Raw genomic sequence first — 128,177 nt, 5'->3', positions numbered from 1 at the left:
ATATACACATGTACACATATTTGTACATCTAAATCCTCAACTCTTTGATCCAAACACAGCCCAACTGGTCTCTTGCGATGCCTCCAACCAACCCGACCCACTCCGTCATGACCCATCAGACATCAGTTGACCCACTTAGCTACCACTCTTCCAGACAGGCCCCCTCTCGCTCTCCCTCCGTGACCCATCCCTCCCTGGCTCGGCTCCCTCGCGCCACTCCCCATTTGCAAACCCTAGGTGGCGGCGCGGCGAGATGGCAATCGGCGGTGGAAGCTGGACCGTGCTACCGCGGAGGGGGAGGCCATTGCCACGGCGGGCGGCGCCCGACACTCCGCCAAGCTAAGGCGGTCAGGTCGGTTGGGTGGCCGGTGGCCGTGAGGGGCAGGGACGGGCAATGGCTCAGTGCTTAGACGGGAATACCCAACTTTGAAATCCTGGCTCCGCCACTGCTTTGCTCCATGCTGCTAGAGTGAGCGGCTGGAAGCTGGACATCAATAGCGGTGCGAACACCCATTTCTTTGCGAGGTGCACCTAGATTTGATACAAGAGATAGGGACCGCGCACGAGCGATGGTGGCGACTGAACCGATGCCACGATGAGGTGTGGTGCGGTAGTATGGAGCAACGATGAGGCATGTGGTGATGTGGAGGTGCGGTGAGGCATGAGCAACGAGGTGCGGCCTAGTGAGGGCCAACGTGGTATGGCATGGTAGGATCTTTTGAATGAATCTTTTGAACACCTAGAGATAATGGACATATTAGTTTCTTGGCTTGATATGTGTTGGTCGGCAACAAGTTTGGCTTAAGAAGCATATCTCTCAACAAATTCATCAAATCGTTGAAGCTAATATCGGACCATCCATGTATGGCCTTCAATCTAAGAAGTTCAAGCATAGAGCGCAACACCGTAGAGTCACTGTCACATCCTTTTGATTCATCGTAAAAAAGGTCCTTCGTTGCTTTTTCTAACGCTTACCAATTGTCCAAGCCTCGTTTTGTACCAGTTAGGACCTCTGGTTCAACATGCCGCAACATATCCTCTAGATGAAAATCAATTCCATCATCTATACCAAAACCACCAAATTCCAGGATCGTTCCCTGGGACATGTCTTTAATTATAAAATTTTCTCCCGATCAAAGCAAAAAAAACAGCCTCTTCATTACAAACGACGACTTCCCCGTGACAAGTCCATACCTTGCAGTCATCCTTAAATTCACGCTCTACAATGTGGCCAAAAATATCCTTCGGGTCTTGCAGCATCTTTTCGTTCTTGCAATCAAAGCATGGACAAAAAATGTTCCTCATGTTCTCCCTCAAAGCATGTGTCTTTGCCTAATCAACAAATTTGGATGCTTCCTTCAAGCACGCCGGATGAGTTCTTTTTGTGTCATGCATCCATGCCCGATGCATCTCCTAAAAAACATCTTCCATGAGTCGAATTGTACTATATTTAATCATATAAAAAAAACGATACAACTTAAACGGACATTATATTACTCTTCATGCTCTCATGATTCCAATAACATTAATTTAAAAAAATAAAAAATTACCTATAATTACTACATTTGCAAAACTAGTATATTCGTCGCATTCCACTAAAAAAATTGAAATAAATTGAGGAAACTAAACAAAGAGTATATTAGTCGCGTACCACAAAAACAATTTGAAATAAATGAAGGAACCTAAACAAAGAGTAAATTAAAGTACTATGTACTACTCCCTCCGTCCAAAAAAAAAAAAGGCAACCTAGGAGGGGATCCTAGGTTGCCTTTTTTTTTTGGGCTGAGGGAGTACTAAATACTATTCAAATTTATACATGCAAACAATATATTTAATCAATAAAAAAATTGTCCATTTCCAAAAATGTAAAAATTCTTCGCTTTTATCCCATGAAATTTGAAATAAATAAAGGCAAACCTAACAAAGAATCCATTAAAAAGGTATGGACTACTAAATGCTTTTAAAAACATGCTATGCAAACAATATATGTTAGCTACAAAACACAAAAAGTGCCTACACTACTCCATTTAAAAAGGTGCAATTTTCATAGCATTGCACCAATAAAAATTGAAATAAACGGAAGCAAATGAAGGAGGACAACAAGCGTGTCACCTTTTATATGGATCTCAAGTAAAGATTTGAGGTTGAAAACCTTCCCCCCTAATTTGTGTCAAGTTTAGGAGAGAAAACATCGGCTGAATGGGGCAGGGTCGAGCTGGGGTTATATAGCCCATGCATTATCGCGTGCGGTCGGGTTACGCGGCCCGCATGGGATAATCCATTATCCCGTGAGGGCGTCTTAAGCCAACCACACGGGATAATGGGGATTATCCCGCGCGGTCGTGTTAAGATGCCCGTACAGGATAATCCATTATCCCGTGCGGGCGATGACCTGGTCCCGATCGTCCGGTTTTTCCAGGAGTGCCACTTACGGCCCGCCTGAAATCTACTGGGAATGGCGTAAAAAAAAATCTTTTCTGTACTAGTGGGTACAACAGTCGTCCATGGTGTTTAGAAGTTCATGTTTTTTTAAAAAAAAAAAAGAAAAGCTTTCCTAAAAGTTGATTCAAGTTTGTAAAATAGACTTCAGTTTTCCCTAGAATTCTCTATATACATATATGTCGCTTTTCTTTATTATTTCAGATGTCGCTTGATATCTGAAATGAAAGGGACGACCCGATAACCACTCTACTAAAATTTATGTCGATCAGTTGCATTGGCTGACTTTCTATTTCCACAGAAATCTCATAAAACTAGCCACCATCATAATTTGCACACAGTTTGTCATACATTGGGCCCCTATAGACATAATCTAGTAGAACAATGAAAGCATATGAAATAATATCCAATATTTTCTTCCGAGTTAAACTTAGCTAGAGTTGAGACATATCATTTCTTTTACAGGTCAATGTCTAATGGACCTATGTAATCCATAACCAAGGTTCTCTAAAACGTGGTAAACTAATTAAACATATGAACTAATTAAGTTCATATGGTCAACCCAACTGTCAGAGCTTATACCGTACATGGCCTTGAAAGAGACGTGACCAAGCAATCCAACAAAAGCAAGGTCTTAAACGCCCAATACACACTAGGAGTATTAGGGGTTTTTAAGAAAGAACGTGTAGTGGTGTGTGTTGCGCGTTAAGCAACCCCGATACGAGAGGATCGCATGTGGATCGAAGGGGAACAGTGTCATGAACCTGTGGAACCACGTTGAACCTCGGTGCCATCGCGAGGAGCAAAAAAAACAGATTTAAAAAAGCTGTGAAAAACAGTGGGGGGAACTGTTGTTAGCTGATAATTGCCGAGTAAAATCGTATGTTGTCTTGCATGTACCACTAGACTTTAGTTTGAGTTTTTCTCTCTTTTTTGAAAGAGGTTTCGTTTGAGTTAGTCGCTAGATTACTGTCGTTGGTTGGATTCTGTAATTCGAATTGTGCATTTGAGTTAGCTACAGAGTATCGACGCGGCCGCGGCGTCGTGGACGACGACGGACAGCGCCGGCTTGTCAGGAGGATGGCGACGGCGGACTGCCAGTAGTCTTCCGGAGGCGGTGGCGGCTGCGCCCCCTCCACGGCGGACTCACTGGTGGCGAGGCCAGCCGTGACGCCGTCACCGCGCCTCTCTCCTCCCCCATCTTCCGCCGGCCGCCTCCCCTCTCCCCCTTTTCCTTCCTCCCACCGAGGCGCTCGAGACGGCGGCTGAGCTCGGCCAGGCTCGTCGGCCGCCTATCCCCTCTCTGTCGTTGCAGGACTGTCCCCTCTCTACCGCCATCGCTGAAGAGAAGAGAAAGAGAAGAAGAGGAGGAGAAGAGAGAAGAGACTTATATGTGGGTCCCACAATTTTTTATTTTTTATTTTGCTGACTAAAATGCTACGTCAGTAAGACTATAGATCCATACTACCATGGGACTGAAATTGCATGGTTCTATTTCTGGTTTAGCGATTTAGAGATGTCATATAAACTCGACTTAAAGTTGAGGGACGACCGGTGAACTTATTCGGTTATTCCTATCCTGGGAAAATGAAAAAAAAAAGCCTACTCATAAAAAAGAAGCCCAAAATAATAAGGCTTGCTATCCGTCCCACTATCTATCCCCACTTTTTCAGGCCCATTGGCCCAATAAAAGGAGCCGCAGGAGGAGACGCCGAGACGGGACGGGAACGGGAGACCCACGCGCCGTCGCCGGTCGCCCTGCCTCGCCGCCCGCCCGTCTCCCCATCGCACCGTCACGGTCTCGCGTCGTGTCGCTGCCGCAGCCCGCCGTCCCCGGTCCCCGGTCAGGTCCTCCACGCACGCGCCACCCCGGCGCCGGCAGTGCGCCCCCTCCAGCAGCGGGCAGGCTGCCAGGCTTCCACCGGCCACGTGCCGGCGACGCCGCCCGATCGTCTGAGTCCGACGAACGTAACTCTTCCCTAGTTCCCTTCATCCCCTGCCCTGCGCCCCTGCTGCACGTAGTCCGTAGATGTCATGTCTTAGATGGTTAACAAGTAATTCCTCCATATTTTAATGTATGACGCCGTTGACTTTTTATCCAATGTTTGACCATTCGTCTTATTCAAAAAATTTATGCAATTATCATTTATTTTATTATGACTTGATTCGTCATCAAATGTTCTTTAAGCATGACATAAATATTTTTATATTTACACAAAATTTTTAAATAAAACGAATGGTCAAACGTTGGTCGAAAAGTCAACTCATACATTAAAATACGGAGGGAGTACGTAGGAACATTTTGGATTAGGAATATAGGATATTAGGATTTACTTAATAGTTGAATCCATCAATCCGGGATGGTTCATTTGATTTAGGATTTAGGATTTAGTTCATTTGAATCCAGGAATGGTTCATGGTTGAATATAGTATATTGTTGTTTTGTAGGCCTTTTGGTCCACTAAGTAGATGTGGCCCATTAAATAGACCGGGCCCACCTGGGCTATTCCTAACTAGGTCCAACCCCATGCAGCGACGAGCTCTTTCCTCTTCCGCCCTTTCGCCGGCGGCGCGGTTCCAGCAAAGCTCGGCCGCGTGCTCCCGCGACCAAGGAGGCCACGGAATACTGAGAGGATCAGAGGAGGTGAGGGCCGGACCGCCGGAGGGCGGAAGTTGGGAATCTTAGGAGGATAATCCTCGCAGTTACTGAGGGGCCGCCATGGAGGAGGAGGTGGAATTGCCTCTCCCCACGGAGAAGCTCGCCGTGGATCCGGGCAGGTAGCGAGATCGATCCGATCCTGGCTTCTTGTTGATTGCTTGATGGGCGGTCTCGTGCTGCCATGTATCTATATTGATTTCTATCTCGATGATGTGGTAGGGAGGGAGGAGAGCAAGGTGTGGCTGTGCTCGTGGCCACCGGGAGCTTCAATCCTCCCACCTACATGCATCTGCGCATGTTCGGTAAGCCTCTCTTTGTTTTTTTTTTATGCCTACAAGCTTGTGTTGCCCATGAACAGCTTGATAATTACAGTAAAAAAGTTTTTTTTTTGTCTGATGTGTTCCGTTTAGAACTGGCAAAGGATGAGTTGCAGCAGCGAGGGTATTGTGTTTTGGGTGGTTACATGTCTCCAGTGAACGATGCATACAAGAAGAAGGTGATATGTTGGATTGGGAAATTTTATGAAATGGGAAAGTATATCACCACTGTTCTCTTGACTGGGTTTAAAATTTGGAACGGATTAGGGTCTCTTATCTGCAGCCCACCGAATTCGCTTATGCGAACTAGCGTGTGAAAGCTCATCTTTTGTTATGATTGATCGATGGGAGGTAACTTTGTTTCATTCAGCTTATATGTCCTGGTGGACTCTAGCATTTCGTGTACAAAATGTTGTGTCCCCTTTGTGCAGGCAATGCAGAAAGGTTACCAACGCACCTTGACTGTTCTCTCGAGAATTCGGAACGCTTTGTGCAAGGATGGTTTAGCTGATGGAGGCATCTAGCAACCAATTTCGTTCGAAGATAGCAAGTCCTTTTTCAACATATTGTTGGATAATGTGAACCAGTGCATCTTGATATAATCAATTATGACACAGGTAGTCTCAAGGTAATGCTTTTATGCGGTTCTAACCTGCTCGAATCATTCAGCACCCCAGGAGAGTGGATTCCTGATCAGGTATATATAAATATTGAACTCTGGGGTCAATATACAAAACTCATGTGCCCATTTTGCGAAGTTTTGATGTTATGTCTAGTTTATGTATGATTTGTCTTCACAGAAGAGCTTGCTTTGATGACACCCCTTTCTGTTTCTAGATCAGGACCATATGCAAGGACTTTGGTGTTATTTGCATACGTAGAGAAGGAAAAGATGTTGAGAAAATAATATCCAGCAGCGAGACACTGAGCGAATGCAGGGTAATAATGACTAGCTTATGGAGTTTACTACTACAGTGGATTAGTCTTCTTTTCTGATGTCATTTGCATCATCCCTTTTATGGAATCATTTTCAGGACAATATCATTTCAGTTGATGAGATCGTTCCAAACCAAATAAGTTCGTCCAGAGTAAGGTATTGTTCTTTCCTACATTTGTTTGAAGTTTATCATGCTCCATTATTGTATTCCCAACATCCTCTATTGGATACTGACATGCGAGTCCTGCATTTATGCACAAATCGAATTACAGAGAATGCATAAAAAGATGCCTATCAATAAAGTATCTAATCTGTGATGAAGTCATCCAATATATTGGAGAACACAAACTCTACAAGGAAGCTGGTGGCAGTGATACAAGATAATGACATGGATTGAAGTTTCCGGCTCATTTGCAAAGGATGTTGCTAAACAGTTGAAGGTAAAGATATAGATACATATTTTCTATCTAGTTATTGTCCCTGTTTAGTCCAGCTCATAACATTGCATGTGTGGTGATGCCTTATGTATGATACCACACCTGCACATGCTTTGATTTATGCTAGCCCATTGTGCAGCTATGGACTCGGTATATACATGAAACTCCAAATATTGTTATGCCATACAACATTAGAGTCGTTGAGGCACATGAATTGTTCAAGTGGTGTTCAATGTTATCCATGAGGCCTTATCCAAAGTTTCTTAACCATTATTATCTTATCTGAAACTTTCGGAGCCTTATAGTGGATATTTAGAAACTCCGACCTTGTGCTGGGGAATCTATATATAGTGGGATATTTAGTGTTGAGGTGATCTAATAGTCTACATTGGTTTACCATTTATAAACTCCATTTCTTTGTCAATATAACAGGAACAACAAATGGTGATGCCTGACCATCGTGAGTCAAGCTTGCGGAAGGAATTGAACAGATACATCCTAGCTGACTGTCCTAGCTGATTTCATGGGTGCGATTGGTTCAGGAACTGGTATTCTGCTTGCTGCTACCATCATCTACCAGCTGTACTTCGAGACATTCGACAAAGAGAGGGCAACGAAGCTTGGTTTCTTTGGTTTTTGATATTATTGCTGGATTTGAATTTTGGCGGTCTAATATCTTACATTGTATTTGTATTTGTATGTGTGAAGAGCACTAGTTTTTTTTCCCCCAATGTTGGATGTTATATACTCCCTCCGTTTCGAAATGTTTGACGCCGTTGACTTTTTAGCAAATGTTTGACCGTTCGTCTTATTCAAAAAATTTAAGTAATTATTAATTTTTTTCCTATCATTTAATTCATTGTTAAATATAGGCATATAATTTTACATATTTCACAAAAGTTTTTGAATAAGACGAACGGTCAAACATGTGCTAAAAAGTCAACGGTGTCAAACATTTCGAAACGGAGGGAGTACATCTTCCCTTCGTTACATTGTCTTAAGCATTTTAAGCTATGGCAAAGATGTTAGATGTACGCCCTGGTTTAACTCAGGAAGCGTGTAAGCATGATGCGTTGCTTGTTAAAAGTAGGACATTAATCGTGTCGATTGGGGTGATACGCTAATTAAAGCGGTTATGAGCACGTTGCTGCATACTCCATGTGTTGTCTGGAGAAGTAACCTTTTCAGATAATGAAGATGCATTAGCTATCAGTTCATTTGCAGCAGCATACAGGTTAGTACCATTTAACATCACAAGAAATAGCACGCAAATCATTTCGAATGATAACTAAGATTACTACGCTGAAGGAAGTTCATCTCGGAAAAGCTCAAGTAGAATACGCAGAACATAATTCTCAGACCTGAAAATTTTCTAGCCTCTAGTTTCTACCCTGAAGTCTTGAGCTACAAAGAGACATCAGGCGAGCTGTGGCTGCAATGCAGCATTCAGTTTTTTCCAAGCTACCACTCATACGGAGCAAGAAACGCTCAGTTTATCCTTGCCGCGTGAGGTGACGTTCTTGGCTACCTCGACGATCTCTTCCATTTGGCTGTCAACCACCTCATTCAGCTGCTGCTCCTGCGTCTTGAGATCCTCAGGCTGCTGCTCAACAGTTTGGTCATCTGCATCCCCACCGTCCTGTGTCCAGTACACAGCAAAGCATGTCTCCTCGTCGAAATTGCTCGGCATTTGGACGAGCCGCTTCCCGTTGGGGCCAGTGGAAGTGCCAAGTATCTCGCCTTTGATGCGGTCGTAGATGCAGGCCCTGAAGTTGTCCATGCTCTTGCGGTCCTCAGCGTCAAGGTTTAGGTAGATCAGAATCTCCCAGCACCGGAGGAATTGCTTCTTGTTGATCTTCAGCTTCTGTCGGACCGTCTCAGCCAGGTCGGAAGGTGGAACCATTTTCAAGCTGCTGGTCCTTTTCGAAAGGTTGGTTTCCTTCAGAGATGAGACCATAGAACAGAGCGCTGGCTTGATTGGATCGAAGGTGAGAAGGCGGAGACAGTCAATGGATGAACGTATGTACTGAAGGTAATCGGAAGGATCTTCTATGGTCACATCGTATATGTTCTCAGACTCAGAAATAGAATTGATCGTCTCAAGAAGACGAAGTCCATGGCCTTCACCTTGATAAGGTGGCAAGACCAGTATCTGATAAGAGGCAAAGAAGATCATGTAAGCAGAGCAACCAAACATCTGAACCCACAGATAGATCAAGTAAAACAAGAAGGCATACCTGGCTGATCCGCAGGCGAGTGCTCTCAGGGTAGTGATAAAAATGATGAACAGCTGCAAACCCTAGCACTAGAAAGTTAGAGCTGGATGACGCCTGTGCTGACTTCTTTACTACCAGGAGCATTTCCCATCCATGCTCAGTTATATCTATAGGCGTCGAACCTAAAACATAATGCTATTAGAAAAAAGAACTTCCAAATAAATCAGACGATTGTTCTTCAGAACCTTCACTTGCCTTCAACCAAAAGCAGAATAAGTGGCACCAGACGACAATAAAGAAAAGCAGCAGCACCTTGTAGTTCAACTCAAACAATCTGGGAACAGAAATGCAAATCAATCTGAGGATTTAGAACCACAAAGGAATAGGTTGATATCATCAACATAAAAGGATGGCAACAAGTTAAAAGTGGACTGGAATGGGAGTCACGGATCTAAACCACAAAAATGTCCAAAATTTGAAGTTAAAGCATCCACACTTCCGCAGTAACATTACTTAAACTCAACGAGGCTTTACAAGCACTAATTGAATAAGAAATTTGTACCCTAGTCTGATAAATGGTAAAAATAGGTCCCAATTTGGGGTGCTGGATTGAACTCTTCTTCATGCTTCATGCGTTCAAAACAGCACTTAATAGGGAAACATTTTGCGGCAAAATTAATTTAACATGCTAAAAATCACAACACACAAGCATCACAAATCAATAAAAAGTAATAAGTCAAATGGAATACCTCAACTGCTGAATCTTCATCAATTGAAGCACCATGTTTAATGACATTGCCATCTGTCACCACATTGCTGTAGCGGTAAGGAAAATAGTTTAGCCCTGCAATCCTACTTCCTGAAGCAACAAAGAGACAAAGAGATAAAGCAAAAACCAAAGGAAGGTAGGTAACTATTAAGAATCTGAGTAGCCCAAAATAATAGTAGGATAATAGATTTATAGAGTTCAATCAGTTCCCGAGCACATAAATTTCTTCTTCTTTTATTTTTGCAATTAATTATATGCAAACAACCATGAAAAACTCATCATTTAAAATGAAGACAATCTTTTTAGACCATCTAACTTATTTCTAGGCATGCCAATAAACGGGAACTTGGACAGACAAAGGGTAAGGAAATTAGAAAATAATTCTTAGTGCAAGTGATTTCGGATTCACAGGGAAAGATGAGCAAGTTCAATACCAATAAACACTTTCATGCACTCGTTAGCCTCAACACCAGCATCTGCAACACAAGGAAAGAACAAAAGATAATATGTAAGTTAAATAATTTATATATCCAAAAGAATTGGTGCTAGACAGAGCAAAAGTATACAGAGAAAAAGGCCATAAATAATGCACCTATAAACAAATATACATCTAATTGACTAAATGTGTAGCTTGCAAAGCAATGTTCATAGGATGAATGCAGCTCAAAAAGTGATTGACAATGGTTGTTCGTTTATTAATCCTAAAAGTTACCAGTTGGAACCATGTTGAGCTTCAAACAGCTTGCAAATTTGTCATCTAACAGGAGATGATAAACTACAAAGTTATTATCTCCCTGAAAGCAATGATATTTTAATCCCGTTCAACTATGCAGACAAAAATAATCACAATATCAAGGCCCGACTATGCAATAACAACTAAATCTGCGTTTCCACAAGCAAACCAAGTGATATGCTAAATTGAACTGTTCACTGCAGAAAAATCTAAATTAAGAACTCCAGTCACTCCTTTCAACAAACACAAAAACAAATTCCCAATTATTCCACTCTTCCACTGCACAACGAGGGGGGGGGGAGGGGGGGATTCATCTGAATCCCATCAAACACAGATCCCGGCAGTCGAAACCACTTGAATCGAAAGCACCCCCCACAACCTCCGCTCCGCTCCACCAGCAGATTTCCACAAACCCACCCCAGGCCGAGAATCTCACGAAGATTGCGACCCCCGCCCCCACCCGCGCCCAAAACACGAAGGAAATCCCGCGAATCGGGAGAGAAGAAGAAGGGAGCTGGGTACCGTACCGATGCCGCGCCATGGCTGGTGCGGAGGGGGAGGAGGATGAGGTGGTGGTGGAGGCGCGCGGGAAGGGTTAGGGTTTGGGGGTTTTGTGGGGGAAGAGGAAGCAGCAGAAGAGGCGGGAGAAGGGGGAAGGGGTGGCGGGAAAATGGGGAAATGCCGCGGGGACTAGTGAGTATCAACGATTTTTATTGTCTTTTCGAGATGAAATACTCCGTACTACTTGTATGTCAAAAATAATATATGAATAATATATGAAAAAAGACATAAAATTCGTGTTTGGGGCCTGGTTGATAATTGTAATTTGGTTCTTAAAATAATATATGAATTTGTAGATTTGTATCTTACATTTTGAAGCTATGTTATGTTTTAGTGTCAAGACAGTTAGAGGTTTGTGTAAAAGCAGCCACCTGTTAGGTTTTGGTGTCGAGTAAATTTCAGAATAGATAGGTATTATTACCATCTTTTCACTACGAACCATCCTCCAACTAATCTTTTTTACTTTTAGACCACCCATTCTTACCTAATATTGCATGTTAGATAAGTTTTCTCCCAGCCAACACGATCGCCCTCCCCCTCACCATGCTTCTCTAGCCATTGCTGCAGTCCCCACCTACTTTGCCTCATCCCTCCCCCTCCTCCTTTCACTGCCGCTAACCACGTCAACATTGGATGCACCCACCGATAAACACTATTAGAAAAACAATTTTTCCCAACATCACGATTTTATTTTTCCAGGTGGACTATAAGATCACCGTTTGCAAAAAAAAAAAAAGATAAAGGTACCAAAAATATAGTCTTGCCTGCAAAAATCAATTTTCGCAAACGTGGTATTAAGAGGTCCGCCGGCGGGCCTCTTGAGACATATGCTGGCAAAAATGTAAGAGGCCTCATAAAATCGGGCCCCTCCACCCACCGGCGGCTCAGTCCTCCAACACCCACCACTCCTTCGCCTCACCCCACTTCCTTCCCTCATATTCGGTCCTCTCTTCTTCCATCCCTCCCTTCCCTCTAGATCTGGCCGAACGAGGGGTGCCAACCGGCGGCGGTGGCATACGAAGGAGGAGAGCCGGCGGCAGCAGCCACCGTAGACGGCGCCCCTCCCATCCCTCCTAGATCCGACCAGAAGATCCGACGGTGACAACGGAGGTCCCAGATCCCTCCCTCCCATATCTTCCAGGAGAAAGGGAGCCAACCGGCGGCGACGGTAGAGGCCGCGCCCTCGGCCGATGGCGACGGAGGCGGCGTTCCCCTCCCCTCCTTCCCCTTCCAAATCTGGCCAAAGGGAGGGAATCCGCCCGGCAGCGGAGGCGGCGCTCCCCTCGGGTGGCGACAGTGGATAGAGGAGCCGGCGACGACGGCCACCACAAATGGCGTGGGCCCCCTTCCCCTTCCTCCTAGATCTGGCTGGAATAGGGGAGCCGACAGAGGCAGCGGAGGCGAGCCGACTAGCAGCGGAGACAGCGCTCCCAGGCGGCGGCGGGCGGACGGAGGAGGAGAGCCAGCGGCCAGAGGGGGAGGGCGGAGGGGAAGGATAGCGGCGGGTGGGGGTGGTGGGAGGATTTTTTTTTTATTCGCTGATATCATTTTCGCAAGCAAGGCTAATGGCTGCCTGTAAAAATCCTCTGTTTTCGCAGGCCTTGAAGTGTAAAAATCATTTTTCTAGTAGTGGAAAACAGTGACATGCGAAGACAAACTGGCATAAATCATCGTGGGCTTGCGGCGAAGATCGAGGGATGGGAACACCTAGCTATTGATGCTGCTAGATCCACAATTCTTGCATGCCACTAGCTAGATCTACATGCCATGGTTACCACCGTAGACCGTCGCGACAGAGGTTGATGGCGGCAACATCAGGCTAGGGGAAACTTGGGGAGGCTGGATTTGGGCTCCTCTTTGCTGGATTCAACTGTTTCCCCTCCCTCCACATACAACCACTTCTCTGTTGTCGTTGTCGAGGGGGGTGGTCCCTTGGACAACGGGGAGTGGAGACCCCCTCCCCGAGTGTGAAGATTCGACCAGGGGTTTAGCCAGTGAGTAGTGCGAAGTATCTGTGATCGTGGTGAATTCGTGGGGCCTGACCACCCCGCGAGGAGGAGGTAGGAGATTATACAGGTTCAGGCCTCCCGGAGGTGTAATATCCTACTCCTGTGTTGGTGTTCATTGTCTTCTCTAGCTCAACGAAGTACAGATGAGGCATTTTCAGGCTACAAAGCGATAGTACTGACCTAAAAGAATCCAACCCTTCATCTATATCTAGTCCCCTTCCTTTTATAGTCTAAGGAGGGGCTCACATTATTACAAATCTACACTTAGTCTTGTCTTATCAGTCATCTTGTCGTTGCCGGCGGTTCCCTAACGCAGCCCTCGAAACCCTTCAACTCTTACAATTATATTACCTTGGGCTCCCGGGCTCTGTCTGAGACAGTTGGTCCTCTGCCAGTGTGCTCACCATGTGGTGCGTGGTGGGCCCGACGAGATCTAACATGCCCGAAACAGTGCCACAGTTGCTTCTCTACCCGTTTGGCCAATCAAGTGGCGCAGGCATGTGCGACGCGTGTCCCGATGCCACCATCCAAAGTGACTCAGTGCTGGCATCTTGTCCACGTCCTTTTAACTCTAGATTAGTCGGGGATCCCCCATAAATATGTTTCATTTATGGCGGGGCGTGCTGCCTCACAGCTGGCTATGGAGTACGCCCAACTTCCCAGCAAATTTGGAGGTCGCGTCCTTCTGCACTTAAAAAAGGTTGATTATTCTTGGATGAGCTTCTTGAAGATGTCGTTGATGGAAGAATATCTCAAGATTATATGTGTTATTCATTTTGACACCCCCTTTAGGTAGAGGGACGCGAGCAATACAAGGACTAAGATGAGCCCGGGGCCTGAAGCAAGGCCGGGTCTAAGGTGAACCTCAGTTTACGCCTTCTTGCTTGGCAAGTCTCGTCACTCTTCTTTCTTGAGTAACGTGTGACTTATATGGGCTAAGGTGAGCTCAGGGCCCACGACTAGGCCGCGCCCGAGGTAGACCTCAGCTCATTCTCTTAAGATATAGGCATTGGATGTTTCTACGCCCTTCTTGCCAAGGACCGTATAACCTACAAGAGTTAGGGAGAGCCCGCAACAGGGCCGGACCCAAGGCAAACTTTAAGCTACATTCTTAAGGCATATTTGGGGTATGCTTGGGACCCAAGCCAGGCCCTAAGCTGTTTTCATACTCATAGCTTTGAGTCATATATGCAATATCCTTCCCCAACCAGGGGGAATCCCGTACATGAAGTCTTAGGTGGGCTTGGGGCCCCCCTGCGTGGGCCCCTAGTTACGTCACCCTACGGTTATCTTTTTATTTTCAAAGACATCCTGAGCATGCTATCAATTTGATAATGATTCTTTTTGTCGGATAAATGGGTACCTCGGTTCCCATTTGACCGACAGTCGTCATTAGGGAGAGCAAAAGAAGAAAGAGGATAAAGAAAAAGGGGAAAGAGTGGCTATGGAAGACAAAGTGTGTCATGAAGATAAAAGTTTTTCCATGGCTCTTGTTCTGTGATAGGCTCAACACATGTGATATGTTGGACAGACGGCACTGTGCCAAAGAAGACGATGATCTTACATGTGTCTAATGTGATACTGGCCAGAGAGAAACACGACTTCATCTCTTTTTCACATGCCCTTTTAGTGCAAATTGTTGGCAACATCTGGGGATCCAATGGAACCGAAATCTTGAATTTTATCAGATGGTAGTAATGGCAAGAATTCGGTTCACACGTCAAGGCTTTTTGGAAATCTTCTTCTTGGCTGCTTGGCATATCTGGAAGCAAAGGAATGGATTCATCTTCCAAAATAATCAGCCCACCTTCCAATCGTGGAGATTACTTTTCAAAAAAGAAGTTCTTCTGCATATGTGCAGAATGAAGGATCCTCTCAAACAGCTGGTTTCCGATTGGTTACAAACTATATAGGAATCCTGTTTTTCTTTCCCTTTTGTTTTCTGTAACTTTGTAAATATTCTCTTTCATTTATAAAATTACACTGCTGGGCAAAGCCCTGGCAATTTTCCCGGTCAAAAAAAAGGGGGAAAGAGAGCATTGGAAGAGGGGTGTAGGCGGAGGCCGGGGATGGCTTGGGAGGGGGGTAGATTTGATGAAGCTGAAAGTGGAGGTGGATATGGATAGACAGTAACGTCCAAGTTGAAATAGAAGGTAAGATCTCCTAGTGTTAAGTGAAAAGCTTGGTAGAAGAATGGTCTAATGTGATAATTATGTTAGAATGCCTAATCCAATACATCGATATGTAATTTACTCTTTTACTGTTTAATTTACGGTGTAACCAAACAACTGAATGTAATTAGTTGATAGGTCTATATTGGTCGAAGGACCTTGGAATTTTCACGAGTCTGAAAGTCTACAATATTTTTTTGTTGTTACCACAAAGCTTAACAAAGTTATCAAAGAAAACCGGTGTTAGCCATCTTGTCACCAATGTCCGATGTCACCCTTATAAGGACAATCAGTTTAAGCTTCCACCATTTCTAAGCTTGATAGTAAGAACTGAACTGTTGTTGATGATAGAAACGTCAATGACTCAGTTCTATCCAGAGAACCCCATAGTCACCCGAGTTGTGTGCAACACTGCATTTTCCATCACTCTCGAACCCTCTCTTTCTGCTGCAGTAACTTCCTCACCATTGAGCCCTCTTCCTCGTTCTCGGCAGCCTGGTCACAGGCGGCGAGAGAGAGAGAGGGGTCGTCCTCCTTCCCCTAGTATAGATGTGTACTCTTTTTCTTTTAGATAAGTTTGCTCGGCGGTTTCTTATAAAGGTTTTTAATGAGGCAATTCATGCGACATTGTATACGTATGTTATGTAATTTTTCTCTAAATTTTTGCCACTAGGTTTTTGTGTAGTTTTGATGAGGCATAGGTATCACACAGTGAGAGCCTAAGAGGGAGTGTTAGAAAACTGATGGCCCATAAAGGCCCGGTCCGGTTATCTACTAATTGGGCCCATCACTAAACATGAAAAGTGGGCAAGACACTGTCTTATAAATAGAGGATTGGAGGAGATAGTTTATACACTTGTGAATGCAGTGGATGAACGAGAAAAAGCCACACCCTCATATCTCGTATTTTCACTTTTATAGAATTATTATACAGGAGGGGTTGCATAATATAAAATTCCACATTTCAATGGAAAATTGGTGATGCTCAGCGTTGTCCGCGTGGGTGATTTTCATCTGCTTATCAGGGGACACCTCCATCCGCCGCTCGTCCCGGATCGGACGGCCCAACCGTCCCCGCGCGCCACGTCAGACCACCGCGGAGCTGGGCCCCACCGGCAGCGATCCATCAAGGCGGGCCCGACGCGGTTAGTTAATCTAATTTCATCTACCTCCTCTCTTCGACTGCTACTACTACTCTCTCTCTCCTCCTCCCGTCTCGTGCTCTTGCCCCCGCATCTCTCTCTCTCGCTGCCTAGGGTTTCGCGCCCTCGGATCCCGCGCCGGCGGCGAGAAGCTTCCACTCGCCTCGGCGGCGGCGCCGGCCAGGTGAGGCAGCAGCTCGGGCTCTCTCTCTCTCTCTCCTCTTGTTCCTTCCTCTCGCCGCCGGATCGGGGCGGGGTCCCATTTGTTTGCGGCTTCTCCTGTAGATCTGTGTTGCCCGTGCTCATGCTCTATCTGAACCGTATCCGCGGATACATGCGTTTGAATGATGGTGCGGGCTCATTTGGTTTGCTACGGGATATGGATGCGTTTGATGGTGCGGGTGGGTTTTTGGTGGGTAGGTGGGGCGTCCAGATCCATGCGCATGGATGGATGGATCCATGGCTGGGTTGGTGTGTTCGTTGGTAGTTGTGATTTGCCGGCGGGTCTCGGATCGATGCTAGTGAAGTATTGTGATCGAGAGCGATGTTTTGGTTGGTTGGTTGGTTGGCGGGGATTTGTGATTGGATTCTGGGACTAAGTTTTTGTTTCGTGGCGGTGCTGACATCCTTGGTTTGAAGTAGAATAATGATAATGATAATTGAATGCAGATTAGGTGTATGTATATGCTAAATTTGACTCGGGATCCAAGTCAATTTGCCAATTTTGAGAGGAATTGAGAATTGACTCTTTTTTTTCCTTTTCGTTACGAAAGTTGCCATACTGGACATCAATGAAAAACTTTAAATGTCTGCTGGCTATAAATCATCTGCTTCCTTTTGCAATCTTAGGCAGAGCTACTTATCTAGCTCCTTCTCACTTTACCACCTTTTCTTTGTCTTAATTATATCTACCCACTCTTCATAAGGAAATAGAGATGTTTCCCCACTCTCAGTAAATGTGGATTATCTCGCCCTATGCATTTTTTTTGTCAAAGAAGACCGTGATGGTTCATGTCTGATTTCTGAAATGTACCTGTTTTAGCATTTCAATATTTGGGTTGATTTGCTTCTGTTCCACTCAAATGAATGCATCTCCTTGATCAGGACCATAACTGAGTGAATAATAAGGACCATAGCTGAGTGAATAATAACCAAGCTGGGAAAACTTTTGTAGTTTACTGGGTTATATTATGTTTAGTAACATTTTTCATGTGCATTGTACCAAATGCTGATTGTTTTTTTTCCTGGACACAGAAAGATGGCTGGCGGTTTTCGAGTACTGCATCTTGTCAGGCCCTTTCTGGCTTTCTTGCCAGAAGTACAGAGTGCTGATAGGAAAATACCATTCAGAGAAAAAGTGATCTATACTGTTATCTCTCTCTTCATTTTCCTGGTGTGCAGTCAGCTACCACTGTATGGAATTCACTCAACTACTGGAGCAGATCCTTTCTACTGGATGCGTGTTATTCTTGCTTCAAACCGTGGTACTGTTATGGAGCTGGGTATTACCCCAATTGTGACATCTGGAATGGTAATGCAACTTCTAGTGGGATCAAAGATTATTGAAGTTGACAACAGTGTGAGAGAGGACCGTGCACTTCTGTAAGTATTTATAGAAATAACACAATCTCCTATTTATTGGTGGATAACATGTTCAGGGTCTAGTGTGCATGTACTGCTAGCTTGTCTTCTACCTAGTGTTTTAGCTAACATCAGAAAATTGCAGAGCTTCCTTATTCATTTTCTTTCTCCTGGTGCTAATCTTTTGATGTGACTTAGGAATGGCGCACAAAAATTGCTGGGCATCTTGATTGCTATTGGGGAAGCTGTGGCATATGTGCTGTCTGGAATGTATGGCAGTGTGAGCCAACTTGGAACTGGCAATGCCATTCTCATCATCCTCCAGCTTTTCTTTGCTGGCATCATTGTCATCTGTCTTGATGAACTTCTCCAGAAAGGCTATGGTTTGGGTTCTGGCATTTCACTGTTTATTGCTACCAATATCTGGTAAGCATCCTAAACTTCTTTCTCTTGCTGATGTGACATTTTGTCGCAATTTAGCTTATTATTGGTGAACTTGCTGTTGCACAGTGAGAATATCATCTGGAAGGCGTTTAGCCCCACAACCATCAACAGTGGACGTGGTGCTGAATTTGAAGGAGCTGTCATTGCATTGTTCCATTTGTTGATTACTAGAACTGACAAAGTCCGTGCCTTGCGTGAAGCTTTCTACCGTCAGAACCTTCCAAATGTGACAAATTTACTTGCAACTGTATTGGTCTTCCTCATAGTCATCTACTTCCAAGGCTTCCGTGTTGTGCTTCCAGTGAGATCAAAGAATGCTAGGGGGCAGCAAGGCTCATATCCAATTAAGTTGTTCTACACTTCAAACATGCCCATCATTCTGCACTCTGCACTGATTACCAACCTCTACTTCATATCACAGGTGCGTGCTGTAATTTTAGTGCTGCAGTAATATTTACATAACTGAGCAAGTTTTAACATGATAACTGAGCAAGTTTTAACATATTTTTATTTTGTTGCAGCTTCTCTACAGGAGGTACAGTGGAAATTTTCTGGTTAACCTTCTTGGGAAATGGAAGGAATCTGAGTACTCTGGCCATTCGGTTCCTGTTGGTGGTCTCGCTTACTATGTAACTGCTCCATCAAGGTGAATAATCGTTATGTTTGATGTCATCATTGTATCCTTATGGTCTTGCTTTTTGTTTTTGTCTCCATTTTATGTTTATGTTTTTGTTCTTACCTTTCATGTTTGGAAACCATGCAGTTTGGCTGATGTTCTTGCAAATCCGTTCCATGCGTTGTTCTATGTGGTCTTCATGCTGTCAGCTTGTGCTCTCTTCTCAAAGACATGGATTGAAGTTTCTGGCTCATCTGCAAAGGATGTTGCTAAACAGTTGAAGGTAAAGATGTAGATACATATTTTCTATCTAGTTATTGTTCCTGTTTACCTATAGTTCAGCTCATAACATTGCATGTGTCGTGATGTCTTATGTATGATATCACACCTGCACATGTTTTGATGTATGCTAGCCCATTGTGCTTCTCTGGACTCTGTATACATGAAACTCTAGATATTGTTGTGCCATGCAACATTAGAGTCATTCAGGCACATGAATTTTTCAAGTGGTGTTCAATGTTTTCTATGAGGCCTTATCCAAAGTTTCTTAACCATTATTATCTTATCTGAAACTGCTGGAGCCTTTTAGCGGATATTTAGAAACTCTGACCATGTACTGGGGAATCTATATATAGTTGATATTTAGTGTTGAGGTGATCTAATTAGTCTATATTTGTTTACATACAGAAATGTTACTAAGTCCATCTATGAACTCCATTTCTTTGCCAATATAACAGGAACAACAAATGGTGATGCCTGGCCATCGTGAGTCAAACTTGCAGAAGGAATTGAACAGATACATCCCCACTGCCGCTGCATTTGGTGGAGTGTGCATTGGTGCATTGACTGTTCTAGCTGATTTCATGGGTGCGATTGGTTCAGGAACTGGTATTCTGCTTGCTGTTACCATCATCTACCAGTACTTCGAGACATTTGAGAAAGAGAGGGCAACTGAGCTTGGTTTCTTTGGTTTTTGATACCGTTGCTCGAGGACATTGTTATGCCAATAGTTGGATCTTCTTGCAAATGAAAGTACATCTTGGCCGGCTGTTTATGGATGTAATTGGAGAGCTTAAAGTCAGTTTAGGTTGCCCGACTTATTTGAAAATGAGGACTCGTTTAAGGCTCTGCGTGTGTTTTCAGGCCGGTATGGTGGTATATGCCCTGTTTCAAGTACAGCCATGGCCATCATCGATCCATCTTCCGCAGCCTGCTGCCTTTTGACTATGTAGTAACCATAACTTGGGATCAGTTTTAGTCATTTGGTACTGAATATATTATCCCCTTTTTTTGCGACAATCATCTCTACTAATCCCTATTTCTGATTCCTAGAAATTATGGAGTAATGCGCTAATTCCTCTTTTATTCTTTGCTTCAGGATTTTGAAATTTTGCAGTCTAATATCTTCCATTGTATTTGTATCAATGTGCGAAAAGCACCAAGTTTTTTTTCACAATGTTAATTGTTATATTCGTGTTCCCTTGAATACATTGTATTAACCATTTAAGCTATGGCAAGAGGTTTAACTCAGCAAGCGTGTAAGCATGCAACTTTGCATGTTAAAACTACCTTAAAGGCTAATATGCGAGCCCGTTTGCCTTTTTCCGGCTCATACAACTATGCCTGTTTTCTTCTACTAGCAGCAAAGGTGACGTGCTTGATTATAAAGTGATCTATTAAGTTGAATAGAGAATATATAACATGAAATGAACATTCATACAAATCAAACTTTTTGGAAAAAGAATTAACTCGATGGCCTTCCCGATGCTTCAAGCGTGGGGATATTTAACTAATTGACACTCCTACAAGTGGAAATTAAGTATTTGCCATTCTCATCTTTAAGGCTGTGGCTGCTTGGGATGAAAATGGATCGGAAATGGACGGAAATTGCTTTATTATATTCGTTTTCATATTTTCTTTTTCGAAATCGGAATCGAAAACCTAGATACGGAAATGAAATCGAATAATACGAAACGGAACAAATCGAATATTTGCTAGTATATAGGGGTGGAAACGAGCTGCAACAAATTAGACTTGGCTTGGCTCGGCTCGGTTAGGGAAATAAAGTAAAACATGAGCTGGTTAGGGAAATAAGCTAAAACAAAAGCTTGAATATTTGACGATATATAGGGGTGGAAATGAGCTGCAACAAATTAGGCTTGGCTTGGCTCAGCTCCATGAGCTCGGCTCGGCTCCTGAGTCGAGCCAGATCGAGCTAGCTTGCGAGCCTTCCCATTAAAGCATATCTTCATATATAATTTATATTCATTAAGAAAAGTAAGGAGAAATCATCGGCATGTAAAATTCGAACAACTTCATATATTCAATTCTTCAAAATCTAGATGATAAATCGTATATTAACTAATACTAACTCTACTGGAAAATAAAATCATCCATATATGTATGATGGCCTAGGCTGACGAGCTAAACAAGCGGCTCGCGAGCCAGCTTGGGCTCGGCTCAACAAGCTGAAAGGAGGCTTGGGCTTGGCTCGATTGCCAGCTTGGGCTTGGCTCGTTTGGCAATCGAGCCAAGCCCGAGCTGAGCTCACGAGCCCGCGCTTTTTTTCCCTTATTTTTTAGATTAACATCTCCAAAATTTATATCATCAATTTTGTAGGCGGTCCACTGTGAAAATAGATTTTCATGGCCGTTCCCATAAGAGACCCACATATAAATATGATTATTAATTTTCTAGTCCTAAGGCCTTTTACTACATGTATAGCTTACTTACCATATCACTTATCAAGTTTTTATTGTATAAACTGGAGATGGTATATATTTTATTTCACATCTTAAAAACATGTAGTGTTTATTTTATACTTTAGACATTTTGAAATACAAATGTTATAAGTGGTAGATCCTATTGAGCTCTACAACATTGATATGGAACATATCTCTATTAGATGTCGTTTGAATTGTAGATCTAAGATTTTGTAAAAATAGATATGATATTTTATAATGAATATTTAGACCCTTGAATGTTCTCAAATAATAAAATAGTCAACAAGAAAGTTGTAGATCTTATCGAGCTCTACAATTTTGATATAAAATTTGTCTTCATCTGACTCCGTATAATAAAGTTATGTATATACGTGTTTTTTCTAAAATTTGATCCATGTTTGCGGATATCCGAACAAAATTTCCAGATAGTTTCTGATCGTTTTTCGATTCCGACGGATAGTACCTTACTGTATTTGTTTTCGTTTCCGAGAAAAAAATCCGAATTCGTTTTCGAATTTGAGAATTTTCAGATAGTTCCGACCGAACTTAATCCAAAAAATGGTCCGGACGGACGGAAACTATCCGTACCAGTTTCAACCCTAGTGGCTACAATGCAGCATTCGGTTTTTCCAAGTTACCACTCATACGGACCAAGAAACACTCAAACACAATCGTCCTTAAAAGACAAAATGAAGTTGAAAAATACCTTAGACCATGAAGAAACGAAACTTTAGAATCTTGGGGAAACAATTTAATATTCATACAATGAAAAGAACCTTTAATATTAAACCCTGAAGAAGAGAAAATTTTAAAAACCTAGGAAAATAATTTAACTTAAAAACAGTTTTTAAAAAACCTAGGAAAATAATTTAACTGAAAAAAGACTTTAGAAACTTGGGGAAACTATTTAATATTGATACCAACGAAAAGAAACTTTAAATATTGAATCTTGAAGAAGAGAAAATTTTTAAAAAACTACGAAAATGATTCAACAGAAAATTAAATGCGGTGAGCGTGGATCGAACACGCGACCTTCAGATCTTCAGTCTGACGCTCTCCCAACTGAGCTATCCCCGCCCAATTAAATTTGATCCATGTTTGCGGATATCCGAACAAAATTTCCAGATAGTTTCTGATCGTTTTTCGATTCCGACGGATAGTACCTTACTGTATTTGTTTTCGTTTCCGAGAAAAAAATCCGAATTCGTTTTCGAATTTGAGAATTTTCAGATAGTTCCGACCGAACTTAATCCAAAAAATGGTCCGGACGGACGGAAACTATCCGTACCAGTTTCAACCCTAGTGGCTACAATGCAGCATTCGGTTTTTCCAAGTTACCACTCATACGGACCAAGAAACACTCAAACACAATCGTCCTTAAAAGACAAAATGAAGTTGAAAAATACCTTAGACCATGAAGAAACGAAACTTTAGAATCTTGGGGAAACAATTTAATATTCATACAATGAAAAGAACCTTTAATATTAAACCCTGAAGAAGAGAAAATTTTAAAAACCTAGGAAAATAATTTAACTTAAAAACAGTTTTTAAAAAACCTAGGAAAATAATTTAACTGAAAAAAGACTTTAGAAACTTGGGGAAACTATTTAATATTGATACCAACGAAAAGAAACTTTAAATATTGAATCTTGAAGAAGAGAAAATTTTTAAAAAACTACGAAAATGATTCAACAGAAAATTAAATGCGGTGAGCGTGGATCGAACACGCGACCTTCAGATCTTCAGTCTGACGCTCTCCCAACTGAGCTATCCCCGCCCATATTAATGAATAGCAAACTTAGTCATTTAAGCACTTCCTGTGAACTTTCAGAGACTGGTGCATGTTTGTGCCTCTCTTATCAATAAAACGTTGTCACTTCCGGGGGCAATGCTTTGGATGAGATGTGCTCCTGCATGCTATCTCTTGGGTAACCTCGATGGAGTACGCAGATTGAAACGTATCAACACATTTACCGTTTTACTGTACTTCTGGCCCGTGGCGGAGCAGGAAATCAGAGGCGAATCTAGAGCACGGAAGATCCGAGTGCACACTTCGTTTACACATATAATAGAAATGTAAATGTAACATATACAATGACAAAAAATGCTTACCAAAATGAAAAATCTGGTAGTATATGTCTAGATAGCAATGGGCAAAATACATAATTAAGATGAGTCCTTGATGAGACGATAATAAGCTGTAAAAAATGCTAATTAGATGATTTAATATTTGAAATTGGGTCTTCAAAGGCTGCTTGCAGCCTGCTAGGCAGCTAAAGGTGGTGCACATATTTTTTGGTGGAGTGTGCATTGGTGCATTGACTGTTCTAGCTGATTTCATGGGTGCGATTGGTTCAGGAACTGGTATTCTGCTTGCTGTTACCATCATCTACCAGTACTTCGAGACATTCGAGAAAGAGAGGGCAACCGAGCTTGGTTTCTTTGGTTTTTGATACCGTTGCTTGAGGACATTGTTATGCGAACAGTTGGATCTTCTTGGCCGGCTGTTTATGGATGTAACTGGAGAGCTTAAAGTCAGTTAAGGTTGCCCGACTTATTTGAAAATGAGGTACTCGTTTAAGGTTCTGCGTGTGTTTTCAGGCTGGTATGGTGGTATATGTCCTGTTTCAAGTACAGCCATGGCCATCATTCATCCGTCTTCCGCAGCCTTCTCATGTCTTTTGACCATGTAGTAACCATAATTGGGATCAGTTTGTCATTTGGAACTGAATATATCTACACCTTTTCTGCGACAATCAGCTCTACTAATCTTAATCTCTTTCTGATTTCTAGAAATTATGGAGTAATGCACTAATGCCTCTTTTATTCTTTATTTCTGGATTTTGAATTTTGGCAGTCTAATATCTTCTTTGTATTTTTATGTCTGAAGAGTACTATTTTTTTTCCCATTGTTGGATGCTGTATTCATCTTCCCTTCATTAAATTGTATTAAGCATTTAAGCTATGGCAAGATGTTAGATGTACGCATGATACGTTGCTTGTTAAAACTACGACATTTATCTTGCGGATTTGGGTGATATACTAATTCAAGAGGTTATGAGCACATTATTGCATGCTGTACATAACTCCATGTGGTCTGGAGCCGTAACCTTTTCAGATTATTATGAAAATGCATTAGCTATCGGTTCATTTGCAGCCTACAGTGGCTTATGCTAAATTCAGAACTAATGGGTGGCATCATATTCAGTATATTTATAGATTCTCATTTGGTTACAACGATTCATGTGCTGTTTTAATTTGTAGTCAATGATGCTTCATCTAGGCACATTTGCTCAGTAATTACTGACTAATGTAGCGATCTAACTGCATCATTTGTCAGTCTCAATCATCCATAGCGATGCACAACGGCACAAGCCACAACGCTCGGGTTGCAATGAACGTATGTTATAAAGTTTGGTAGGACTCTTAAATTCTATGGCTTAACATCTCTTCATTTCGTAAGAAGACACCAATCAGCTTCATTCCCTTGGTTTTAGCTAAAAAGGTAGAACTAGAGTTAGAGCTGTGCCGATTAGATCCAAATATTACAACAAATGGTCTAAACAATTCTATATGGAGTAGAAGTTTACAAAAGGTGTGAAGAAGCTTTAGAGATTTTTTAAAATTGCACGTCTGAAAACCAGGACATTGTATTCCTTTAAATAACAGTTGGTACCATTTAGCATCACAAGAAATAGCACGCAAATCATTTTGAATGATAACTAAGATTACTATGTTGAAGAAAGTTCATCTCGGAAAGGCTCAAGTAGATGAAGTAGAATACGCAGAACATAATTCTCAGGCCTGAAGATTTTCTAGCCTCTAGTTTCTACCCTGAAGTCTTGAGCTACAAAGAGACATCAGGCAAGCTGTGGCAGCAGGCCAGCAGCATTCAGTTTTTCCAAATTAGCAAGACATATGGCTGAGTTCTTTACCCGACTTTTCCAACTCACCTCCTTCGTTTTCCACACGCACGCTTTTCAAACTGTTAAATGGTGTGTTTTTTTTAAAAAATAATTTTCTATACAAAAGTTGCTTTAAAAATTATATTAATCTATTTTTAAAAAAATAGTAAACACTTAACTAATCATAAGAAAATGTGTCGCTCCGTTTTGCATGCGCTGGAGGTGAGTTACCAGCCCCACCTCCTGAACACAGCCGCTTGCTTGAGGTGACGTTCTTGGCCACCTCGACGATCTCTTCCATTTGGCTGTCCACCACCTCATTCAGCTGCTCCTCCTGCGTCTTGAGATCCTCAGGCTGCTGATCAACCGTTTGGTCATCTGCATCCCCACCCTCCTGTGTCCTGTACACAACAAAGCATGTCTCCTCATCGAAATTGCTCGGCATTTGGACGAGCCGCTTCCCGTTGGGGCCAGCAGGGTTCACTTTATCGGTTTAGGCCATTTGATCGGAGGTCACTGAAATCCCGAAATTTTGGTCTGAAATTTCCGAAATTTTAAACAAAATTTTGTTGAATTTGAACAAATATTACCAAAATTTATAAAAAAATTGAAAATTTCGGCCGAAGTAATATCGTATTGGAGGGGACCGAAATTAATTTCCAACCCTGGGGGCCAGTGGAAGTGCCAAGTATGTTGCCTTTGATGCGGTCATAGCGAGTGAGAAACCAAATGATTTTTTTTCCTTTTCGAGATGATAATAAGTGATTACGAAATATACTTCGTATCAGGGTTGGCCCTGAGCCTAGTCGGGTTGTGCGACCGCCAAGGGCTAGGCCGGAGGGGGGGCCCATCGCTTACCCCCCCCCCCTCCAAGCCACCAAGGGCTTTGGCAACTCCGCCCCCCTCGCCGCCGAGGTCAATGACACCTAGTCCTACTACTTCGAGACGAAGGCGTGCGCCGTGGCGGCGCCCGCCGATGACGCCTCCACCTCACCGACCACGCCCAAGTTGTCGTTCAAGTCGTGCGGTGAGGGTGAGGCCACCATGCTGCTCCTCCCATGCTGCCACATCATCGCCGTCACCTTCCACTTGCCGAGAACATCGCTCAAGGGAAGAAGACATGAGAAAGAAGGAAGAAAACGAAAAAAAAAGAGATAGATGGAAAACGTGATGGCGGTGACACTGTCCTAATTTTATAGAATTTTAATGACACGGTTACGAATAGACGAATTATAATATCATTTACCTGAATAGGTATATTTGTAATGGCACGTTCCAAATCACCCTCTTCTTTTTCATATTAGAAATTAACGATTATGCAACGGTCGACACTAGCTAGCTAGCGTACACAAATGCAAGTGTCAACTCGATCTGACACAAGAAATAAATCCAACATGCAGACATCGGTCCCCCTCTCTCTCCCTCTTTCTCTCACACACACAATTTTTTTTTAAAAAAAAAGAGAGAAAAGACCATGCAGGGTAATTGGTCCGTGGTCTAAAGATAGTGGTCGGTTGAGATCGTGTTTTGACAAGAGTGAAATCAAAACTCCACAGCGCGCGAGCGCGCACGCGCGCTCGCGAGCGATCGATCGATCCAAGTAGTGGGAGGTTACACTTGGCACCTCGGGCTACTACTACTCCCCCCCTTAATCATGCAGATCGCTACACACTAGTGAGAACGAGTGGAATGTGCTCCGCCTCCGCCGCCCGCACAGCACAACCGCCGCGCGAAGAGCTCCATGCTGCTCTAAACTTAGCCCCCTTCCGACCGCTATAAGACCAGATTTCCCTCCACAAAAACCACTCTCGTTGATCACTCCGCACCCCCACCCCCCAACTCTCTCTATCGATTGATCTGTGCCTCCATCCCCGATGCCCCCATCAAGATCACATCATCAGGGGTCTAAGTGCTGCTAGATCTGCGATACTCGTTCCTGAATCTTTTTATATAGCAGCAAGCTAAGGGGTTTCTTCTCTAGTGAAAGGAATCCCCTTAGCTTGCTGCTATATAAAAAGATTCAGGAACGAGTATCGCAGATCTAGCAGCACTTAGACCCTAGATCCAGCGTCGTGCCCCATCTTTTGTCAGCTATGCCAACCTATCCAACATCTCATTGTCGATGCCACTCCTCGTTGTAGACACCTTGCGTTCTTGCTACAGCAACCTTTTTGACACCCGGGAGTGATATGGCCATTAGGTTGGATCAATCCACCCCGGATGTCACTGGCACCTTCAACGATCTACCACCACCGACTCCAGCAGTCTTCATCACCGCTTGGACCATCACCTTGTTGCCGCCACCAAGATGCTCGTAGTCCCTAAGGATGTTGAGTGCAAGACATGGAAGAACAACTCATAGTTTGCTAAATGATCTATCTTATTATGTTAGAGATATTTCTCTTGCTTTCCTAACTCTAAAGTCTCTAATGTTGGTAGAGTTAAGTTTAATGCTAATAGTTCAATTCATTTACAATCACCGAGCAATATAAAGCTTATTACCCCTAAATTTTCATTTCCTAAAGCTTCTAAAGTTTCTAAATTTTTCCATCATCATTATTTTAATTATCCTCGTTATTTTATGTTCTGAAGCACTATAATATTAAGGGTAAGTTGGATCCATGCCTTGCAAATGTGCATATTCAGATAAATGTCATTACAATTCGTCTATTCATAGTCGTGCCACTGAAATTTTACAAAATAGGACCATGCCATTGCCGTCACGTTTTCCATCCATCTCCTGTTTTTTTTCCATTTTCTTCCTTCTTTCTCCCGTCTTCTTCCCTTGAGCGATATTCCCGACGGCGGATGGTTGCTACAACAATAGGGCGATGGGTATGACCATGCCACTGTGGTGAGCAACGCGACACAGAGCAAGCTGACATGCAACAACAGCAGTGGGGTTAGTGGCGTCCATGGTGCTGCTGCCGATCCTAGGGATGATGCGGTTGGTTGTGACGGCTGCACCAGTGAGCCGGTTGGTGGAGTTGGCGATGACGTCAATGAGTGGGAGGTTCGTGGCCTCAGCTACGGCGATGGGAGATGCACTGTTGTCGGAGTTTTGACTACAGAGAGCGAACATCGACGCGGTGGTGTGGATGGAGTGTGAGCGGATGCGCGTCGGGATGGAGTAGGTGCAAAAGCGACAGTGCCAGGTGCTGGTGCGTGTGGCTTCAATAGCGTGACGACTATGGGAGAAGGAGGTCGAGCTCGACGTCGCCTGCCACTGCGCGGCCGAGCTGGAGGACTACCTACTTCAGGCCACCGAGAGCTAGGTCTGGTGCGGGCTCGGCCGCAGCAACGAGGCCGTCGCGGCTAGCCTCTGCGCCACCCTCGACCACCTCCTCCTCACGCCCCCTCCCCCAAAGCCACCAAGGGCTTTGGCAACTCCGCCCCCCTCGCCGCCGAGGTCAATGACACCTAGTCCTACTACTTCGAGACGAAGGCGTGCGCCGTGGCGGCGCCCGCCGATGACGCCTCCACCTCACCGACCATGCCCAAGTTGTCGTTCAAGTCATGCGGTGAGGGTGACGCCACCGTGCTGCTCCTCCCATGCTGCCACATCATCGCCGTCACCTTCCACTTGCCGAGAACATCGCTCAAGGGAAGAAGACAGGAGAAAGAAGGAAGAAAACGAAAAAAAAAGAGATAGATGGAAAACGTGATGGTGGTGACACTGTCTTAATTTTATAGAATTTTAATGACACAGTTACGAATAGACGAATTATAATATCATTTACCTGAATAGGTATATTTGTAATGGCACGTTCCAAATCACCCTCTTCTTTTTCATATTAGAAATCAACGATTATGCAACGGTCGACACTAACTAGCTAGCTAGCGTACACAAATGCAAGTGTCAACTCAATCTGACACAAGAAATAAATCCAACATGCACAGACATCGGTCCCCCTCTCTCTCCCTCTTTCTCTCACACACACAAATTTTTTTTTTAAAAAAAAAGAGAGAAAAGACCATGCAGGGTAATTGGTCTGTGGTCTAAAGATAGTGGTCGGTTGAGATCGTGTTTTCACCAGAGTGAAATCAAAACTCCACAGCGCGCGTGCAAAGTGAAGGTGCGGGACCATCAGCAGGTACAATCCCGTGTTGTGGACAAATGGTACCGCGTCGGTCCCATGGCTTGGCTGTGCGGCATTGTGTGGTACGTCCTACAGGTCGGCCGCGCGGTACCTCGAGCCGACCGAGCGGCGGCATCGCAAGACGGATGCACACTCATGCACGTACTATTTCTTTGCATCGTGGCCGGTATCGCATCGCCAGCTTAGGAAATTGTGCGGCGCCGCACAACCAGCCTGCAGTCATCACTCCCACGTTTTTTCATCACGCCAAACACTCAGTCCTGCGTTTTTGCACCGCGCCAAACACGCAGTCCTGCGTTTTACCCCCACGATACGGGTATATTTTCGCATTTCTTCTGAAAACATGTATATAATTAGAAAAACGTTAGAAATAATGTATATTTTTTTAAAAAAATCGATAACCTCCTGCCTAGCTGGTGTGGAACTATCGGCTAGCTGGGTGGACGGCTGATATATCAAAATTTACTGGGTGGCAAACATTTTAGACTACAAATGCACTCACATATGTACCAATATGTGTTGAATTTTCAAGTTCTCAGCCAAGTTCTTGGATTACTGTCCCAATTTACTCTAGTTAATTAATGCTAAAAATTGTACACTGTATGGAAACCCAATAATGAATATTCATATTGTTTAATAATTTTGAATTTCAGGATTAATAGTTAGTTAATCCTAACTGATTTGTTGTTTGGGGGAGTCTTATTTTTATTTTGCACTTGAAACAGTTTTTAAATTAACAGTTAGCATAATACAAAGTTATACTTTCAAGCCTCGATTTTGGTTTTCAAAATTTAATGATCGTAAAATTTTCACGGGAGGGAACCAATGGACGGCTGGAAGTGCGAATTTTGAGCTCAAGATTAATTAACTGGTGGGCCAACGACGTGTTGGTTAGTTACAATTACCGGGTGCTATACACCATAAAACACGGCAACCATAACGTGCCGTTCCACCTTACACTATATTCCCGTTCCCGCCTCCCACCAAATATTGTTCGCGCCAACGAAAATCAGTTTTTGGACGGATGGCGCCTGATATTTTGTAGCTTGATAGCAGAACACTCCGTAATCCTTTTGATTGCGTAGTGTAACAAATGAACACCCGGTAACGTTTTCACTTACCTGGTGTTCCTTCCATACACTACGTAACTTACCCAGTGTCAATTAAAACACACAGTAACGTTTTGGTGCACCCGGGAGAGATTCCCATCCTGGTAGTGATTGGGGTATTCACAAGTTGAGTGATTCAGAAACTAATGCCAGTAATCGGCAGCTCACTTATACCACGTACGGAATCCGCTATAATTAAGCGTCAAGGGAGAGGGGAAAAAAATCAAAGCAACAAAATCGTCTAAGAAACGTACATGAAGGAGAAAAGAAAACAAAATCGTCTAAGTAGCATAAAGGGAAAAAGAAAAGAATCACAAATTAATTAGGCTCAGGGGTGTAGCTATATTTATGGCGCCATATTTTTTATCAAAAAAATAGTCGACATGTATTTACATTGTAAGTCCCTAAATTATATATGTAATTTTAGTGTATTTACAATGTAAGTCTCAAAATTACATATATAAGTTCTAAAATTACATATGTAAATTCGAAAATTATATACTAATTACATATGTAAGTGGAGTGTAAATAAGGTGTAACTCCTGTAAAGTGGCTGAAAAAAAATTGACTATAGCATATGGCGCTATATTTCTAGCAACTCCGAAGCTCAGTGCACGACACATTAATCGGAGCTAGCTAAGCTAGGTGTCTTTGTTGCTTGCTAGGTGCTTGCCAAGACAGCATGCAAAAAATTAACGATCTCGTCACAGATCGTCGTCATGGGGCTACGGGCACGGCTTGGGGTTCTGGAAGCCGGCGTACTTGGCCCTGACGTTCTCGCACTTGGATGACGAGACGCCCTTCCCCTTGTACCGCAGGTCGACGTCCTGCAGCACGACGCCCTGGCACGGCACCCCGCACTTGAGCAGCACCGCCACCTGCGTCGTCGCCGTCCCCTTGATGTTCTTGAACTGCACGTCCTTGATCGTCACCCCGGACACGAACTGCATGTATAATTCGACGACGGTCAGGTCGATCGATCGACGGCAATGGCGAATGAATTAGGAAGATCGATGCACCTTGTGCTCGCAGTTGTAGTAGGGGCAGTACTTCTGGTCGATGATGATGGGGTTCTGGACGTCGTTCATGACGAGGTTCTCGAACAGCATGTGGGCGGCGTTGCTCTTGGTGGGGGAGTTCTCCCACGTCTTGATGCGGACGCCGTTCATGGTGCCGTGGAAGGTCATGTCGCGGACGTGGATCCGCGTGACGTCCCCCTCGCCGACGTACCGGCCGAGGCTGCCCACGCTCATGCCGTGCCCAGGCCCGCAGTGGACGCGCGCCACGTCGATGTTGTCGTTCCCCTGCCCGATGGAGATGCAGTCGTCGCCCGTCGCGATGGTGGTGTCCGCGATCGACACGCCGTTGCTCCGCTCGATGTGGATGCCGTCCGTGTTCGGGCTGCTCTCCGGCGCGCTGATCCTCACCCCGCTGATCTTCGCCCCGCTGCACTGCAGCAGCGCCATGTGGAAGAACTTGCTGTTCACCGACGCCACGTTCTGCACCACCATGTTGTTGTTGTTCACGAACAGCACGCTCTGCATCCTCGCCATTATAATGTTAGCTTAATTACCTGCACACTCTGCTAATAGCGATGATGGATGGATTGACAGCAAGAAGCTCACGGTGGGGAGGACTTTGCAGTCCTTGCGGATGGGGCACTTGTTGAAGGGCCAGGAGGCGGCGCCCTGGCCGTCGAAGGCGGCGCCGTTCTGGCCGGAGACGATGAGGTGGTTCACCCACCCGAACTCGACCCAGTCGTTGCCGAACCTCTTCAGGTCGGTCGCCGCCTTGAGCGTCCCCTGCAAAACGCACCCAACAACCACACACCACCACGGATCGTTCCATCAATCGGTCAGCCCCCACGTACTTGCTCGATCGAGATGGATAATGGATGCAAATGCAACTGCATCCATGTCACGTAGTGGCCGGCCATGGCCACGGGACCAAACTGCCTGCTGGTTGGTTGGTACTTGCCTGCATGAGGAAGGTCATGGTGGTGGCCTTGCTGCAGGGGCCATGGAACTGCACCGGCCCGATGTAGTAGGTCCCCGGCGGGAGCACCAGCGTCACCGCCCCGGTCGCCGCGCACGCCGCCTTCCACGCCGTCATCAGCGCCTGCATGTCGCGGACGAACACCTCGCAGTTAGCCAAGAAGCTAGGGGATAATTCAACCAAGGAGCTAGCTTGATCGATCGATTGTTCCTCAGCTACCCTGCTGTCGTCGGTTTGGCCGTTCCCCTTGGCGCCGTAGTTCCTGACGTTGAACGTCGGGTCCCCGTGGTACCCCACCACCGACGAGTTACTGGCGGCGGACGCGACGGCGGCGCAGAGCGCGGCAACAACGACGACGAGCAGCCGCAGCCGCGCCTCCATCTCCACAGCTAGATAGCACACAGGCACAGGCGCGGGGACCGAGCACACGCAGAGCTAGAGAGCTAGCTATACAGCTTTACACCGCCGGCCGCCGTCTACTTCGTCTTCTTCCTCGGTCACTCGATCTCAGCCACAGTGAGAGACATACACTAGTTGATTTTACTCGGCGGCGGCGGCGGCAGGGAGATGATCCTGATGATGTGATCTTGATGGGGGCATCGGGGATGGAGGCACAGATCAATCGATAGAGAGAGTTGGGGGGGGTGGGGGTGCGGAGTGATCAACGAGAGTGGTTTTTGTGGAGGGAAATCTGGTCTTATAGCGGTCGGAAGGGGGCTAAGTTTAGAGCAGCATGGAGCTCTTCGCGCGGCGGTTGTGCCGTGCAGGCGGAGCACATTCCACTCGTTCTCACTAGTGTGTAGCGATCTGCATGATTAAGGGGGGGAGTAGTAGTAGCCCGAGGTGCCAAGTGTAACCTCCCACTACTTGGATCGATCGATCGCGCGCGCTCTGTGGAGTTTTGATTTCACTCTGGTCAAAACACGATCTCAACCGACCACTATCTTTAGACCACAGACTAATTACCCTGCATGGTCTTTTCTCTCTTTTTTTTTAAAAAAAATTTGTGTGTGTGAGAGAAAGAGGGGGAGAGAGGGGGACCGATGTCTGTGCATGTTGGATTTATTTCTTGTGTCAGATCGAGTTGACACTTGCATTTGTGTACGCTAGCTAGCTAGTGTCGACCGTTGCATAATCGTTAGTTTCTAATATGAAAAAGAAGAGGGTGATTTGGGACGTGCCATTACAAATATACCTATTCAGGTAAATGATATTATAATTCGTCTATTCGTAACCGTGTCATTAAAATTCTATAAAATTAGGACAGTGTCACCGCCATCACGTTTTCCATCTATGTCTTTTTTTTTTCGTTTTCTTCCTTCTTTCTCCTGTCTTCTTCCCTTGAGCGATGTTCTCGGCAAGTGGAATGTGACGGCGATGATGTGGCAGCATGGGAGGAGCAGCACGGTGGCGTCACCCTCACCGCATGACTTGAACGACAACTTGGGCGTGGTCGGTGAGGTGGAGGCATCATCGGCGGGCGCCGCCACGGCGCACGCCTTCGTCTCGAAGTAGTAGGACTAGGTGTCATTGAACTCGGCGGCGAGGGGGGCGGAGTTGCCAAAGCCTTTGGTGGCTTCCGGGGGGGGGGGGGGGGTGAGGAGGAGGTGGTCGAGGGTGGCACGGAGGCTAGCCGCGACGGCCTCGTTGCTGCGGTTGAGCCCGCACCAGACCTAGCTCTCGGTGGCCTGATGTAGGTAGTCCTCCAGCTCGGCCGCGCAGCGGCAGGCGATGTCGAGCTCGACCTCCTTCTCCCATAGTCGTCGGCGCTATTGAAGCCACACGCACCAGCACCTGGCACTGTCGCGTTTGCACCTGCTCCATCCCGACGCGCATCCGCTCGCACTCCATCCACACCACCGCGTCGATCTTCGCTCTCTGTAGTCACAACTCTGACAACAGTGCATCTCCCATCGCCGTAGCTGAGGCCACGAACCTCCCACTCATTGACGTCATCACCGACTCCACCAACCGGCGGCTCACTGGTGCAGCCGTCACAACCAACCGCATCATCCCTAGGATCGGCAGTAGCACCATGGACGCCACTAACCCCACTGCTGTTGTTGCATGTCAGCTTGCTCTCTGTCGCGTTGCTCACCACAGTGGCATGGTCATACCCATCGCCCTATTGTTGTAGCAACCATCCGCCGCCGGGAATATCGCTCAAGGGAAGAAGACGGGAGAAAGAAGGATGAAAATGGAAAAAAAAGGAGATGGATGGAAAACATGACGGCAATGGCATGGTCCTATTTTGTAAAATTTCAGTGGCACGACTACGAATAGACGAATTGTAATGACATTTATCCGAATACGCACATTTGCAAGGCATGGATCCAACTTACCCTTAATATTGTAGTGCTTCAGAACATAAAATAACGAGGATAATTAAAATAATGATGATGGACAAATTTAGAAACTTTAGAAGCTTTAGGAAATGAAAATTTAGGGGTAATAAGCTTTATATTGCTCGGTGATTGTAAATGAATTGAACTATTAGCATTAAACTTAACTCTACCAACATTAGAGACTTTAGAGTTAGGAAAGCAAGAGAAATATCTCTAACATAATAAGATAGATCATTTAGCAAACTATGAGTTGTTCTTCCATGTCTTGCACTCAACATCCTTAGGGACTACGAGCATCTTGGTGGCGGCAACAAGGTGATGGTCCAAGTGGTGATGAAGACTGCTGGAGTCGGTGGTGGTAGATCGTTGAAGGTGCCAGTGACATCCGGGGTGGATTGATCCAACCTAATGGCCATATCACTCTCGGGTGTCAAAAAGGTTGCTGTAGCAAGAACGCAAGGTGTCTACAACAAGGAGTGGCATTGACAATGAGATGTTGGATAGGTTGGCATAGCTGACAAAAGATGGGGCGCGACGTTGGATCTAGGGTCTAAGTGCTGCTAGATCTGCGATACTCGTTCTTGAATCTTTTTCGCTCGTCGACCTCTTCACCGTATCCGCCGCGCGCACGCTTCTGATACTCTATGAGCAATTGACGCCCACCCCTTCGTTCGTTCTCTCTCTCTCTCGCGTGGCTGAGCTGACCTCGACGGGCGACGTGGCGACGGCGACGACGACGTGGGAACAGGAGGGCCGCCCCCCACGCCGCCGGCCTCCGTCGCCTCTCCACCAGCTGCCATGGATGACGACGGCGGCCTCCTCGCTCTCCCCATTGCGCTCCCCGTCAGCTCCTCTTCCTCTGTGCTCTGGGAGGACGGCGCCTCGAGCGCCGCCGACGAGGCCGCCGCCCCGCGCTGCTTGCCGTTGCTGCTCGATCTGAACCTGCCGGCTTCGTCCACATCGTCTTTCGATAACGTTTACGTTACAAATTTTGAACCAAATTTTCTCATCTTCTCTACCATTTTCTAGCTATTGGTACAGCTGAAAGCAACAGCATCCCCTTTGGATACAGAGATGCACAAGAGAGGCGGCGGAAACGAAATCCTGAGTGGTGAAAAAGAGATGGAGGAAAACGAAAATAAAAAAAATTATCCGTATCTATGGAGATGGTAGAGCTTCTTCGCAGTAGCAGCCACAGGGATAGAAGAGGGGAAAGAGAAAGAGTGATGATGTGGTACGTGACACGTGGGTCCCATGCTGACTCGGCCGCCACGTCAGACAAAACCGGGGTCAAAACCACCTAAGGATCTAAAGTGAATGGTTTTGTAAGTTGAGGGATCTGATATATCTGATTTTGCGGTTGAGGGATGATTTTGTAACTCGATGACAAGTTGAGGGACCTTGGGTGTACTTTTTCCTTTTCCAAACACAGCCCTAGGGATTGCCCTAGGGATTGGGGGGTAATGAATGGGCCGGGATTTCTACCTTCCTGGGCCGAACCGAATGCGATTTTTGTCAGCACAGGGAATTTTTTCCCTGGTGGTGGGCTTCCCCGAAGAGGCCAGACCGGCCTTTTACCCTCTATCCGAACGAGGCCTAAGGGGGGAGGGAGGACACGAGGAGAAGGAGCACGGCGCAGGGGGAGAGCGAACGGTGGTGGACTAGGATTTCGGGGGGAGGAGTTGACATGGATAATTTTTTTTTCAAAAGAGCCCCTTAGTTTTCCTGTTTCTGAGCGCAATCCTATTTTCCAGATTATCTCTTCTTTGTATTGGATATTCTAGATTGTGGAGGTCCTAAATGCAATACTTCTAAACCATACAACTTTTTATTGGGATCTATAACGAAATATCAGTAAATGAGAGGGCTTTTCTGCAAAAATTTCAAAATTGATGCGGCCACACGGGAGCTTGGGAAATCTCACCGGATTCCAGCGCCCGATGACGTGTCGAAACACGGTAGTGGCCACGCCAGTGCAAAATGCTGTGAGGGCTTCAGTTTCCAGTAGTATTGAATGCTTTTAGATTTATCGCACAGAGAAGAGATATATATTTGTCCCAGCACTGCACACCAGCACCAATGCACTGTTTTTTCTCACTCACACACAAAACGAACAGCTCAACCTCAACTCACACTACGTTCAGCTGCGCTACTCAGCCAAATACTCCATGACTTTTTCACTTACTCACTTCCCTACCTAAAACCCACACCTACCTGCATGCAAAGCACCACTAACTAACACATGCATGGTGCGAGCTAGCTAACCCACAATTCACACCATGACTCCATAAACTTGGCCGCACCTCCAAACCTAATGCATGCGTTCACTTATATGCATGTATTTAGATCATGGTACTCAATTATCTAACCAACTTACACTACTAAAAAATCAAATAGAGGTCGGCACTATAGGTTCCAAAACAGCTAAATCCGACATCTACAGTGTTTTCTCGTCCACACGCGTGCCTGAGGAAGCACCAGCAGCAAAAACAGGCAACTTTGTGGAGACAAAGGTGTTGTTTTGTAATAGGAACTGACACCTATGACTCCTGTCAAAGAAAGATGACGGTTCTTATTAAAAACCGACACCTTTTGAGTGTTGTCTCATTGAAATAGATGTTAGTAGGATCAAGATAAAATTGACAGGTTTTAGAAAAACCTGCACCTTTCACACGAGGAGAGGAACCAAACCGCAACAAGCCGGCTCGTCATCCTTATCTTCAATCGGGCCTCCTCACTCACTCACTATCTCTCTCTCTCACACACACACCTCCTCTTCTTAATTCTTCCCCGGCAGCTGACTGCCAATGGGGCCGCGTCCAAGCCGGGGAACGACGACGACCACCGGCACGCCCACCGGTGACTGGCTACGTGCTAAATCTATGTCAAAGTCACCTTCCCTAGCGGACTGATAGAATCTACTCTTTTTTTTCCAGTACTAGCAGTACGGCTCTTGCTATTACTACCAACATTTTGAGTGGATATGCTGTCCCCCAAAGACAGTCTACATGCCATCTCGAATTACTCCTCTTCATCATCAGGTATGTATATAGGTTGGGCAATTTCTTCTTGAACCTTTTGTTTTACATTCTCAATATGTTCCTTCATAGCTTTCTTACTAAAAGTTAGATCCCACATTACTTTCCGAACATGTGCAGGTACACTCGGGCACGGCTTCACATTCCCTCTTTTTCCTGCCAAATGCTCCCTAAGCCGGGTAACAGCCCCACCAAATCCAGTAAAACCGCAATATAAACATTTAAAACCGTTGCTTCCAAGCTTTTGTCCATGGCTCCAAACATCATCAATACGGCCTGAACCGACATTTCCTAGTAACCCAAGAAAAAAATATCACTACTCACCTACACAAAAGTCTAACTAAATTAATCACACCTTTGTCTGTTTAATTAAGCAAACCTAGACAAACACTCCTCTGTTGCAGCAAAAAAAATAAATAGAAAACATCATCTATCAAACACAATGGCAGAAATAGGATTTTTTTACCTCTGTTCCCTGTTGCTTCCGCCGTTGCTTCCCCAGTCCCAGTGCCATGGCTACCACCTGCTCGTCGGGTACCAATGCCAGTGCCATGGTTACCACCTGCTCCTCTGCCGACGCTGCTGCCTCCTTGGGCTTCCCCAACCCCAACCCCATCTCCGGCACCCTGATCCCTTCCTCTTCCCCTCCCAACACACCCATCTTCTTGTTCCATAGTAGCTGCAAAAATACCAGCCGAACACACCACTAAAATGTGAAAATGCACAAGGAAATATACAAATCTCGTCCTACAACTAATAAGCCCAAACATTCTTCCATCAACTTCTACAATCTGAGATGCACATGAACATAACTAGCATCACAACAGTCGGAACAAGATAGTGAGAACAAACAAATGTGAAGAACAGGGATAATAACAAACCTCGGAAAGCCGCTGGCACCCGGAGCGTGGCAGTTTGGCACACCGCCACCTGCGCGCAGCTGCGCGCCGGTGCCGGCTAGGGCGGCTGGGGGCGACGGGGCGATGGCTTGGAGGGGGGCGTGCAGCACCGGCGGTGGACTAGGTCGAGGTGGTGAGGCGGCGACCGGCATCGAGGCGCGGAGGCGGCGACTGGCGAGAGGCGATTTTTTTCGATCTGATGCGTTACTGCGTGGCGGCGCAATGAGGGGAGGCGGAGGGGGAGAGCAAGTCGCCACTTTAGGGTTTGGTGAGAAATTCCCGTCAAATTTTTTTTGGCCGAAATATTTGACCGGAGCCACTTACTATCGGGACCCACCGAAACGGCCGAAATTTCCAACCCTAGAGCCGCCCGCCTGTGCGGCCTCACCACCGCCTGGCCGCCGCGCAGCGCCACCCAGGGTAGCCGCCGCGCCGTCGCCACTGCGCCGTCGCCGCCGCTCCACGGCCGCCCGGCCATGGCGCCGGTTATGCCGGCCCCTCCGCTGGCCGCATATGGCAGGCACGCAATCGAGGGGGAGAAAGGAAGGAAAGGAGGAGGAAAGAAAAAGAAAAAGGAAAGAAAAAGAAAAAGGAAAGATGCTTACCTGATTTTGCAAAAATGCCCTCGTAATTTCTGGACATTAAATGCATGTTCCACTGAATAGGAAACTTTGTGTTTTAAACCCTGAATTTTCTAGAAAATACACAATTAGCCTTCAGCATTGGGTTATTTGTTTGAATGGCATCCGGGATTTGCAAATATCACCGACAATCATATTATCGCATAAAAGGGCTATGTGATATTGAATTTCGACCCCGACTTTGTATTTCAGGTACTTTTATTGCAGATATATATGATTATGAAATTTATTTATCGCATTTACGATTATTGATTATTTGTGATGCTTTATTACTTTTAATTAATATCGTTGCGGTAAAATGTATAGAATTGCATAGTATATACTGGAATTATTTGCGGGAATTTTGTGTACCATTATATTGCAACACTTTTGTATTTTACCGGCATTTAATTTGCACATATTTTTGAATAATGAAAGATGACAGGCATCACGAATTAGAAAATTTGCAAAATCTAGAATATCTCTGACATATTTATTTAATGTCGAAATTACGATAGAACGAGAAACTCTATGGTACCATTACTCTAATCGCGACATGTGCATTGACTCGATGGGTTTGATCTAGCATTTCAATCTCTCGTCAGTGCCTCCAAGCTAATCTCATGAATGAGTACGAATGAGCGCGTTAGAAGATTATGGACCCTATCTTTCGTAGAGCAAGTACTATGAGCAAGAGTGGGTATTTTTCGACTATAGTTCACTGAGTAAATGACCCAAAGAGTACGGTAATACGGTGCACTGAATTTGCACCGAATACTGCAGAAACTCTTGATGTTCTACCCGAACGCAACGAAAGTCGCACGCAAACATCACTAGTGTACATACAAGGAAGTATGCCTATATTGTCGATAATAGAATTGCGTAACATTCAGGATAGTGTTCACTAGAAGAGCATTATCTTCCAAAACCAATTAGCATAGTTGATAATGAATTCAACATGAGCAGCTAGCCTAGTGCATTTACCTCAACGGAAGAAGAGGAAAAGGGTGAGCAGAACATAGGTCAAGGTGAACAATCTAGAACTACGAACATAAAAAGAAAAGGACTATCCTAACAGCACACTCATCATGAATTGAGGGGGAGAACTCCTAACCTATTTGCACGGCCATGGACGTAGAATCTCCTCTGCTATATCGGATAGGCCCTAAAATTTATGTCGGAATAGCAAATCATTGCCATAGCTGTTGAGCAAAAAGCTCGCTATGAAGTTAATTGAATCCGATGTACCAGAATACTTCGTTGAATCAGTAAACTTCGTCATCACATGTTGCAATCTTTGAATATAGCATTGCATTGAAAAATGGTCCTTGCCCAAGTAGAGCACACATTTACCCTGCAATAGGAATTATTTCCAGTATAAAATAGCATATTTAAGGCATTTACTATTTTGTTGCTCCTTTCTAGCACATAGTTGTAATGCTTTGAATTTTATGTAGCACCCAAACATAAAAGAATTAATTGTGGTCCGCATAACCACAAATAACACTTTAAGAGAAAAAGGTATTTCCAGACCCATAAAACTGGAAATATTATGACTGTTGCTAACAGCAACAACTGAATTTGTCAGCCTAGAATGCGCTACAGTCATATTACCTATGGAACAATTGTGCACTTTATAGAAGCATCTATTGTCCGTCAACCCCGTTGAACTCTCTAAAAAGTGTGATGATTTGGGCTACATCCTTTTAGCCATGGATTTTTCAGCCATTTTCGGTCTTAGAATTATAAGAATAAATATTACAACTCGTATGGTCATAGCACATATATGCATAATTTTCCTAAATCATGAAGATTTGTGTGCCAGTATGCACCGACAGGAGATCAATGCATAAACCACATATAGTTCTAACATCCTTGAACCGGATTGCAAAGAATATATGTGGCTCCCATTTGGTACTGTATGGATAAATGCGCTTCCGAAGCAGCAAACATCCAGTGTCTCTTAGACACCGTGTCTTTACCAAGACTGATCCAGCAAGATCACGTGAACTCCAATAGAACTCACTAAATCATGCTCAGAAGTCCGCGAGGACAATGCTAGCATTGCATTTGATGATTGGTGAATGGCAGCACGAAGTACCAAATATCCGCATAGGCAGACTAAGTATAAGCTATGAATTGCAATATTTGCTATATCATTGTTGTAATACCCACAGTAGAAAAGGACATGCAGTCCTGAAAGCAGCGGATTCTGAAAGAAAATTCAAACCATCGGCATGAACATCCATCTTGCAACTAGTGCTATTGCATCTGTTTGGTTTATGTACATTTCCCACTATCATAATGCATTGCAAAAGGCTCTCTCCGAAGGTCGGAAACCTTTTACGGAGATAGTTATGAAGCCTAAATTCCTCGACAAATAAGTATTATTTCCAGCCATTTAGGGGGAGAGAATGAACCCCTAGATAGGAAATGTCAAGAAATATGATAGTAGAAAGGGACGAATGCATGTTACACCGCACTAGTGAATACAATTTGCGTAAAAAATTAAAACTGCCAAATCACTTTGTAAATACTTTTGTGATTTCAAAGAGTTTGACTAAGTTGCATGAATGAAATGCACCGGAGGAGGGTGATACTAAAGAAAGTAAAGGTGCCCCTTGTCTTGTCTAGAGGCCTCGAACAAAAAGAATTGGACAAGAAACTTCGGCTCCTCACACCCCTAAAGTAACCAGAGATGTCTGGTAAAAACAGGGCAAGAGGGACTATCATACTCAAAGTCATGAAAGGTATCCCACCGAATAGAAGGGGAGCCAGTTGAGATCTGGCAAACGGTATGGAACCTCAGAATAGGCGTACCACACCTTCCCATCAAGGAAGAAAACCAGCTGTTGGAGTGCACACTAACGCTGGTACATGCCCACATCAAGAACTATTAAGCAAATAAGAAGAAGAAGCATATGAAAATGCATCTCCTCTTATATCCATGGATATCTGCATAGAGTCTCGTGTAACCAATAGAAGTTGGCGATGAGACCGATTATGGGCAATGTCTCTTTTAGACAACAAAACTCAATTGCAGTCAACCAGGAGTTGAATAAATGAACTAGAAGTTGAAAAGAAGAACTCAACCTGAATATTGACAAGCATTAAAGATAGAATCAATGAATGCATTTCAGGAGCTTGGATCGGAGACTTGCATAATAGTACATGAAGAAGTACTAGGTCCCGAACCAACCCAGAAAGAATAGAATAAACCAGAAAAGAATTGAAGAAGCAAACTCCTTCGTTTTGAATTTGAGTTTGATTTGAAATATTTGGCCGAATCCAAATCATGCTTACGCTTGCAGCCAAAAGCATGCGACAGATGGAAGTCTAGTACATCAGTCCAACTGCACTTAGAAATGTTCATAGTGCATGGCTTTGGAATAGTCAATTATCGCCAAAATGGGACGGAATTCCCAAACACAAGTGTATCATAGCAACACATGAATATTTGGCTAATTGAGCTAAACCAAACTAAGCATCATTGAACTGTTCAGAGCCTCGGCATGGTTTTGAGAGATGGTTACACGCGACAGCAATCGCGATTTGAAAACTATCTCAACCCCCACCATTTATGAAATTAAAACAGCATATGTCGCACATATGCAAATGAGTTATGTGAGAAGCAACCTCACTAAGCATATGAACCTCCAAGCTCTTCTATGTACATGAATTGCACAGAAGCGATGAACTAAGTCATGTGGAGGTCTTGCAGATTCATCCGCTAACTCATTATTGACATCTTCACTTGAATAGGTGTGTCCGAGAAATCGGAGTAATGAGACTTAGAGAAATGCAAAATTCAGGGGGAGAATTTCGCCGACTCATTCCAGAATCTTGATATAGAAAATCAAGTACCCAAAATCAATCTAGAAAGGTTGAATGAAGAATTGGGTGGATTGCACTCTTTTTCCCAACAGTTTCTTATCAAGGTTTTTAATGAGGCAATTCGTGCGACATTGCAAGCGTATGCTATGTACTCTTTCTCCAAATTTCTCCAACTGGGTTTTTGTGGAGTTTTGACGAGGCATAGGCATCACGTGGTGAGTGCCCAAGGGGGAGTGTTAGGAAACCTATGGGCTTGGGCCCATGAAGGCCCAGCCCATATACACTAATTGGGCACACACTGAAGCCTTCCATATATGGAGGAAGGCTATATAAGGAGGAGAGGGGTGCTCATATTGGATAGTTGTGCTTGAGGATGCTAGAATGATGAATAAGAAGAGAGTCTTACCCCTACATCTTGTGTCTCCACTTTTATAGAATTACGGGACCCTCTTGGATTACTTCGTGTAGTAGGAGGGTTGCGTAATAATATAGATGAGGGTATGTTACATATTATAGAAATTATAGATGGATATATGTTGAAAAAGTGTGAAAATTATGTGAGCTAATTATTTGACATGCTTACATGTTAGAACTTTAAATTATAATAAATTATAGATGATGTGTCATGCATGCACGTGCTTTACAATATTTTGGAATAATAATTGCTAGTGAGAGAAAATGTGGGATATTTGCATGTTGATCCGCTTTAATATCTAGTGTGGTTCCAACTTCTACTGTAGATAACATCTCATGCTAAATAATTTTACCAGACTATATTGATAAAGATGACTAAATATAGTTTTTAAGGAATTTTTTGAGGTGTTTTAATTTCCCAGCTAAAAATTCAATCACACCTTTAAAAGCTAACTGGACACAAATAGTTCTTGGCACATGTATGGTGTCAAAATAGAAGCGCCAATTAAATGATAACTTCTCTCAATAAATTGTAGAACAATTACAGGTTATTGTGTTGAATCTACTGACTAGAAACCACCTACTGCAGCAGGAAATGTCACAACTCCAACGAGGCTATAACAAGGATGCATAGTATGTAAGATCAACGTGTGTTTTGATTCTTATTCTGTGATGAACAATTGGCATATGTGATTATTGGTTTTGATATTTGGAGATTATTATCGAAGTGGTTTTGGAGATAATTGATTTTCATGTGATGAACAGGGTTTACTGTTTTGTTGGGACTGGTCAGACCGGGCGAAGGTTGCTGGTCAGACCGGCTCATGTGTAGCGGTCAGACCGGCCGGCCCGCGGTCTGACCGGCCGACGCTGTGTCGGTTTTGGTTTCGGGTTGTTTGTTTGGATATCCGTGATTGTTTCATGGTTATGGCTTCTAGATGGATACTATACATATGTAACACTGTTGTTTGCTACTAATGAGTCAAGTTGGTGATAGCTTGGTCTCGGAATATGGTTTCTTTGTTTGTTTCATGTGTAGGTGACTCGATGCCTCGGGAGAGTATTTGCGGTGATCGACCGGGAGTCGGCTTGGTGGTAAGACGATGTCCGTGGTGGTCAGATATCATGCGGGATACTAAGGCTAGAGTTGATGCATGTGGTTGATGGAGATTCCATATGGCATACGATGGAGGTATTGTGTGCGTATGGGATGCGGAGTCAAATTTGGAAGGAGTCCAAATTTGGTATGATTGGTTATGTAAAGTTTCTTTCTTGTACTAGAGGGTTTCCTAAGGTGCTTAGGACTCCTAGTATGAGTTTGGTTCGTGGCTTTAGGCTGCCTACCTCATGTATAAATAGAGGGGGAGAGTGAGGCTTCCCGGTATCGCTTTTGAGAGCAATTGAGTTGCTAGTTTAGCTAGGGTTTCGAGTTTAGTCGAGATTTTTGTAAGGAGTGCTATTGGTGCACTTTGTAAACACAGAGAGAAGGAATAAAATTGTCATCTATTTTGAGAGTTCTTCGATTTATGTTTCACCGGGTTTCGGCGGTCTAACCGGCGACATACCGGCGGTCCAACCGGCGGCGAGGCAGCGGTCAGACCGGCAGGTAGTTGGCGGTCAGACCGGCGGCGGCATCAGGGAGCAGAGGCAATCTCGGAGCGGTCGGACCGGGCAACCTTCATCGGTCAGACCGACGACACAAGCTCAGTCAGACCGACAGGACTACTCCGGTTAGATTGATCCATCGATTTCGAGGGTAACTTTTATTTCCGCTAAAAGTTTTTGGTTTTTGGTTATACCAACCATTCACCCCCCCTCTAGTTGGCTTAGTTCTTGTGATTCGATCCTACATAGTACATTGCAAAGTCAATATATATAAGAACTTCATCTGGACATATAGAAAATCAAACAAAATGCAGTAGCACAGCCAATCCAGTACACATTACTAAGCATGCTTGAGGCCAATTGGTTGGAAGGTCTCTTAACACAAAACCAGGAAGGCCAGGCCGGCCTGCATGATAATTGACATGTACCTTATTATTGCGGACACACAAAAGCAAACTAATCCATACATGAGCCCATATATAGATATGAGTATTCTTCACGCGACAAATAGTTTATCAAGGCCAGCTGTAGCGGAGAACAATCAGCGATGCAGAAAAGACAGGAACAGCTGCAGCTTCATCTTGCTGATGGACCAAATGTGGACGTTGAAATTGTTGTATCGCTCAGAGTCCCTATGCTTCCCTTGAAGCCACTGTCTGCACGAGCTTCCTCCAATGCAAGGCTCTCCTTCAACTGCACGACCACAGCGGCCATCGTTGGCCTATGGGCACCAATATCAGCAGTGCACAATAATGCTATGTCCACAACCTTCCACATAGAGCTGATATCATAGGCACCTATGAGCCGTGCATCGGCAACCAAGCTGATGTTACCGGCATCAATCTTCTTTTTCACCCGTTGAACGATGTGTCCTAATCCCGGTAGCATGGGAGACTCACCGGTGACTATCTCTAGCAGAACAACACCAAAGCTATAGACGTCACTACTCTCGGTAAGCCTGCCAGTGTGATAGTACCTACAAATGAATGATAAAAAAAATCGGAATTATGCATAAATGATGAAGATGAAACATTCGGGCATTACAGAACATCGTGTCATCATCTTGTCAGTTTAATACTACCTCTCAACATGATAAACTCATAAGATAGTGTAAAAGTTTATTAATCTAGATATGATACTGGATGAAATGTAAACGTATGCACAAAAGTATACATACTCAGGATCCATGTAACCTGCTGACCCAGCTGGAGCCACTGATATATGAGTCTGTGTATCACTTAGATAAGTCTTGCAAAGTCCAAAATCTGCTATTTTAGCTTGTAAATTTTGACCCAAGAGAATGTTTTGGGTCTTTACATCCCGATGAATTATTGGCAGACTACAACCTTTATGTAAATAATCCAGGCCTATATTTAAAACATCATACCAAGAAAAAAAAGAGTAAGAAGTGTGAATCCATGTGTGCTGGACATGTTATGTCATTACTTTTACAGTTATTTGTTATTTGAAGTTTTATTTGTATCTTTTGATGATAAATTTATCGGCACCATTAATGTTATGGTGTAACAATTCCAACTACTCTTTTTAGGCTATTCCAAAATTTAAAATTTCCATACTACCTATTCCAAGGCAAGTGTGTGTGTATCACAACCATAAGCTTTGTTTGCAGCATACCTTGTGCAGCTTCAACCACAACTCGAACACGTGTTCTCCAACTCAAAGTTTCACGTGCACCATTATTACCTTAATATATGTACAAGTCATAATTTAGAATTGAAATCGCATAATCCACGCCAGTTTCAACAAGTTTTATCAATTAGTACAATAAACTGAAATAGAAATATGCAAATATTCCCTAAAAAGGTAAGTTCATATTTTTATATATTAAAAAATAGATATCATTAGAAAGTCATTCAAGATGCCCTCTCATTTCAAATATAGTGTATAGGTGTTATGCCATTGAACAAGACTAGCCTTCAGAACAATTCGAGGACAGGGGTTAAGTTTGCAATCTATAATAAACCTCTTAGATGATCATAGAGAGTGCCTTTGAGACATGTACTCATAAACCAGTGCTAAATGATCCTTCTCCCAGCAGTAACCAATCAAAGAAACTAGATTCCTGTGATGCACCTTTGTCAAGCTTTGCACCTGTGAAATGAGATTAAAAAACATAGAGTAAATCTCTTAATTTACACATAGTGATCTCATTGTGAATGCAACAAGTCTAAGCAATTACTTTACATTTTTCTCCGACAAAGGAAATAATAAATCTGACCTACATTTACATGTAAGTAAAGACAAATTAGGGTGCTAAGATCTCTTTTTATTCTAGGTGAATTCAGTACCTCAGCTAAAAACTCATCAAGTCCATGAGATGACAATTCAGAACGCATCTTTACCGCAACCTCAGTACCATCCTCTAAACAGCCATAGTACACGAGTCCAAAACCTCCTTGTCCAATGCACTGACTAAATTTATTAGTTATCTTATCAAGCTCCTTGTAGGTGAATCGGCGATTCTCAACTCTTTGCAGGCCATCCTCATGATATTTTCTACTTGCTGGAGCAATCTCAAGTTCTGGTTCACTGTGAGGAACATCTGCAGAAACTGATTCCAACAAATACCAGCTATATATATGAAAGAAATATAATGCGTAATAAACAGTAATTTTATACAAGACAAAACAAGTTAACAAAAGCAGAGCATACTCACTGTCACGCTTTCTTTTCTGTCTCCAGATCAAATATGCGAGTACAAGAACAACAATTGCCATCACAGGAACCACTACCGAAATAGCTAAAATAGCTGCTCTGTTTACTTTGCTTTTTGGCGGAGATGGATTTATACCAGGTATTGATTTGTTACATGTATCTCTATCAGAATCAAAGCTGAAAATCACATAAGAAAATGAGGTCACATTTTGTGGCAAAAGCAGTCTCCAATAATGGTCACCAGCCCAAAGTGCAACGAAAAGCAATATTCTAAATTTTCGATGTATAATAGAAAGAGAAACATCAATATATAGGCCCAAACCTCAAAAGGAATGTCCCTGTATTGTTCTTTCTACAGAGGGAGTCAGGAATTGGTCCATTCAGTTGGTTGCCTGCCAAATTCCTGTGGTTACATGAAGTTTAGACATTAGTAATGTGCCTTTCTTCATCTTATAGGCAATAAAATTAGTTTTTTGGGCAACTGTGTGCTTTGCTAGTAACACTCAGCAACTAAATTTATCCATATAGAAATCTCAAAGGGAGGTCAAACTTTTCTTTTACGAGAACAGTGGGAGTAGCACTAGGTTTGCAAGCTCAAAAGTTCACATTGTCGAAAAAAAGGCTGCACTCTACCAAGCTGCGGGATGATTTATGACCGCCAACACAACTATTGTCTAGGTTATAGAAAGCTAGCTGATCATTTGGTTTAAGCATGGTCTAAACTGGACGGAGAAGCAACCCTTTGCGTTCGGGTGTTGGTAACTAATCTGTGCTACACAGAGGACGGAGCGGTCCATTAGCTCTTGATTAATTAAATATTAGCTTTTTTAGAAAAAAATAGATCAATATAATTTTTTAAAGCAACTTTCGTATATAATTTTTTTGCAAAAACATACCGTATAGCGGTTTGAAAAGCGTGCGTTCGAAAAAAGAGATGAGTGAGTTGGGAACTTATTTGGGTGAGTTATTTTCCAAGCTTTCCCAACTTGTCTTCCTCTTTTTTTCTCGCGCACATTTTTCAAACCGCTAAACATTGAATTTTTAAAAAAGTTATATACAAAAGTTACTTTAAAAAATCAGATTAATCTATTTTTTTAAAAAATAGCTAATAATTAATTAGATGTACTAATGAACCACTCAGTTTTGCGTGCGTAGGAGATTTGTTCCCAACTCCTAGCAATTAACACAGCCTAAATTTATTAAGAAACAGAGAACCAAAGTGCATATTACAGCAGCAATATTGCTGAAGAAAAGCAGGTAGCTGCAGGGCGCAACTGCTTCAGACCAGCACCACACTGAATTACTCCTACATCAGAAAACCCATAAAAGTTTATCTGGACAAGATCCTTGAACTAAGTTACACCCAAACAGACCGGGACACGTTCAACTGAGCGCAAACCTGCCAGGTGGTCTAAGCAGTTATAGCAAGCTGAACACAGATTTTGTCCAAAAATATAACACAACACATAAGCAATTTAAAGAATGTGGAGTTCAAAAGAATCTCAATGAAATATGCCTAAAACATAACCAATCACTATGTATACTTACAAATGCTCTAGTGCCGTGAACAATGTGAAGTTATTCGATATGGGTCCGTGCAAGTTGCTGTTGGAGAGATCCCTACATTAAATTTTCATATGATCCAACGATTCCAACATAAGGCAAAGGCACTAAATCTTATGTTGTAATACTGGTAGAGGCATTATATTTTGAATCATACTCACAAAGATATTATCCTGCTAGTGTTATCACTTGGATTGCTGCATTTCACGCCGTCCCAGGCTGCAGGAAAACATGGATCGCCCATCCAGTTCTTTTTTATTCCATACTCGAGTTTAATTGACATGATGATGTCAACTAGCATAGGAAAAGGAATTTTTAGGACAACAATTGATTAAATTGCACAACAACACAGGAACAAATGAAAAAATTAACAAAATAACTGACACCTTTTATAAACCAGTAACAGGTTCGGTGTATGTTGCAACAGCACAGGATCTGGTGAAACTGGCTTAGTTTTTTCTCTTCTCCAGTATTTTCACTTGGTTTTTCAGGTGAACATTGTTCAAATTTTCTCTTCTCTCTCTTTTTTTATGGTTCTTTTGGATCCTGTTTTTTTTGAGCGGGTTTTGCCTCGGTTTTTCGGAACGGTTTTTGTCTTGATTTTTTTGGAAACGTGTTCTTAGCCAATTGTTTTTACTTTCTCTCGATTTCTTTGGATCCTTGTTTTTTTAGCTATTTTTTCTGTTGTTTGGTTTCTTTTCATGGCATTTTTATACGTGGGAATGGGGTGGAAAGGGAAGGGGGACGTTTTAAGGTAATAACATACATGTGGGAATGGGTAAGAAGGAAATGAGGATGACTCGTCGACTCCACTTTTAAAGTACAAAGATAAACACACTGATTCAAGAAGAAGAATTCTTGGTATATTTCAGATAGGGCTAACCTCACTCTTTCCATTTACCATATTCAAACATTAACAAGAAAGACCAACTAACATGTGAGTAAAACTTAACAGCTATTTGACAGAGCACCTGAAGCGCAACATGGGGGGACTAGGAAAGATGCCATGAGGGAATTAGCTCAAGACTAAAATTCTGGTAACTGGGGTCGTTAACTAATGACTCCACCACTATATATATCACTGTGCTTCATGTTGCTACGGAATCCAGGTTCATTTGGCAAATCAAATTCTTATTACAAATATCACACCTAAAAATGCATCCCTAACACACGCACATAGAGATGGTGACAAGCATCAATGTCGTTTTTCTTAGATAATGAATAAGATTAAATCCGACCTTTGCTTTAACAGAAACTACAACCACTTATTATGCAGTTTTTGGCTCAAAGTCCAAGAATGACAGGAACTAACAAATCATAAAGAGAAGGCACATTAACCAAAGCCACCAATAGAAGAAGATGGTCAACTTTTTAAAAGAGTAAATCTCTATCCAAAGTTGGTGAAAATTCTAGAACGTACATACGTGTTTATGTAATTTAAGGGTTGTTTGTTTTATGGGATTTGGCCACCACTTTTTCACGGTGTTCGTGGTTCATGGGCGAGTGTGGGATATGGCCACCCACTTGAGAATATTCCAACAAGATGTTGGATGAGCCCATCCCTCAATTGGCATTAATTATTATTTTACTGCTCTTATCTCAATCATCCACCCTCATCAATCTTTTTTTAAAAAAGGCCTCGTCTCATCATTGAACCAAACAACTAACATGGATATGGATCCTAAGATTCATTTATTTCATTGTTTGTTCATTAATTGGTCCCAAACCTATCATTTGGGAGACAACAGAAACAAGGCCTTTTTTTAGACTAGGAACCAAACTCGGGCAACGGTGATCAACTTTAACAAAGATGTATCAAGTATGCACAAGTATAAACATTAAACCAGAGAAAACGGAGAAGGGACTAAATATATAGAATGCTTACAATCTCTTGGGAACGTCATTGGATTGTCACTGGGGATGAGAGTGTAGATCTCAAATGCGTTTAACATGGGCGGCAGCTTGGACGCAGAGGTGGGCTCAAGAGTTATGGTGTACATGCCATTATTGGGCATGTCCCAATCGCTGATGTCCACAATGCCAGCGGATAGGTAAGGCGGGCTGTACAGCAATGGCTTGGTATCGCTGAGGGTGATATTGAATTGTCGAAGCTGGCTGTTTTGGAAGTCTGCTAAGTACGCGAATATCATGCACTTGTGGGCTGTTTTATCTTTTCGTGTGACCTTGATTATGGTATCGTTGTTGCTTGCCTCGATGGCGGTCTGCATAACAGGCAAGGGCACAACGAAATTGTCATTCTGTTCTATGGTGGATGCCGTGGAAAGATTCTTCCACGTTGGGTCAGACCGCATCTTCCACCAGTATCGGTCGTATGGATCATCGGGATACCTATTCATATGTAGAAGGTAAAATTAATACAAGAGTACGTTGAACGGAACTATTTGTGAGACTTTATAATTATATGTAAGCCATAATATCATGAAGCTACATGATTTACTGTAAAAACTATAAACTATCTATAGGTGTATAAAACGTTAAAGTCAATATTTGCCCTTGAACTTTGCTCGTAATTCAATTTTCACCATAAACTACAGAACCGGTTATTTTCACCTTTCACTTTCAAAACTAGGCACATAATGCAAATAAAAAAAGTCGGACCAGGTGAGCGACCCGACCGGTTGACATCTCGGGTCACCTCACCGGTCCGTCAGTGTGAAGAGTAGGCCGGGTGGTTGAAGAGTGGCTCATACAAAACATGTACATTATATGTTTCCTTTCATTAATTCAGAAGCGAAGTGATGATTCTGATGGCTATAAGCATGTACTATGTTCAACGTGCTAACCAGGCATTGATTCTCAACCAGTACACCCCATTCCTGATCGACCCGGTGATGGTTTAATTCCAGTTAAACTGCTGGGCCGGTTAGAAGGTGACAATGGTTTTTTTTCACTAGTATGAAATTCAATCATGTGAGTTTCAAAATTTTCAATTAGCTAGGTGAGTTTCAAGGTTGTTGACCTAATTATTCGCATCAACAAATTATGCATAAATAAGAATGTGGATTAGAAAAGCCACTATAAATTATGCATAAATGTGTGTGTTTTGTCTGGTTTTAAAAGTTGAGGAAAGAAAACAACCAGTTTTTATAGCTTAGGGTGAAATTAACTGATATTTGCACCAACACAAAATAAGAATATGAACTAGGAAAACCAATGCAACATATGTCCCAGCATATGTTCTGCCTAGTTTTAAAAGTTGAAGAAAGAAACAAGTGGTTTTATAGCTTAGGGTGAAATTAAGTAATATATATTTGCATCAACAAATTAAGCATAATAAAAATATGAACTAGGAAATCCAGTAGAAAATGTCGTAGGGTGTGTTCGGTCTGGTTTTAAAAGCTGAGTGAGAATATAACTTGTTTTATATCTCAGGGTGAAAAATGGATTTTGTTCAAAGTCTAAAAATAGACTTTATGCTTTGTAAAATTTATAAAACAGAAAAAAGAACTCTAAAGGAACACGAATTAAATACAGATTTCTTAAGGTACTCATCGAAACATATGATAGAGTTCGTCCCAAATGGATAGTAACAGGGGGTTGGTAACAAAAATGCATAGGTATTTTTTAAATAATTTCTTATTAAAAAATAGTAGATTAAATCTTTGTTCGTACTAATGGAAGCTGGGAAGCTGACAGTTCCATCGCACTAAAATTCATAAAAAGTATAAAATTATAAATGTCCATCTATCAAATCTATGACCAATATCTTCCACCAAATACATGTGGACTAACTAATCAAATTTAGAATCCAAGTTGTAATGGTTTGAACTCTTAATAATATTTTTATCCTGATTTAATAATTCAAAATACAAAATAAATATAAATTGAGTTGTACTTTGACTCGAGTGAATTATAATGTTGAAATTCGAATTAATAAGTGCTAAGTTATATTGATTTGAAGATCATTGGTAAGATTTTATTGATTTCATATATTTAATTAAAATTTAAAACTATTGAATTGTTTGGTATATGTTTGTATATTTGTGACTTAATTAACAAATTCAATATATATATATATATATATATATATATATATATATATATACACATATAGGACACCATGGTATCAAATGCACAAAATCACTCAAATTTTTCAAAATTTTCAAATTATGAGTATATACCTAGTTATAATAATTCGATTCATACCTATACCTATCAACAAAACAACTCAAATTTAACTTTATTTCACAATCCATGATTACATACCTAACTAATTATATGTATGGATGCTATATACCTAGAATCAAAATCTAACAAAAACAAGTTCAAATTCAGTTCAAACTTGCTTTGAACTAGTTAGTAAAGTAGTTAATGTTAATACCTAAGTAATTGAAAAAGTTTCATACTCATTTGAATTGGGTATATACTCAATTTCAACAATGGTGCCCAGACACCATGGAGCACCAAACAAATTTACTATATATATATATATATATATATATATATATATATATATATATATATATATATATATATATATATAATTGATAAATACGGAGTTCAGCTGGCCGGTGTCCAGTGCAAACTTGCTATTACTCCCCTGCCAAAACTATTTGGCATTAGGATAAAATTTTGTTAAACTTTTGGCTATCAATACTTTCTCAAATGGTTAGTGTTAAAAAAAAGTAGTTGAAATCTTGCGTTGCTGCGACAAAGTGGTATGATAATAACTGATTTTGTACCTAAACGATTTTTTTTATTTTTTTTGAGAATGTACCTAAACGATTTAACTTCACGTGCTTTACATAATTACATCTTGCATAAATTCTACGATAATAGAAATGTTAAGATGGTGCATTAGCATAAGAGAGATCAAAGATCAATGAGATGCAATGCTAAAAAATTGAGGTGATGTGATCAAAACGTTAGAAATAATTTATTCTATATAAATGATCCTAAAGGTGATGTGGTTTTATGAGGTATGAGAGTATTAGCGTTTTTTTTGGGGGGGGGGGATGGGAATTAGCGTTATTTAATTGTATGCATACAATTTTTTTTTCTTGAAAAGTATTATCGCACTATCATTAACTTATTAGATAAGCTTTGAAATGATAGTGAAAGCTTCGGATGGCTTATTTGCAGAATAAGCCAAACGATATATTTTCAAATAAAAAGTAATTTGTAAATAAAACTTTTATATACATATTTTTACCGATCTAAAAGCAAAAGATAAAAATAAATTTCGATGAGAAAACCTTAAAATTAGCTTTAAATTTAAGATTTAAAATTCAAATTTTGGTTGATAAGTATAAACGAAAAGATGATGCCATAAATCTTGTCCTACTGTCAAATGATCATTTACTGAAATGAGAGTACTATGGAAGAACATATATATTTGATGTACCGTAAAATAGAAACGTTTGAGCCCATGTTTCGCCGGTCAAACAAGCACATGGACTGGTTGGCCGCGAGAACCGGGTGGTAGACCCCACTGCCAAGCGTCCTCAGATTCACCGAGGAGACGAACGGCGTGCCGCCGCCGGTGTTCACCAGGCACACCGGCGCCCAGCTCGCCCACGCCACGAACATCGCCTCGTACACCTCGTCGCCGTCGGCGCTCACCGTGTTCCAGTAGTTGACCCCGAGGTACAGGTCGAACTGCAACGACGAGCTGTTCTTGCCGTCGTAGTTGCCGTAGAACGCGATCACCCGGACAAGGTACTTGGCTCCGGCCACGGTGGGCAGCGCGTAGCAGTTCCGTACGCCGGAGGGGAAGCTCCTGACGGTCAGGTCGGAGCGCAGCCGCCCGCTCTCTCGGTCGGCGGCCACCCTGTGGTTCTCGCCGGCGTCGACGTACGTGCCGTCGGGGACGTAGGTGATGCCTTCGTCGGGGTCCTTGTAGCCGCTGCTATAGTTGCCGTCCAGGCCGCAGTCGATGCTGAGGAAACCTGCACGTACGCATAAAGAATCATCAGATCGTCATGGCATTGGCTAGCTATTAGCCTATTACAACATCTGCAAGTGATCTCAATCTCTGAATATATATGCAAATTAAATCTGTATTCTGTATTTCGGTTCGAAAGAATTACGAACAAGGCAGGAAAAAACTGAAAGGATGATAACCTGGCTGACCGACTGCACCATGAGCTGCAGCCAACACGAATACAACAAAAGAAACTAACAGCGCCATTGACAATTTCGATCCCCAGCTGAACCCCCCTGCTATCACTAGTGAAATTCCACATATATGTAGTGGCAGCTGAGCATTCATATTGGCACATTATATATTTATTATATATGTAGTAGTTTTTACATGCATATAAATATTCCTGGTATATTGAAGACTACAGGACCAATATATATACCTCTCAACTCTAAGAGCGTGAATTAATTGATTATGGCAGAGATAATTATTACCGTATAATTTTCGGCATCATATCTAAACATACAAACAATTCATACAGTTGCTTATATGTAATAGATTATTTTATTTGATTAATTATTTGATTGTACACACAACATACACTGGGGTATATGTGTCTGTATAATGTCTAGTAATTAACACATGACTTATTTCTCTCTTGTACTTTTCTTCTCCTCACCTCATCAAAAATCCTTTGTGACATCCCCTTCAAGATGCTAACATCACACTATTGTTCATGTCCTAAGTGGTTATTAGTCTTGTTGTCCAAACCAACTCATCTTAAGTAACCTTAAATATCGAATTACCAAAATTTAGTAAAAGATAATATATATGAAGGTAATAATTAGTTTGAAGTCTAACAAAATTTTAGAGGAGCTTTAATGTTGACGGCGTAGTTACCAAATTTTTATGGGGTTGTGTTGGTTGGAGTACGTTTGATTTGTTTCCCTACCAAATATATGTTAATATCAGAACTTGGTAAAAGAAATTTCTACAAATGAAACATGCCTGAAATTTCCTAATCCGTCGTCTTCACCATCAGCTTATGAATGAGTCGAAAATTCACCTTTCACACACTAAAACTGGGACAATTTCACCACTAACCCTTAACTGAACTAATATATTCCCTCTGTCCCATAATATAAGGGATTTTAGAGGCATGTGATCCAGATTCGTAGTACTAGGATATGTCACATCCCTCCAAAATCCCTTATATTATGGAACGGAGAGAGTACATTATTGTACTGCTACTATCGCAGGATTTTACTACAATAATTAATTATGCAAAATCAAGTAAAAACAAATCTGATATATTGTGCTTGTTGGACCTACAAAGATATGCTATGCATACGATTTTTTACATACGCACGACGCAATGATTCTCCCTACAATCGCGACATAAAGCGATAGCCTACGGTGATCACTTGTCCATTTCCCAACAAAGAAAACTCATGGTGTTTATAATCGATCCATTCACAATCGTATTAGAATCGTACGTAGAAATCATATGCATAGTATTTTTGAAAAGAAAAATTCACCTGCAGGACATTTTAGCATATATAGCACACATACGTGCGCCAGAAAAGTAAGGTTAATAAGTTGAACCCTAACTCTGGTCCTTAGGGACGACTTTCTGCATTCAGCTGCACAATGGTTGCCAACTTGCCATTTCGGATTTTATCACTAGGATTTGACATCAACAGATCGTCTGACTTTTTTCTAATAAAAATAGGTTATTATTGGGCCTGGGGTTATAGAATCAGTCCTAACATCACAACCTGCTAATTGTGTACCATGGAAAATAATTTAATTAGATGTAACCTTGTTTGTACTAATTCTACAACTATAATTATGCAAATATTCTTTTCAATTCTATAGCAACAATGATTTAATTTGGAACAAGTAGGCATTATACAAAATTAGAATTTTTCTTAGCATCGGATAGCTACGGCTTATAAGCCGATACACAAGTGTGAGGCAAAATTAATAATTTTAGGTGTAAGACTTGTATACTTATGCTCTTCGTGTTCCAGAAACAAGGCTGGAAAAACAGGAAGTGTGTGACGAAAAAAACCCTAAATAAAATGTAAAATTAAGTTTAAAAAATTAAATTTAGATATGGCTTATAATTGGTTAAGCTACGATTGATAAGTTGTAACAAACAAAGCAATTAAATATAACAACAGAATAAGATGGTTATAGTTCTATTTTTAAAACATAAATCTAAAAAATATGATAAATTAAAAAACCATAAAATCAACTCTAAAATCAAGTTCTAATTCAAATTCTGGGTATGGCTTTGTAAAGCAATTGGTTGAGCTACGGATGATAAAACATAAAAATAAACGAAGCAAAAAATTCTAGAATTACACTTTTATACTTATATTCTTAGTGGTCAAAATGCCAAGGCTTCAAAATATAAAACAATAAAATATCAATCTAAACTGAGTTATAAAATTTAAAATTTGACTAAAGCTTATAAGCCAACGATCTCATTCTCGACATTTTTCCATTTGGTATGTATGTTTTTGCATATAGATGGAACTTAGGTTTACTCTTTCTTTCTATTTTTTTTTAAGATAGTCTTTCTGAAACCGCATGATTCATTGCCAGTCAACATCAGCTTGAAAAACTCACCGATTGTTACTGTTTTATTCATTCTCTCTTTACTCCCTGACATTTCTGTCTAGATCAATATATGCTCATCCATCGCGATGGTATCACTCATATTCCATCGAGGAAGAAAAAAAGAAGAAAAAAAAATGTATAGTCACTACTAAATAATGATTATACCCCTGCCACACCTTTTTTTCTTACAATGATGCCCTTTCATGTTTTTACTATCATTAACTAGGATGATAGTAGAAGTAGATTTGAAAACTTTGATCAAATAAGATCAACGGTTTAGATTGTTTTCTACTATCAGTAGAGCACCGTATATAGTGGGGCTATAGTGTTTTTAGAATTTTTTTTTAAGTCAAATGTAATTCAAAAAAAATTGTACAAAAGTTCATGGTCCATATATAAAACGGATGTTTATTTTCCTTAGATTAATAACACTGTATTCCAGATTTGGCCAGGCAATTATGATTTTTCTTCTTAAGTCCGAAGAACGAAATGTTGCCTGGTTTTGTGAAAGAAAAGGGATGATCCGGTAAACCTACTCTAAACTCCAATTTATGTAGTTGCATCTTGCATGGGCTGACTTTTTTTATTCCCCCAAAAATTATACATCGGCCACTGTCATATATAACACTATTTGCACAGATTTTTCTATACGATGGGCCCTAAAACATAATCTAGTAGAACGATGAAAGGCTATGAAATCATAAAACATTCCCTACCGCTTTAAATTTAGCTAGTTGAGACATCGAAAACAACTGTTTTTAAGAGGTCAATGTTTAACGAGCCAATTTAATCCATAACCAAGGTTCTAAAAGGCAGTAAACTGTATTCATATGACCAACCCGGCTGTTAGAACTAATTCATACGGTTAGCTTCATTTATATTCAACTACAAATTAATATCTATCAACAATTGTAGCCAGTTCTCTAATTAATTTGGCAAACCAAATTCATTGTTCACTCAAACCGTCTCTCCATCTACACTCTCCATTATGAGTCTATGACACTAGGACCCACATGACAGCCTCTACTATTCTTTTCTTCCTCATCTTTCTTCCTCTCCTTCTCGCCAGCCTCATCCTCCTCAATAACCAGCGAGGTGCACAACAGCGGGGAAGACAACAGCGTGCAGCTGATACAGTTCGCGTGCTAGCGGATGTCCATGGCAGGTCCGCAGCATGATGTTGGGGCGATGACAAGGAGGAGGTCTGTGGGGCGGGGCGGGGCGGGACGGGTGGCGACGCGGTCGTGGCGATAGACCTGCTGCGGTGGGGGCTGAGGGGGGACTTCTCGATGGTGGCGAGGCTCTAGGCACTCATCCTCACCGTCATCCAGCTCAATGACACCATTCCGAACAGCATCGGCCGCTGCGCCAGCCTCTCCGCCCACTGCTCGCCAACCAGAGCTCTAAACAGCTGGTGGCCAAGGTGTTGCTGCTGGCGATGGGAATCGGCGCAGGACAGGCGAGTGCAGGCGATAAGAATCGGCATGGGACGGGTGAACCTGCTACAGGAATCGGCACGCGACAAGCAAGCCAATGACGGGAATCGGCGCGAGACGTTGCCGCCTATGGCCTTCGCTCAATCTGTTGTGCGCTCGAGGACGAGGGAGAGGAGAAGAGGGAGCTAGAGCTGTGGATATGTGTTTGGTTAGCCGAATGGATTGGGCATCCGGTTGGCAAGTCTGTTGGAATTTAGTATTTGCCTAAACTTCCTAAATTTTAACTTGGGGAGTGGGATAGAGAGGCTGTTGTAGATGGTCTAAGAGTCATATGAGAAAATATGGATATTAAAGTATGGTAGAGATCCAATTTGGGGTTTTTCTGGAGTAAGTCCACTTTGGGTCCCTCATGTTTTCTTCGACTTTAAATCATATCCCTGAACCGCAACACCAAAAATCTTAGCCCCAACATGCAAAACCTGGTTGCTATAGGTCTTATGACAATATGGATGGCTGGTTTTACGTGACATCCTAGTAAGAAAAAAAATAGGAGTAAAAAACATGTGGGCCTAGATGTAAGTGGCCACCTCAACTTTATGCTTCCCCTTCCCTTTATGCTTCCTCTTCTCTTCACCTTGTCCTCTTCCTAGCGTGCTCGGCGACATCAGCGTCGACGACGACGAGCACCCCACCAAGCACCTCCATGCCAAACACCCTTGATGAAGATGTGGTCAGTGTCAGCATCGTCTCTGGTGGCGGGCGTCCTGCGTGAGTCTCCATCGAGGAGGTGGCCCTAGGGCAGGAGGGCCACGAGGTGGAGCAGCACGCTTCTCAAGGCGCTCGCCTCCAAGCTACCATTGGGCACCGTCTTCTTCTCGCTGACACCACCAAGCTAACAAAATGATGCCTGATTGTAACAGCCCTAAAATTTGACAACTTTTTAAAACCGATTTAGTTTGCTTTGATTTTCTAAAAAATATAGCCATTGAGTTAGTAGTTTATTTAAAATATTATTTTCCATGTTTATTTTTGATGTTTCTTTTCTCATTTAAATTTTGTCGCAAAGTGCATCTTGCCCTTCAAATAATTTCTTTGATCCGATTTAATTCTATCCCGAATGTCGAACTGTCTAAATTCCGCATCAATTCAAATCCTATCTATTTAATCTTCCTCATATTTTTCTTTTTCTCTATTTCCACCTTAATTTTCTTTTTCCATATTTTTTTATTTCATCCTCTGTTTTTCTCCCTCTCCTTCCCTTCCTCTGTTTTCTTTTCTTTCTTCTTCTCTACTTGGCTAGGCTGAGCAAGCCCGATGCTAGCCGCGCCTATGTCGCCTCCTGCTGCCTCGCGCCCAGCTCGTGCCGACCCGCGCGCGCCACACGCCCGCACGCGCTCGCACGAGGACGAACGACGAACGAATGCCGCCGCGACACCTCCAGCTTCCCGCCTCCGTATTTCCTTTGTCTCTCAACTAAAAGGCTCAAGACTGGAGGCAAAAGAACCGCAATTTCGAACTCTTTCACCTCCCCAAATCCGCACCAACTCCCGCTGACTCAATCGTCGTCACCGGTGGAAAAATCCCCGAAACCCTAATACCGGCGCCATTGATTGAGCTTCAAAATTCGTCGCATACATCGCAAATCCTATGAAATTGAAGGTAAAAACGGATTCTACGTCCCGAGTACTCCCTTTCCCCTCTCTTTTCCCATCCAATCCGACGCCGAGGTGCCGCTGGTGCCGCCTCCCGGCGTCGCCGCTCTGTTCGGCCGCCGCCGGCTGCACGGCGCACCGCCGCTCCAGGCCGCCCCAGGCCGAGCCGCCGCCACCACCGCGCTCCCCTTGCTTCCTTGATGATCACCAGGCCAGTCGCCCGCACCGGAGATCGCTGGAGTCGCCGCCACCATGGCCGCTGCCGCCTCCTGCTCCAGGCCGCCATCTCCAGCCTCGCCGCCGCCGCCTGCGCCACCGCCAACCACGGGAATGGAGTCACCTCGACCCTGGATCGTGAAACCGCCGCCCCCTTGCCCAAAACCGGCCATCTCCACCGCCGGCGCCAGGGAGTTGCCGGCCGTTTCCTGTGCAGAGCGAGAGAAGAAAAGAAAATCCGATTTTCCTGTTGAAAAATAAATCAGAAAAATCATTTTTCTTTTCCTATCAAGTTGACCATCCATTTGACGTCGAAAATAAAATCTGCAACCTATTCTAAACTCCTAGAATTATTCCGAATCCATCCGTGTCTTTCGTTGCAATCCGAGAACCCGTTGTCGCGACCCTAATTTTAGCCCTAAGGTTCGCTGTTCACCGAAATTCCAAAAATTTCTAAAATTATTTCTTTAGATCCTTTTCACTCACTGTTGCACTTTGTGATACTATTTGTTTTGGTTATCTTTGTTTTTCTATTATTTATCGTGGTGATGGTTATTGCATAAATAGAAAACACTAACATTGGTCCGGTGGTCGGAGCGAGTGAAATCTCCGCGCCAGGAGGAGACGGTTTGTACGACTACATCGAGCCCAAAGGTTGCAAGACATGCACCCTCCCTTGAACAATTTAATCCAAGTAGTTAGAGAGTTATTTTGGTAGCGTATTTGTCCTTTGGAGTACGATCGACTGCACGAGTTCTCTTAACTTAATTATATTGCTATTATTGCATTATACTTTCTGTTGCTATTATGAACACCTTAATGAGCCTTAGAGTCTAACAAGCTTAGGATAAAATTTGCGAAACACCTAAGCAAACTGTTAGTTATTTAGCATGCTATTGATTTAATATGGGTATTATTATTGCATATGAAAACATGCTTATGGAACTATTTATGGCTATATGCTAAGAACTATAGACACCGCTTGTGAGCGGGTGGTACACATGATAGAGTTCATGTGTTTGGTTTTATGGACCTGTTTATGGTCATAACGGATATATATGGATATATTAATGGTTATTTCTTATTTAAAATTGATATAATAATCAACCCCCTTGTGTCAATAAGAATGACATAGTTTCGCCCATCCACATGATCGATTTGTCGAACCTGGCAGTATATTGCTCCAATTGATTGAACTTCTGCAGGCCTTTCGGTGTACTGGCCATTAGCTTTCAAGTGTGTGAAGCAAAGTGACATGGTTCATGTTTATATGATTTATATATGTGGGCTCAATGGGCCCGAGAGTTCAGAGCTGCCCTATGGGCCCATGAAGTTTTGGGCTGCCCATCGAGTAACAAACAATGGTAAGTGGATGCATAGGTAGGTTGGTACACACCTCGGACCAAATCACTCCGAGCAACATCCCGAGCATCATTTAACTAACTAGGCAGAAAGGAGATATATGGGGAGCAATATTACACCTTGTTACTTTTCAGGCCAACCAGCTATGGGTATCGTGTGGGTAAAGCTGGGCAGACGCTGCAGAGTCGTTGAGTATTCGAATACGCCGTACTCCCGGTTAATGGAGATGTGTCTATGGGTGATTCCAGATTATGGTTACAAGTTAAACTAAATGGCTATTAATTAATATGGTTAACTTATTTATTACTAATGCTCTATTCAAGTTATTTATAAGTGACATTTATATTTTTTATGCTCGTTATTATTGTTTAAATTAAATGTTCAATAGTGTTGTTTATACCAAATGTTTATTAAGTTAGGCTCTATGAAATAACTGGGTTAGTGACTACCGCGGCGACGTCTCCGTGCTCTAGGACAAGCGCTTCTTCACCAAGCTCCTCGACATAATACAAGCTTCCTCCTCGCCGTCTCCCGCCAGAACTGCAATGCCGCCCGTCGTCCACGACGACACCGACGTCTCCTACATTTTCCCTCAGCACAATAATGTCTGCCATATTTGCAATACCGCCAGCATACTCTTCTTCCTCCAATCTCATACGGGGTTCACTGACCTCCCACCACTATTGTCACCTCCTATGGACGGTCTCGCTGACCGCCGCCCCTCTCCTCGCCGGTGAGCTCGTGGGGAAGAGAAGGGATAGGTAGGGAGAGGTGAAGTCTACTTATATGTGGGCCCCACGTGTTCTTTTATTTTCTTTTTGCTAACTAAGACGCAACATCAGCGAAACCAACCATCCATACTAGGACCTAATTTAATCAAGTCAAGTGATCGAGTCAAGCGCTGCTCGTCACGGTGGAGGACATGAGGGGGTTGGAGTTCTTCGGCGGGATTAGGGGCTTACCGTCTTAGCCTCTTATTAGGGCCTAGTGGTCATATCTTAGAGCGGGTTGGTGGTGCTGTTGATGAGCGAGGATGTGGAGGGTAGCGTCGTGACGCGCTTCATCCATACACACTACCGACGGGCTCCTCTAACGTATGTCTCTCTAACATGCGGGCTCATAGAGATAGACCCCACCTATCAGGGACTCGTGTCTCTTTAACTTTACGTCAGAGAAGTTGCTGATCAATTCCACACACTACTCCATCAATTTCTGCCAGTTCGGCCGCCTGCCGGCCAAACTGAGATGTTTAAGTGGCACCGGCGAATCTAAAGGATGGTCCGGGTGTTCAAAAATGATCGAGCCCAAGGCCCGTGTATATATTGTAAAAATAAAAAGGAAAAAGGAAAAAGGAAAGTTAAAATCGAAAAGTCATCGTTCCACATCTCCCCTCCTCCTGCCTCCTCACGCAGCCGCGAGATCAGATTGATCGGGCGGACAAGCGACCAATCAAGCGCGTCCTCCCACATCGCGCGCGTGATCTACCGGCTTTCGGCGACAGCAACGGCCGACGGCTAGGGCACTGGGGGGCAGTGTGCAGCAGGACGACCGGCACCGGCGTGCGGGTGAGCGGCGCGCGCGGCCGCGTCCAGAAAAAACGGCATGGAACAGGGAAGGGCACTACAGTCCTGGTTAGGACATATAGACATTAGGTCTTCTGGTTCTAGACATGTTCTTCCCTTTTTTTGTGTTTTCAATTTTCAGTTTCGTCGCTTCTCACTTAGATTGAACTATTGTTTGTTGAAACATGAAGAAATATTAAGATATTGCATGCATCTCTTTTCTCGAAAACATGCAGCAAACAGAAATGATTATCACATTTATTGTGCGGGATCTATTTTCTTCAAAGGAAATGAAGGACATATAATGAACAGTCTCATGGTCATTAGAAAGCGTACAACCCACAAGAAGGTATATATGGTAATTTTCTTTAAACCTTTTAGCCATATAAAGTCAAAATTTTACTTAATTGTTAGTTTTAAAATGTTTTTAAGATGCCTTATTAATATATTATGATATATTTTTGGCTAATTCTATTTTCTATACTTTTGGAGTCTATTGGTGTTATTACATTTGCGGTGTGAGAAATTTCTCTGTAAGTTGGATCACCCATATATGCCACTACCAGCGGCGTAAGGCCAATCAACGAATGGAAGAGGGTTGGTGAGTATAGCTATGAAGGGCAGCTGCAAAGGGTTTCCTAAACCGCTGGGACCAAGATTACCGCACCCTGGATGTAAGCACGATTACCGCACGGTAACCATGGCAAACTGTACAAAACCGTATAAAATTTATCAAAATTTCAAATTATTTTTAAATTTTATTTTAATTTAAGGAGGTTACCGCGGTTTTCTTTTTACCGTACCTCCACGGTAACTGCGGTCACCGGCAGTCTGCGGTCTGGGAAACTTGCCTGCAACACATGGCAATGCGATGGCCAGGGCAGGGCAGCGCGCAGAGGACTGCAGTATTGGCATGGCAATATTGGCTTCTTATCATATCCAATTTCCAACCGTTCGGATATAACCTTTGTCCCTTAATTTCTTGAGAACTTTTACGGTACATTCTACTTAAAGTATATACTTGCAATATATGAAAGGGTAGATTTGGTATTGTAAAAAATCTGAAAGGGGTTGTTTAGTCATTTTTAATTGAGATTTTTTCCAACGGGATTTATTTTCCATTGGTGGTATTTTTCGGATCTCGTCATCCGTTCGTGATACCAATCCAGTCTACCCTTGTATGAGGTACGCCGGGTAGCCAGCAGCCGCCGCCGGCTGCTGCCTTCACGTTATCTCGCGTGTGGCTCCTCGTACGCAACGACGCCGTCTCCGCCGCCGCCGGAGCCGGAAGCGACACAGCCTCCGCGGGAGCAAAGCCACCGTACTGCCATTGTCGTGCGTAGAACTATCGCCGTCGTCGAGCCCAACAACAGCAGCTGTCCGCTTCCAGGAACTTGCTTCCGTCAGTCTCTAGCGATATAAGTTCTCTTGAGTGTTAAGCCTGAGCCCGTGACAAGATATAACTACTGCATGTCTACATTAGACTTGTTTGATGATTCAGGCTTCATCTCCGCTTCAATGAAAATGGATACACAAGCAATAATTAAAACTATCTAGCTCTATCTAATTAGTTCAACTCGAAGTAATTAAGTTAACAAGTCTAATTCTCTACAAACACTTGTGAATTGGTTTATTTGTGAACTTTTATGGTGGTCAAGGTTGGACAAGAGTCCTTGTCTAGTAGAACTATTAATTTGTGATTTGTGCATTACTTATAGTCTATCGCCGCCGGGCTTCCCTGCCCTGTTGCTGCCGCAATGCCGCATGCCGCCCTGCTGCTTCCACCTGCCGCCGCCCGGCTGTCCTTGCTGCTGCGAGCTGCCGCAGCTGCGCGCCTATGGCACGGTCCCCCAGCGGCGACTTTGACTGGGCGCCTATCGACCGGATCTGACTAAGTGAGGAAATGTGAATTTACAAAATTACCCCACGTAAATAGATGAAAAGACAAATATACCCTATTTAATTTATACTGCAGAATAATTTAGAGAAAGATCAGATTAATTTACACCGTTAGATCAAATATACTGGTAGTATATATTTGCAGTACCATGTACCGTAAAATTTCTCAATTTCTTACCTCCTTTTTGTTTCATTCGACTCAGCCGAGGTCTGACGCAGGGTCGCAGGGATACCCGATTCTTACATCAGAAACAAATCAATCCATCGCAAGATGGCGCGCGGCCGATTTTTTTGCCAAGTCGCAACGTATTACCATGCATCCTTAGCGCTAATCTTTCCTCTTGCTCCATTGCTCACTACAGACCACGTAGGGCAGCAGGAAATGTCACAGCTTCCTATAGCTACTACAGCAGGAAACTCATGGTGCATTGATCAAAATATGTAAATCTTTAGTTAATTGACTTTGTTCGGTGGATGATGTTGGAAACTTATCTCTAATACACGTAAAACGGAGTGATTCATTAGCGTATGATTAATTAAGTATTATCTATTTTTTAAAAAATAAATGGAGCAATATGATTTTTAAAGTAACTTTTCTATATATTTTTTTTGAAAAAACGCACTGTTTAGCAATATAAAAACGCATGAAAACCGAAGGAGATGAGTTAGAGACTTCTTTCTGACTCAAATCATGTATAACAAGTACAGGAGATCAAACGAAATGCAGTGGAAAGCCACAGCCATCGGTAGGCCTACTGAGTCCATTGTGACCAAGGTCTACTTTACAGTTGCACAACACACATAAAGGAAGCTCTGCAAGCTCATAGACATGCACCTTATTCTTGCTTCCAAACAAAAACAAACCAATCCATCACAATTTAGAAAGGGGCATATATACATAGGTATTCTTCATAAGCCAAATAGTTTCTGAAAACCACATGTAGCCATCACCGAGGCAGCAAAGGCATGAACATCTGCACAGCTAGCTTCATCTTATTAATGGACCAAGATTCATCTGCACGAGTTTCCTCCAATGCCAGGCTCTCCTTCAGTAGTGCAACCACAGCAGCCATCGCTGGTCGTTGAGTGCCAATATCAGTGGTACACAACAATGCAGTGTCCACGACCTTCCACATTGAACTAACCTCATAGGAACCTCTGAGTCGTGTATCAGCAACCAAGCTGATGTTACCAGTAGCGATCTTATTTTTCACTCGATGAACAATGTGGCCAAGTTCTGGAAGTATGGGAGATTCACCTGTGGCTATCTCTAATAGAACAACACCGAAGCTGTAAACATCACTGCTCTCAATAAGCCTGCCAGTATAGAAGTACCTGTAAAGTGGCTAATGTCAATAGACCTAAATAGGGGCATTAGGTAGTTAAATTGATTAGTGTTTCTATAGCATCATCCTATAAATTTGTTTAATGAAACCCCACCTTATCAGTATTGATTTCCCAACTTGGCAAACAAATTTAAGCTTCTAAGATAAATTAAGCTAGATATGATATTGAACGAAAAGTAAGTTTAGAAGTGTAAAGATATGCATATAAAATATACATACTCTGGATCCATATAACCTGCTATCCTAGCTGGAGTAACTGATCACCATGCGCTTGGTTCAACGAACTAACATGGGCCCATCAAAATCACGTATTTTACGGTATGTATGTACTCTCTCCATTTCAGGTTATAAGTTATTTTGACTTTGGTCAAAGTCAAATTGCTTTTAGTTTGATTAAGTTTGACTTTGACCAAAGTCCAAATGCTCTTATAACCTGAAACGGAGAGAGTAAAAAAGAAAGATCTATCCGACATGTTAGTCTTTGTGCATGGCCGCCATCTTTTCTGGCCGGCCAGTCTGGGTTTCAATGTGGTTGGGTTTTTCCTTTTCGAGCACTGCTACACGTACTAAATTTTTCTTACTAAATTTTTTACTAACAATCAACTCAACCGTTTGATTTAGGTAGATAGAAGTTATAAAATACCTAGATGCACTCATAGCATGTCACATCAATGCTAGTAATAATTTAGTAAGAAAAAAATAGTATTTATAGCCTTTTCCTTTTCGTTTGAGCATTGAACCTAAATCCATTTTCATAGATATTTACTTTAAAGATGAATTTAATTCTAAACCTTTAGTTTCATGATAAATACAATCTAAATTTATACGGTTATTTTAGTGGATCTAAATATGTAGGTTTAAGGAGAATCTGTTATTAGTGGATCACTTCTGTTATCCCTTGGATGACAATTCAATGGTTCTTATCAATCCGTATTAGTCTCTTCTTTTAGATTCTGAATCTATAAAAATTTCCATACTTGAAACAAACTTACAATCATAATAATTTACAAAGCTATATGTAGGAGTAGATAACAATGAAATATTGCAGTTAAAATGAACTTAGCAACGTGCGACTTTTGGTGACTGAAATTTTAAATTTTCAGGCCTATAAAATCTAGTGAATACTGTAGGTTTTTTACTACTCCACTCATTCCAAAATATAAAAAAACTAGGATTGGATGAGATATTTCATAGTTATACGAATCTGGATAGGCTCCATGTCCAGATTCGTAGTTCTATGACATGTTCAATCTGGTCTAGGTTCTTATATTTTAGAACAGAGGTAGTATAATGGTCTATCAAATTATATCTAAGTTTCACAAAATTTACTTTTTCTTAACACTTTGGGATAACCATATATAGGTACCCTGATGACCCATATGACCGACGCTGGTTGTGGATGCAGCTTGATCGGACATGGAAGAACCTTTCCACTGCGTCGACCATCAAGGATACGAGTTTGGACTACGCTGTGCCCTTGCCTGTTATGCAGACCGCCGCTGAGGCGGTCAGCAATGAGACATCGCTCGCCATTACAGGGGAATACAAAGCACCAATGGATCAGCTTGAAGTGTTCTTGCACTTTGCAGACTTTCAGAACAGCCAGCTCCGGCAGTTCAGCATCTCCTTCAACAAGAAAGCGTCAGTCCAGATGAGGCCATCGTACCTAGCCACCGATACCCTCCACAGTACATACAAGGCCGCCGGTGGCGTGTGCACAATGACTTACGCCTACCTCCGAGTCCACTCTTCGGCCGATGCTCAACGCGTTTGAGGTCTACACTGTGATCCCCCGTGACAATCCAATGACATTCCCTAGAGACTGTAAGCATTCTCTTTCTCATTACAAAAAAACATATAAATTACCCACTGAAACATATAAATTACCCACTGAATTTATGCAGTAGTATTTATCCCCCTCAATTTAAATACGTACTATATATACATTTCACACCCCAAACTCTTCAAATAGACGAATTACCGCCTAACTCAATCTATAGCGGTCTTGGTCCTACATGGCATATACATGGCAATCTAACTCTCCCAAAAATATTTTTAGAAAGTGGGGCCCACCTGTCAGCGCTTCTCCCTTCTTCCCCTCTTCCCTGGGCTCGACAACGGTAGGCGATGATGGTTATTGCTTTGAGGTGAGATTTGCATGCTGCTGTGCCTTTTACTCTCTGTCTCTCTGCCTCATTGCGAGGTGGGCCAATGATGTTGGGGCAGGCCTCAACTGCCGTAGCTTCATCTTCTCCGAGGCCAGGGGCAGACCATGGCCCGAGGCCTAGGACTGAAGGCCCATGGAATCATCATGCTGGGCTATATTCTCCATGGGCTGGCCCGGGCCTTGGGCCAGTCCTAGGTCCGCCCCTGCCCAAGGTGATGAGGAGGCATAGGAGAGATAATGACAGGTGGTAGCTTGGGCACATATATAGAGAAGGTAGCTTGGGCACATATATAGAGAAGGTAGCTTGGGCACATATAACAAGAGAGCCCCGAGCTCCACATCCATCTACCACTAGGCGAGGTCCACCTTGGTCCACTGTTGTCTGGAGCTATACATCCACCTACCTCTTACACCCAACCGAGCTCAAGTAGGAGATGGCTAGATGAGCTATGGTGTTCACAACCTCCGCGGTTGCCGAGCTGTGTGTGTGTGTGTGTGTGTGTGTGTGAGAGAGAGAGAGAGAGAGAGGACAATCAGAGCTTGAGATCTGGCTCCATCACTGGCCGTCGCCTCCACTGTCCTCCTGGAGGAGCTCCATCACCGGCTGTTGCCTCCATTAGTCTCCGTGAGGGGAGCACAAGATCTGCCTCCACCGCTGATCACCGCCTTCGCCGACCTCCTAAGCAAGCTCAAGCTCCACCTCTAGCCACGACCTTCATGGACCTCCTTGAGCAAGCTCGAGCTCCGGTGGGGCGGGATCGACCAACCACCTCTCCTCTGTTACACACACACACACACACACAGAGAGAGAGAGAGAGAGAGAGAGAGAGAGAGATTGGGGGTAGGGTGTAGTTGAGAGATATGATAGTGGGCCTATGGATTCTTTAAAATATTTTGAGCGAATTGCATAGCCGCATTGGTGTCACATGTGCTAGCTTAGGTCGAATTGACCGGAAACAATATTGTTGGGGGGGGGTTATTTGGTTTGGTTTGGTTTGAGAAGTTGTGGGTAGAAATGCTAATGGGGAATACATCCCCATCCCTATCCCAAAGACTAAAAAAAATCCCGTCCCCCGCCAAATACAACGGAGGAACTTCATTCCAATTCCTACCCCTGCACGGGGAATTAATCAATGCAAGGTCCTTGTCCCGTTTAAAAATCCATATACATCTCAAATTATATATGTAGTGGAACACACGTATATCCATACTTTATGTCAATATATCAACATATATCCACGAATTCACATCATAAAACTACAAGATTGTCATTTATAGTAACACAATAACACGGCATGAGCATAAAAACATTGAACTTAGATCTTTGCAGGTCTCGTGGTGAACGGGGATGAGGAATGGAGGATCATCCCCGCCCATCGAAACCCAACAATGACATTTTTTGAGGGGATTATATTAAAAATTTTCTAGGGGACATTATCCTCGCATTTGATTTCCCAATTCCAATCACCCGTATCCACTAATAGGAGATGTCCCCATAGGAAACATGGAATAGGGTCTCGTTGCCATCTCTAGTGGGAGGTGTCAAATGTCTGGTTTTGTAGTTTTAGGGAGGTAATTTGGATGCTGTAATAGTTCAGGGGTAATTCATACTTTTTATTGCTCCATTCTCTATTTTTCTTTAAACAAAAACTCCCTTGTCCATAGTTTTTGTTCTAATGTTTGGACTTATGTACACTTTTTACTCCCTCTATTTGCTGTTTAGGACACAATATAGTCAAGCTTTTGAAATTTGATCATAAAAAAATCATAATGCTTAGTTAAAAAAATGATATACATAATTTGCCTTGAAAAGTACAATCATAATATAATAAATATTAAATTATGTTGGCGGTACACAAACTTATCAAGTGAGTGCAATCTAGCATATGAACTTGTAGAACTATTGTTTTGGTACACAAACTTGTTAGCTGTGTGTGAACCAAGGCCCAAAGAATGCAACAAGGTTAATCTTGCTAATTTATGTGTCGATTAGGATGCAACATAAACATGCATGTACGTGAGAAGAATGCTACATAGACATACATATATTCAGGATAAGGCCTAACAACTGCGTGAAGAAAGATATTATAGTTCTCTTCAAAAAAAAAAGAAAGATATTATAAAACTAAAAAATGATACAAGGAGTAGAACAAAAAATAATAAAGAATCAAGTTTACATATTATATCGGATGTCTCATGCCCACCTCACGTGTGCACGTCGCGCGACCAGCATCTAACTTGGTAAAATTGGCCATGTCATTTCCTTTTGGCTTTGGTTCACATGCATCAGATATAAGTTCATACACCAAAATGAGCGTTTTACAGGTTCATATTGTCTGATGCGTGCAAACTAGGTAGAGTAAATTGCATCATTTAGGTCCATCACCTTGTAAATTGCACATCCAGATCCTTAATATTTCTTTAATGTGTCACCCATGGTTAAAACCTCCACTGAGAGGCTATGGCTACTGATGTGGTTGTCCATGCATGATGGCCAAAAGTTTGCATTATGCCCCTCCCTAACTCACTGTGGCAACAAATATGAATTTATCCCCTTAGCTATAGTACACTCATATCGGTTGCATTACTTGGACTTCCTGAAGTAGAGATTGGTGCAACAACGATTATTGTAGGCAATCATCAATAGTCGGAGGTCCCCAGAGCATATATAGATGGTCCCGTATTAGCGGTGTTATCAGCCTTCTCCTCCAGTGACAACGAGTTTCTTGGAGAAGCCACAATGTTGACAATGGAAAGATGCTACTTCAAGTCAAAAAATGAAAATACGACATACTTATCCGCCTCCCTCACCTCCCTTGCAATCCTCGTGCAGTCCTGCCCTCCCTGTATTTCATGCCACCACCACTTTCTGCCCCTGATTCCAAAGACGAGGAGAGATAAACTACTAGAGAGGAGTCAAGTTGGGAGATAAATTAGGATTAGAGGGGATAAAGTAATGCAAATTTGTTGCCACGATGGGGCTTCGGAGGGGGTCAAATGCGAAACGTTTGCCACCAACATCTGAATCGAACTGAGAACTCTTTCTTGAACCAGTGCCATTCTAATACATGTAATATTGTCAAGTAGGATTTGTGTGTTATTTTTCTCTTTCCGATATGTGGTTTGGTGAAATTTTAAAACTTCTACTCTTTTTCCCATGCTAGTTGATACCATCATGGCAATTAAAATCGAGTATGGTATAAAGAAGAACTGGATGGGTGATCCGTGTTTTCCAACAGAATTTGCCTGAACGGTGTGAAATGCAGCAATGTGAGTGGCAACAATACTGCAAGGATAATATCTTTGTGAGTATTATTCGAAAATCATTGCATTTTCTATTATCATGCCATGAAAGTCATGCCCTAGATGGCCTAATTTTGGATTACTTGAAAATTTACATGCAGGGATCTCTCCTACAGCAACTTGCACAGGGCGATATCTAATAACTTTACATTGCTCACATCACTTGAGTATTTGTATGTATTTATGTATATAGTGAATGATTTTCGTTTTAAATGGAGGCATATATATTTGATCGATTCTCTTCAGTCTCTCGTTCTCTAAAGTCTAGAGCTATATATGGCACATGTCTTTTGACCAAAATCTGCACTATATGTATGGATATATAGTTGGGTCTTACAACCTTTCTAATGACATGTGGAGTACAAGCCAGCTTTTCTTACATTTTATTTCTTGAAGAGTACTCTCATCATAAACATTTAACATATAGAACAAGATTTAGATTGAAATTTTTTAAAACTTTAATAATCAACTTTATATTTGAATAAGTTTATAAAATTTATTAATTTTACAATAGTATGATAGTACTTTTCAAGTCAAACCTACACATAGCATTTTTAAAACTCATTTGATAAGTTATTTATGGTCAAATTTTAAGAAAAAATATGAAAATTTTCCCCAAACATCAAATATTTATCACCGAAGGGAGTTGAAAATAACTACAAACATAACATGTAACTTTGATGATAGGGTTTTGTCTTACATCAATTTAAATTGGTTGGTACCTGTTTCTCTACCAAGTTTGCAAGTTTTACTTATCAAAAGGCATGGTAGTCTAAAAACTATTTTACTGTCCTAGAAAATGAAGCAAGGCACATTACATATATGAATTTTTCATGTACCAACAGGAACTTTTCATGTAACAAACTGAATGGACCAATTCCAGCCTCCCTCCGTAATAATAATACAGGGACGTCGTCATTTGTTTTCAGGTTTGGATCATAGTGACACTCTCTCTATTATATGTATCCAAATTTCAGAATATTCTTTGCCTGCGAAATTTGGGCTGGTGACTCATCATATCTAAAGACTGTTTTTTTGCACGTAACTAAACACTGAACTGATCTGTCTAATGATGTTTTTTTTTTTAGTTTTGATTCTGATGGAGATGTATGCAACAAAACTATCAACCCATCTCCGTCAAGAAACAAATCAAAAAGGGCAGCTATAGCTATTTCCATAGTGGTTCTCGTGATGGCAATTGCTATACTCATTCTTGTGTATTTGGTTTGGAGACAGAGAAGAAAACCCAACAGTGCGTATGCTCAGCTCTTGTTAATTTTGTTTGACTTCTGCTAGTTTTATTTTGGTTATTAGGTTTGTACTTATAATATGTTTTTCCCCTTTCATGGTCATATGATTTATTATATTTGATATTTCTTTCACGTAACATGTATTTGTTGCAACCAATTATTTCAATAGATGATCCTACTAGAGAGCCAGAGCATGAGAGTGCTTCAGCAAGTATAAACAATCATGGGGACGTCCTTCAAAAAGTTGAGAGTCGACAATTCACATATAAAGAGCTTGAAAAGTTAACTAATCATTTTGAACAGTTTATTGGACAAGGAGGTTTTGGACCTGTTTACTATGGTTGTTTAGAAGATGGTACTGATATTGCGGTCAAGATGCGTTCAGATTCATCATCTCATGGGCTTGATGAATTTTTCGCTGAGGTATTGAATTCAGCTGAAAGTAAAACATATATTTGGATCCCCATTTGTCACGGCTTACATGTGAATTTAGCTAAGCTATGTTAATGCCTTTGTCAAAGGAAGAAAGGGAAACATTTTGTTAAACTTGGCCACACTCACAATAAGATCGTTAAATATAAACTATGGGATTTGCTTCATGTTTTTTTTGCTCTTTTGTAGGTTCAAAGTTTGACAAAGGTGCATCATAGGAATCTAGTTTCCTTGGTTGGTTACTGTTGGGAGAAGGATCATTTAGCACTTGTTTATGAATATATGGCTCGAGGCAGTCTCAGTTATCATCTGGGAGGTTTCCTAATGCAAACTGAATTTTTATCTTTTATTTTTACTTTATTTTTGTAAAAGGCTAGTACTGTATCTGATTAAAAGATAATATCTATACACTATTTGAACGCTTGCACATCTTGAAATATCTTCTAACGATATTTCTGTACCAGAAACAAAAAAGAAAAGCTTTGGTTATAAAATCTTGAATATTTTTAAGTTCCATCTATTCCAGTGATATGAACAATTTGTTGGAAATTGGCATGTTGGCATGTGTAACATGGTTGTATTCTAACATTCAATTTGCATATACATCAAGGTAACAATGTTGTTGGTGAAGGCTTAAATTGGAGAACACGCGTCCGAGTTGTCGTGGAAGCTGCACAAGGTATGTTGCAACAAAACTGCAGAGACCCTCTTTTTACTTGTCATATGTGTTGTGTGTATTTTAAAACTTTGACAACAAGTTCACAAATAAATAGTTACAACATTTACATGACAATGGTATTGATAGATTTGTTGACTAAAGGTTGGAGTTGACAACATTTACATGACAATGGCATTGACAAATTTAGAAAAGGAAAATAAGTAGTTATAACATTTACATTGATGAAAGTAATACTTTTGATATAAAATTATAGTTTTAAGAAATAACAATAAAAATGTATATTTATGATAATGTAGAACATGACATGTTTACTTAGAGCATCACCAACATCATCCTAAAATTTTATTCCCAAATTTTTGATTATGGGAATCCTAGACATAATTTAAGGTGTTAAAATTTTTTCTCTGCCCAAGAGATTAGGTAAAATTGGTTTCCTAAAAACTAAAAAGGTGGGCCACAATAAAATCTCCACCGGAAAAATCTGTTTTGTGCTCCTTCCTCCCATCAGAGCACGTGTGTGATCTCTTCTTGCGTGTGAAGTGCCGCGATTGGGAGCCAAAGTACGTTCCTAGAAAAAGAGAACGACAATCCCGAAGCAGGGAATATAGAATTTTGGGAATGAGATCAGAGAATTTGTTGGATCAAAATTTTTAACCAAAAATCCTCAGGTTATTAAATAGGGAATGATATACAGATTCTGCTAGTGATGCTCTTAGATAATCTCCAAACATGTACGTGCATGCACAATTCTTCTCACTATCTATTGGTCCTGTATATGATGTGACATGCAGGCTTGGATTATGTACATAAAGGTTGCAGTCTACCAATAATTCATCGAGATGTGAAGGCCAGCAACATTCTTTTAAGTCAAAACTTACAAGCTAAAATAGCGGATTTTGGACTTTCCAAATCTTATCTTAGTGAAACACAGACTCACATATCACACTACAAGATAATTGAGCTATTGCCACTAAATTATTACAACAAAAAATAATTCGTAGCAATATATTATACTATTACAATGATAACTTTTCTGTGGCAAATAATTAGTTTTTATTGCAACGATCTACAATCGTTCTTTTATTTAGTACTTTTGTTGCAATAGAAAATGAGATATCGCCACGAAAAATCGTACTGTTGCAAAAAACATGTTCTATCGCCACAATTTTTATTTTTGTGCCAATTTATATAGTACACGGTACTTTTCACTATTTTTTGTTCCCACGATCAACAAATTCGTTGCAATAAAAAATTGCCGTCTCATAATTTAACTTTATTTTTTCATATGGACACGGATTGAGACAAATTTTATATGGAAATTATAGCTCTCGACGAGATCTACAATTTTATAGGTGATAACCTTTTCATTTGAAATCTTTTAGATATTCAAATCTATGATTCAGGCTCAAATGAAACGATATGCATTTTCGAATAGAATTGATGCGTAGGTGAGTTGGTAAAGGAGAGCGCGCGTGAAGGACAGGTCTTGGGTTTGAATCCTAGCCAAGACACAAAATAAAAAAAAGGTAGATAAATAGATAGGATGATAGACTAATATTTAAACTTTTAACTTGGTACGTAAAACTAATGCTACATATGGAGTGGTGGCAATAATTTTTATTACAACGATGTGAAGTGTTGCAATATGACTTTTTTGCCACGTCCATTCCGTGGCAACATCTAAATTTATTACCACAAAATAAAAATCGTTGCAATAACCTATTACCACGTTGTTTATTACCACGGCTAGCAACGATTTTACAATTGTGGCAACATGTATCTATTGCCACAATTTTAGTATTGATGCCACGATTTTTTTCGTGGCAAGAAATGATTTATCTAGTAGTGCTGGCTCTCGATGGCATTGAGAGCCGGGTAGAGCTCGCTGCCGAGCGGCCTCAGCTCCACCGTGGACACGAACGGCGTGCCGCGGCCGGTGTTGATCAGGCACAACGGCACCCAGCTCGCCCACGCCACGAACATCGCCTCGCGGAACCAGTAGCTGGAGTTGCTCACGGTGTCCCAGTAGGTCGCCCCGATGTGCAGGTCGAACTGCGACGTCGACGACGACAAGCTGTCGTCCTTGCCGTCGTAGTTGCCGTAGTAGGACACCACACGGACGAGGTACTTGGCCCCGGCGACGGTGGGCAGCGAGTAGCAGTTCCGTACGCCGGAGGGGAAGCTCCGGACCGTCAGGTAGCGGCGCTCCCTTTGGCCCTCTTCCCCGGGCAGCAACCGGTGGTTCTCACCGGTGTCGACGTACGGGCCATCGGAGACGTAGACGATGCCGGTGTCTTCAGCGGTGTAGCCGCTGGTGCCCTCCAGGCCGCAGTCGATGCTTACAAAGCCAGCTGCACACATGAACAATGAATCTGATGAGTTTCTGAACATGTGATTATCCCCTGCAGTCTCAGAGATAGTAGTGGAAAAGAGAGAAAAAACCTTTTTGGCCGACGACGCCATGAAGCGTTGTGGTGGCTAACACCAATACAGCAAAGAGCAACGGCGCCATTGACACCAGCCGAGCCCCGTTGCAATGGCTTAGCTAGGTAAGTAGACTATAAATTCCATATACATATACCGCTTGCTTCATGGGCAAAGGTATATCTACGTGCATTTATATATGGATGCTTACGTACACGTCCTAATATATTAATATGGTGATGATAATTAAGACCAATTAATTAATCTACCTCTGGATTCTTTACAGTATACAACTTTCACCCATTCAATCTGGCTCAATTTCAACACTGGCACCTACTAAGTACTCCCTCCCTTTCATATTATAAGACTTTCTAGCATTGTCCACATTCATATATGTCTAGATTCATTAACATATATATATGAATGCGGGCAATGCTAAAAAGTTTTATAATATAAAACGGAGATAGTAACTAATTAGGAATTGGTGGAACAAAAGGAAGTGAGGGACTTCATATAGTCCTATGTCCCCACATGGAATGGCGTCAAAACCCTAGCTGCTGACAACCCCTCCCTTCCTCCTCCTCTGCTCCATGCTGCTAGAGTGAGCGGCTGGAAGCTAGACATTAGTAGCGGTGCGAACACCTATTTCTTCCATTTCCTTGCGAGGTGCACCTAGATCTGATACGAGAGATAGGGACCGCGCATGAGCGATGGTGGCGACTGAACCGGTGCCACGATGAGGTGTGGTGCGGTAGTATGGAGCAACGATGAGGCATGTGGTGATGTGGAGGTGCGGTGAGGCGTGAGCAACGAGGTGCGGCCCAGTGAGGGCCAACGTGGTATGGCATGGTAGGATCTTTTGAATGAATCTTTTGAACACCTAGAGCTAATGGACATATTAGTTTCTTGGCTTGATATGTGTTGGTCGGCAACAAGTTTGGCTTAAGAAGCATATCTCTCAACAAATCCATCAAATCGTTGAAGCTAATTAATGTCAGACCATCCATGTATGGTCTTCAATCTGAGAAGTTCAAGCACAGAGCGCAACACGCCAACATCGTAGAGTCACTGTCACATCCTTTTGATTCGTCGTAAAGAAGGTCCTTCGTTGCCTTTTCTAATGCTTCCCAATTGTCCAAGCCTCGTTTTGTACCAGTTAGGACCTCTGGTTCAACGTGCCGCAACATATCCTCTAGATAAAAATCAATATTTGCATCATCTATACCATAACAACCAAATTCCAGGATAGTTCCCTGGGACATATCTTCGATTATAAAATTTTCTCCCGATCAAAGAAAAAAAATCAACCTCTTCATTACGAACGGTGACTTCCCCGTGACAAGTCCATACCTTGTGGTCATCCTTAAATTCACGCTCTACAATGTGGCCAAAAATATCCTTTGGGTCTAGCAGCATCTTTTCGTTCTTCCAATCAAAGCATGGACAAAAATGTTCCTCCTATTCTCCCTCAAAGCATGTGTCTTTGCCTAATCAACAAATTTGGATGCTTCCTTCAAGCACGCCGGATGAGTTCTTTTTGTGTCATACATCCATGCCCGATCCATCTCCTAAAAAACATCTTCCATGAGTCGAATTGTACTATATTTAATCATATGAAAAAACGATACAACTTAAACAGACATTATATTACTCTTCATGCTCTAGTGATTCAAATAACATTAATATAAAAAAATAAAAAATTACCTATAATTACTACATTTGCAAAATTAGTATATTCATCGCATTCCACTAAAAAATTGAAATAAATTGAGGAAACTAAACAAAGAGTATATTCGTCGTGTACCACTAAAAAATTTTGAAATAAATGAAGGAACCTAAGAAAAGAGTAAATTAAAGTACTATGCGCTACTCCCTCCGTCCCAAAAAAATAAAAAGTAACCTTACAAATCTAGACGGAGGGTTGTCCAGATTCGTTATGACCCCTCCTAGGTTACCTTTTTTTTTTGGGACGGAGGGAGTACTAAATACTATTCAAATTTATACATGCAAACAATATATTTAATCAACAAAAAAATGTCCATTTCCAAAAATGTAAAAATTCTTCGCTTTTATCCCATGAATTTTGAAATAAATAAAGGCAAACCTAACAAAGAATCCATTAAAAAGGCATGGACTACTAAATGCTTTTAAAAACATGCCATGCAAACAATATATGTTAGCTAAAAAACACTAAAAGTGCTTACACTACTCCATTTAAAACATGCAATTTTCATTGCATTGCACCGATAAAAATTGAAATCAACGGAAGCAAATGAAGGAGGACAGTAAGCATGTCATCTTTTATATAGATTCCAAGAAAAGATTTGAGGTTGAAAACCTTTCCCCTAATTTGTGTCAGGTTTAGGAGAGAAAAAATGCCGGCTGAATGGGGCAGGGTCGGGCTGGGGCTATATAGCCCATGCATTATCGCGTGCGGTCGGGTTACGCAGCCCGCACGGAATAATCCATTATCCCGTGAGGGTGTCTTAAGCCGACCACACGGGATAATTGTGCCCGCACGGGATAATCCATTATTCCGTGCGGGCGATGACCCGGCCCAGTCATCCGGTAATTTTTTCAGGAGGCGCCACTTACGGCCCGCCTGGAATCTACCGGGCTGGCGTACAGAAAAATCTTTTCGGTACTAGTGGGTACAACAGTCGTCCATGGTTTTTAGAAGTTCATGTTTTTTAAAAAAAAAAAAGAAAAGCTTTCCTAAAAGTCGATTCAAGTTTGTAAAATAGAGTTCAGTTTTCCCTAGAATTCTCTATATACATATATGTCGCTTTTCTTTATTATTTCAGATGTCGCTTGATGTCTGAAATGAAAGGGACGACCCGATAACCACTCTACTAAAATTTATGTCAATCAGTTGCATTGGCTGACTTTCTATTTCCACAGAAATCTCATAAAACTAGCCACCATCATAATTTGCACACAGTTTGTCATACATTGGGCCCCTATAGACATAATCTATAGTAGAACAATGAAAGCATATGAAATCATATCCAGTATTTTCTTCCGAGTTAAACTTAGCTAGAGTTGAGACATATCATTTCTTTTACAGGTCAATGTCTAATGGACCTATGTAATCCATAACCAAGGTTCTCTAAAACGTGGTAAACTAATTAAAGAAGCTTATACCGTACATATGAACTAATTAAGTTCATATGGTCAACCCAACTGTCAGAGCTTATACCGTACATGGCCTTGAAAGAGACGTGACCAAGCAATCCAACAAGAGCAAGATTTAGACGCCCAAGACACACTTGGAGTATTAGGGGTTTTTAAGAAGGGAAAATGAAAAAAAAAAAAAAAAGGCCTACTCATCCAAAAGAAGCCCAAAATAAAAAGGCTTACTATCCGTCCCACTATTCCTATCCCCGCTTTTCAGGCCCATTGGCCCAATAAAAGGAGCCGCGGCAGGAGACGCCGAGACGGGACGGGAACGTGAGACCGACGCGCCGGCGCCGTCGCCGGTTGCCCTGCCCCGCCGCCCGTCGCCCCATCGCGCCGTCGCGGTCTCGCGTCGTGTCGCTGCCGCAGCCCGCCGTCCCCGGGTCCCCGGTCAGGTCCTCCTCGCACGCGCCACCCCGGCGCCGGCAGCGCGGCAGCACAGCAGCAGCAGGCAGGCAGCCAGGCTTCCACCGGCCACGCGCCAGCGACGCCGCCCGGCCGTCTGAGTCCGACGAAGGTAAGTCTTCCCTAGCTCCCTTCATCCCCTGCCCTGCGCCCCTGCTGCACGTACTCCGTAGATGTCATGTCTAGATGGTTAAGCGGTAGGAACATTTTGGATTAGGAATATAGGATACATCATAGTTTTTTTTTAACGACTCGCACGAGAAGCTCTATTGATAGAGCAGGAAAAAATTACAAGATTACAACCCTGAAGGGTCGTAACCAGGAAAAAAAATATACCACCACCCACACGGCGATATCGCCAACACACTAGCCTAGGAGAAGGCTAACACCGGACCGGCCGCCGCTAAGCGTGACCGACCGCCACTAGACAAACAAAGGGACACAGACGAGATCGCCCCCTAGGGGATGCCAAAACGACATCTTCAAGAAGAGAAACGACGAAAAAACCGCCACCGTCGTCCGTCAGGACTCAAAAGAGCCAAGACTGGGCTTTCGCCCAGCAACCACCCTTGAGGGGTGAGACAGCACAACAACGCCCTCAGGAGGGGGGATAACCATCGTTGTCGGTCCGACCAAGGCCGAACTGGGTTTTCACCCGCCGCTTACCACCTGCGAATCCACGGCTGACGCACCGATGCTCCAACACCACACAAGCTTTGCCGACATGTGGGACCCCTGCACCAGCGTCCCCCGCCGGCCAGCCTTCGCGCGTCGAAGACCGCACCACACCCACCAGCAGCTCCTCCTCACACCTAGGTCGCCTCCTCCACCGCCGGCCGCGCCACTCTGCGCCGGCCTCCTCTACCGGACGCGTCTCTCGTGCCAATCCAGCCTCCCTCCATCGGTCGCGCCTCCCGCGCCAAGCCGGCCTCCATCTCTGCCACCCACGCCTCTCGCGCCGAACCGGCCTCCGCTGCCATCGGCTGCGCTTCTCTGCACCAAGCCGGTCTCCGACCCCTCCACTAAATGATGCCGCATCGGCCAGATGTAGTCGTCTCCCATGCCCTTGGCTAGCTGTCCGAGGCCGCCATGCCTCCGGTGACCGCAGACACGGTCACCACCACCGCAGTCGCTGCTGCCGAACGCCCAGCCACCTCGCCGTCGCCATCCTCACCTCGCACCCGACTCCTTCCCCGCCTCCACTTGTTGTGTCACCAACGACCCGCATCTGTCGACGTTGCCACCGCCTTCATGGCCACGGCCGCTGTCGCCGCTGCCACCGACGCCAGCCTCCGTCTCCGCAAACCACTGCACCGTCCACATCCGCCGATGTCGCCGCCGCCTCCACAGTCACGGCCGCCGCAAGCCGGCCGCCGTCACCGCTGCCACTGTCACCGGTCGCCGACACCAGCCACTGCCATCGCACACCGCCGCCACCGGCCCGACACAGCCGCCATGCCCTCTGCCGCCGTCGCCAACCAACGCCGCCACCAACCGCCGTGACCACCACCAGCCACCGGCCGCCAAGCACTAGGAGCTCCCGCTCCAGATCCGCCCACGGGGGCCTGGATCCGCCCACGGGGGGGGGGGGGGCGGAACCGCCTCCAGCGCGCCTAGATCCGGTCCGCCGTTGCCAGCCTTGCCGCCATCTCCATCCCCGCCGCCGACGGCCCATCTCCGGCGCCATCGTCACCCCCGCCGCCAGCCGCCACCCCGCCAGATCTGGCCGGAGCGGCGCGGATCTAGCGGGCACCGCCGCCGCCACCTCAGTCGCTCGAGTCCCGCCGATGCCCCACCGTGCTCCTCGAGAGAGGAAAAGGAGGCCCCGCCGCCGCTGTCCTTGTCGCCGCGCGGCTTTGCCGGCAGCTGCTCGGGCAGTGGCGAGGCGGAAGGGAGGAGGAGGAAGCGGGCTGGCGGCGCGTGGTGTCGCCGCTCGTGTCGCCTGGGGCGAGCGACGCGGGCGGAAGTAGCCTGTTTGACAGTGGATACTTCATAGTTGAATCCATCAATTCAGGATGGTTCATTTGATTTAGGATTTAGGATTAAGTTCATTTGAATCCAGGAATGTTTCATGGTTGAATATAGTATATTGTTGTTTTGTAGGTTTGAAAGATGAAGAGAAAAAATGCTCCCACGGTTAATTTAAAGGCTTTTTTGGAAATTTGATAATCTAATATGCTTAACGCATTCAATGTATGGTCAATTCTATCAATCTAGACTTTATGAAATCGTGTTTATACCGTTATATATTATACAACTATTATTAGACTTTGGGTTGAAACAAAATATCTCTTCAAATTTTGAATACCCAAGTTGAAAATCCTGGGCCCGCTGTGTTCGTTGGTAGTTGTGATTCGTGGCAGTCTCGGGTTGATGCTAGTGAGCGGCTGGGGGTTTGTGCTTGGATTCTGGGACAATTTTCGTTGTGTGGAGGTGCTGATTTGGTTGGTTTGAAGGGAAATAATAATATTAATTGAATGCAGATTAGGTGTTGATATATGCTAAATTTGACATGTCTGCTGCCTATAAATCACCTGCTTCCTTTTGCAATCTTAGGCAGAGTACTTATCTAGCTCCTCCTAACTTTCCCACCTTTTCTTCATCCTAATTATATCTACCTACTCTTCATAAGGAAATAGAGATATTTCCCACTCAGTAAATGTGGATTACCTCGCCCTGTGCATTTTTTGTCAAAGAAGACCATCGTGGTTCATGTCTGATTTTGGTTTTCATTTTATTTGAAATGCTATGTAGTACCTGTTCTAGCATTTTCGCCTTCTCCTTCGCCTTCCGCCGCCGCCGAGGGATATGAGGAAGGAGAGAGCGGCAGAGGTTAGGTTTTAGTAAGGAGATCAAGCCCAATTAACATATAGGCCTTTTGGTCCACTAAGTAGATGCGGCCCATTAAATAGGCCGGGCCCACCTGGGCTATTCTTAACTAGGTCCAACCCCATGCAGCGACGAGCTCTTTCCTCTTCCGCCCTTTCGCCGGCGGCGCGGTTCCAGCAAAGCTCAGCCGCGTGCTCCCGCGACCAAGGAGGCCATGGAATACTGAGAGGATCAGAGGAGGTGAGGACCCTGGACCGTCGGAGGGCGGAAGTGGAGAATCTTAGGAGGATAATCCTCGCAAATACTGAGGGGCAGCCATGGAGGAGGAGGTGGAATTGCCTCTCCCCACGGAGAAGCTCGCCGTGGATCCAGGCAGGTAGCGAGATCTGATCCTGGCTTGTTGTTGATTGCTTTGATGGGCAGTCTCGTGCTGCCATGTATCTATATTGATTTCTATCTCGATGATGTGGTAGGGAGGGAGGAGAGCAAGGTGTGGCTGTGCTCGTGGCCACCGGGAGCGTCAATCCTCCCACCTACATGCATCTGCGCATGTTTGGTAAGCCTCTCTTCTTTTTCTTTTTTTTTTTATGCCTACAAGCTTGTGTTGCCCATGAACAGCTTGATAATTACAGCAAGAAAGTTTTTTTTTTTGTCTGATGTGTTCCGTTTAGAAATGGCAAAGGATGAGTTGCAGCAGCGAGGGTATTGTGTATTGGGTGGTTACATGTCTCCAGTGAACGACGCTTACAAGAAGGAGGTGATATGTGGGATTGGGAAATTTTATGAAGTAGGAAAGTATATCACCACTGTTCTCTTGACTGGGTTTAAAATTTGGAACGGATTAGGATCTCTTATCTGCAGCCCACCGAATTCGCTTATGCGAACTAGCATGTGAAAGCTCACCTTTTGTGATGGTTGATCGATGGGAGGTAACTTTGTTTCATTCAGCTTATATGTCCTGGTGGACTCTAGCATTTCGTGTACAAAATGCTGTGTCCCCTTTGTGCAGGCAATGCAGAAAAGTTACCAACGCACCTTGACTGTTCTCTCAAGAATTCGGAACGCTTTGTGCAAGGATGGTTTAGCTGATGGAGGTATCTAGCAACCAATTTCGTTCGAAGATAGCAAGTCCTGTTTCAACATACCGTTGGATAATGTGAACCAGTGCATCCTAATATAATCAATTATGACACAGGTAGTCTCAAGGTAATGCTTTTATGCGGTTCTGACCTGCTCGAATCATTCAGCACCCCAGGAGTGTGGATTCCTGATCAGGTATATATAAATATTGAACTCTGGGGTCAATATATAAAACTGATGTGCCCATTTTGCATAGTCTTGATGTTATGTCTAGTTTATGTATGATTTGTCTTCACAGAAGAGCTTGCTTTGATGACACCCCTTTCTGTTTCTAGATCAGGACCATATGTAAGGACTTTGGTGTTATTTGCATACGTAGAGAAGGAAAAGATGTTGAGAAAATAATATCCAGCAGCGAGACACTGAGCGAATGCAGGGTAATAATGACTAGCTTATGGAGTTTACTACTACAGTAGATTAGTCTTCTTTTCTGATGTCATTTGCATCATCCCTTTTATGGAATCATTTTCAGGACAATATCATTTCAGTTGATGAGATCGTTCCAAACCAAATAAGTTCGTCCAGAGTAAGGTATTGTTCTTTCCTACATTTGTTTGAAGTTTATCATGCTCCATTATTGTATTCCCAACATCCTCTATTAGATACTGACATGCGAGTCCTGCATTTATGCACAAATCGAATTACAGAGAATGCATAAAAAGATGCCTATCAATAAAGTATCTAATCTGTGATGAAGTCATCCAATATATTGGAGAACACAAACTCTACAAGGAAGCTGGTGGCACTAATACAAGATAACTGCCGTTGCATTTGGTGGTGTGTGCATTGGTGCATTGACTGTCCTAGCTGATTTCATGGGTGCGATTGGTTCAGGAACTGGTATTCTGCTTGCTGCTACCATCATCTACCAGCTGTACTTCGAGACATTCGACAAAGAGAGGGCAACGAAGCTTGGTTTCTTTGGTTTTTGATATTATTGCCGGATTTGAATTTTGGCGGTCTAATATCTTACATTGTATTTGTATTTGTATGTACGAAGAGCACTAGTTTTTTTTCCCCCCGATGTTGGATGTTATATACTACCTCCGTTTCGAAATGTTTGATGCCGTTGACTTTTTAGCAAATGTTTGACCGTATGTCTTATTCAAAAAATTTAAGCAATTATTAATTTTTTTTCCTATCATTTAATTCATTGTTAAATATAGACATATAAGACGAACGGTCAAACATGTGCTAAAAAGTCAACGGTGTCAAACACATCTTCCCTTCGTTACATTGTCTTAAGCATTTTAAGCTATGGCAAAGATGTTAGATGTACGCCCTGGTTTAACTCAGGAAGCGTGTAAGCATGATGCGTTGCTTGTTAAAAGTAGGACATTAATCGTGTCGATTGGGGTGATACGCTAATTAAAGCGGTTATGAGCACGTTGCTGCATACTCCATGTGTTGTCTGGAGAAGTAACCTTTTCAGATAATGAAGATGCATTAGCTATCAGTTCATTTGCAGCAGCATACAGGTTAGTACCATTTAACATCACAAGAAATAGCACGCAAATCATTTCGAATGATAACTAAGATTACTACGCTGAAGGAAGTTCATCTCGGAAAAGCTCAAGTAGAATACGCAGAACATAATTCTCAGACCTGAAAATTTTCTAGCCTCTAGTTTCTACCCTGAAGTCTTGAGCTACAAAGAGACATCAGGCGAGCTGTGGCTGCAATGCAGCATTCAGTTTTTTCCAAGCTACCACTCATACGGAGCAAGAAACGCTCAGTTTATCCTTGCCGCGTGAGGTGACGTTCTTGGCTACCTCGACGATCTCTTCCATTTGGCTGTCAACCACCTCATTCAGCTGCTGCTCCTGCGTCTTGAGATCCTCAGGCTGCTGCTCAACAGTTTGGTCATCTGCATCCCCACCGTCCTGTGTCCAGTACACAGCAAAGCATGTCTCCTCGTCGAAATTGCTCGGCATTTGGACGAGCCGCTTCCCGTTGGGGCCAGTGGAAGTGCCAAGTATCTCGCCTTTGATGCGGTCGTAGATGCAGGCCCTGAAGTTGTCCATGCTCTTGCGGTCCTCAGCGTCAAGGTTTAGGTAGATCAGAATCTCCCAGCACCGGAGGAATTGCTTCTTGTTGATCTTCAGCTTCTGTCGGACCGTCTCAGCCAGGTCGGAAGGTGGAACCATTTTCAAGCTGCTGGTCCTTTTCGAAAGGTTGGTTTCCTTCAGAGATGAGACCATAGAACAGAGCGCTGGCTTGATTGGATCGAAGGTGAGAAGGCGGAGACAGTCAATGGATGAACGTATGTACTGAAGGTAATCGGAAGGATCTTCTATGGTCACATCGTATATGTTCTCAGACTCAGAAATAGAATTGATCGTCTCAAGAAGACGAAGTCCATGGCCTTCACCTTGATAAGGTGGCAAGACCAGTATCTGATAAAAGGCAAAGAAGATCATGTAAGCAGAGTAATCAAACATCTGAATAATGGAACCCACAGATAAATCAAGTAAAACAAGAAGGCGTACCTGGCTGATCCGCAGGCGAGTGCTCTCAGGGTAGTGATAAAAATGATGAACAGCTGCAAACCCTAGCACTAGAAAGTTTGAGCTGGATGATGCCTGTGCTGACTTCTTTACTACCAGGAGCATTTCCCATCCATGCTCAGTTATATCTATAGGCGTCGAACCTAAAATGTAATGCTATTAGAAGAAAGAACTTCCAAATAAATCAGACGATTGTTCTTCAGAACCTTCACTTACCTTCAACCAAAAGCAGAATAAGTGGCACCAGACGACAATAAAGAAAAGCAGCAGCACCTTGTAGTTCAACTCGAACAATCTGGGAACAGAAATGCAAATCAATCTGAGGATTTGGAACCACAAAGGAATAGGTTCATATCATCAACATAAAAGGATGGCAGCAAGTTAAAAGTGGACTGGAATGGAAGTCACGGATCTAAACCACCAAAATGTCCAAAATTTGAAGTTAAAGCATCCACACTTCCGCAGTAACATTACTTAAACTCAACAAGGCTTTACAAGCACTAATTGAATAAGAAATTTGTACCCTAGTCTGATAAATGGTAAAAATAGGTCCCAATTTGGGGTGCTGGATTGAACTCTTCTTCATGCTTCATGCGTTCAAAACAGCACTTAATAGGGAAACATTTTGTGTCAAAATTAATTTAACATGCTAAAAATCACAACACACAAGCATCACAAATCAATAAAGTCAAATGGAATACCTCAACTGCTGAATCTTCATCAATTGAAGCACCATATTTAATGACATTGCCATCTGTCACCACATTGCTGTAGCGGTAAGGAAAACAGTTTAGCCCTGCAATCCTACTTCCTGAAGCAACAAAGAGATAAAGTTGCTGGGTGTTATTACTATTAGAAGTACCTGAGATATTCACATTCCTTTGAAAATGTCTTCAGAAATTCATCTTTTTCTACCAAGTTTTCCCCAAAAATATTCTGTCAAAGAGAATAACTGAAGCTTAGAAAGTTATGCATGCAATAATTTCATGTAGAAGACATTATAAACAGCATATATTACCTGAAGAACAGGCTTGAGATTTGTGATTCCTTTTCCTCCCTAGAGAAATTAGTTATTTGGTAGTCAGTAGCTTGAGGAAACAAGTAAACATTATATCTACTGTTTCTTATGAATAAAAGTCAACAAAATTTCAAATTCAGGATTACATCATTAGAGAACAAAAATGGCCAATCTTTGGAAAAAAGAAAACCAAAAACAGCCAGTGTATTCAAAGATGAGGAAATGTATCAGCAGCAGATTAGAAATGGATTGCTTGGAGGGAACATACATATCAATATAACACAGGAGACCATGGCAAGATAAATAGACACTGACGATAAACAACTGAAGATTTTGCTTTTTTGACCGAAGACAACTGAAGAATTGAAGTCATCTTATGACTAGATTAAACTATGTGCAATGGGAAAAATATAATTTTTGGTGGAATCATGTAAAGAGCAATAATAATCTCAAGAAAATCTAAATCATATATCCCACAAGGATGCAACTTGGAATGAGTGTGCTAGATATATGCCTGTAAATTTGAAGTGTTCAACTGCCTGTAAATCTATATCCAGCGCTGAGAAATGATAAAAGCACCATTGTACCAAATATTGTTTTTAGATAAGATGAAAACAGTGTTTAAAGTCACCATAATAAAAAATGAAAATGCACAAGTTTATGCTTCAAATAAAATCTGTGATTCTGCAGCAGAAAACACTGCAGGAATTACCAGATAACATGATTGGCAGTGAAAACCATAAACAGCAATGGTAAAAGCTAGCAAAGTCAAGATTTAGGACAGATATCTGCTCTTATCAAAAGGTCACACTAAGTCAACATGTTCCCCAATAATATAATTAAGCAATGATTGTTTGCAAAAATAATAATAAACCAATACATGTATCTTTTTTATGGACCAGTACTCACATCAGATGTTTCCTCAAACGAGATATCAGCATATGCATGAAATGATATTGCACTGATCCACACATTGATCTGCACCAAAAGAAAATTATGGGGGAAAATCATAGAGAAATTCACATTGCAAGTAACAAAGGACGCTTGTTTCATTAACCTTCAAATTTTTGTAGCCATATATCTTGCCATCTTCACCAAAAAAATGATTTAGGTCAAATGGTTGAAGAGAAGTGCTATTTGCTGAGCCTGCCTCGTCAGGGTTTCTTGCTGTATCAAAAACCGAAGGAAGGTAGGTAACTAGTAAGAATCTGAGTAGCCCAAAATAATAGTAGGATAACAGATTTATAGAGTTCAATCAGTTCCCGAGAACATAAACTTCTTCTTCTTCTTTTATTTTTGCAATTAATTACATGCAAACAACCATGAAAAACTCATGATTTAAAGTAAAGACAATCTTTTTAGACCATCTAACTTATTTGTAGGCATGCCAATAAACAGGAACTTGGACAGACAAAGGGTAAGAAAATTAGAAAATAATTCTTAGTGCAAGTGATTTCAGATTCACATGGAAGGATGAGCAAGTTCAATACCAATAAACACTTTCATGCACTCGTTAGCCTCAACGCCAGCATCTGCAACACAAGGAAAGAACAAAAGGTAATATGTAAGTTAAATAATTTATATATCCAAAAGAATTGGTGCTAGACAGAGCAAAAGTATACAGAGAAAAAGGGCATAAATAATGCACTTATAAACAAATATACATCTAATTGACTAAATGTGTAGCTTGCAAAGCAATGTTCATAGGATGAATGCAGCTCAAAAAGTGACTCACAATGGTTGTTCGTATATTAATCCTAAAATTTACTAGTTGGAACCATGTTGAGCTTCAAACAGCTTGCAAATTTGTCATCTAACAGGAGATGATAAACTATAAAGTTATCTCCCTGAAAGCAATGATATTTTAATCCCGTTCAACTATGCAAAACAAAAATAATCACTGTATCAAGGCCTGACTATGCAATAACAACTAAACCTGCGTTTCCACAAGTGATATGCTAAATTCAACTGTTCACTGCAGAAAAATCTAAATTAAGAACTCGAGTAACTCGATTCACTCCTTTCAACAAACACAAAACAAATTCCCAATTATTCCACTCTTCCGCTGCACACCGAAGGGGGGGAATTCATCTGAATCCCATCAAACACAGATCCCGGCAGTCGAAACACTTGAATCGAAAGCACCCCCCCCCCCCCAACCTCCGCTCCGCTCCACCAGCAGATCTCCACAAACACACCCCCGGGCCGAGAATCTCACGAAGAGCGCGCCGCACCACGATTGCCACCCCACCCGCGCCCAAAACACGAAGGAAATCCCGCGAATCGGGAGAGAAGAAAAAGGGAGCTGGGTGCCGTACCGATGCCGGAGAAGCCGACGCGGCGGCGCTTCTTGGGGTCGGCGGCGGCGTCGGTCCCCTTCTGCTTGAGCGCCATGGCTGGTGCGGAGGGGGAGAAGGAGGAGGAGGTGGTGGTGGTGGAGGCGCGCGGGAAGGGTTAGGGTTTGGGGGTTTTGAGGGGAAGAGGAGGCAGCAGAGGAGGCGGGAGAAGGGGGAAGGGGTGGCGGGAAAATGGGGAAATGCCGCGGGGACTAGTGAGTATCAACGATTTTCTTTTTTTCTTTTCGAGATGAAATACTCCGTACTACTTGTATGTGAAAAATTAGGACTAAAAAAAAACATAAAATTCGTGTTTGGGGCCTGGTTGATAGTTGTAATTTGGTTCTTAAAATAATATATGAATTTGTAGATTTGTATCTTGTTTTTGTGTCAAGACAGCGAGAGGTTTGCCTAATAGCGGTCATCCTATTATGTTTTGGTGTCGAGTAAATTTTAGATTGGATAGGTATTACTGCTATGTTTTCACTACGAACCATCCTCCAACTAATCTTTTTTTTTTTACTTTTAGACCACTCATTCTTACCTAATATTGAATGTTAGATGAGTTTTCTCCCAGCCACCACTATAGTCGTCCCCTCACCATGCTTCTCTAGCTATTGCTGCAGTCCCCACCTCTTTTGTCTCGTCCCTCTCCCCATCCTCCCTCCTTTCACCGCCGCTAACCACGTCGACATTGGATGCACCCACCGACGAACACCGTTAGAAAAACGATTTTTCCCAACATCACGATTTTATTTTTCCAGACGGACTATGAAATCACCGTTTGCAAAAAAAAAATAAAGATACCAAAAATCTAGTCTCGCATCCAAAAATCTATTTTCGCAAATGTGATCTTAATAGGTCCGCCTGAAAAAAAAGGGGCTATTTTCGCAGGCGGATCTCTTGAGACATCTGTAAGCAAAAAATGTAAGTGGCCTCATAAAATTGGGCCCCTCCACCCACGGCAGCTCAGTCCTCCAACACCCACCACTCCTTTGCCCCACCCCACTTTCTTCCCTCAGATCCGGTCCTCTCTCCCCACTCCCTTCCTTCCCTCTAGATCTGGCCGGAAGAGGGGTACTGACTGGCGGCGGTGACATACAGAGGAGACGGCGCCCCTCCCCTCCCCCCTAGATCCGTCCAGAAGAGCCGACGGCGACAGCGGAGGCGACTTCCATCCCCTCCCTCCCTCCCAGATTCGGCCGAAAAAGGGGAGCTGCCCGGCGACTGCGGTGGAGGCGGCGCCCTCGGCCGATGGCAGCGGAGGCAGCGCTCCCCTCCCCTCCTTCCCCTCCCAGATCCGGCCAAAGGAGGGAAGCCGCCCGGCAGCGGAGGCGGTGCTCCCCTCGGGTGATGGCGGCAGATGGAGGAGCTGGCGACAACAGCCACCATAGATGGCGCGAGCCCCCTTCCCTTCCTCCAAGATCCGGCCGGAATAGGAGAGCCGACAGAGGCGGTAGAGGCAAGCCAGCTGGCAGCGGAGGCGGCGCTCCCCTCTGGCGGCGGCAGGTGGACGGAGGAGATCCAGCGGCTAGATGGGAAGGACGGCAGCGGGTGGGGATGGCAGCGGGATTTTTTTTATTTGCTGATACCATTTTCGCATGCAAGGCTAATGGCTGCCTGTAAAAATCCTCTATTTTCGTAGACCTTGAAGTGCAAGCCGAGTGGAGCTCCGCCTGGAAAATTCTTTTTTACTCGTTTGCAAAAATCATTTTTCTAGTAGTGGAACACATTGACATGCGAAGACAAACTGGCGTAGATCGAGAGATGGGGACACCTAGCTATTGAAGCTGCTGGATCCATGATTCTTGCATGCCACTAGATCTACGCGCCATGGTCACCACCGTAGACTGTCACGATAGAGGTTGATGGCAAATAAGTTGGGCTAGGGGAAACTTGTGGAGGCTGGATTTGGGCTCCTCCTCGCTGGATCCAACTGTTTCCCGTCCCTCCACAAACAGCCACTTCTCTATTGTTGTTGTTGAGGGTGCGATCCCTCGGACAGCGGGGAGTGTAGACCCCCTCCCTGAGAGTGAAGATCTGACCAGGGGGTTAGTCGGCGAGCAATGTGGAGTATCTGCGATCGTGGTGAGTTCGCGGGGCCCGACCACCCCACGAGGAGAAGGAGGCAGTATGTTATACATGTTCAAGCCACCCGGAGGTGTAATACCCTACTCTTGTGTTGGTGTTCGTTGTCTTCTCTAGATCAGCTAAGTACAAAGGAGGCCTTTTCAGGCTACAAAGCGATAGTACTGACCTAAAAGAATCCAACCCTTCATCTGTATCTGGTCCCTTCCTTTTATAGTCCAAGGAGGGGCTCACATTATTACAAATCTAATCTTAGTCTTGTCTCATCAACCGTCTTATCGTTGTCGGCCGGTTCCCTAAACGCAGCCCTCAAGAAACCCTTCAAGTCTTACGGTTCATATTACCCAAGGCTCTATTTGAGACAATTGGGCCTCCGCCAATGTGCTCACCACGTGGTGCGTGGTGGGCCCGACGAGACCCGACCTGCCCAAAACAGTGCCACGATTGCTTCTCTACCCATTTAGCCAAATCAAGTGGCGCGAGGCATGCACGACGCGGGTCCCAGGCGCCACCATCCAAAGTGACTCAGCACTAGCGTCTTTTCCACATTCTTTCAACTCCAGACTGGACAGGGATCCCCATATAGACCTGTTTCATTTATGGTGGGCGTGCTGCCTCACAGCTGGCTATAGAGCATGCCCAACTTCCTAGCAAATTCGGAGGTCAGGTCCTTCCGCGCTTAAAAAAGGTTGACTATTCTTGGATGAGCTTCTTGAAGGTGTTGTCAATGGAAGAATATCTCAAGATTATGTGTCTTGTACATTTTGACGCCCTCTAGGCAGAAGGACGTGAGCTATACCAGGACTAAGGTGAGCCTGGGGCCCCGGAGCAAGGGCGGGCCCGAGACAAACCTTAGTTTACGCCTTCATGCTTGGCAAGTCTCATCACTTGTCTTCCTTGAGTAACGTGTTACTTATATGGGCTAAGGTGAGCCCAGAGCCTAGGACTAGGCCGGGCCCGAGGCATACCTTAGCTCATTCTCTTAAGATATAGGCATTGCATGTTTCTACGCCCTTCTTGTCAAGGACCGTAGAACCTATAAGGATTTGGGAGAGCACAAAGCCTGGAACAAGGCCGGACCCGAGGCAAACCTTAGGCTACATTCTTAAGGCATATTTGGGGTATGCTTGGGACACAAGCCAGGCCACAAGCTGCTTTCATACTCAGAGCTTTGAGTCATATACGCAATATTCTTCCCCAACCAGGGGAATCCCGTATACGAAGTCTTAGGTGGGCCTGGGGCCCCTGCGTGGGCCCCTAGCTACGTCACCCTAGGGTTACCTTTTATTTTCAAAGGCATCCTGAGCATGCTATTTATTTAATAATGATCTTTTTGCCGGATAAATAGGTACCCCGATTCCCATTTCACCGACAGTCGTCATTAGGGAGAGCAAGAGAAGAAAGAGGATAAAAAAAAAGGGAAAGAGAGCATTGAAGAGGGGTGTAGGCGGAGGCTGGGGATGGCTTGCGAGGGGGGTAGAGTTGCTGAAGCTGAAGGTGGAGGTGGATATGGATGGACTGGATGGTCCAAGTTGAAATAGAAGGTAAGGTATCCTAGTGTTAAGTGAAAATCTTGGTAGAAGCATGGTCTAATGTTATAATTATGTAAGAATAATGCCTAATCCAATACATCAATATGTAATTTACTCCTTTACTGTTTAATTTATAGTGTAACCGAACAATTGAATGTAATTAGTTCATAGGTCTGTATTGGTCGAAGGTCCTTGGAACTTTCACGAGTTTGAAAGTCTACAATATTTTTTGTTGTTACCACGAAGCTTAACAAGTTATCAAAGAAAACTGGTGTTGGTCATCTTGTCACCAATGTCTGATGTCACCCTTATAAGGATAATCAGTTTTAGCTTCCACCATTTCTAAGCTTGATAGTAAGAACTGAATTGCTAATGATGATAGAAACGTCAACGACTCAGTTCTATCCAGAGAACCCCATAGTCACCCGAGCTGTGTGCAGCACTGCATTCTCCGTCACTCTCAAACCCTCTCTTCCTCCTCATTCCCAGCAGCCTGGTTGCCGGCGACGGGAGGGAGAGGGGTCGTCCTCCTTCCCCAAGTATAGATTTGTACTCCTTTTCCCTTAGATAAGTTTGTCCAACCGTTTCTTATCAAGGTTTTTAATGAGAAAATTCATGCGACATTGCATACTATGCTATGTATTCTTTCTCCAAATTTTTCCCGCTGGGTTTTTTGGAGTTTTGATGAGGCATAGGCATCACACAGTGAGAGCCTAAAGGGGAGTGTTAGGAAATCGCGGGCCCACGAAGGCCCGGCCCGGTTATCCACTAATTGGGCCCAACACTAAACATGGAAAGTGGGCAAGGCAGTTGTGCTATAAATGGAGGGTTGAAGAAGACCATTTTTACACTTGTGAGTACAATAGATTAATGAGAAAGAGGCACACCTTTATATTTCGTATCTCCACTTCTATAGAATTATGCAGGAGGGGTTGCATAATATAAGATTCCACATTTCCATGGAAAATTGGTGATGCTCAGCGCTGTTGGCTTTGGGTGATTTTCATCTTCTTATCAGGGCAAGAGCAATGCGTCACGGTATTTGTTCAGCCTGAGGGTGCCACATTGGATGGAACTTGTACCAAGCAACTTAACCCACAGTGCAAGCTAATTGAAATGGGCCCTACCAACATCACTTTTTCATCTTTCACCTCTCTCTCTCTCCTCTTTATCTTTCCCAAAAATTCCAATCCATCCTCTCTCTCCGGGCGACCCCGTCGGCGCCGGCGCCTCCCTCCCTCCCCTACCCGCCTCAGCGCTCGACGGCGGCGGCAGACTTGGCCACATCTCCTCTCGCGTGCCCCCGCCGCCTCGTCCGCGTCTTCTTCGCCACTGACCGCTCTCTCTCTCTCTCTCTCTCTCTCTTTCTTTCCCCACTCGGGCCGGGGGTGAGGGGCGGTGACCGGCGGTCCGAGCGGCGACGGAGCGGTCGGGCGGTGCGAGGCGTGAGCGCCGGGACGGCCTGAGTGGCAATGGCGGTGGCAACGGATCGAGGGCGGCGGCGGCGGATCGAGGACGGCGACGGGGCGGCGAGATCCAACCCCCCTCTCCTCTTTCGAAGTGGCGGCGACGGCGGCGGCGGCGGATCGAGGGCGGCGGATCGAGGACGGCGACGGGGCGGCGAGGGCGATGGGGCGCCGACACGGAGACACGGACGACGACGACGGCGGCCCTACTCCTCTCCCTCTCCGGCGAGCTTCTTCGGCGTGGAAGTGGCTTCTCCGGCGAGCTTCTTCCCCCTCTCTCTCCTGCTCTATGTGTGGCATGCTTTTTCTCTGACAAATTTCGGTGAGGTTCTCGGAGCCAAAACAAGCCACGAGAACCTGCTTTTCACGTGGGTCCCACCTCCTTCTCTCCTCCACACTGGCATTGTGCTTAGGTGGATAGACTTTGCCACACGCCATGGGGTAATCCTAATGGGCGGGTGATCACTCCCGCCCCTCCCTCTGTACTACATTACCTCCTTTCCCCCTTCCTCCTCCTCTTCTTCTCTTCCTACTACACCATAAATATTTGAATTCAAATTCAAATTTGAAACGGGTATGTAAACTTTTTACTTATAAATTTTGAGTCGATAAACTAATATTTGAATTCAAATTCAAATTTGAAACGGGTATGTAAACTTTTGACCTATAAACTTTGGGTCTATAAACTAATATTTGAATTTAAATTCAAATTTGAAACGGGTATGTAAACTTTTTAATTATAAACTTTAGGTCTATAAACTATTATTTGAATTCAAATTCAAATTTGAAACAGGTCTATAAAGTTTAGGTGTATAAACTTTAGATACATAGAAATACTATATATAAAAAATATTTGAATTTAAATTCAAATTTGAATCGGATATATAAACTTTTGACTTATAAATTTTAGGTCTATAAACTTTAGGTGTATAAACTTTAGATGTATAGAAATACTATATATAAAAAATATTTGAATTCAAATTCAAATTTGAATCGGATATATAAACTTTTGACTTATAAACTTTGGGTCTCTAAACTTTAGATGTGTAAACTTGAGTTGTATAAATTTTAGGTGTATAAATTTACTAAAATAAAAAAGCAATGCAGTGAAAAAAAAAAAGAAACCTATCCATCGCCAGACGAGCGATTGCCCATTAGCCTTTCCGCACGCCATATGTGTGCATTGTGAACGCTATCAGGGGACACCTCCATAGTCCATCGGCCGGTCGTCCCGGATCGGACGCCCACTGTCCCCTCGCGCCACGTCAGATCACCGAGGAGGTGGGCCCCACCCGCAGCGACCCATCAAGGTGGGCCCCACGCGGTTAGTTAATCTAACCTCATCTACCTCCTCTCTTCAACTGCTACTACTCTCCCTCTCTCCTCCCGTCTCGTGCTCTTGCCCCCGCATCTCTCTCTCTGCCTAGGGTTTCGCGCCCTCCGATCCTGCGGCGGCGGCGAGAAGCTTCCACTCGCCTCGGCGGCGGCGGCGGCGCCGGCCAGGTGAGGCAGCAGCTCGGTCTCTCTCTCTCTCTCTCCTCTTGTTCCTTCCTCACGCCGTCGGATCGGTCGGGGGTCCATTTTGTTTGCGGCTTCTCCTGTAGATCTGTGTTGCCCGTGCTCATGCTCGATACACCGTATCCGCGGATACGTGCGTTTGATGGTGCGGGCTCATTTGGTTTGCTACGGGATATGGATGCGTTTGATGGTGCGGGTGCGTTTTTGGTGGGTAGGTGGGGCGTCCAGATCCATGCGCATGGATGGATGGATGGATCCATCGCTGGGTTGGTGTGTTCGTTGGTAGTTGTGATTTGCCGGCGGGTCTCGGATCTATGCTAGTGAAGTATTGTGATCGAGAGCGATGTTTTGGTTGGTTGGTTAGCGGGGATTTGTGCTTGGATTCTGGGGCAAGTTTTTGTTTCGTGGCGGTGCTGACATGCTTGGTTTGAAGGAAAATAATGATAATGATAATTGAATGCAGATTAGGTGTATGTATATGCTAAATTTGACTCGGGATCCAAGTCAATTTGCCAATTTTGAGAGGAATTGAGAATTGACTTTTTTTTCCTTTTGCGTTACGAAAGTTGCCATACTGGACATGAATGAAAAACTTTAAATGTCTGCTGCCTATAAATCATCTGCTTCCTTTTGCAATCTTAGGCAGAGCTACTTATCTAGCTCCTTCTCACTTTACAACATTTTCTTTGTCTTAATTATATGTACCCACTCTTCATAAGGAAATAGAGATGTTTTCCCACTCTCAGTAAATGTGGATTATCTCGCCCTATGCATTTTTTTTTTGTCAAAGAAGACCGTGATGGTTCATGTCTGATTTCTGGAATGTACCTGTTTTAGCATTTCAATATTTGGGTTGTTTTGCTTCTGTTCCATTCAAATGCATGCATCTCCTTGATCAGGACCATAACTGAGTGAATAATAACCAAGCTGGAAAAATTTTGTAGTTTACTGGGTGATATTATGTTTAGTAACATTTTTCATGCGCATTGTGTCAAATGCTGATCTGTTTTCTTTTCCTGGACACAGAAAGATGGCTGGCGGTTTTCGAGTACTGCATCTTGTCAGGCCCTTTCTGGCTTTCCTGCCAGAAGTACAGAGTGCTGATAGGAAAATACCATTCAGAGAAAAAGTGATCTATACTGTTATTTCTCTCTTCATTTTCCTGGTGTGCAGTCAGCTACCACTCTATGGAATTCACTCAACCACTGGAGCAGATCCTTTCTACTGGATGCGTGTTATTCTTGCTTCAAACCGTGGTACTGTTATGGAGCTGGGTATTACCCCAATTGTGACATCTGGAATGGTAATGCAACTTCTAGTGGGATCAAAGATTATTGAAGTTGACAACAGTGTGAGAGAGGACCGTGCACTTCTGTAAGTATTTATAGAAATAACACAATCTCCTATTTATTGGTGGATAACATGTTCAGAGTCTAGTGTGCATGTACTGCTAGCCTGTCTTCTACCTAGTGTTTTAGCTAACATCAGAAAATTGCAGAGCTTCCTTGTTCATTTTCTTTCTCCTGGTGGTAATCTTTTGATGTGACTTAGGAATGGCGCACAAAAGTTGCTGGGCATCTTGATTGCTATTGGGGAAGCTGTGGCATATGTGCTGTCTGGAATGTATGGCAGTGTGAGCCAACTTGGAACTGGGAATGCCATTCTCATCATCCTCCAGCTTTTCTTTGCTGGCATCATTGTCATCTGTCTTGATGAACTTCTCCAGAAAGGCTATGGTTTGGGTTCTGGCATTTCACTGTTTATTGCTACCAATATCTGGTAAGCATCCTAAATTTCTTTCTCTTGCTGATGTGACATTTTGTCGCAATTTAGCTTATTATTGGTGAACTTGCTGTTGCACAGTGAGAATATCATCTGGAAGGCGTTTAGCCCCACAACCATCAACAGTGGGCGTGGTGCTGAATTTGAAGGAGCTGTCATTGCATTGTTCCATTTGTTGATTACTAGAACTGACAAAGTTCGTGCCTTGCGTGAAGCTTTCTACCGTCAGAACCTTCCAAATGTGACAAATTTACTTGCAACTGTATTGGTCTTCCTCATAGTCATCTACTTCCAAGGCTTCCGTGTTGTGCTTCCAGTGAGATCAAAGAATGCTAGGGGGCAGCAAGGCTCATATCCAATTAAGTTGTTCTACACTTCAAACATGCCCATCATTCTGCACTCTGCACTGATTACCAACCTCTACTTCATATCACAGGTGCGTGCGGTATTGTAGTGCCGCAGTAATATTTACATTACTGAGCAAGTTTTAACATGTTTTTATTTTGTTGCAGCTTCTCTACAGGAGGTACAGTGGAAATTTTCTGGTTAACCTTCTTGGGAAATGGAAGGAATCTGAGTACTCTGGACATTCGGTTCCTGTTGGTGGTCTCGCTTACTATGTAACTGCTCCATCAAGGTGAATAATCGTTATGTTTGATGTCACCATTGCATCCTTATTGTATATGCTTTTTGTTTTTGTCTCCATTTTATGTTTATGTTTTTGTTCTTACCTTTCATGTTTGGAAACCATGCAGTTTGGCTGATGTTCTTGCAAATCCGTTCCATGCGTTGTTCTATGTGGTCTTCATGCTGTCAGCTTGTGCTCTCTTCTCAAAGACATGGATTGAAGTTTCTGGCTCATCTGCAAAGGATGTTGCTAAACAGTTGAAGGTAAAGATGTAGATACATATTTTCTATCTAGTTATTGTTCCTGTTTACCTATAGTTCAGCTCATAACATTGCATGTGTCGTGATGTCTTATGTATGATATCACACCTGCACATGTTTTGATGTATGCTAGCCCATTGTGCTTCTCTGGACTCTGTATACATGAAACTCTAGATATTGTTGTGCCATGCAACATTAGAGTCATTCAGGCACATGAATTTTTCAAGTGGTGTTCAATGTTTTCTATGAGGCCTTATCCAAAGTTTCTTAACCATTATTATCTTATCTGAAACTGCTGGAGCCTTTTAGCGGATATTTAGAAACTCCGACCATGTACTGGGGAATCTATATATAGTGGATAATTAGTGTTGAGGTGATCTTAGTCTATATTTGTTTACATACAGAAATGTTACTAAGTTCATCTATGAACTCCATTTCTTTGCCAATATAACAGGAACAACAAATGGTGATGCCTGGCCATCGTGAGTCAAACTTGCAGAAGGAATTGAACAGATACATCCCCACTGCCGCTGCATTTGGTGGAGTGTGCATTGGTGCATTGACTGTTCTAGCTGATTTCATGGGTGCGATTGGTTCAGGAACTGGTATTCTGCTTGCTGTTACCATCATCTACCAGTACTTCGAGACATTCGAGAAAGAGAGGGCAACTGAGCTTGGTTTCTTTGGTTTTTGATACCGTTGCTTGAGGACATTGTTATGCCAATAGTTGGATCTTCTTGCAAATGAAAGTACATCTTGGCCGGCTGTTAATGGATGTAATTGGAGAGCTTAAAGTCAGTTTAGGTTGCCCGACTTATTTGAAAATGAGGTACTCGTTTAAGGTTCTGCGTGTGTTTTCAGGCCGGTATGGTGGTATATGCCCTGTTTCAAGTACAGCCATGGCCATCATCGATCCGTCTTCCGCAGCCTTCTGTCTTTTGACTATGTAGTAACCATAATTTGGGATCAGTTTTAGTCATTTGGAACTGAATATATTATCCCCCTTTTTTGCGACAATCAGCTCTACTAATCCCTCTTTCTGATCCCTAGAAATTATGGAGTATCTAATTTCTCTTTTATTCTTTGCTTCAGAATTTTGAAATTTGGCAGTCTAATATCTTCCATTGTGTTTGTATGTGCGTAGAGCACCAAGTTTTTTTTTTTCACAATGTTAATTGTTATATTCGTGTTCCCTTGAATACATTGTATTAACCATTTAAGCTATGGCAAGAGGTTTAACTCAGCAAACGTGTAAGCATGCAACTTTGCATGTTAAAACTACCTTAAAGGCTAATATGCGAGCCCGTTTGCCTTTTTCCGGCTCATACAACTATGCCTGTTTTCTTCTACTAGCAGCAAAGGTGACGTGCTTGATTATAAAGTGATCTCGATAGCCTTCCCGATGCTTCAAGCGCGGGGATATTTAACTAATTGACACTCCTACAAGTGGCAATTAAGTATTTGCCAGTCTTATCTTTAAGGCTGTGGCTGCTTGGGATGAAAACGGATTAGAAACGGACGGAAACGGTTTTATTATATTCGTTTTCATATTTTCTTTTTCGAAATCGGAATCGAAAACCTAGATACGGAAATGAAATCGAATAATACGAAATGGAACGAATCAAATATTTGCCGGTATATAGGGGTGGAAACGAGCTGCAATAAATTAGACTTGGCTTGGCTCGGCTTGGTTAGGAAAATAAGCTAAAACATGAGCTCGAATATTTGCCGGTACATAGGGGTGGAAATGAGCTGCAACAAATTAGGCTTAGCTTGACTCGGGTCGGTTAGGGAAATAAGGTAAAACATGAGTTCGGCTCAGCTCATGAGTCGAGCTAGATTGAGCTAGCCTGCGAGCCTTCCCACTAAAGCATATCTTCATATATAATTTATAATCATTAAGAAAAAGTAAGAAGAAATCATTGGCATGTAAAATTCGAACAACTTCATATATTCAATTCTTTAAAATCTAGATGATAAATCGTATATTAACTAATACTAACTCCACAAAAAAAATAAAATCATCCATATATGTATGATGGCCTAGGCTCACAAGCCAAACAAGCGGCTCACGAGCCAGCTTGGGCTCGGCTCATTTCAGCAACAAGCTGAAAGGAGGCTTGGGCTTGGCTCATTTGGTGTCACACCCAGAAATTCACGAACCAGAATTTCTAAGCTGAATGTGCATTAAATCCTTGTCCAGGACCAACCAGGGTACACAAATGACAATTGTTGACATACAGATCCACGTCTTACAAAAATATAAAAGATTACAAATGCAGCGGAAAAGATAAAACGAGCTAACTAGGAAGCTTGACATCAGCAGCGGGGCGACTCCACTCCACAGGCATCCCTTGACGGCAGCGACGAAACCAACCTCAACAAGACAGCTCCAATTAGAAAGATCTTCAGCTCTGATGTGGGGGAAAAAGAGAGCAAGACTGAGTACTACCCACTATACTCAGCAAGTCATACCGGAAAAGGAGGTATGATGCAGGATATAACCAAAGGAGGCTAAGGGTTCTTTTGCATAAAGCTAGCATTTAAAAACAGTAGTTGAAAGCAGTAAAACAAGTGTAGTAATTAATCAATATTAACCAATCAGTGTGCAACGCTACACCACATTGTAACAGGCCCAATCAACCACCTGAACTACACCAGTTCATTAAGTTAAACTAGGGGTGAGACTAATCACGGTGAATCTGATTGATCGCCCATAACCGCGGGCACGGCTATTCGAATAGTTTTACTCTAGCCAGAGGTGTACCACTGTACCCACAAGACACGATTCCACACATGTCGCCATGCCCCGAAGTATCACCATGATACTGCAAGGGGGGAAATCGTGACAAGACCCTCCGCATAACCCTCCCCTAACCATCCACACCACGCTAAGGTTTCACCCCCACCCCCAACAGGCAGTGGGCGGTCCCCTCTTGCGCCGCGGTGAATCCGGCAGCTGGACAACCGGACACCCCGGCCGACCCAACTTCATCACGCCCACCCTCGCTACCGGTGCCTAGGAAAGGGTCGAGCTATACTTCAGATCAAGCAGTTACCCACTCCCGCTTGTGGCAAGCATGGTAAGTCTCCCAGGGTTTCCCGTGAACCGGTCCTTAATTGCCATGGGTGCGACCAGCAAAACCATGCACCCACAGCCCACCATTCAGTGTATTTTAATTAACTAACACTATTGCGGTGGCACCAATCTAAACCTATGTTCATAGTCAAAGTCTATGTAATAATGTGATCCCCATCTGTGTACTAGTTGAGCTAGGCATGGCTAAGCATTTCCTAAACCAACATCTAGTCATTTTGATACCCAAGTTATTAATGGCATATGGTAAACAATAAATGGCTGAGTAATAGGGCCCATCCCACATGACACTGTAAAAGAATGCAACATTGAATAGAAATGCGGGATATTTGTAAATTGGGTACAATATGATCAAATATAATGCATGACTTGCCTTGCTCTCGCACTGATGAGACCACAGAAATGTCTTCGAGAAACCGCGGATCGACGAAACGGCCGAAATCTACGCGACAAACAAAGCACACAAGCAAAACATGCTATAAGACTACTGAAACAGGAAACCAAACCATTTTTAATGGATTCTAGGGTTTTTTATGAATTTACTGAAACTTGAATGGACTTAAATGGAGCTCGGATGAATTACTTATGAATTTTAGAAGATAAACTGTGTTTTTACTAATAAAGAAAAATCCTTATTCGATTTATTGCACAATATTGCCCAACAGGCGGGCCCCGCACGTCAGCGGCTTGAGGGAGAGAGGAAGGGAGCGCCGGCATGCGGGCCCCACGGGCAGTGGCTCAAAGGGGAGGGGTGGTCCACCGGCTGGTGGTGCCCACCAGGCAGTGGGGACAAGGCGGGAGAGAGGGGCGCGGCTGGTGGCTCGGCACGGCTCAAGCCGGCCGGCCATGGGGCGGTGGCTGCGGTGCACGACCGCCGGCGGTGACCGGCGGCGCGGGAGGCGGCGGTGGACGACGCGGAACGCGGCGGCGCACGGCCAGAGCGGCGGCGCGGCTAAAGATGGCGGCGCACGCGGGAAGGGGGAGGGAAGGGGTCCTCACCGGAGAGGCGGCGTCGACCGGAGCGGGAGGGGATGAGCGGCGCCGACGCTTCGAAAAACGGCGGACGGGAGCGGCGCGACCTGGGAAAAGGCAGTGAAGGGGTTAGGGAGAAGGGAGGAGCCGCGGCACGGCGAGATGAAACAGCCGTAGATGGAGACAATGGCAAGCTCACCGGTGGCGCGATGGAATCGGAGCTCCGGCGATGATTCGCGGCAATGAAGCGGCGGCCGAGGTGCGGGCGGGCTCGGTGAGCGCGACGGCGGCGACTGCGCGGCGCGGCGGTGGCTCGAGCGGCGGCGGCGCGCGGCCGGAGATGGGCGGCGGCGGCGGAGCTCAAGGAGATCGGCGCGGGCGTGGTAGGGAGCACGGGAGAGCGCGGCAAGTGGGGGAAACGAGAGAGGGGGCTCGGGGGAGGGATTTTAAAGGCACAGGAGGGGGCGGACGTGGCTGGGGAGGCCCCCTATTTGGCCGGCGACGTGGGGGAGTGGAGAGAGAGAGGGGACGGGATTCAAATTGAATCCCGCCGATTTTTGGCCGCGCGCGCGAGCGGGAAAGGCGGAGGAGCGGCGGACGACGACGTGGGCACGGCGCGTGGACGCGGAGTGGGCGCGGGAGACGCGGACGGCGATGTGGGAGCGGCGGTTGCCGGCCGGGCGCGGGCGGCTAGAGGAAGAAGACAGGGCCGACATGTGGGCCCCACTTGTCGGTGACCCGGAGGGAGGAGGGGAGGGGCAATGGGCCGGCCCAGCAAGGAGGGGGGCGCACGCGGGTGACGGGTGGACTGGGCCGACAGCCCAAGAAGAGGGAAAAAGGAGGAAAAAGAAAAAGAAAAAGAAGAAATGATTTTTCCTGGGATTTAAAATTGCACTTTGGTGATTTTTAATTGGTTAAAATTATTTCCAAGGCTCTGAAAATTCCACTAAAAATCTTGTTAATGCATTAGAGCATGGGGAACTCAAGAAAAATTCCACCACGCCGAATTTGATTATTAATTGCATTTATTAATTAGGGAATTAACTCTAAGTTAATTAAGATAATTTCTTCGGACGATTTATTTAACAATTTTTAGGGAACGAATAAGGGGAAAACTTCAGGGCGTGACATTTGGCAATCGAGCCGTGCTGAACTGTCACGCCCAGAAATTCCCGAATAGAATTCCAAGCAGAATGTGCATTAAAATCCCCATCCAGGACCGGCCGGGGTACACAAACGACAATGTTGACATTCAGATCCACGTCTTACAAACATCATAAAAGTCTTACATAAATGCAGCGGAAAAACGAAAGATAACAAGAGCTAAGCCTTGACTTGAACTGCAGCGGGAACACCACTCCACAGGCATCCTCGACGGCACGGACGAAGCCTACTCCTCGGAGAAACCACCATCCGACACATACTCATACTCTGGGGTTGGGAAAAAATAGAGCAAGACTGAGTACTACCCACTGTACTCAGCAAGTCATACCGGAATAGGGGTATGATGCAGGGAATTATCAAAGGAGAGCTAGAGTGGTTCATTTGCATAAAGCGAGCATTTATAAACAGAAGTTTAAAGAAGAAAACAGTCGTAATAATTAATCAATATTAATCATCCACTGTCCAACGCTATACCACGTTGCGACAGGCCCAACCATCCACCTATACTATCCAATTTCAATAGACTAAACTAGGGTGAAACTAATCACGGTGAATCTGGTTGACCGCCCATAACCGCGGGCACGGCTATTCGAATAGTTTTACTCTGATCAGAGGTGTACAACTGTACCCACAAGACACAGCCCCACGACACGTTTCCGTGCGCCGACATGCCACCACGACATACCGGAAAGAGGCCATGACAGGACCCTTCGCATAACCCCCTCTAACCAAGCACACCACACCTCAGGTTTCACCCCCACTCCTCGCAAGGCAGCGGGCAGTCCCCTCTTGTGCCTAGCTGAATCCGGAAGCGACAGAGGCCGTCGCAGGGCCCGCCCCGCTCCATCACGCCCACCCTTGCCTGGATGCGTCAGCTAGAGGAATGCTACACTACAAGCCCAGCCGTTGCCCACGCTGGCTTGTGGTAAGCACGATAAATTCTTCTAGGGTTTCCCGCGAACCGGTCCTTAATTGCCATGGGTGCGACTAGCAAAACCATGCACCCACAGCCCACCATGTGATTCATTTTAATTAACCAACACCGAAGCAGTGTCACTAATCCAACAATACTATTAGAACCAACAGTCTAAACATTAATAGGATTTTCCCCATTGTGTACTAGTTGAACTAAGCATGGCTAAGCAATCCCTAGTCCAAAGTCTATTCATGTTATAACCCAAGCTAACAAAGGAACATGGTACCAAAATAGCATGGCTGTAACAATAGGTAAACATCCCATAGTAACATTATAAAACAATGCAATATTTGAAGAAAAACAATAGAGCATTTGCAATATAGGATCAACATGTTCAAGTGACAAGCATGACTTGCCTTGCTCTGCTGCTGGAGGAACCTCGGCGACTATTTCGAAGTACACCGGAGCGTCGGAAGAACCGGAATCTAAGCGACATACAAGGCAAACAATGCAAGCAGGCTATAAGATTACTGAAACAGAGGAAAAAAACCATTTTTAATGGATTCTACACATTTTTCTTGATTTACTGAGACTTGAATGGGCTTAAAAGGAGCACGGATGAATTAGTTATGAATTTTAGAAGATTCACTGTGTTTATTACTATAACAAAAAGTTCTTAAATAATTTATTGCACAAATAATTCCCAGGGCTGACGTCATCAAGGGGGCGGCGGCGCCGACGGGCGGGGCCCGCATGTCAGCAGCTCAAGGGATGAGAGGGGCACCGGCAAGTGGGGCCCCCGGGTCAGCGGCCCAAGGCTGCCGGTCCACCGTGGACAGGGACCACGCGGGTGGTCCACCGCCGGTCCACGGGACCGACGGCCCAGATCGCCCCGGGGCCGATCGGACGGGCGACGGCGACCTGGCTCAGCTCGGCTCAAGGCCAGCCGACCGGCCACGGCAATGGTGACAGCACGCGCGTGCACGCGTTGCCGGCGACGTTAACCGGCGGCGGAGGCGGCGGCGCAAAGGCGACGCGAAGGCGGCGGCGCTAAGCGGCGGCTAGGAAGGAGAGGGAGGGGAATAGAGGAGAGAGGGATGCCTCACCAAGAGTGGCCGGCGCGGAGGAGGACGACGGCGAACGGCGACGGCGACCACGAGTAAACGGCGGCGACGGGCGGACGAGGTCCGGAATGCCCTAAGGGAGGAAAAGAGAGAGGTTAGAGGGAGGGAGACGAACCAAGGCGGCCGGCATCCATGGCCGAAGGCGGCGGTAGGGGTAGAGCTCACCGGAGCGCGAGGGGATGCGGGTTCCGGCGACGAATCTCGACGGAGGAAGGGCGGATGGGGTGGAGTTCGTCCTTGCGAACCCGGCGGCGGCGACGGCGCGGTGCGGCGGCGAGCCTAGTGGCGGCTAGCGGCGGCCGGAGTAGCGGGAGCGGCGACGGCGGGTGGTTGCACGGCGCGGGAGCGATGGGGAGAACAAGGGAGTTCGGCGAAATGGGGAAAAAGAGAGAGGGGGCGACGGTGGAGCTTAAATAGGGGAGGGGAATCCCGGACGTGGCCGGTAGGGGCGGGATTCTGCCGGCCAACGCGGGGAGTGGGGGAGGAGAGAGAGGCGGGATTCGAAAATCGAATCCTGGCCATCTCGGGCACGGGCGGGAGAGAGAGGGGAGTGGGCGCGGGAGGTGCGGCGCATGCGCGGGCGTGGCCGACGTGGCCCGGAGGAGGCGGAGGCATGGGCGCGGCGGGCGCGGCGCGAGGTGGGAGACGGGTCCGACAGGTGGGCCCCACCTGTCGGCGACCCGGGTGAGAGGAGGCGGGCAGCCGGCCCGTGCGGCCTAGCTGGGCCTTGGCCTTCGGCCGGCCCAGCGGGAGGGGAGGAAGGAAGGAGAATGGGCCGGCGGCCCATTCAAGGAAAAAGAGAAAGGAAAAGAAAGAAAAAGAAAAAGAATTTTCCCAAGGATTTAAATATTGCTTATGCTCAATTTTAATTGGTTAAAATTATTTCTAGGGCTCTGAAAATTCTACTAAAAATCTTGTTAGCGTATTTCGACATGTAGAACTCAAGAAAAAAATTCCACATGCCAATTCCGATTATTATTTGCATTAATTTATTAAGGTTTACTCTTGCTTTACACAGGTATTTTCTTGAGACCATTTATAACTTCAATTTAGGCTTGGGAAAGAACTTCGGGGTGTGACATGAACCAAGCGAGCTCGAGCCAAGCCCGAGCTGAGCTCACGAGCCTGCGCTTTTTTTCCCTTATTTTTTCCGATCAACGTCTCCAAAATTTATATCATCAATTTTGTAGGTGGTCCACAACCGTATGTGAAAATAGATTTTCATGGCCGTTCCCATAAGAGACCCATATATAAATATGATTATTAATTTTCTAATCCCAAGACCTTTTACTGCATATGTAGCTTACTTACCATATCACTTATCAAGTTCTTATTGTATACATTGGAGATGTTATTTATTTTATTTCACATCTTAAAAACATGTAGTGTTTATTTTATACTTTAAACATTTTGAAATACAAATGTTATAAGTGGTAGATCTTATTGAGCTCTACAACTTTGATATGGAACACATCTCTATTAGATATCGTTTAAATTGTAGATCTAAGATTTTGTAAAAATATATATGGTATTTTATAATGAATATTTAGACCCTTAAATGTTCTCAAATAATAAAATAGTCAACAAGAAAGTTGTAGATCTTATCGAGCTCTACAATTTTGATATAAAGTTTGTCTTTATCTGACTCCATATAATAAAGTTATGTATATACGTGTTTTTTTCTAAAATTTGATCCATGCTTGCGGATATCCGAACAAAATTTCCAGATAGTTTCTGATCGTTTTTTGATTCTGACAAATATTATGCTTACTGTATTCGTTTTTGTTTTCGAGAAAAAAAATCCGAATTCATTTCCAAATCCGAGAATTTCCAGACAGTTCCGATTGAACTTAATATGCAGCATTCGGTTTTTCCAAGTTACCACTCATAGGGAGCAAGAAACACTCAAACACAACCGTCCTTAAAAGACAAAATGAAGTTGAAAAATACCTTAGACCCTCAAGAAACAAAACTTTAGAATCTTGGGGGAACAATTTAATATTCATACAATGAAAAGAAACTTTAAATATTGAACCCTGAAGAAGAGAAATTTTTAAAACCTATGAAAATAATTTAATTTAAATAAGAGTTTTAAAAAAACCTAGGAAAACAATTTAACTGAAAAAAAACTTTAGAAACTTGGGGATACTATTTAGGCCCTGTTTGATTCAGCTTAGGATTATTATAATCTAGCTTATTAGAAGTAAGCTGAAACAAACAAGTAGATTATTATAGCAGATTATTATAATCTATAAGTCAGATTGTTATAATCTAATAAGCTGCTCTAAAGGAGCTTTTTTCAGATAATTGAGTGGCTAAAGACCCACTACCCCTACATACTTGAGAGAAATTACCCACCTATGCCATCAACCGAACAGATAGCTGAGGACATTATAGACTTTAGCCTTTCAAACCCAATAATCCATGCCTCCAATAATCCAGACAAACAAACAACTCACAGCTTATTATTATCTAGCCTATAGCAATCTGGTTTAATAATCTAGATTATAATAATCATAAGCTGAAACAAACAGGGTCTTAATATTGATACCAACGAAAAGAAACTTTTAAATATTGAATCTTGAAGAAGAGAAAATTTTAAAAAAAGCTACGAAAATGATTCAACAGAAATTTAAAATACCCAGAAAATTAAATGCGGTGAGCGTGGATCGAACACGCAACCTTCAGATCTTCAGTCTGACGCTCTCCCAACTGAGCTATCCCCGCCACTGTTCATGAACAGCACACTTATTATTTAAGTGCTTCCTGTGAACTTTCAGAGACTGGTGCATGTTTGTGCCTCTCTGTATCAATAAAACGTTCGAGTCGCCGCTCCCTCCCTCGCCCGCGATTCACCGCCGCCGCCCGCCCGCGAGTCACCGCCGCTCGCCTGCGAGTCGCCGTTCGCCTGCAACAGCCCCGGCCCTAGCCGTGCTACTGCATAGTCATTTTCTGGTATTTAGGAGCTGTTGCTGTAGATTGAAGATATTGACAGGAATCTGCTGCTGCTGTCCCAGCAAGTTATCTGTGTTGTTATCTGTCCTAGTAAGAGATACAAAATTCTGTGAATTGTGTTATCTGTGTTGTTATCTGTGAGCAGCTCTGTGAATATGAATGTTGTTATCTGTGAACTTCTTGTGAATATGCATGGTTTGAATTCAGTAATATTTTAAAGTGTTCAAATTATAGGCACAGTGAAGGTTGTCTTTTGAAAGACAAACTTTTTCAATTTGCCTTCTTGGACCAAACTTTTTCAACATTGCACTGAACTGAAAATCCAAAAGCTGAATGATTAACTCAAAATTCAGCAAAATTGATCTGAAAATTAGCAGCAATAAGCTGAATGATGCCACTAGTAAAAAAAAAGTGTTTACAACAGTACTTTGCTCAATTGAACTTAAAAGGTTACAAGAACTTGAAATATCAGCCACATTAGCAACGATCAGATTAATTTCTATCAAAGTCAAGATGAAAGTCTTATAGAAGAAACTAACGATGGCATGAAGGGCTGCCACTGCCAATGCCAAAGTGCGCGTTCGTGCGTGCGCACAGGGAAGGGACGTTGCGCACGCCGGACTCGATGTCGTTGCACACGCTAGACTCCATCGCGGTTTCGTGAGGCACACCTCGGCGGTCCTCACGAAACAACAGCGGGCAGCGCACCTCGGCGGGACAGAGACGAAGTCGAGCCGGCTAGGCGGGCCGGCGTTCGCGGCCAGGTCACCGGCCCCGGCGCCACGTCAGGTCACCGCGGAGGTGGGCCCCACCCGCAGCGACCCATTCTACCACATCCTCTCTTCTTCAACTGCTACTACTATCTCCCTCCCTCCTCCCGTTTCGTGCTCTTGCCCCACTATCTCTCTCTCCTCGCCTAGGGTTTCACGCTCTCCGATCCCGCGGCGGCGGGGGCGAAGCTTCCACTCGCCTCGGCGGCGGCGCCGGCCAGGTGAGGCAGCAGCTCGGCCCTCTCACGCTTGTTCCTTCCTTCTTCTCGCCGTCGGATCGGGCGGGTCCATTTGTTGCGGCGTTTTTCCTCTAGATCTGTGTTGCCCGTGCTACCTGCTGTGTTCATGCTTGGATCCGCGGGCGTCTCTGATCCGTGTCGCGTTTTTTTTTTCGTTTTATGATGCGGGTGGTTTTTGGTGGGTAGGTGGGGCGTCCAGATCCAGGGTTGGGTTGGTGTGTTCGTTGGTAGTTGTGATTAACCGGCGGGTCTCGGATCGATGCCAGTGAAGTATGTGATCGAGAGCGATGCTTTGGTTGGTTGGCGGGAATTTGTGCTTGGATTCTGGGACAAGTTTTTGTTTCGCTGACATGCTTGGTTTGAAGGAAATAATAATAATAATGATGATAATAATAAGTGAATGCAGATTAGGTGTAGATATATGCAAATTTGACTCCGAATCCAAGTCAATTTATCAATTTTGATAGGAATTGAGAATTGGCCTTCTTTTTTTTCCTTTTCTTTTGCGTTGCGAAAGTTACCATTCTTGCTAGATGGACATGTCAAACTTTAATTTTCTTCTGCTTATAAATCACCTGCTTCCTATTGCAATCTTAGGCATAGCTTCTTTATATAGCTCCTCCTCACTTTCCCACTTTTATTTGAATTAATTAAATCTTCTTAAGGAAATAAAAATGTTTTCCATCTCTCAGTAAATGTGATTATTTCGTCCTGCTGTAAACTTGGTGCAAGTGAATTAAATTCCTTTCTGCCCATTTTTCGTCAAAGAAACGCATGAGGGTTCCATTCGACTTTCATTTTATTTGAAATACTGGGTTCCTGTTTTAGCATTACGATATTTGGGTTGGTTTACTTCAATTACAGTCAAATGGATAATAAATGCATCTCGTTGATCTGAACCATAACTGACTGCATAACACACCAAGCTGGGAAATTTTGCAGTTTACTGGGTGATATTATGTTTTAACATTTTTCATGTTCCATTGTGTCAAAGGCTGATCTGTTTTCTTTTCCTGGACACAGAAAGATGGCTGGCGGTTTTTGAGTACTGCATCTTGTCAGGCCCTTTCTGGCTTTCCTGCCAGAAGTACAGAGTGCTGATAGGAAAATACCATTCAGAGAAAAAGTGATCTATACCGTTATCTCCCTCTTCATTTTCCTGGTGTGCAGTCAGCTCCCACTCTATGGAATTCATTCAACTACTGGAGCAGATCCTTTCTACTGGATGCGTGTTATTCTTGCATCAAACCGTGGCACTGTTATGGAGCTGGGTATTACCCCAATTGTGACATCTGGAATGGTAATGCAACTTCTAGTGGGATCAAAGATTATTGAAGTTGACAACAGTGTGAGACAGGACCGTGCACTTCTGTAAGTATTTATAGAAATAGCGCAATCTCCTATTTTATATTGTCTTATATATTGGTGGTAATGTGTTCAGAGTCTAATGTGCATGTACTGCTAGCCTGTCCTGCACCTAGTGATTTAGTGAATGAAAGTTTTTTTTTTTTTTTTTTTTTTTTTTTTTTTTTTTTTTTTTTTTTTTTGCCTGGTGGTAATCTTGTGATGTGACTCAGGAATGGCGCACAAAAGCTGCTGGGTATCTTGATTGCTATTGGGGAAGCTGTGGCATATGTGCTGTCTGGAATGTATGGTAGTGTGAGCCAACTTGGAACTGGCAATGCCATTCTCATCATCCTACAACTTTTCTTTGCTGGCATCATTGTTATCTGCCTTGATGAACTTCTCCAGAAAGGCTATGGTTTGGGTTCTGGCATTTCTCTGTTCATTGCTACCAATATCTGGTAAGCATCTTAAACTTCTTTATCTTACATTCTTACTGATGTGACATTTTGTTACAATTTAGCTTATTATTGGTGAACTTGCTGTTGCACAGTGAGAATATCATCTGGAAGGCGTTTAGCCCCACAACCATCAACAGTGGGCGTGGTGCTGAATTTGAAGGAGCTGTCATTGCATTGTTCCATTTGTTGATTACTAGAACTGACAAAGTCCGTGCCTTGCATGAAGCTTTCTATCGTCAGAACCTTCCGAATGTGACAAATTTACTTGCAACTGTATTGGTCTTCCTCATAGTCATCTACTTCCAAGGCTTCCGTGTTGTGCTTCCAGTGAGATCAAAGAATGCTAGGGGACAGCAAGCATCCAATTAAGTTGTTCTACACTTCAAACATGCCCATCATTCTGCACTCTGCACTGATTACCAACCTCTACTTCATATCACAGGTGCGTGCGGTATTGTAGTGCCGCAGTAATATTTACATTACTGAGCAAGTTTTAACATGTTTTTATTTTGTTGCAGCTTCTCTACAGGAGGTACAGTGGAAATTTTCTGGTTAACCTTCTTGGGAAATGGAAGGAATCTGAGTACTCTGGACATTCGGTTCCTGTTGGTGGTCTCGCTTACTATGTAACTGCTCCATCAAGGTGAATAATCGTTATGTTTGATGTCACCATTGCATCCTTATTGTATATGCTTTTTGTTTTTGTCTCCATTTTATGTTTATGTTTTTGTTCTTACCTTTCATGTTTGGAAACCATGCAGTTTGGCTGATGTTCTTGCAAATCCGTTCCATGCGTTGTTCTATGTGGTCTTCATGCTGTCAGCTTGTGCTCTCTTCTCAAAGACATGGATTGAAGTATCTGGCTCATCTGCAAAGGATGTTGCTAAACAGCTGAAGGTAAAGATGTAGATACATATTTTCTATCTAGTTATTGTTCCTGTTTACCTATAGTCCAACTCATTACATTGCATGTGTGGTGATGTCTTATGTCTGATATCGCACCTGCACATGTTTTGATGTATGCTAACCTCTGAACTCTGTATACATAAAACTCCAAATATTGTTGTGCCATGCAACATTATAGTCATTCAAGCACATGAATTGTTCAAGTAGCGTTCAATGTTTTCCATGAAGCCTTATCCAAAGTTTCTTAACTATTATTATCTTATCTGAAACTGCTGGAGCCTTTTTAGTGGATATTTAGAAACTTTGACCTTGTGCTGAGGAATCTATATATAGTGGGATATTTAGTGTTGAGGTGATCTAATAGTCTATATTGGTTTTCTCAAAGGCCATCTATAAACTCCATTTCTATGTCACTATAACAGGAACAGCAAATGGTGATGCCTGGCCATCGTGAGTCAAACTTGCAGAAGGAATTGAACAGATACATCCCCACTGCCGCCGCATTTGTTGGAGTGTGCATTGGTGCATTGACTGTTCTAGCTGATTTCATTGGTGCTATTTGTTCAGGAACTGGTATTCTGCTTGCTGTTACTATCATCTACCAGTACTTCGAGACATTCGAGAAAGAGAGGGCAACTGAGCTTGGTTTCTTTGGTTTTTGATACCGTTGCTTGAGGACATTGTTATGCCAATAGTTGGATCTTCTTGCAAATGAAAGTACTTCTCGGCCGGCTGTTTATGGATGTAATTGGAGATCTTAAAGTCAGTTTAGGTTGCCTGACTTATTTGAAAATGAGGTACTCGTTTAAGGTTCTGCGTGTGTTTTCAGGCCGGTATGGTGGTATATGCCCTGTTTCAAGTACAGCCATGGCCATCATCGATCCGTCTTCCGCAGCCTTCTGTCTTTTGACTATGTAGTAACCATAATTTGGGATCAGTTTTAGTCATTTGGAACTGAATATATTATCCCCCTTTTTTGCGACAATCAGCTCTACTAATCCCTCTCTTTCTGATTCCTAGAAATTATGGACTAATCCACTAATGCCTCTTTTATTCTTTGCTTCTGGATTTTGAAATTTGGCAGTCTAATATCTTCCATTGTATTTGTATGTGTGAAGTGCACTAAATTTTTTTATAATGTTAATTGTTATATTCGTCTTCCCTTGATTACATTGTATTAAGCATTTAAGCTGTAGCAAGAGGTTTAACTCAGCAAGCGTGTAAGCACGCAACGTTGCATGTTAAAACTACCTGGCTAATATGCGAGCCCGTTTGCCTTTTTCCGGCTCATTAGCTCATACAACTTCGCCTGTTTTCTTCTACTAGAAGTAAAGGTGACGTGCTTAATTATAAAGTGATCTATTAAGTTGAATAGAGAATATATAACACGAAATTAACATTCATACAAATCAAACTTTTTGGAAAAAAGAATTAATTCGATGGCCTACCCGATGCTTCTAATCGTGGGGATATTTCACTAATTGCCACTCTTATAAGTGTCAATTAAGGATTTGTCACTCTCATCTCTAATGAGATCGGCTGGTGGGCTAACACGAGCTCTAGCAAGGTGGGCCCTGATCCTGTCTTCAGGGGCGGAGCCAGAGAGAAATCAGGGGAGTGTCTAACCATCCTTTGCACACAACACAAACCAGAAGTAGTATTATGCAGATAATTATGTATCCTAAACATCGATTCTCCCATTGATGGCATTATACTAGAAGAAAGTGTTGAGAAAAAGGACAGAAATTGTGTACCTGAATTATAAAATCAGCTAAAAATATTTGTGTAGTTGATAATTTGTCAATCGTAGAAGAAAGTCACAAATCACAAAATATATCATAAAAAATGTGATATCACTGTCTTCATTCATCCATTAGGACTGAATAAAATGTCTTCATTCATCCATTAGGACTGAATAAAGAAAGAGAGGATCATACTTAAATTTTAAGTAAAGAATAAGTCATGAAATCATTTACAAATACAAACAGCTATATATTCGAACTATGCACAACAGTACGGTCAAATACTCAAAATTTTTGAAAGTTCAACTTGAAACCAGACATTAAAATATAGAGAAAAAAACTATTCGAGATTAATTGAAAATTTTCAAGCTTTATGTTGGTATTTACTACATTAACTGAAAACAAAAGGAATTAAGGATGACATGGGACAAAAGGACCTTGCATCTGCTCATTTGCTCTAGTGCCTGGTTGGCATCATTGGCTTGCCATGTCGGCCTGTTGGAGAAGGCGACGCCGTCCAGCCATTCCACGAGGAGATGGTAATCACAAACTTAGACTCTCCTCAGAGTGCTCGCCCTAGCCAACAAGCCAATAAGGCAAAATCACCTAATCAAGATTCAAGTGCAGCAGCCAAAGACGAAATCGGCATGGCGGCGGCACAACGCGACGACGCGGCTATTTTAGCCAATGGGCGACGCGTGGCGTGGCGTGGCGATTCTGGCCAACAGGCGGCGGCGGCGCAACGCTGAGTCGAGGAGAGAGAGGAAGAGGCGGAAGATGGAACGACGATGCGTGCCGTGCCCAACGATCGACGTTGGATTAACCTGTGAAGTGCAGATGTTGGGCCTTGTTGGGCCTTGGCGTCTTGCAGATTTTGGGCTGAAGGCTAGCGAGGGGGTTCCTGAGTTTTGGACCGGAATAAGTTCATTTTGGGTCCCTCTATTTGTCGCCCAGTCTGATTTTCGTCCCTTGATCGCAAAACCAGGTATGACAGGCCCTCCAACTTACGAAACCATTTATATAAGGTCCCTCGGCAGTATTTGACCCCGGTTTTTGCTGAGGTGACGCCTACGTGGCAAATTTGACTCGGTCTTCATCTAACGTGGCATTGACGTGGTGCTTACGTGGCAATTCTATCCGAAAAATAATAAAACCTATGGGACCCACATGTCAGTTTCACAGAAACAATAATAAAAAATGGTGGGGACCACGTGGACCCCACCTGTCATCCTCACTACCCCCTTCTCTCTATCCCCTTCTCTCTCTCCAGCCGGAGCGGCGGGGCGGAGCGGTGGCGGTGATGGAGCGGTGGGAAGGAATGGCGGCGGCCAGAGTGGGGCGTGGAAGGAGCGGCAACGGCCGAAGTGAGGCGGGCAAGGAGCGGCGGTGGCCGGAGTGGGGCGGGCACCCGGCGGCGATGGGCCCCGCACGCGCGACTCGCGCCTGGCCGGCGGGATCCCCTCCTCCTTCTCGACGTGGCAAGCCTGCACATCCCTACAATGTCCGGCGAGACGACCAAGTTCCTCGGTCCGCTACTGCCGCCGTTCCTCAAGATCGACATCTTGCCCGAGGCTCTCCACGGAAACATCGATCCAACAAGTTGTCAGGTAATATTCATGTGGTTGTCTCATCACAGTTATGCGCATGCATGCTCTAGATTTCGTCAGGCAAGCAGTCAAGCAGAATATATGAACAATCTCTGGAGAAAAAGAACAAGCAGTCTCGCCTGAGTCCTTCGTCGGCAACCTCCAGCTCAGCGGCAAGCCCCTGAGCCGCCCATGCGAGCCGTTCTTCCCATCTCCTGATGGCACGTCGACGGATGGACGAGGCAGCGGAGGCGGTTCCATGCCAGTGGCCGAGAAGAAGAAGAAAAAGAAGTTGTCCAGCGGGGCGGTCGTGGCCATTGCCGTAGGCGGCGGGACGGCGGCTCTACTGGCTCTGGTGCTACTCGGCGGCTCTACTGGCTCTACTGGCTCTACGGGTCACCGTTCCACCCGCCGCCTACCACTGGTGGAAAAATGCTTTTTACTCCCGGTTTACAACCTTTTGTAGTCCCGGTTTTCCAACCGGGACTACGAATCTGGGACTAAAGATCGCTATCTTTAGTCCCGGTTCAATTGATCTTTAGTCCCGGTTGGTAATACCAACCGAGAGTAAAGAGAGGGAATCTTTAGTTCCGGTTAGTGTTACCAACCGGGACTAAAAAGGGGAAGCGACAGTTCCTCGAGATCTTTTTATTTTATTTTATTGTTGATTTGGTTTTTATTTTATTGTTGATTTGCTAATGGCTAGTGTTAATCCCTGTATTTTCTCCCGAATCAAATGGGATGCACATCCCCAAATCAACATCCCAAATATTAAGTTACTTATACACACAGATCAAATACATCACAAATCCTAAAAAACTACACACAAATTAAATACATCACAGATTATACAAATTATACATCTCAGATCCATGCGATGCAATGAATCACAAAATCTAAAAAATTATACATCCAGTGAAACACAAATTACAAAAAGAAAAAAGAAAAGCAAACGAGCCGGCGCCCGGCCACCGCCTGCCCGCACGCAGCCGCGGCCGCCGCCGGCCGCCTGCCCGCCGCCGCCACCCGCCGGCCGCCTGCCTGCGCGCGCCCGCCGCCCGCCTCCACGCGCGCGGCCGCGCCGCCGCCCGCCTCCACGCACAGGGCCGCGCCGCGCTGCCGCCCGCCTTCCCACGCGCGGCCGCGCTGCCGCCACCTGCCGCCGCCGGCCTCATGCCCGCCGCCGCCTCCTCCCGCGAGGCCGCGCCACCGCCTCCCCCCGCACGGCCGCGCTGCCGCCGCTCGCCGTCGGCCGGCTGACGGAAGAGGGAGTAGAGGGGAGGAGGAAGGGCCGGCTGATGGGAGGGAGGAGAGGGGAGGAGGAGAAGAGGAAGGGGAGGAGGGGAGGAAGAGAGGGGAGGGGAGGAGGAAGAGGATTGGATCTGAGAAGAGAAAGAGAGGGGATGTTTCAATCTTATCTAAATATCTGTCTGGAACTTAACCGATCAGATGTGGGAGAGAAATATTTACTCCCGGTTGATAACTCCAACCGGGACTAAAGATCGATCTTTAGTACTAACCGGGACTAAAGTGGTAATCTTTAGTCCCGGTTGGTAGTATAAACCAGGACTAAAGATCCTCGACCCCCTGACATACATTTGACAGGGGATGAACCGGGACTAAAAATCATCTTTAGTCCCGGTTGGTGTTACCAATCGGGACTAAAGATCAAAATTTTTTTAACCAGGACTAAAAATCGTTTTTATTCCCGGTTTTTAATGGAACTGGGACTATTGTGAGATTTGGTCGACCGACCAAAGATGATTTCTCCACCAGTGTACCGGCTCTCAGCTCTGTCACCGCCCGCTACCGCTCACCATTCTCAGGGAGAGAGAGAGGGATAGAGAGAAGAGGAAGGAGAGAGGATAGAGAGGGATGGGATAGAGAGAAGGGTAGTGAGGATGACAGGTGGGGTCCACGTGGGCCCCACCATTTTTTATTATTGTGTGTGTGAAACTGACATGTGGGTCCCATAGGTTTTATTATTTTTCGGATCAAATTGCCATGTAAGCGCTACGTCAATGCCTTGTCATATGAAGACCGAGTCAAATTTGCTATGTAGGCGCCATCTTAGCCAAAACCGGGGTCAAATACTGCCAAGGGACCTTGTTTAAACGGTTTCGTAAGTTGGGGGACGTGTTGTACCCGGTTTTGCGATCAAGGGACGAAATTCAGACTGGACGACAAATAGAGGGACCCACAGTGAACTTATTCCTTTTGGACCAAGGGGTGCCTGTATGGTGGATTCATAGTGGTAATAGCTAATTTTTTGTTTCGGCCCGGGTGCCTGGGAACCCCCCCCTAGGCCTATTGGGCTCCGCCGCTGCCTGTCTTTCTCTTCCGGCTCCGGCAGCACCCGCCACCCAATCACATGGCCAAAATTTCCTTGCGTCCACCACCCTCTTCTGTCCCTGTGGCTCGTCATGCTCCCGTTGTCGGTGACCATTGTTGGGCTGCCACAGATCTCCCTCTAAAGTTGGGGAACTTCCTCTCTCCTCATCCCTCACCCCTCCTACCTCTTGCTTCCACCTTAAATCCTAGTTCATCAAGGTTGTCTAAGTTGGACGGGAAGCTTAGAATTCACATAGGAAGATCAAGAATTTGCAAGATTTTAACTTTGATTGAAGAAAAAAGAAGACCGAAGGACGCATGCATGTTTCGACATATATTACTGCAAGCATCACCACTTCTTATACTAATAGCAGTCGATTGAAATTGAGAGAATAAGTTAAATCATTTTGACTTTTACTTTTTTTATTCTGAAATCGTCTTTAGCAACTAGATACCTCTATAAAAAAATTAGTTAGATATATTAACTTTCTATTAAAAATTATTTGTTGATCCACTTAAAGAAAACTCGCTATACCCGGTTCCGCATATGCATGCATTTATGCTCATAGCCTATATCCGCATCCATAGCGGGTTTGCATTTGTATGTTCATGGGAGATAGATAGATCAATGTTGCGGTTGTCCAATGCCTATCGAGGCGGCGGAACTCTTCAGAGATATCAAAGATGAAGTTGTAGTGTGGAGAGAGGCCAACATTTTTAGAGAAGTCAGCTAAAGATCCCGCTGGTGGCGGTGTGCTTGTTTTCCTTTTCTTTTTGGTTCTCCTCGACTGTTTAATGTCGATTTGTAAAAGTTTTTAAAACCTTCTCTCGCTCCTTAATACAATTTGGGCGGCCTACCTTGGGCCGTCCCGGCAAAAAAATGCCTATCGATCGCTCATCGGATATATGGATGCATGGATGTTCGGTGTTATCTCATGCTCGAGTTCAATCCCCACTACTAGAAAAAGCATTTTCGGTGAGGTAGGGGTTTTATTTTCGCAGACGGGCATGGCCATCGGGGAGAAAACCCCACCGGCAAAGACGATAACCAGGGAGGAGTTGGGCCCAAGCATGATCTGAATTCTGAACCCGATGCTCATTCACCTCTCCTGGCATGCATGGGGATGAATTGAAAGCAAGCTAGCACTCTCAATCTCTCATCGATCGATCATGGAACAATTTTATATCTAGGCATTGTACTGCTCGTTTCTCTCGTCAGCAAGACAGACAATCATGGCCAGTGGCGTATACCCTACAACATTTTTTTAATATAATCATCTAAATATTTGGATAATTAACCTAAGTAATAGTGTATTAGGTCCAACTAGGGAGTAGCTTGTGTGTCAATTGCACTGCAAGGTGTATACGTGTTCCTAAGATGAAAAAAAAATGCTCCATCATTTTGAAGTGAATGTGCACACGATTGGCTTTGCTTTTGGCTTGATTCCCTATCTATTATTGTTGGTTTAAGTGTTCTCAATGGTGTCTATGATTAAGATGAGCCGCGTCGAGAGATAATAAATGTATTGAGCACCGACTTCCAGTTCTTTCATATCCTTGATGATAATGCTACTCCTGGGACTTCCGCCACATCTGAAACCATTTTTTTTAATATGCAAGAAGTGCATCTTTGTTAAGAGGAGTAAAAGTCTGTACAGATCAAAGAAAAAACAGAAGGGGACGGAAGGACATGATAGGTTATACCGTGCTAAAGCCTAATCTCACAGATGCAAGATGCGACCTAAGCAGTCCAAGGGCACTATAGGTGGATGGCCGGCATGGCGGCATTGGCCAGCCGCCACAACGCCGCCGCCTCCACCATTCCCTTTGCAACTTCCATCTAGCTTCTCTGCTTTTGGTTGAACACCCAGTTATTCTGTTCTTTCCATATTGTCCACGCTGCGAGTGTAGCAATGGTGTCGAAACTTCATCGTTAGGAGTTGGTGAAGGCTTTCCTACTGTCGCACAACCAAGTATGGAAGGAGACTTCGTTGATAGGCAAGCATTCCGGGCTCCCGATGGCCGAAAACAGCAGCCACCAAAGTTGTCTTGATTCTAGACATGCGACCAAAATATGATCGATGCTTTCTTCATGCTGATCGCAAAGGACGCGGAGGATGGGATTGGCATACCTTTGATGCGCAACCTATCCGCCGACCAGCATCGGTTGAGACTTGAGAGCGACTAGCCATAGGAAGTAGCGACATCGCGGTGATGCGAGTGATTTCCAAATCGGCACACATTGGAAGGGGATCCGACCGAGGAACAAACCTTAGTAGGCTGAGCGAGAAGAGTAGAGTGCCGAGCTTTCCCATTTCCACAAAAAAATGGTCCCATCAGTCCGTGAGGTTCATCGCACGCAACAACGACCAGAGGTTGAGGTAGTCGAGAATGGCCTGGGTCCCGAGGGCTCCTTGAATATCGCGGATCCAACTTCTGTTGAGCAGTCCCTCCACCACTGTTCTCCTCGCTGAGTTCGCTTGGGGACACGATCGTAGAACGCCGGTGCTAGCGAGCGGATACAGGATCCATCTAACCATCGGTCCTCCCAGAACAGCGCCGAAGCACCATTGCCGACCCAGCAGATCATGGACGCAGCCACGAAGCTGTGTTCCTTTGGAGAACAGGGGATGGATAGACCTTGCCAAGGCTTTTCCTGAGAAGTGCGATGGGACCATATCCAGCATGAACGAATTGCGATCCCCATGAGCTCTAGGTTCAGTACTCCCAGACTGCCATGCGTTGTAGGGGAGCAGACATTCGACCAAGACCTGACAGTGACCGCCATGAGCGTTGGCCCTGCCTGCCTAGAGAAAACCCTAGCGGATTTTGTCTATTCCCTTGATTACCCACTTCGGCGGATCAATGGCAATTAGGTGGTAGATGGGCACCGAGCTTAGGACCGATTTTACCATGGTAATGCGACCTATCGGTGCCATTTGCTCAGCCTTCCACGTCGGTAGCCGGTTAGTGACTTTGTCGATGAGTGTTGCAGATCTTCTTTCTTTAGCCGGAAAATGGACAGAGGGAGCCCTAGGTACTTGCACGGGAAAGCCGCAAGTGGGCAAGGAAGTTCAGCTTGCGCCAGTAATAGGTCTTCTTCAGAGCGCATTTGGCGAAGTTTGCCCGTAAGCCCGAAGCCTCACCGAAGATGTTGAGGATCTCCGTGGCTGCCCTGATCTCTCGCACTGTAGGCTAGATGAATGCGACCACGTCGTCAACGTAGAAAGACACCCGGTGAGGGACACTGAGAGGTTGAAGCAACCCTTCATTCTGAGCCTTAACAAAGAGGGAGCTCAGGGAGTCTATCACCAAGATGAAAAACAAGGGGGATATAATTGGGTCATCTCGCCGAATGCCGCGGCGATGAACTACACCATCCCCCGGCATGCCATTCAGAAGGATCTTCATGCTTGCCGTACGCAGAAGCATGGCAATCCAGGAGTTCCAACGTTGTCCAAAGCCCTTGTGCTCCAGGACTTCCAGGATGATGAACTGCCAAGAGATGGAATCGAAAGCTTCGGCGATGTCCAACTTGAGCAGCAAGGCCGGCCGCCGTCTCTCGTGCAAACGCTTGGTTGATTGATAGAACATCGTAAAGTTGTCCGGGATGCAGCGATCTTTGATGAATGCGCTCTGGTTTGAGGCGACCAGAGTGTGAAGCTTGGGGACGAGGCGGCGTCTGAAACCATTAATTGGACGCTTTGTTTGATGTTTCCAATTGTTGAACAATTGATTTATACTTCCATGCATGCTCCTACTGCATTGTATAAACTGTCTTATTACATGTTTTACATTTATTTTGTTACAGTAGATCTTGCCCCTAGACAACAAAATAAAGTATATACTAGAAGTCGAGAACAGGTCGTCTGTAAGTGTAAACTAACATCTCAAGAAAATTATTTTTGGGATGCCACAACTCACAACGTATTACTTCTTATTACTTTACTGGTACACCACAATATTAAAGTACAAGTAGATGCACGACAAAACCAAAGAAAGTACACGAAGATGATAATAGATTATCTGTACAACGGAAATAATTAAATTTGTAACATTTAAGTAAAACTCATTTCAACAGTTTTAGTAACCCCCATCTTCACAAGCAGGCAAGACTAAGTAAGGTCTCCGGCGAATAAGGCAAGACTAACCAAGTTTCTGTTTGCAGGAACTTGGTGAATTATACTCTCACCATAATCACCAAAGTCCAAAGAAGACAAACCACACCTTAATTGCTGGCCGGAGCACAAACCTTCAAACCTACGACCCAAGCTAGGGTGACAAAACGGTGAGTGCTAATTAAATATATAGCCATTTATTCCACTGAAATTCATCTGCTTCAACCTTCGAATAATTCTTCTAATAGCTCCTTCAACTGCTCAGGAGTAATTTTGGGAGGTCGATTGTGCATTCCCCTTGCTGCTCGCTCCTCCAGATACATGCTGTAATGCGGAATGATTTTCTGGATGATGGCTTGACGTAATCTCTGCCGAAGCTTAGGGTCTGGAACCTTGAAAAACTTTTGCTTCGCGTAGGTTTTTCTGAATTCTATCTCAAAATTTTCAAGAGACAGGTATCTTCGGAAGCCGAAAGCAGGTTCGTAGGTTTTCTTTCGAGGAGTATCAGAAGAATTTCCGATGAAGATGCAGCACAACAGAGGCGACCAGGAGACGTCAATGTAAGTGTCTATGTACCTCCGTGTCCTGCATCTGTCTATCAAGGCCCAAGATGGCAGGTCCAGGGATTCGATGCGGTGCAACACAAGCTGCCAATTGTTTAGCAAGAAAATGCAACGCAACGCTGGGTCCAAGATGGAATTGGAAAGGGAGGAGGCAATTTCCTCCAATTTGTGGCCAAGGCAAGAGATGATGTCGGTGATCAGGTTCACGACCGAGCTGAAGCCCTGGGTGTGAGAGACGAACACGCTGAAGTGGTGATCCTGCAGGATGAAGGTGAGGACGTCGTCGTTGCGCCAGAGAAGCGCGATGTAGTTCATCATCAGCACGGTGGTCTCATGGACTCCTGATGCTGATGCCTCCGGCGAGACTTGCCAGCATCCATCCTGCAAGGAGGAGGATCGAACCTTCTCCATCATGTCCCAGATCGCGTCGTTCAGCTTCTTCCTCTTGCGCAGGAAGATGCCGTCCATGCCGTCGAAAACCTGTGCCTCCTGGCCATGGCGGGAGGAGCCGGAAGCGAGGAGATCGGATGCTTCTTTGAACATGGCGAGCACGGTCGGAGAGGCCTCGGAGATGCAGGCGTACACCTGCAACATCCCCGGGAGCGCCTCGGCCACCCGGTGGTCGTCGTCGTCGTCCTCGACGACGGCGAGAGTGGCGGCGTCGACGAAGGCCAGCATCCTGAGGATGCTCTCCTCCGTGAACCGCGCGAACTGGACCACCTGCTGCACGTAGTCCGCGTGCGCCGTCTTGCTGTCGCGGCGGAGCAGGAAGAACTGGATGGCTCTCCGGACTCCGGCGACGGTTGGCTTCTTGGCGCGGAGCTCGAGCTGCGTGATGCAGAGAACCTGCACCATGGTTAGGAGGGCTCGGATCCACCGCTCCATAAGCGCCATCAAATCTTCCACGGGAAGAGGAGGAGGTCGTCGTACGTGTTCGTCTTCTTCTTCCTCGCTGCAGGTATGGAGGAGCAGGACCCACTCCACGTCGAGCTGCGAGAACCAGTTATGGAGGAGAAGCTCGTCTGGGGGGCCACGCCGTCCGGCGGCTCCGGCAGTGGCCGCGCCACCGAAAGCCCTGATGAGCCCCTCGATGTAGCCGTCACGGACCATCCGCTCCGCGATGCTGCGAAGCTCGTGGACCGTGGAAGAAGAACACCAGCAGACGTCGTAGCAGCAGTCTCCCTCGCGCCAAGAGGAGGAGGAGCTGCAAGACGATGGAGCCGGGCTTGAGCTCCCGCTCGACCAGCCGCCGCCGGCCACCGCTGCACCACCATCGCCACCAGTACTGGCGATCTGCGGGACGAAGGGCGCCGCCTCCGGCCAGCGCGACATGGCGGCGCCGCCGCCGGAGACGCCCCGTATCAAGTCGCGGTACCCGCACAGCCGGTGATGGGGGCAATCGATATCGACCGCCCCTACCACCATGATGCTGCCATCGCTTCGTGTGGTCTCCATGGACGGCAATCCGCCAAGATCAAGAACTCGAGGAGGCCAGTCGCCAGTAGAACACCGGCTGAATTGTCTCCGGCCGCGGCGACCTCTTTGTCAACGAAACACTCTCCAACTCCAAGACGTGTTGCACACGGGAATGCTCTGCTTTACTGTTACTGATGAAGACGTATTTACTGCTACTGGACACGTACCACCTATAATAATGAATCTAAACATAAGGTTATTTTTCTTTCATGATGAAATGAGTATTTTCCACGACTGAAACAAATGTTGTGGGAGATAGCACAAAAAAGTTATCTACACTGATCACGTGTCCTTACACGAACAAGATGTGATATGACTGGGACATTATTATTAGGAGGAGGACATTATTATTAGGAGGAGGCATCAATAGGTCACGGGCCACAAGGAGAAGTTGAGCTGCAGCCTGCAACCAAGAAATTAACCTCACAAAAGGAAAACCAAGTGATTATTATAGGGCTTGTTTGTTTTAGTGCCAATTCTTACCTTACCAATATTTTGGTAGTGCCTAAACATTAGTAAGTTTTGACACCAAATCTGATATAATACAATTTATACTAGTGAGAGTATAAATTGGTAGCAAATCAAATAACTATACAACACTATCAAAGTTACCAAAAAATTGGGGTTGGCAAAATTTTTCATCAATCCAAACAAGTTTCGGATGAACAGTCAACACGGTGTTCATGACCTAGGTTAAGAACTTCAGACTAAGTGAGAATTTTATTGTTACTAGTAATTATGCATGTGCATGGCACGTCTTCCTGCTCATTGAATTGAGAAACGTGGACATGTTTACTCACTTAATTCAGGTAGTGCATGCCAAGCCGGTTAAAACAGAAATCTGGATTTTACAAGTGACACCATTGGTCTTGCTATGATAAGCCATGAGGAGCTCGCGGGAGATATATTTTTTTTCTCATCTAAATTAAGTGGCCTGGATCTTCTCAGCTACCTGTTTAGATCTAGGGATGTAACGTTTTGGTATGTCACATCGGGTATTATATAGGATGTCGTATGGGGTGTTCAGGCACTAATAAAAAACTAATTACAAAATCCGTTAGTAAACCGCGAGACGAATTTATTAAGCCTAATTAATCTGTCATTAGCAAATATTTAATGTAGCACCACATTATCAAATCATGGAGCAATTAGGCTTAAAAATTCGTCTCGCAAATTAGTCACAATCTGTGCAATTAGTTGTTTTATTAAACTTATATTTAGTACTTCATACAGGTGTTCAAACGTTCGATGTGACATGGTGAAAATTTTTGGGGTGGGATCTAAACAGGGCCCATATCACCACATGAAGGAAAACAAAGCCTAAGTTGAGAATATAGAATTTTGCTTCCCAAACTAAATCTGCATATTCTAATGACAATTATTCTTGGAAAAAAATGGAACAAGAACAGAGTACACTATCCATATAAAATTCATTAAATATATTTGTAATTTGTAATGATATGCAATTAGGAAAAATCTCAATATATACACAGGTAACCTAAATATATATAAATCTAAAAACAGACACTGACATAAATATAGATATTCTGAAGACATACATATGTGACATGAATCTATATAACCTGCAGATATAAACAGGTGATCATAAGATTCACACAATATATCACTT

General features: G+C 43.9%; 7 protein-coding genes, 3 non-coding genes and 6 pseudogenes across 14 annotated transcripts; 7 read left to right on the top strand and 9 right to left on the bottom strand.

Annotated features, from left to right (window-relative positions):
• The first annotated feature begins 4,964 nt into the window (after nucleotides 1-4,964).
• Nucleotides 4,965-7,366, top strand: LOC127784120 (nicotinamide/nicotinic acid mononucleotide adenylyltransferase-like). 3 transcript variants are annotated; one of them, XM_052311313.1, is made up of 6 exons: nucleotides 4,965-5,217; nucleotides 5,318-5,400; nucleotides 5,509-5,594; nucleotides 5,683-5,766; nucleotides 5,847-6,354; nucleotides 6,450-6,476. In XM_052311313.1, exons 1-5 carry the CDS (start codon nucleotides 5,159-5,161, stop codon nucleotides 5,937-5,939), a joined length of 405 nt encoding a protein of 134 aa, XP_052167273.1. In that variant the 5' UTR covers nucleotides 4,965-5,158; the 3' UTR covers nucleotides 5,940-6,354; nucleotides 6,450-6,476. The 3 variants fall into 3 exon arrangements, with proteins under 3 accessions (XP_052167273.1, XP_052167272.1, XP_052167274.1); XM_052311314.1 differs by lacking the exons at nucleotides 4,965-5,217; nucleotides 5,318-5,400 and adding exons at nucleotides 6,625-6,792; nucleotides 7,222-7,366 and having other exon boundaries at nucleotides 5,511-6,112; nucleotides 6,253-6,354; nucleotides 6,450-6,508; XM_052311312.1 differs by lacking the exon at nucleotides 6,450-6,476 and having other exon boundaries at nucleotides 5,683-5,984.
• Nucleotides 7,367-8,053: 687 nt separating this feature from the next.
• LOC127784118 (probable histone acetyltransferase type B catalytic subunit) lies at nucleotides 8,054-11,184 on the bottom strand (annotated as a pseudogene).
• Nucleotides 11,185-16,431: 5,247 nt separating this feature from the next.
• Nucleotides 16,432-20,517, top strand: LOC127784114 (uncharacterized). The gene is made up of 7 exons (XM_052311306.1): nucleotides 16,432-16,574; nucleotides 17,645-17,992; nucleotides 18,170-18,397; nucleotides 18,482-18,836; nucleotides 18,937-19,061; nucleotides 19,179-19,314; nucleotides 19,769-20,517. Exons 2-7 carry the CDS (start codon nucleotides 17,649-17,651, stop codon nucleotides 20,006-20,008), a joined length of 1,428 nt encoding a protein of 475 aa, XP_052167266.1. The 5' UTR covers nucleotides 16,432-16,574; nucleotides 17,645-17,648; the 3' UTR covers nucleotides 20,009-20,517.
• A 2,241-nt stretch (nucleotides 20,518-22,758) lies between these two features.
• TRNAF-GAA (transfer RNA phenylalanine (anticodon GAA)) lies at nucleotides 22,759-22,831 on the bottom strand. Its single transcript has one exon. It is a non-coding gene; the product is annotated as a tRNA-Phe (tRNA).
• Nucleotides 22,832-23,458: 627 nt separating this feature from the next.
• Nucleotides 23,459-23,531, bottom strand: TRNAF-GAA (transfer RNA phenylalanine (anticodon GAA)). The gene has a single exon. It is a non-coding gene; the product is annotated as a tRNA-Phe (tRNA).
• Nucleotides 23,532-28,002: 4,471 nt separating this feature from the next.
• LOC127783715 (E3 ubiquitin-protein ligase BOI-like) lies at nucleotides 28,003-29,311 on the top strand (annotated as a pseudogene).
• Nucleotides 29,312-31,256: 1,945 nt separating this feature from the next.
• LOC127784116 (exopolygalacturonase-like) lies at nucleotides 31,257-33,515 on the bottom strand. The gene is made up of 5 exons (XM_052311308.1): nucleotides 33,083-33,515; nucleotides 32,846-32,986; nucleotides 32,494-32,670; nucleotides 31,888-32,406; nucleotides 31,257-31,812 (listed from the first exon to the last, which is right to left on the bottom strand). Exons 1-5 carry the CDS (start codon nucleotides 33,242-33,244, stop codon nucleotides 31,594-31,596), a joined length of 1,218 nt encoding a protein of 405 aa, XP_052167268.1. The 5' UTR covers nucleotides 33,245-33,515; the 3' UTR covers nucleotides 31,257-31,593.
• A 598-nt stretch (nucleotides 33,516-34,113) lies between these two features.
• On the bottom strand, nucleotides 34,114-39,623 carry LOC127783714 (uncharacterized; annotated as a pseudogene).
• Nucleotides 39,624-46,194: 6,571 nt separating this feature from the next.
• Nucleotides 46,195-56,008, bottom strand: LOC127784112 (probable LRR receptor-like serine/threonine-protein kinase At5g59680; annotated as a pseudogene).
• Nucleotides 56,009-63,580: 7,572 nt separating this feature from the next.
• LOC127783713 (receptor-like protein kinase At3g21340) lies at nucleotides 63,581-77,071 on the top strand (annotated as a pseudogene).
• A 7,583-nt stretch (nucleotides 77,072-84,654) lies between these two features.
• Nucleotides 84,655-86,639, top strand: LOC127784119 (nicotinamide/nicotinic acid mononucleotide adenylyltransferase-like). Of its 2 annotated transcripts, none has more exons than XM_052311311.1 (9): nucleotides 84,655-84,884; nucleotides 84,986-85,064; nucleotides 85,180-85,265; nucleotides 85,354-85,437; nucleotides 85,518-85,602; nucleotides 85,704-85,783; nucleotides 85,924-86,025; nucleotides 86,121-86,179; nucleotides 86,296-86,639. In XM_052311311.1, the coding sequence occupies exons 2-9, from the start codon at nucleotides 85,046-85,048 to the stop codon at nucleotides 86,405-86,407; spliced, it is 627 nt and encodes a 208-aa protein (XP_052167271.1). In that variant the 5' UTR covers nucleotides 84,655-84,884; nucleotides 84,986-85,045; the 3' UTR covers nucleotides 86,408-86,639. The 2 variants fall into 2 exon arrangements, with proteins under 2 accessions (XP_052167271.1, XP_052167270.1); XM_052311310.1 differs by having other exon boundaries at nucleotides 84,982-85,064.
• A 517-nt stretch (nucleotides 86,640-87,156) lies between these two features.
• LOC127784115 (probable histone acetyltransferase type B catalytic subunit) lies at nucleotides 87,157-91,700 on the bottom strand. Its single transcript, XM_052311307.1, has 10 exons — nucleotides 91,492-91,700; nucleotides 90,664-90,705; nucleotides 90,231-90,340; nucleotides 90,083-90,151; nucleotides 89,174-89,212; nucleotides 89,018-89,091; nucleotides 88,857-88,923; nucleotides 88,372-88,450; nucleotides 88,138-88,298; nucleotides 87,157-88,044 (listed from the first exon to the last, which is right to left on the bottom strand). Exons 1-10 carry the CDS (start codon nucleotides 91,565-91,567, stop codon nucleotides 87,361-87,363), a joined length of 1,401 nt encoding a protein of 466 aa, XP_052167267.1. The 5' UTR covers nucleotides 91,568-91,700; the 3' UTR covers nucleotides 87,157-87,360.
• A 6,255-nt stretch (nucleotides 91,701-97,955) lies between these two features.
• LOC127784113 (uncharacterized) lies at nucleotides 97,956-101,862 on the top strand. Of its 2 annotated transcripts, none has more exons than XM_052311304.1 (7): nucleotides 97,956-98,098; nucleotides 99,140-99,487; nucleotides 99,665-99,892; nucleotides 99,977-100,331; nucleotides 100,408-100,532; nucleotides 100,651-100,786; nucleotides 101,238-101,862. In XM_052311304.1, exons 2-7 carry the CDS (start codon nucleotides 99,144-99,146, stop codon nucleotides 101,475-101,477), a joined length of 1,428 nt encoding a protein of 475 aa, XP_052167264.1. In that variant the 5' UTR covers nucleotides 97,956-98,098; nucleotides 99,140-99,143; the 3' UTR covers nucleotides 101,478-101,862. The 2 variants fall into 2 exon arrangements, with proteins under 2 accessions (XP_052167264.1, XP_052167265.1); XM_052311305.1 differs by having other exon boundaries at nucleotides 97,967-98,114.
• An 8,848-nt stretch (nucleotides 101,863-110,710) lies between these two features.
• Nucleotides 110,711-110,783, bottom strand: TRNAF-GAA (transfer RNA phenylalanine (anticodon GAA)). Its single transcript has one exon. It is a non-coding gene; the product is annotated as a tRNA-Phe (tRNA).
• A 946-nt stretch (nucleotides 110,784-111,729) lies between these two features.
• On the top strand, nucleotides 111,730-115,834 carry LOC127784117 (uncharacterized; annotated as a pseudogene).
• Nucleotides 115,835-124,300: 8,466 nt separating this feature from the next.
• LOC127784125 (uncharacterized) lies at nucleotides 124,301-126,641 on the bottom strand. Its single transcript, XM_052311316.1, has one exon. The coding sequence runs from the start codon at nucleotides 126,524-126,526 to the stop codon at nucleotides 124,730-124,732; it is 1,797 nt and encodes a 598-aa protein (XP_052167276.1). The 5' UTR covers nucleotides 126,527-126,641; the 3' UTR covers nucleotides 124,301-124,729.
• Nucleotides 126,642-128,177: the final 1,536 nt, after the last annotated feature.

The sequence above is a fragment of the Oryza glaberrima genome, chromosome 9 (assembly GCF_000147395.1).
Source record: "Oryza glaberrima chromosome 9, OglaRS2, whole genome shotgun sequence".
Taxonomy (NCBI): domain Eukaryota; kingdom Viridiplantae; phylum Streptophyta; class Magnoliopsida; order Poales; family Poaceae; genus Oryza; species Oryza glaberrima.
The sequence above is the reverse complement of the archived record's forward strand: the minus strand, read 5'-3'. Positions and strand labels throughout refer to the sequence as shown.

Coding starts and splice junctions, on each gene's coding strand:
- LOC127784119 (XM_052311310.1), top strand. CDS start 84,826: ATGGAGGAGGAGGTGGAATTGCCTCTCCCCACGGAGAAGCTCGCCGTG. Junction 85,266..85,353: donor ACGACGCTTACAAGAAGGAG/GTGATATGTGGG, acceptor GGAACGGATTAG/GATCTCTTATCTGCAGCCCA. Junction 86,026..86,120: donor AGACACTGAGCGAATGCAGG/GTAATAATGACT, acceptor AATCATTTTCAG/GACAATATCATTTCAGTTGA.
- LOC127784116 (XM_052311308.1), bottom strand. CDS start 33,244: ATGGAGGCGCGGCTGCGGCTGCTCGTCGTCGTTGTTGCCGCGCTCTGC. Junction 32,671..32,845: donor CCATGACCTTCCTCATGCAG/GCAAGTACCAAC, acceptor TGCGTTTTGCAG/GGGACGCTCAAGGCGGCGAC. Junction 31,813..31,887: donor ACTACAACTGCGAGCACAAG/GTGCATCGATCT, acceptor TTATACATGCAG/TTCGTGTCCGGGGTGACGAT.
- LOC127784125 (XM_052311316.1), bottom strand. CDS start 126,526: ATGGAGACCACACGAAGCGATGGCAGCATCATGGTGGTAGGGGCGGTC.
- LOC127784113 (XM_052311304.1), top strand. CDS start 99,144: ATGGCTGGCGGTTTTCGAGTACTGCATCTTGTCAGGCCCTTTCTGGCT. Junction 99,893..99,976: donor TTTATTGCTACCAATATCTG/GTAAGCATCCTA, acceptor GCTGTTGCACAG/TGAGAATATCATCTGGAAGG. Junction 100,332..100,407: donor ACCTCTACTTCATATCACAG/GTGCGTGCGGTA, acceptor ATTTTGTTGCAG/CTTCTCTACAGGAGGTACAG.
- LOC127784115 (XM_052311307.1), bottom strand. CDS start 91,567: ATGGCGCTCAAGCAGAAGGGGACCGACGCCGCCGCCGACCCCAAGAAG. Junction 89,092..89,173: donor ATCTCAAGCCTGTTCTTCAG/GTAATATATGCT, acceptor TCTCTTTGACAG/AATATTTTTGGGGAAAACTT. Junction 88,451..88,856: donor ATGAAGATTCAGCAGTTGAG/GTATTCCATTTG, acceptor TTCTGTTCCCAG/ATTGTTCGAGTTGAACTACA.
- LOC127784114 (XM_052311306.1), top strand. CDS start 17,649: ATGGCTGGCGGTTTTCGAGTACTGCATCTTGTCAGGCCCTTTCTGGCT. Junction 17,993..18,169: donor AGAGAGGACCGTGCACTTCT/GTAAGTATTTAT, acceptor GATGTGACTTAG/GAATGGCGCACAAAAATTGC. Junction 18,398..18,481: donor TTTATTGCTACCAATATCTG/GTAAGCATCCTA, acceptor GCTGTTGCACAG/TGAGAATATCATCTGGAAGG.
- LOC127784120 (XM_052311312.1), top strand. CDS start 5,159: ATGGAGGAGGAGGTGGAATTGCCTCTCCCCACGGAGAAGCTCGCCGTG. Junction 5,218..5,317: donor CTCGCCGTGGATCCGGGCAG/GTAGCGAGATCG, acceptor ATGATGTGGTAG/GGAGGGAGGAGAGCAAGGTG. Junction 5,595..5,682: donor ACGATGCATACAAGAAGAAG/GTGATATGTTGG, acceptor GGAACGGATTAG/GGTCTCTTATCTGCAGCCCA.